This window comes from Protopterus annectens, chromosome 16.part0 (genome assembly GCF_019279795.1).
Source record: "Protopterus annectens isolate FY-2018-M chromosome 16.part0, PAN1.0, whole genome shotgun sequence".
Classification (NCBI taxonomy): Eukaryota; Metazoa; Chordata; order Ceratodontiformes; family Protopteridae; genus Protopterus; species Protopterus annectens.
The window spans coordinates 481,532,821-481,676,999 of record NC_056750.1 but is presented as its reverse complement, the minus strand read 5'-3'; positions in this window follow the sequence as shown (position 1 = coordinate 481,676,999).

The window sequence follows — 144,179 nt, the reverse complement described above, 5'->3', positions numbered from 1 at the left end:
CAAAGTTAAATCCAACCCCTCTGTAATTTACTGGTCACCAGTGTTAAGCTCATCTGACCCTAACACTGCTGCAGAAATATTCACAACTATACAGACTGACCTGTAAATCTCCTGCTTTCCAGTAATCCAAGGACTACACAAACCTAAAACTAACAACTGGTTAACCTATCAGCTTAAAGCTGTTATACAACTCAGAGACAAGGCATGGCATTCTCGGAAAGCACTTCCTACTTCTACAAACAGACAATGTTACAGACAGCTACACAACCTTGCTAGGCAAGCTATACATTGTCATAAAAGTCACTTGATGAAATCATTCCAAACCTCACCAATAAAATCACCCAAAAAGTATTGGAAAGAGGTCAACCATCTTATAGCATGGAAGAAACTCCCCTCCAAGAATTCCACATCCTCTCAACTTTCTGCCTCTGATTTCTTTTCTCATTTCATCAACCTTCCTAGCACTTTTTCTAGCCATTCTCAAACTACATCTGACACTCTCACCTCGTCTACATATATCCCTTCATTCTACTTCATGGCTATTACATCCCAGGACAACTATCCACTGTTCGAACATATTAAACGTAATAGCACCCCTGGTACCGACAGCCTTCACCCATGGTTTATTTATGACTGTAGAGACAACATCATAACTCCACTGAAACACATCTACAACCTGTATATTACACTTAGTACTATGCCTAATATCTGTAAACCTCTCCATTAGAAACCCAGTCCTTCCAAACCATCAGACATTTGGCTTATTTCTATTCTGGAACAATTACTTTATTGGCAACTCACTTAATAGATCTACCAATATCACCTTCTTTCTCAAAAGTGTCATGGCTTTTGAGTTAATTGCAGTACACCCACAGCTATTTGGACTCTCAGCAACAATACTCTTCTTGGAATGGACAAAAGCCTAATTACTTGAGAAATGTTTATGGACCTCACCAGAGCCTCTGATCTTGTTGATCACTCATTTCTCTTAGGCCATCTCACTGAAATAGGTATTAGTGATGACACACTGCCTAGGTTCAAAAACTACCTATATAACTCACACTTCTTAGTTAATTTCAGTTCATCAACCCCTACATCAGTCCCTCTGCAGAACGGTGTCCCCCAAGGATCTATTCTGTCACCTTTCTTCTTTACTATCTACAGTAACAAACTTCTTTTGACTTATCCCATCTTCATCTCTTGGTTTATGCTGATGACATGGTCCTATTCCACTTCTGCTACTCTGTCCTTTTTCTTGAACTATAACTTCAGGTTGATTTTCATGCCATTATTCAATGGATCAGTGATAAACAATTACTACTAAACTCCTCTAAAACAAAAGCAATGCTTTAGGGCACTAGGGAAAAGCTCACCTCTATCTCCAAGCTTCTAAAAATTCTTGATAATTTTAATTATACTATTGAAGATGTTCATTCACTCAAATATCTAGGGTTTTCATTAGTCTCCTTACTAAATTTCCTAATAATGAAGGTTTATCTTTTGAAATTTTCCTAAATTTCAACTTTTGGACTACACATACCGAAATCAACTCTCTCCTATTCTTGGCTAATAGAGTCTCTCCTTTTCTATCTAGACCTTGTAGAAATACCATAGGTAAAGATGTCTTACTGGCTCAGCTAGAATATTGCCTCCTGCTAAATGCTACAACTTCTAAAAGAAGAATATAGCCACCATTGAGTCCATTTCAAATACTATTTGCAGATTCGTTACTGTTCTCCCTAAGAAATGAACACCACTGCGAAACCATTGAAAAAGCTAACTGGCAACTTGTAAAACAGCATGCCACTCAGCTACTTAAACTTATCAAGAATGAGACCTATTTATTTATTTTTTATTTATTTATGTATTTATTTATTTATTGGCATTTGTTTACCAGCAAAGTCCAGTGGGCCAAACAGAGCCCATTTTCAGTGGAGGCCTGGGGAGAAATTTTCCACATGAAACACAAATAGAATACATAGTACAACAATGTATACATTTTAAATATATACAGGACAAATGCATGAAAATATTTCTAAAAAGTAGAACACTTAGAGAATACACAACACTAGATACACACTTAAAAAACTAAATACAATGTTGTACAAATAAAGTTGGGATAGAAGTATGGGAAATATAAAGAAATTATGTACAAAAACTAGCTACACATAAACTAAATTACAATATAATACAGCTAAGTACATATAGTATTATGGGTGAAAATAAGAAGCTAAGTCTACAGAAAATGAACTGAGATTTCAAACAGAGAAATACATTTAGAGGCTACAGCAATTATAGTGTATGAGAAAATAAACAATAGAAAATGAGAAGGAACATGTAGAAAGTTATGAGTGACAAAACAAGGGGATTGGGAGAGAATGTCATTAGTAGTGATAGAAATATGTAAGTAACAAGTGACAAGGAAATAGTAGAAAAGCCCTAAGATCTAGGTAATGGCTGCAGGAGGCTTAATGCAGTTACATATCCATTTGGAATAGAGTTCTATGTGTAGGGCGATTTTAAAGGATGACGCACATTGCATAGTGCCTAGACCTTCCTTCCACTAGCTTCCAGACTATTCAGAAATGTACCAATATACAGCCTTAGACAACTTAACCACTCATGTCCTCTCCTCTGACCCCCCACCCCCCAAAAAAAAAGAATTAGGCTTTACTGGACAGACCATGCTTTCTCAGTCCTTGGTCCCAAACTATGGGAATATCTCCCTTGTTTTCTTAAAGTTCATTCCTCTTACCCCATTTTCCATTCACAAATAAAAGCACATTTCCAGACTCTAGCAAACTGCAACTGCTATTTCTCTCGTCATATAACTTAAAATCATCATTCATTTCTTCTGGCTGTATACTGTGCAAGGACTCTAGTTTTGATTGTGATTCGTTCAGCAGGCCAACTCTGATGCCACTCTGTATTTAATTTGTGCATATTCTGTGTTTTTTTTAGTCACTCTGTATATAATGTCTTTTGTCTATTGTATTTATACTTTCAAGCCAACTTTGATATTCACTTATATATATATATATATATATATATATATATATATACATATATATATATATATATATTGCATTTTGTTATTCTCTCGCTCTGTATAATGTCGACATGAAGCCATCATGTTTTCCACAGGCTGAGACTGAAATAGGTCCAGTAGGATCAGTGCTTTACCCCAGTTAACAAATTCAAAGTAAAATAAGAAAAAGCAAGTCTGATGTGATTGTTGATCATAGCAATTTTAGTAAATGTATTTTACTAGTGTATGTTTCATATCCAGAATTGTATTTTCTCCATTGCTTTTATTTTTGTAATAACTTGACTTCTGTAGACAGTCCACATTTTGACCTGCACTCTATGACCATAGCACCAGATACCTCATCATTCAGAGATGATGATTGGTCACTACAATCTCTCAAGGTAGGAAGACATATGCTTTGTGTCATCTGCCTTGACCCGGGGTGCTGTCAGTTTTCTGCTTAGCCTTGTCTCTGCTGGCTGCGCAGTATTCCCTGATGTTAGGCAGAAGATATACACACATTCGTGTGTGTGTCCTTCAAGGCCCTCTGCCTGCATCTACGTGTTTGTACCCTAATAGTGATACTTCGCTGCAGTTCCTGCTAAAGGACAAAGATAAAGATGAGACTTCCCTCCTGTCCTTCATCATATAAAGATGGGAGTGCAGTCACTTTTTAAGGCTCGAGGGATACCATTGTACATGCTTCCCAATGAAAGTGTGACTGTTTTGTGATTGACCATCATAAGTATGAGCACAAGCCATTGCAAAGACTTGACAATGAAAAACAGTTAAAATATCACTAAAAAGGTGATTCCCCAGTACACACACACACACACACACATACACACACACATATATATATATATATATATATATATATATATATATATATATATATATATATGGGTCCCATTCAGAAGACCGAAACGCCAGTTGCCCGACGCGGAAATCACCGACGCCAGATGACCGACAGGTACGTATACCGACAGGGTGATTCGCCGACAGTGGAAAGACCGACAAGGGTAACCTGCGATCGCGACCCGGTAAGTGTGCGATAGTGACGGAGGTAGGAGTGGTCAGGTAAGTGAGTTAGGGTTAGGGTGCAGGTAGGTGGAGTGTGCGATAGTGTCGGAGCTTGGGCTAGGGGTGGGTAAGTGAGTTAGGGTTAGGGTGCAGGTAGGTGAAGTGTGAGATAGTGTCGGAGCTTGGGCTAGGGGTGGGTAAGTGAGTTAGGGTTAGGGTGCAGGTAGGTGAAGTGTGCGATAGTGTCGGAGCTTGGGCTAGGGGTGGGTAAGTGAGTTAGGGTTAGGGTGCAGGTAGGTGAAGTGTGCGATAGTGTCGGACCTTAGGGTTAGGGTTTGGGTCAGGGCTAGTGTGTATGGTATGTAGTGTCGCGTGTTGTTTACGTTCCGTGTGTCGGTGATTTGGTGTTCGGTGTTTTGCGTTGTCGGGTTTGTGTGTTTTCGGTTATTTGGCGTCGGTGAGTTTTGTGTCGGGGAATCGGCGTGTCGGTGTTTAGAAGTAGACCCATATATATATATATATATATATATATATATATATATATATATATACACAATACAACTCGGAGTCAGGCTTGGATTTGAAACACTACTGACTGACACTCACTTGTGGGATTAGTAGTGTGTGACTGGCCAGATTTTCGCTGGAAAGATGAGCTGCTAATGTACTAGAGAGTTCTGCTTTCCTTGTGTCTGTGTGACTTCAGAGCTGGTATATATAAGTAGTGGGATTGTGTTGGAGCAATGTAGTGGAGCTTCTTCCCATGCAACAATGCTTTTCTTTTCTTGTTTTCTATCTCCTGAATGCTTCTCATATTCAATCATTTCTGATTACACTTGTGTGAGGCCATCACAAATGATTCATGGACGTGTCAGGGAGTCCACACACACACACACACACACACACACACACACAGACACACACACACACACACACACACACACACACATGCACACACACACACTTGAACATTGTTAGTACAAATGCAAACTTTGTAAACTCTCAACAAATGAACAACAGTGGAAATGTCACTAAAAGATATTTCTGTAGAGGACCTACAATCCTGACATATCTGCTACTCATACATTCATATGTAGGTTCCTGTCAGAACACTGAATATTCAAAATATTGATGTTTAGAGCAAAAAACCCAGAACATTGAAATGGAAGAAACTTGAATTGACATAAAACTGAAAAGTGGATCATTGAATGTTCTTGTTTTTTTTTTCAAGTGCACATTGCAAACTGTAAGTTTGCAGTTGTGTAGAACTGTGGTAGAGTTGGGTTTGGGGGTTTGCCCATTCTCAGCTATAGTGTGATCTTAGAGTTAGTATATATAATTAGGAGAAGATATGTGTGTGTGTGTGTGTGTGTGTGTGTGTGTGTGTGGGGGGGGTGCATTGGGACTTGCCCCCCTGCAAAAACAAGTACATATGATATTCCAATTTTCAGTTTTATGACAGTTCGACTTCCTGGCACTTCAGTCTTCTGGATACACTGTTGTGAACATCTATAATATGAACATTCAACATTCAGACATAGTCCCATATGTAATAATATGATATAATATAATTTAATATAATATAATATAATATAAAATAATATAATATAATGTGTATATGCATACACACACACACACACACACACACACACACACACACACACACACACACACACACACACACACACACACACACACACACACAAAGATATATAGAAGCTTTAGGACTGCTGCATCTAGAGAAAAGCAGAATTTCCTGGGATACCACAGTCTTGGTCTTCCAGTATAAAACCCTATTTTCAAATATTGTTGATTTCACATAAGATTGTCAGTCAGTAGTATGTCACAGACAAGTCTGGTACTCCAATCTATGTTATACAGATGAGAAATGGAAAGATAAAATTATGATGATTATCAGAATTTTATCTCATAGTTTAGGCATCATTCTGCTTTGAACTTCATAGCACTAAATTAAAAATTGAAATACTGCGAGAGATCTTGCAAAGTAAGGGGTTCCACTACTAGAAAATAGCATTATTATATCAATTTGGTTTCATGTCAGATACCAAGAAGTAAGACTCCAAGGAACATCCTTTTTGAATAACTTTGCTTCCCTGTTACAGCAACATCCAAACCATCTTACCAGGTCTTCCATAACTTCATGATGTATTTCTAATTATGCAATAGGCCATGACATTTATTACAAACAGATGAGTGTTTGGTGCTTATTCCGCAGTGTAACATCAAGTCATATACCATGTCAGGAAGTGGGTAAAATGTGAATTAGCCATGACCATACTCTGACATACTACTAATTACATGTTATTGTTTAAAAAAATAGCTTACATTTTGAACTCAGTTACCTGTCTGCATCTCTCCAAGGGTCTATGTCAGTGTGGATGGTTCCTAGATTTACTGTGCATGCCCATAAACATGGCATCACATTTACTGCACATTACAGAGCTACATTCGGCACCTCTATACTGTGGCCATAAACAAGAAACTTGACTCTTTCTGAATATGTAGGACGGGTACATTACAGAAACAGCAGATAGATGTAGATGCATTAGTTTATATTCTAGTTTATTCCCATGGTTCTAACAATACATAATGAAACAAATACTTCAGATTTGATTTGCAGCTTAGAAGTAATTAAAAAGTGAGCATTTCAGTTTTGTTTTCAGTAGCTGGTGTGATCTGTGCTTCAGTGGGGGTAACTCTACTTGTGTATGTGGAATACCAGATTGAACATCTTACTTGGAATGGAATACATTTTATTAGAAAGTAGAACTTTCCCACTGTGTGATATAGAATTACCTACCTAGAAGAAGTGCCAAACAAGCAAATGAATACAGAATTTCAGAAACTGTTCCAGAAAAAAGAAGAAAAGAAAGAACCAGTGAGTCTTGTGGTGCTCCACAAGAAATAAACACAAAGTGCCTATAGCAATGAGTGATTGTATGTCCCAATGTTAGTGACATGCACACACTCGGGGATCAGAACTAGCGTACTCATTGACTATGACTTGCCAACAAAATATTAGTCCCAGATTATTTGTGTATTAAAAAGAAAAGAGAAAAAAAACAATTCTTTAATGCTTTATCACTGGGAGTATTGCAATTTATGGTATAAGTAAAGGACAGCATGTCAAATATAGTGTGAATTGTCTCATATATGCATACATACATATATATGTATATATATATATATATATATATATATATATATATATATATATATATATATATATATATATGAGTCTATGTCTGATGATTGAGTTTTTTTTCCGAAACTCGAAATTTATATGGTCGACATAATATGATCGAGTTTTTGAAAACTTGAACATCAAAAACAAGAACACCACAAAAAAAAAAAAAAAAAAATCTACATTCTTTATGTTTTTGCAGGGGGCAAGTCCCCCTACACCCCCACACTCCCTGAAAATTAAATATACCAACTCTGAGATCACCCTACTGTGAGGAAAAGGGTAAATTTCCTAATCCGCAATGTATCACGATCTCCATTCATAGGATTCGAGTTTTCAAAAACTCGATCATAGAGTTTCGATCATATGAATTTCTAATAATATACTACTGTTACTAAAAGTGTCGCAGCATAGCTGTATTTTCTTACCTTTTAAAGCATTAAGTCTACATTTTGTACAGAGCTATCTTTGCATGTAAAGGTTGTGTAGTGGGATGTACAAGTTCAAAAGCAAAGTACAGCTGCATTTAAAAAGTAGGTTTTGGTGTCATTTTTGGCTTTGCATAGTCTTTTATTGCTTTATGATGTAAACTGTTCAAAGTGGATAAGAGTGTCTACATAAGTCAGGAAACAAGAAATTCAGTATTGCTGAAGGAGGAGAATTGTGGCAGTACTATGTGGTTGAGTAAATTTTATCAGGAGACTTTGCGATTCACTACAGTCTCCTAATTAAAATAAGCCACTCTCTAGCAAGTAACATACTGAGTAAATTCACTGTTCAGGTACACTCTTCTACCTTTGTCTCTCACTGTGTAGCCTCTGTGTAAATAGGTGGCAGCTTTTTTATTACTAAGCTATGAAAATGAGTAGAGAGTCTTTTTTGTCACACTAGCATTGCCATTATTGTATTTTTTGGTTCTGATGAATCACATAAGGACTAGCAGTCTTCCAGTAAAATGCCACAAAAAAGGGACAGAGCATGATCCAGTGATGAAATTAGGGGAATATAAGAAGACTATTTTTGTGATGCTTGAAGCAGGGAAGTAGAGAAAAGGTCTGCAAAACAAGCAGACTAACATGACGATATTAAAATACCACATCCTGACTTGTTATGTTACATTCTTGTATAGATTTTTAAACTCACCATCTAAATTAGTGCCATATAACACATTAGATTAGTGTATTTTATCCCTCTGCCACCACAGAGGGAACTTGCAGCAAGAAGTTTATATTCTAAATATGGTTCATAACTTCTGTAAATTATCATCTTAGCCCAATCATATTGATGGTTGTCATGTTCCTACCCCCATATTATAGCTGCTGAGATGGTCCATTGTCTTCTCCACATAGGAAATATCAAACATGTTCTTATCTACTCACTTTCCTTCTAGCCTTTCAGCCACCCCTTAACCCATAGCTCCCATTTTCATGGTGTAATAATAAAGGGGCAAAGACTTAGACAGGTAAGCCTACCCTTAACTCTAAGTCATTTAAACTATTGCCATTCTGTGTACCTTCCAAACAGAACCTAGATAGAACCATGAATGGATCCACCACTGAGTATGGTGACTCACTGGTTAAGATCTCTGCCTCACCACTGTCTCTCTATGGGTCTATATTACCAAATCAAAAAACCTTTACGCGAATACCTAAACATTGACACCTATAATGCGAACCACGAAAATCCCGAACGCACTAAACAGCGAAAAATAAAATAACGAACTGTCATACTCGGCCAACCTCACCACCCGCTACATATTACCTACCCAAACAAAATAAATAAACCACATACATACACTAACTAAACCCTACTTCTAACCTAAACTAAAGCACCAAAACCCTACTTCTAACCCTACACTAAACCCCACATACACAATTAACTATGCACTATCCTTAACCCCTCCCTAAAGTCCGTAACTACCACACACTTCCCCTACAAACATACACCCCGAAAAAAATAAATAATACACATACATACAGTTAAATAAATCCCTACTTCTAACACCACACTGTATCTTACATACATTACCTATCTATTCACTTACCTTAACCCACATCCTATCCCTAAAGTCCTATCTATCGCACACTTACCTTACGGAGCTATACAGCAGATGGGCCAACATTACACTTCGACATTTCAATTTTCGCTATTTTGGTCGTTTGGCATTTCCATCTTTCATGCAATCCATGTCGCACTTTTCGTATTCGCGATTACAGTCTTTCAGTCTGGTAATAGGCACCCCTCTCCATGTCTGCAGGGATTTTCTGTGGGTACACTGCCTTCCTCCCCAAAACCAAAAACATGGTGATCGATTGGCTTTTCTAAATTGACTATATCAGTCTATCTGTCTGTCTATCTATCTATCTTACTTTTACTTCTGCCCTTCTGACCTGGGTTGTGGCTGAAAAGGGCCACAGTGACTAGCTTATTTGCCCAGCTAACAAACAGCAAGTCAGTTAATTAACTCCACCCACTTCCCCATCACTATTCATTAAATAACTCCACCCACATCCCCATCACTATTCATTAATTAACTCCACCCACTTCTCCATCACTGTTCACACTATAGCAACATCAACAGCTACTCGTTCATCTGTAGGACATGTCCATAAACCTCTGCGACCTCCTTCTAATTCTAAACACTTTTCCCTCTCCTTGTCTTTTCTCCAGCTCCATTATTTACTCATTTTGCCCATTTTTCTACACATTCTGCATGCTGTAAGCTGTCTTTTCTGCTTTGTCTGTATAGAACCTTTTATTCCTCCCCTGTTCCTTCATTGTCCTGAACCACTATTTTAGAAATGACTTCCTGCATATGCCTCCTGCACAACAACATATTTCTAGCCTTTCTCACTAGCACTAGCACTGACAGCAAGTCCCCAGTACTTTCCTATCATTTCCACAGAGCCTGGCAGTAAGTGCCTCAGCATCATCCCATAACTCCATATCACTATTCTTGGACAGTCATTTACCTAATGAGGGCCATAGGGTAATGTACAGTAATCTCAGTCTGTAGTTTTACACTTCCATCACTTCCTAGATGCCTGCAAACACATTTTCTCAGTATCTTTTATACAATCTCATAGCCATCATCTTATTTCAGTCTCTGTCTCTTGCAGCTAGATTTTCTGATTTTATAGCCTTACCAATCCCCTTCCCCAGCTTAATGTCTCACTTACTTTTTTATAATCTCCCATGGCTGGACCACCTTAATATATGACATCACCCTACAAACAATTGCAATCACTGACTGGCCTAATTTCTGCTTTGACTCCCACTAATCTGTGTCACATTATGCTTCTTCATCTCTTTCATGATCAGTCATCTTATTCATAAGTACCTTTAAAAGCCTCACTCATATTCATAACACTCGTGATAACTGCTGAAAAGACTTCAGACTTTACATTTACCGTGTATCCCTTTTCAGTGATCTGTGCCACTTGCCACCCCCTCCTGTCTGAAAGACTGAATTACCCAACAATTCTACCCCCTTCACTGGTATCACAGATTCTTCCACAGAAGCCCTCACATCATTCCTAAGACAATTCAGATCCTTTGTGGCACATTATTTCCAGATTTTCTCCTCCCTGCATTATGATTTCCTCTACAGAAACAAGAAGGCCTAATTCAGATCTCTTTTTTCTCATTTATCTCCCATTCCATCTTTAACCATATTGGAGTTTTCATTTTTTAATAACTATCACTGTCAGGACTCAACTGAAATTAACCACAGTGACATATGTCTTTGCATCCAGCAACCTCAACCAGCCCCAATAGCCACGGTGGTGCAGCGCTAGCATTGTTGCCTCACAGCAAGAGCGCCTTCTGTGTGGAGTCTGCATGTCCTCCCCACGGTATTGTGGCGTTCAAAAGATGTGCATGAATGGGCATGCCTTCATTGAAGGTTGGGTGCCGAGCTGGTACCTCGGCACCATAAAAAAAATTGACTGCCAATCATTAGTGGACCGGAGTTAAGTTGTGATGACCCCTAACCGGGAAAAGCCGAAAGACAAACAACATCTTCTTCCCACCTGTCTTGGCAATTTCTCCTGTCATTCCCAACCTGTCATTTTCTTTTACTAAAACTTTCCTTTAATCTCTGATGATTGCACAGCAGAAGATACATCAGTTGTGGCCAGCTTGACTCTGATCCAAGAGCTAATTTCAACCCTTTTTAGCTCAGAGCCTCCAGTGGCACTCTTGAACATTCAGGTTTCCTTCCTGTATCCCCTCCACATTGTTTGGAATGGGTCTATATTATATGATTGAAGAGTCTACTCTTCGAACACATAATAATCGACAAATATACAGTGAACGCTGTAAACCGTGAACAGCCACGTCTGCAAATTTTTTCCTCTGGAAAAAATTCATGTGGCCATAAAAAAAAACAAAACAAAAAAAAAAAACTTTAAAACACTAATCAAGTGGTGACTGTGCCCCCCCCCCCACACCCCCTAACTAAATATACCAATATCGAGATCACTCTACATTGAAGAAAAGGGCAATTCCCGATAATGGCCAACTGAATTTTTTTCCCAAGAAAAAAAATTGCGGATGTGGCCGTTCATGGTTTACAGCATTCGCTGTGTATTTGTCAATTATTATGTGTTCGAAGAGTAGACTCTTCAATTACATAACATAGACCCATTTGGAGCTCATATTCCTTGGTAAAGTATGATAATCTCTTAGTTCTCCACTTTATTCCATTTGCCCACCACCTCACTAGGTTTTCTCCAACATGTGTGGTTTACTTGTTGCTAAGATATAATCCCAAGCTCCTTAACCACACTTATCATTCATTCTGTATCCCTATCAAGGCAGTTGAGTGCAAATAATGAACATGTGTCTATGTACCTCATGCATAGCAACGAAGAACTATGACTGGCAAAGCATTCCATGTGCACATGTAAAGGACCACAGCTGCATTCTGTGAATACATGCACATGCAGAATTTAATTACAGGTTGACCTTGGAGTTCATAAAGGACTGAGGTTATTGCTGATTCTTATTCTTCTGCAGGTAGTGGTTGGTTGTCTTGCATAGACTTTGATGTGTTAAATATGCACCAACCTGTGGATACAATTTCACAGCTGTTTCTGTAGGACTGTGTCTTCATTTATATTTCTTTACCTTGTGATGGGATCAGAAAATGGACCAGCTTTGTAGACTAATTTTTTTCACATCTATTAAAGTCTTCCTTACCTTGCAGTGATTCAAGGTTGTATAGTTTCCATAGGACAACATTTTATTTATTTTTTTACAAAGATCAACTTAGTCAGCATTTGTTACATATGACCACTTATTCTATTAGTTAAAATAATTTTATAAACAACTTGGGGGTATAAACCAGTAGAAATAATATTCTACAGGCTGTGGAGTATTGCTTATATGGTCGAGGTATGGATTGTTCCATGCAAAAAGGTGGCTAAAGAAAAAACAAGTGACTTTTTAATTGAGCTTCTATTATTATAGCATATCCATGTAACTGTATTTATTGTATAACAAACACCAATGCAAGCAAAACAAAATATTTCATCCTATGGAGGTTTTGACTGACACTGGTATAGCTCAGGTGAAATGCACCACAATTACCTTCTATATCTAAAATGTGTCTAACAGCATGTGCATCTGAGTACCTCAGGAGGGGCACACTTTATGTTCAAGTTTTAAAGCTAATTTTCTGGCTCTCCATTGTCAGATTGATAATTTTAACTCTCCTTATAAGTTCATAGGTGTATACTAAACTAATAACCACTCAGGCATTTACAAGCCCAGGCAAGCATCCCAATTCTATACCACAAGTTTATGTGCCTTAGAGTTTGTTTTAAGGGGTATATGTAAGCTAGGGCAAGATTTTCAGGCTGCCTCTGTTCATTAGAGATAAAAGTGCTAGACCCAGAATGTATTTCTGATTTCCCATCCACTGACCCAGGTTTCTCTTGAATAGGATTAGGAAACAGCTCTGCTTCATATGGATGAGAAGCCTGTTCCTGAGAAGGAAATTCTCTGAGACACAAACTTGTCCCTCCAACATGTATTGTTTATATCACAAGGAAAGTTTAAATCCTTAGATGAGAAATACTGCTTTGCAGATATGTAAAAGGTCCATCAGAGTGGGATCTAAAGATGCCTTGCAACCAGGCATAGTGTGCCACTCATCAGCCTGTAGGAAACAGAGTATAGACATATGGCTTTGAGGTAATCTGCAAAGAACATGCTGCTTAATCCATGTATTCTTTTTGTGAGGAATCTCTGTGGACATTCTAGTTGTTGCATATGCCTGGTTATATACCTAACAAAGGGGGAACTGTACTCAATGAATGGCATGATGAGGACCCAATACAGTGGAATGATGACTTCCTAGGACCTGAATTGCGTATAAGTTGAGCAACACTGAATGATTTTCTTACCTCCTTAGACACATGCAGTTCAAAAGCCAGGGAACTATGTACATGTGTACCCAAATCCCTGACTACTGGTTATTCTTTTAGGGACGTGTTATGATGAGGTAATTCCCCTAGGGTGGCTGACTTCCCAAAGGCTACCATTATGCATTTCTTGGCACTGAGTTTTAAGCTGTGGCTTTGGAACCAATCATTTGTTAGTGTTGGTCTATCCTGTAGGATGTTGCTGTCTCGGGGGGATTCTATGACTGCTAATTTACAATCAACTGTAGACTTGGTCATCCAGAGGCTATTGACATTGGATTACCTTCTGAGAAGTAGATGCCAAAAAGGAGCTGACCCAGCAGATAGCCCTGAGGAGCCCTGCTAGTGACTGGCCTCTCTGTGGAAGTGATTTCCTCTATCCCAACTTCCTGGGTGCTATCTTAGAGTGCATAACATAGGGGTTTATGCCTATATTCATGAGTTTCTTTACAATGGCCAAGTGGGGTATTGCATCAAATGCCTTAGCCAGGTCAAGGTAGGCAGCATGCACCATTTTGCTCTCATCCATTGCCATGGTGACCTTCTCAAAGAAGTCCATTAGGTTGAGTAGCCATGCTCTGTCCCTAGCAAAACCAAACAGGGTTGGATCCAGTGTTTGAAGGTTTATACATCCTTATTAATCATTTCTTTGATAATTTTTCCATGGCTTTGCATGTGAGGCTATTCAGATTTATGGAGCTGTAGTCTCTGGGGCCTTTTGATGACTTCCCTTGTACAGAGGGATAACTGTTGCAGTTCCCCATTTGCATGGCACAAAGTCTGTCTGGAGGTTGTGGTTAAACAGTGACTCTAGTGGTCCCAAGTTGTCATGTTTTAGATTATTTAGGAGAAATCTTGGGATATTAATGTGGTCCATCAATGCAGTGTTTTTGGCCTTTGAGAGTGCATCTATGAACTGCTACATAGTGATGAGGCGGTGCTGTTTAATGGTATTTCTGGGGGGGGGGGGTAAAATTGGAGTTAAATCTGTCAGCAAGCAGATTTACTATATCTTCCTGCTCTATGTAGGTGGCTACATTTACAGTCAGTCCTGCACACTGATATGTGCTGCCTTTGAGGTTTTGAACATAGCTAAAGAAAGCTTTGTGGTCATTATTTTCCTGAAAGTGTACCTTTATCTGAAATGTGGGTTCAGTAGACTTAATTTTCCCTCTTAGTTGTTTGTTTAGACTGATGAGAGTGTTTTTATCATGCTGGTTGTAGCACTTCCTAATCTTAGTTATGACTTTTTTTTCTTTTGTTGTACAACTTGTTTGTGTTTGAATTCCACCGAGGTGTTGAGTTTGCTGTGGGCTTATTTATGATAGGCACAGTTGTCTCTATGCATTTATTGATGTGACCATACAGGGTTTCTGTGAACAATTCCACATAGTCAGCTGTATTTTCAGGGTTTTGGGGGGCGTTACATTTTGACAGGATATCAGTTAGTAGTAGGACGTTTTTCTTAGAACAGTTCCCAAATGTTATGGGGTTAGTTGGGATCACAGAATTGATTTTTATTATGAAGGAGACAGCTTTGTGGCCTGACCTTACCAGAGAGGACACTACACTAGGGGGGTAAAGCTTTCTCCCATGTTTGTGAGTACCAGATCGAGTATGTTTGTACCTATTGTAGGCATATGGATTATTTGGTCCAAGGTATTTGTATTTGTGAAGTTCAGGAATCTCTAGGCCTGTAAGTTAGGGGTCATGTAAGTACCCCAGTTTACAGTAGGGTAGCTGAAGTTGCCCATGAATATGGTACTGTGTTGGATGATGGGGGCCTTCAGTAAGTCCAGCTATGAGTTATGGGTTTCTTGGGTCATAGAGGGTGACCTATAGCTTGTAAGGATATGATATGGCACTTTGTCTATGGAAATCTGGACATGGTCATCCTTCATCCTGTTTGACTAGTTGGACCCCGGGAACTATCACCCTATAAGCCTGACTAGCCTGGTCTGCAAGGCTATGGAATGCATCATCATGGAACTCATTAACAGAGACATTGGAAACCTCCAAACCTTGGACCCTACCCAGTTTGGCTTTGTTAAGGGCAGATCATGCCTCCTAAACCTGGTGGGCTTCTTTGAGACAGTTACCAAGGCTTTAGATGAGGGAAAGGAGGTCCACACAGCCTACCTAGACCTCGAAAAGGCTTTTGACACCATTCCCCATTCTAGTATTATAGACAAGCTCAGCAGCTTGAACATAAGCCCCTATGTCACGAGATGGGTTGCCAACTGGCTCATGGATAGAACCCACATTGTAAGAGTTGCAGGCTCTACATCCGACTCTAAACCGGTTACAAGTGGCATCCCCCAGGGCTCAGTCCTAGGACCCCCTCCTATTCGGTATATACTTCTCAGAGGTACAGGCAAGCATAGGAGGACTATGGCTGACCAAGTTCGCAGACGACTGCAAACTAGGGGCCATAATTGATTCTCTGGCTGATACAGACACCCTTCAGATGGTTATCACTGAGACGGATACCTGGTGTCAAAATCAAGGCCTCAAGCTAAATGCCAAAAAGTGCATAGTCATCCCCTTTGGAAAAAACAAAGTACCTGCGAACTACCACATAGGTGGTAGTCTCCTAAATACAGAAAATGTAATAAGAGATCTGGGGACCCAAGTAGTTAGTAATCTCTCCTTTGATAATCATATTGCCAAGGTGGTTAGAAAATCCTTCTATGTGGCCCACCTAATCACAAAAGGGTTCGCATCTAGAACAAAAGAGGTTATTGTGCCTCTCTACTCATTACTCATTAGACCCATCATAGAATACAATGCCCCATTTGGGATGTACCTTACAAGACACCTGCAACAGCTGGAAAGACCACAAAAGTACCTCACCAAGAGGATTACTGGCCTCAAACAGATGCCCTATGCAGCCAGACTCAAGAAACTCCAGTTGTACTCAGTTGCATACCGCTTACTCAGAGGTGACATACAAGGCCATGTCCAACCCAGAATTGATGGACATGCTTCACCTAAAAAAAAACAAATCCTGGAGAACCACATGCTGTAGAGATATAAACCTCACCACAACGATAAGTAGGACATGCTGGAGGGATAGATTCCTATCCCAGTGACTCCCCATGCTTTGGAACAGGATTCCAATATACATCAGGCAGAGCCCCTCACTAACAATCTTCAAGAGAAACCTTGACGGGTGGATGGGAAACAGAAAATTTACCCCGGGGATCACTGCAGTGGCTCTGCTGGACAGTGGCACAGGGAACTAATGGTTCTGCTGGACAGAGGCACAGGGAACTAATCTAAGGGGGTGGCGAAAGCCAACATATTCTGGCTAGGCTTATAAATGCCCTTGGGCAGATAGCCTAGTACTTACCTATGAATCTATGAACCTATGAAGGTGAGTTTGTTGCAGATATAGTTTGAATCACCTCCAGCTTTGGTCTCTGCCTGTGTAGTAGCTGGTTTGAATGTATGGAAAGTATTGTAGCCCAGGGTGGGCTTTAAACTGTCTCTCAGGACCTGCACAGATGTCCACATTCTCCATGATGAGGAGAGACTGGAGGGAGTGGATTGTCTTGGTTAGGCTCTTGGCATTGAGCAGTAACACCTTTAGAGTCTCTTGGGTTGATTTTGCTATGTCAGATTGTTGTTTGTTTGGTATTGCCTAAAAAAGACACTGTGGGGAAGGATAATGTTTTAACCAACAGTTGAAAGTCCAGTGGGACAAGTGCAGACCATCCTTGGCAAAAAAATGGGTTCTGTTAACATCTTCTTCCATGCTGAATCATATTGCATCCCCTTGGAATGACACCAGAAACTAAGCCAATTATTGAAGTCAGTCATCTTTTGTTCATGTTGTGACATCATCTTTGGTGAAGGTAGAATATTACTGAATGCCAGGCACATGCCAGCCACACAGTCTGAGAACTCCATAATGTCTCTCTTTATATAGTCAAGGTATGCATATCTCAGGCTAGTTACACCCACATGGACTATGACTGAGTCATACTGGTACTCGTGGTCTAATATTGCATGGGTGATTTGGCATATCCTGAGTCCTGATAGACAGCTGACCGTGATTTTCTCCTTATTCAGCCTGGTGAGCACGACATTTGTATGTCTCACAATATAGTCTCCTATGATTAAAATACTGGGTAGTGTGTTGGCTTATCTTATGAGCTTTGTAGTTGAGGAAACAAAGTGTGTGGCTGTATGTGTTGTGTTGGATGTTGTTTTGGTGAAGTGCTTTTGGGGTTGTTGAAGATTCTTTTTGTAGGGTAAATGTCTAGGAGTCTTTAGGGTTTAGGAAGGTTGATTTTAAGAGGCTTACCATATGTTGGTCAATGAGTTTGGTCAGCACCATATGTGGTGGGTGTTTTGCTTATGTTATCAACACCCTCATTATTTTGAGTGCTTTTGTGTAAGTCTTGCCTACAGTGACATTGTGTAATTGTATCTCTTACATAATGTATCCATTTCTCTAAGGATTAGTTGGTTGTCATGAACATGGGACAATTCCTACATTGTCTCAGGATGCTCTTATCTACCAAGACTGCAGTGGAATTGGGAATGTGCCCATCCAAGGTGTCAGGTCTTTCTTAGGTGAACTACAAAGACGTGGTACAGCAGGCTAACTTGGGCACTGTTAAGGTAGAAACTACAGCTAAGCAGGTAAATGTTAGTGTCTAAATGCCTATGTCTATACAGGACACTGCTAAATGCCACTGTGTGATGAGCAGCAGAATTTATAGAGTCAAAGAAAAGTGACTCCTTGTGCGTGAAACCTACCTAAACATCATCCTGTCCTCAGATATGCTTTGAGTATTCACACTCAGATCTATAAGTTTTAAATGCATGTTTCCACAACTAGAACATTTCACAATGTCACCAAGAAGCGATTTGCAGTAAGTATCCATACCGTCATGAAGCATCCATAATGGCATTAATCCCAGGCTACTAGTCTAAAATTCAAAAAAATGTATGTGTAGTTCCTTCTACTTCTCTACAGTAATACAAAAAAAATAAAATATTATATATATAATGTACTTATGTTCATCCAAGTTACTTTGGTATGACAATTCATCATATATGTGAAATTTCTCAAATATATTGAAGCCAGTATTATGGTTCTCTTTTCATGTACTGAATTTCAAGGTATTGTTTTTTAATTTTTCAAACACAAGCCAAGTATTTACTGTGGCAGCGTTGGGGATCTTACCATGAAGTCAGAAAAGAACATAGCTGTGCAACTTTTTAAATGAAATCAGTTTTTCATAGATGGTACATCACTACACAAAATAATTAAAAAAAACATTCTGTGGCCCAGTTATCACTGCAAATCTCTGCAGCTGTAGTCTAATCTCATAATATTTTATTGATATCATCATTACTTTTTTCTTGTGAGTAACACATGCACATGTTAGAATATAATCTGCTTATGAAATGGCAAGGACTTAGAGACATTCACTTATTAATTAAATATGTTAAACATTTTGTACCACTAGATTTTAATTATTTGCTTGTTTGTTTTATTTTTTTATATTGCAATTGAAATATGCCCAAAAATAACAAAGTAAAATATATTTTTGCAGCAGATCATTCATTACTGCATTTTTAGGTATAATTTGAAGAAACAGGAGAGCTATTTTTCAGCACTGGTTGATAATTTATGATGAAAAGCATATGGCTCACAACATTTTGGTTCATAAATTACCAAGGATTACATTACACTTACGATCTACTAGGTACACAATTACTCTACTAGGATGTAGTGGATATAGTGTGGGGAACCTGCACAGTGTTTGTCACAGGTCAGAACTGTTGGCCTTTGACAGATGCCACGTAGATCTTCATTTCAAAATTCACCCATCTGAGAAACATCTGTGAACTTGGACTGGCAAATCTCAAAGAATGCTTTATCAAGTATTTTGTTTCCCATTTTATTACACTATAATCCCCATTTTGTAACACTCAATAAAGCAATTAGAAAGTGGTGACTTCAGATAAAATGTATTATGTAATGAAAAAGTGGCCCATGTGCATTTATTGTTTGCATGATTTGAGTAGTTTATTTCTTCTAATTTATAGTTAGAAAATTTAGGTATTTAATTGAATGTAATTTTTTTTAAACTGTAATTTAGTAAACACTTATAAAAACATCTGTAAGGAAGCATATGATTAACCATTATTCCTTTAAAACCGTTGCCATTTTGAAAACAGTTTTTTCTTTCAATAACACACAGCAAAGATCTACAGACTTTTTTCCAGATGCTGTGAAGTCCAAAAGCTGTTTCAAACTGCTTGCTCACCTAACATGTGGAACTATTTTATCCTGCTGTTCAGCGGTGTGAATGATAAGAGGGTCATGGCTCCTGGCTTGTACACAAATGATCAAATCCCTAAGACAGAGCATGTAGGCTCCCCACAGTTTTAGCTGCTATGGGATGAAATATTATGCATCAACTAACTCGGCCGACTTCAGTTTGAGGCAACAGATGCAGCAAATTCTATTTTTTCTGTAACATATCAGAAGCGTATTTCAAGCAGCTTCTCAAATAAAATCATGCAAGCTTATTGATTTCTGGAATACTGAATGCATAACTCTCTATAAAACTGAGGGAGTTAACTTAGATTTTAACAGTGTACTAGCTATAGGAAGAAATAATTCGCAACCCTTAGCTCTACATATTTAGATGTGTCTTGCAAAAGTATCAATGCAGCACTCTACATTAGCAAGCTATTTCTGCAATGCCTTGCATCAGAATAAGCTCTGTGCAGGCTGCATGGCATTCAAGTAGAAACAAGAGATCCAGTCCGAAGTTTAGATATTCTGAAGAAATCCAGCTCAGAGGAGGGCCTGAGAAATGAACTAGAGCAAAGATTTCCAACTTGAGTGGGATAGTAAAAGATAGTAATAGTGTAATTTTAAGCTTCAGCTAATATCTACAGGAGAAAGTATCGATGTGAAAAGAGCTGATGGCCAACTCAGGTGTGTAACCGCCGCTTGTAAAATTTAGTCATCATCATCATCATCATCATCGCAATTTCTTCCATTTTCTACATGTGTTTGGGGTGTTGGGTCAAGAGTTGCCATCTCCCTCTTGATTAAATGCCACTCTCCTACCCTGTTTGATAGTCATGCCTGACTGTCACAGATCTTCTCTCACACAATCCACGCATCTCTTTGTGCACACCTTCATTTCCTCTTGGCTTATTCCTCTGTCTCAATAAGCTTCTACACATAATTTTCTGCTTTGTTGCATTTATGCCCAAACCACTGTAATCTGTTCTTTTTGGCCTTTCTACAGTTTGAGCTACTATGGCTTCTGCTCTGAAGTTTTTATTTGTCTGTCCCACAGTGTGCATCCTACCATCCATCTCAGGCACTTCATCTCCATTAGCTCTAGCTTCCTCAGCTGTTCTGCCTTCACTGCCAGGGTTTTAGTACCATACAATACTAGTCACAGCACTGTTTCATTGACCTTGTTTTTCAGTTTCTTTGACATTCTTCTGTCATACAAAAACCCAGACACTCTATGCCAGTTGGCTGCAGTCCTTCTGATTCTAGCTTTGAGCTCCTCATTCCAGCTTGCCTTCTCCACAATCACTCCTCCCGGATACTTGAGCTACTTGAAGCGTTCAACCTCTTCCACTGTTTTCCTTTCTATCTCAGTTTTCAGCTTCTACTGATTTACCACATTTGCTGACATGACAACTGTCTTGTCTGTACTCAGTTTCATCCAATGCGTCCTCAGTTTTGCATTCTTTTCCCCCTATCATTTACAGAAGCTCTTATTCAGAGTCTGAATTGAGAGAAAGGTGTAGTGGATTGTAGTTAAAAGTGGCATTTAGGGAAAAGTACTTCAAAGTAGGGTCATTATATGAGACTGGTGCCAACACAATTAAAGCTGTACCCCTGCTTTAAAAGAACAGAGCAAGTAGGGGGCACACAAAACAAAAAGAGAGAGAAACAATGAGAGCTATATATTATCTAGATAAGCTGCATTGTGCTTATGCACAACAAAACTGACAAGGATCAGTAGGCCATGCCTTAACTTCTGTACAACACGTTAAATATTCAGACTTCTACTGGTTTCACCCATTATTATAAAATCTGACCACAATTTGGTGATTTTCTTAAAAAAAAAGCAAAAACTAGCAATAAACTCCAAAATAATAACTTGGTGGTTAAGGATTTCTCAGAAGCAGCCCCCTTGCAACTTCTTGATGATGTAAGTAATTTCTGCTACACTCTTCACCAGATGGATTCCATATCTAGAGATGTAGCCTTTACTCCTGAGTTCTAGTCCCAGCTTAACAGCTGCATAGATACATTTCTTCCTATATATACTAAATATGCTGGGAACTTTAAGAATAAACCCTTTTAATTGAGCATGTCTATAGATAAGCTTTACAACCAAAGGAAGAAAGCACTAAGTGCCCACATAACAATGGTACGCAAACATGGTAGCAAAGAGGTTAAAGGCAGAGTAAGAAAATGTAAAGCTAAATGCAAACTCAAAATGGCTATAGGCACTAATGTAAACCCTTCTTTAACTATGTTAGGAAGTTAAGGAAAATACTTAACAATGCTTTGATATTAGATCTAATGATCACATAATCTGAACCCAAGAAATAGCTAAAATCCTAACCTAGTCAAACATTTAATGTAAACTTCTCCCTACAAACTAGCGTCACTGTTCCTCCACTTCCTTAGACCCTGACCCCACCAAAGATTTCTATGGAAAACGTCCTCTCAGCTCTGGAAATAACGAAGAAGCCCACATCTATGTGTCTTGAAATTACATCAGGTAGTTTGATTATTGCACTAAATATAGATACATACATGCTTATATACATACAAATATTTCAACCATGGGCATTAATGCCCTTCTAGCATGACAATATATCAAAACAATTGGTCAAATAATAAGTTTCCAAGCTGATCTTAAAAATATCTAAATTAGTACTTGCTTTAATGTAATTTGGTAGTCTATTACATGCATCAGTTGTTCTCTCAGAGAACCAATTACTACACTTTTCATTCCTATAGAATCTTCTGCATAAGCTGTCTAATGATTCTCTAGTACTTTCTGATAATCTCAAACATTCGCAGAGATAGTTGTCTCTAAATGCCATATATACCTTAGATGCACTGCACAAGTTCAGATATTTTAGTATTTCGTAATAACTATCATTACCCAATTGGTTGATATAATTATCAAAATTCAAAGCTGGACCCATATGCCCAGGTCCTTAAATGAATCTACAGTTTCAATCACTGTATGCTGTATTAGATATTCACCTTCAATTTATGTTTCACAAATCTCATATGCTTAATTTTTGATGTATTTATCAGCATATCATTCTCCTGTGCCCAAGTGGTCAATTTAGTCAAGTTCTTTTGCAGACATGCTTTATCTGTAACACATGTGATCAGTTTACCCAATTCCAGATCTTCTGAATATAGACTGTTGAACATTTCAGATGAAAAAGTTAAGTCTGAAAGATACAATCTAAACAAGTAAGGGCCTAGGGCAGAGCCTTGTGGGACACACTGACTGTAACCAAGGATTTCACCTGTCCAATTGCTGTATGATACTTGCCATGTCCTATTTGTAAGCCATGCAGTTATTCATCTTATCAAGAGCATATCAATACCTAGTCATTCTAATTTATTTATCAGTGTTTAGTGTACGACCCTGTCAAATGCTGAAGTTAAATCTATTTAAATTATATCACAGCACATTTTTTTCATTCATAGCTGTTATTATATTGTTATAGAACATCATGTTACAGGTGGTAAGAGATCTATTTTCAACATATGCATGTTGCTATATGGTTTCAAATCCTAACCTATCCAATTATGACAATAACTTATCCAACATTGCCTTCTCCATTATTTTCCACAACATGAAAGTAGACTTAAGGGTCTCTATGACTCTGGGTTTGTCCTACTCTCCTTTCCCTTAAAGACAGATTTAATAAGCACGTCTCCAAACTTGAGGCATCTCCCCATATTTCTATGACCTAGTAAATAACAAATATAATGGTACTGTAAGCTCTTGCTCAAGTGTTCACATGTCATTATTACTAATTTTGCCTCTTCTCTGTGCTTTGTTAGCATCCAGTTTGAACAGTTCATTTTCAATATAATCTAATTTGATTGCAGTATCTGCAGTTATCTGGGTGTCACTGGGACCTTTGTGGAGCTAAACTGTTTTATATAAGATTTTTGTAAATATATCTATAATTTGTTGTGTCTAAGAATGCATTTTAGAATCGACATACAGTTTATTGCTTTGTGTGTCTTTATTCCTTCCATGTCTTATGTATCTATAAAAAGGTTCCCTATTATGCTCAATGTCTTTGTATAAATTTTCTTCAAATTGTTCTTCATCTGGTCTCACACTATGCTTAATTTGTTTGTCCAGCTTGTTTATTTCAGTTTTCCAAGTTGTAGTTTGACCTCTCTTCCATTTCGTATATTTTTTGTCTCTCACCTTAATCAGATATCTTGTTCTTATGGAATATATCCCCCTGATGTTGTATGCCTAGATCCTGATGTTAAACATTTTTTTTTATTTTTTGCACTCAAAAAATTTATCTTTCAAAACTTTCCACATTCCATCTGCAGGTTTTCCACTGAACCATCACTCTAGTTAGCTTTACATAGTGACTGTTTCACTTCCATATAATCTGTAATTAATCTTATGTACATAGGTTTAAATTTCAGTTTGGCAAAATTATCTAGCAACAAATTAACATTTATAACCCCATGATCACTGCACAGCAACAACGGTAAAACTCAACTTGAAGTAACAGTAATTTCTTTAGGAACTTAGACAATGTCTAGTGTGTTCCATTCCCTGTTAGGTTTTTTACAATCAGAAGCAATTGTTGTTCCTGAACATACCCTGTGAAAAAATTCCTTACTAATGTCATTGAATTAATATTACTTCAATCTGTTTCTTGTAAATTTAAGTCATCAGCTAATATTATTCTTCCTGGCTGTGTTTCATGTAAGAAATGTATGTATTCTTCTAGGTCATCAGCACTTGACTTTGGTGGTCTGTATGTACCAACAATTGTTAAATGTTCCAGGGTTGTCTTTATTGTCACAGTTACACAATCTATAGTATTGGTGTTATCACTGAACATGTAATAATCACAGGGCTCATAACTATCTTTAATCCCTATCATAACACCTCCACCTGCCTTTTTGTTAGAATGTCTGTTATAGTAAAAACATTTATACCCTGACAGAACTGGTTTCTAATTTATTGCTCTTTAACAATTTTTCACAAACAATAACAACATCAATCTTGTGGAGATGTAGCAAGTTTTCCAATAAAAGATGTAGTCTGGACTCTTTTAAACCTCATTGACATGAGTCCGACTACCAGCTATGTCCCTGACATCTGGAGAACAGCCATTCTAATCCCCTACAAAGACTGAGTCCCAACCACAGACCCAGGTAACTACAGATGTAGCAGTCTTACCAGTCCTGTTTGAAGGCCACTAAATGCATCATCTTGGAGTTCATTAATACTGATATTGATAACCTCTTGGACCTGTAGCCACATCTGCCTGGCTTTGTTAAGGGCAGGTCCTGACTCCTTACTGTACTATACTTCTTTGAAAAAGTAAATGATGCAGTAACTAGTAGGTAATGCAGTCCACACTACATATTTGGAAATGGATAAAGCAGTTGGAACTATTCCTTCCTAAAGGTAACAGCAATAAACATGTGAACTTTAATTCATATGTAGAAGGTGGACAGCAGTCTGGCTGATGTACAGAATCTGCATTGTCAGAGTTGTAGGCACCACCTTAGAAAGTAAAAGTATCAATAACAGTGTCCATGGGGCTCTATACTGGACTGACTGCTGCTTGGTTTTTATTTCTCAGATCTAGAAGAACAATGTTACAAGTCTTTGGCTAGCTAAGTTCATGGAAGACTATGAACATGGTGTTGTTATTCATGCGTTCACTGACACAAAACTATTCAAACATTTTATGAAATGATAATGGTCTCTAAATGTCAAAAAATTTGGTATTGTTCATTTTGGTATTACCAACAATTCAATGGAATATTACATAGATAACACCCCCTCTCAAAACTGATACTATCATTAGAAATCTAGGCACCTTTGTGGATGACACCCTTTCTTCTGATGACCATGTCACCACTTTGGGAGGAAAATGATTCTAACTGTCCTAGCTATAACTAAGAGCATTGCATCCAGATGAAAGGAAGTCTTATTCCTATGTTACTAAATGATTGTCCACCTTGTTATTGAATATAATACCCCCTTGGTATGCCCCTATCAAAACATCCTAATTTGCTTGAATGTTCCCAGAGATTCCGAACAAAAAAGGTCAGGAGCTACTGGTCCCATAGTTAGCCAGACTGTCTAGTTCTGCTCTCCCCGTATTCTGTCTCCTCCTGCATGGTAATCTAATAGTCTTTCTTGCAATGAAAGATCCAACACTCTATGACATATTATGTCTTTGCAGAACAAATTTTTCTTCAAATGCCCTTTATCAACAAATTAGTGACAGTGATATGATTGTTTCTTGTCCCAGAACAACCCTCACGTCTGGAATAAACTACCTTTACAAATTAACAAAGCAGGGCCCTTGTTACTTTCAAGATTAACCTCTGCCACTAGATAGACATTCAGAAATTCTTGTTTGCTCCCCGAGGCAGTTAGCAGCATTTGTTACAGAGTTCTGGTGATGCGAATTATGATCTAATGACTGACTATCTAGCATTTAGCTATGAACACATCTGTATTATTGTAGGCTGCTTTTATAGCTGCCTCTCAAGGCAAGGGATAAGGAATGTGGCATTAAAACAGACCACAATGGCAATATGAAAGCACTTCTTAATAGTGTGGCAGAAAATTAATTTTCTGGCATTTGCATGAAGTAGCAGTTGTCAAGGAATGACGGTGAAGTATATTAACCCGTTTGAAAAAGAATGCTGTCTGTCTGTCTTTCTGTCTGTCTGTCTATCTACCTACCTACCTTCCTATCTATCCTTTACTAATATCTTGAAAACAAATGCAAAAAAGGGTGGTGGCATAAGAGGGAAGGGAAGAGCCAGGAGAGCTTGAATTACCTGCAAATCAAAAGCTAGTTAAAAATGAAAGAAATTAACTTACTTGAACAGAGAAATTCTGATTTCCAATTTTCCATGGCAACAAAAAGATTGCATGACCAACTTAATTTATTCCTTTTCAAAGTACTGGATAAAATTCTGATTCTACTTAACAAATAGTTTCCTAACACTCACAACAATTTCAAAATACTGTCAAGACAGTGCTGATATTTGGGGAAATAATTTGACTATATAAACAATAAAAGCCTAACTAAACATTTATGAAGCTTTAAACTAAAGTTCAAACTACCATTCTATGTACAAAATTTTCCACTGAGGAGAACTAGAGACAATGGCAAATATTAAAGAGTCTGTTATGAAAAAATGATAGAAATCGTGAGGTAACATAGGGCTTAGTTATCTGACCCAGTTGCCTTTATGTCTATATTAGCGACAGTGGGCACATATAGATCTTTGGTTCTTGAAGCCACATGAATGTTAGTTTTGGATAATGTGAAACTATGACTTTTAACGAAGACAGAGAGAGAGCAGAAATCAACCAAGGACTGATTGTTGGGGACAACAGAATGTAAGATTTCTGAAGGACAGAGAAAGAGGTGAGCCAGACTAGGCTTAACTCTGTCTACTAGAGAGAAAGAAAGGTTAGGTTTGTGAAGCCGTTACATCACCAGAGAAGTTGCAGTTATCAGTTTGGTCAAAAGTTATTTTAAAGTAATTTCATGCATTTAGTAAAGGTGTGGAGCTCGGTCTAAAGCCATGTTGTGAGTTACAGAGAAAGTGTCATGTCTTGTATGTATGAGAAGACCTGTTTATAAATAAGTGACTTCTGAATATTAGCAAATGTTTAAGTACTGGATGATAATCAAAACTGTTCAGATGAGTTTCCATTGCTGACTTTGGAGAGATGGATGATTTTATAAATTTTTCCAGCAATCAGGGACAACGCTGTAATGCAAAGACAGATTATGTGGCAGAAATGAGTAGCAATAAAGCTGGAGAACTTCCTTAAATCATTTGGAGGTTAAGGAGTCTGTATCATAAGGTGAAGAAAACAAAATAGTGATTAAACACTTGAGCATTGGAGAGAGAGAAAGCGATAGAGAGAATTCAGCCTTAGTCCAGAACTTGGGAAAGTCACAAAAATGCTTTGTCCCCATGCTCACTTGCCCAAATAAACATCGATGCGCATAATTCCAGTGTTATCAGTTTATTTGCATGACAATAAAGCTGTACCAAACTGAACCATCCAGACAATAAACCACAGACAATCTTCATTCCAGTCAGTAAATAAAATGACCTCTAAGGGCTCAGTGTTATGGGAAGCCTTTTACTAGGTGGTGTGGCAAAATGCTCAACTGGTTGGCTTGCCCATTCCCAAACCAAGCCAAGTAGCATACTGATAGTCTCCCTTGGCCAAGAATAACAATTACATCAACATAGCATTGTATACCACTTGCTCATCCATCATGCTCCCTGCTAAACTGATTCAGGAAAGGAAGGGCGTGGATGAAAAGGGGGAATACTGCAGAAAACTGATTCAGGAAAGGAAGGGCAAGGATGAAAAGGGGGAATACTGTAGAGAACTGATACAGGAAAGGAAGGGTGTGGATGAAAAGGGGGAATACTGCAGAGAACTGACTCAGGAAAGGAAGGGCGCGGATGAAAAGGGGGAATACTGCAGAGAACTGACTCAGGAAAGGAAGGGTGTGGATGAAAAGGAGGAATACTGCAGAGAACTGATACAGGAAAGGAAGGGTGTGGATGAAAAGGGGGAATACTGCAGAGAACTGATTCAGGAAAGGAAGGGCGTGGATGAAAAGGGGGAATACTGCAGAGAACTGATACAGGAAAGGAAGGGTGTGGATGAAAAGGGGGAATACTGCAGAGAACTGATTCAGGAAAGGAAGGGCACAGATGAAAAGGGGGAATACTGCAGAGAACTGACTCAGGAAAGGAAGGGCACAGATGAAAAGGGGGAATACTGCAGAAAACTGACTCAGGAAAGGAAGGGCGCGGATGAAAAGGGGGAATACTGCAGAGAACTGATTCAGGAAAGGAAGGGCGCAGATGAAAAGGGGGAATACTGCAGAGAACTGATTCAGGAAAGGAAGGGCACAGATGAAAAGGGGGAATACTGCAGAGAACTGATACAAGAAAGGAAGGGCGCAGATGAAAAGGGGGAATACTGCAGAGAACTGACTCAGGAAAGGAAGGGCGCGGATGAAAAGGGGGAATACTGCAGAGAACTGACTCAGGAAAGGAAGGGCACAGATGAAAAGGGGGAATACTGCAGAGAACCGATTCAGGAAAGGAAGGGTGTGGATGAAAAGGGGGAATACTGCAGAGAACTGATACAGGAAAGGAAGGGTGTGGATGAAAAGGGGGAATACTGCAGAGAACTGACTCAGGAAAGGAAGGGCGCAGATGAAAAGGGGGAATACTGCAGAGAACTGACTCAGGAAAGGAAGGGCACAGATGAAAAGGGGGAATACTGCAGAGAACTGACTCAGGAAAGGAAGGGCGCGGATGAAAAGGGGGAATACTGCAGAGAACTGACTCAGGAAAGGAAGAGCGCAGATGAAAAGGGGGAATACTGCAGAGAACTGACTCAGGAAATGAAGGGCGCGGATGAAAAGGGGGAATACTGCAGAGAACTGACTCAGGAAAGGAAGGGCGCAGATGAAAAGGGGGAATACTGCAGAGAACTGACTCAGGAAAGGAAGGGCACAGATGAAAAGGGGGAATACTGCAGAGAACTGACTCAGGAAAGGAAGGGCGCGGATGAAAAGGGGGAATACTGCAGAGAACTGATACAAGAAAGGAAGGGCGCAGATGAAAAGGGGGAATACTGCAGAGAACTGATACAAGAAAGGAAGGGCGCAGATGAAAAGGGGGAATACTGCAGAGAACTGACTCAGGAAAGGAAGGGCGCAGATGAAAAGGGGGAATACTGCAGATAACTGACTCAGGAAAGGAAGGGCACAGATGAAAAGGGGGAATACTGCAGAGAACTGATACAGGAAAGGAAGGGTGTGGATGAAAAGGAGGAATACTGCAGAGAACTGATACAGGAAAGGAAGAGCGCAGATGAAAAGGGGGAATACTGCAGAGAACTGACTCAGGAAAGGAAGGGCACAGATGAAAAGGGGGAATACTGCAGAGAACTGACTCAGGAAAGGAAGGGCGCAGATGAAAAGGAGGAATACTGCAGAGAACTGATTCAGGAAAGGAAGAGCGCAGATGAAAAGGGGGAATACTGCAGAGAACTGACTCAGGAAAGGAAGGGCACAGATGAAAAGGGGGAATACTGCAGAGAACTGACTCAGGAAAGGAAGGGCGTGGATGAAAAGGAGGAATACTGCAGAGAACTGATTCAGGAAAGGAAGAGCGCAGATGAAAAGGGGGAATACTGCAGAGAACTGATTCAGGAAAGGAAGGGCGCGGATGAAAAGGAGGAATACTGCAGAGAACTGATTCAGGAAAGGAAGGGCCCGGATGAAAAGGGGGAATACTGCAGAGAACTGATTCAGGAAAGGAAGAGCGCAGATGAAAAGGGGGAATACTGCAGAGAACTGATTCAGGAAAGGAAGGGCGCGGATGAAAAGGGGGAATACTGCAGAGAACTGACTCAGGAAAGGAAGGGTGTGGATGAAAAGGGGGAATACTGCAGAGAACTGACTCAGGAAAGGAAGGGCACAGATGAAAAGGGGGAATACTGCAGAGAACTGACTCAGGAAAGGAAGGACGCGGATGAAAAGGGGGAATACTGCAGAGAACTGACTCAGGAAAGGAAGAGCGCAGATGAAAAGGGGGAATACTGCAGAGAACTGACTCAGGAAAGGAAGGGCACAGATGAAAAGGGGGAATACTGCAGAGAACTGACTCAGGAAAGGAAGGGCGCGGATGAAAAGGAGGAATACTGCAGAGAACTGATTCAGGAAAGGAAGAGCGCAGATGAAAAGGGGGAATACTGCAGAGAACTGACTCAGGAAAGGAAGGGCACAGATGAAAAGGGGGAATACTGCAGAGAACTGACTCAGGAAAGGAAGGGCACGGATGAAAAGGAGGAATACTGCAGAGAACTGATTCAGGAAAGGAAGAGCGCAGATGAAAAGGGGGAATACTGCAGAGAACTGATTCAGGAAAGGAAGGGCGCGGATGAAAAGGAGGAATACTGCAGAGAACTGATTCAGGAAAGGAAGGGCGTGGATGAAAAGGGGGAATACTGCAGAGAACTGATTCAGGAAAGGAAGAGCGCAGATGGAAAGGGGGAATACTGCAGAGAACTGATTCAGGAAAGGAAGGGCGTGGATGAAAAGGGGGAATACTGCAGAGAACTGACTCAGGAAAGGAAGGGTGTGGATGAAAAGGGGGAATACTGCAGAGAACCGATTCAGGAAAGGAAGGGCGCGGATGAAAAGGGGGAATACTGCAGAGAACTGATTCAGGAAAGGAAGAGCGCAGATGAAAAGGGGGAATACTGCAGAGAACTGATTCAGGAAAGGAAGGGCGTGGATGAAAAGGGGGAATACTGCAGAGAACTGACTCAGGAAAGGAAGGGTGTGGATGAAAAGGGGGAATACTGCAGAGAACCGATTCAGGAAAGGAAGGGCGCGGATGAAAAGGGGGAATACTGCAGAGCAGCCACCTGCCAGGGTGCTTGTAGCAAAGCCTGTTCTGCCCTTTCTTGGCCATGATACTCTGATCATTGCAAGCCTCAGAAATGCAGTAAATATATGGCTCACCGACTTCTGGAGCATTCCAAACAAGATCAAAAAGAATAAATTCTGCTGCTAAGGACCACACCTAAATACTCATAAAACATCACCAAAAGATGACTACACATTGTAATGGCTTCAATATTAACTGTATAATTGAATTATTAAAAATATTAAGTCTATTTGCAATTCATTTTCTTGTATGTAATATAAATTTATGTGTCAAAGCCTTTCTTTTCATTGCTTATTTCTACCGCACTTCAAATTATGAGTTAAATGGATCACAAGAGTTCCTGCAAGAAGGAAGACAAGTCAAAACCAATGTCACATAAATGAAGATCATCTGATGCAAACTGTAGTAGATCTCTGCCCAAAAAATCCCACTGCACAAGGATTAATTAATTAATTAATTAATTAATATATAGATATAGATACAGATATATATATATATATATATATATATATGTGTATGTGTATATATATATATATATATATATATATATATATATATATATATATATATATATATATATATATATATACACACATATGGATCTACTTTTCTTCGTCGAAATTACACTTGTTTGAAAAAGAAAAGTAGATCCCCACTTCAGCGAAAGTGCACTTCAACGAAACTGCACTTTTGCTGAAGTAGAGTCGCCGGATCAGCTAACCCAAACAAAAAACACGCAAAAATGTGGCTGCATCCCCCACACCCCCTTACTTTAATATTCTCACTCTGAAACCACACTACAGTGGGGAAAAAGGAATATTCCCTTATCCCTACTGTACCATGATCTCAGCACTAGTTTGCTTAGTTGTACATCAACACTAAATGTTGATGCACAACTAAGATTTCATGCAAACTGCATGTTTTTATTCTTTTTTGTTTTTTTCAACAAAATGCACGTTCGCAGAAGTGCACTTGCAAATTTACTTTTCATTGAAGCGCATATTCGATGTAGTAAATGTATCCCATATGTTTCTTTCAGCTTTTCCCGGTAAGGGGTTGCCACAACAGAACTCTGGTCCTCTAATGATTGGCAGTAGATTTTTACGGTGCCGAAGTGCCAGCCCAACGCCAAACCTTCAACGAAGGCACGCCCATTCATGAATGTCTTTCAAATGCCACTCGACCACGGGGAGGACATGCAGACTCCACACAGAAGGCGCTCTAGCCAAGAATCGAACGGGAGAACTTCTTGCTGTGAGGCGACAACACTACCTCTGCACCACCGTGGCTTAAATGGATCCTATAAATATATATATATATATATATATATATATATATCTGGGCTGATTCTAAAACTGCTGGTTGTAAATCTCTGTCCAAAATCAACTTCAGTACTATAAAAAACTAAATTATTGTAAAAGTCAGAAGGGATTGATGTGCTGCCATCAGGTATCTGGACATTCTGGAAAACAAGTAGTACTGCGGGACCATACCAAGGACCTTTTCATCTAAGAAATTCATCAAACTATGCAACTGGCCCAATGTAAAAGGAAGTCAACAACTGATAACAACTGGTCCCATTGCACTTGAAAGGAGGCAGGGTCAAAGCCAAAATTCATAGTGTTCTGCCAAATCGATGCCCTCTGTGGTACTTGGACAGTGAAAAGAATGCCCCTAAAATTAGAATTCATCGGAGACCTTCAATATTAAAATAACGGAATTAAGCAGAAGGATCATCAGCTCCAAAGCTATCTAATGCAAGTCAGCAATGTTTTGGAAAACATCTCCCAGTCCTCTTGATGACTTACTAACTGGCCTTCCCTGGCTAAATCTGAAGCCTTCAATATAGAAAAGGAATGTGAGGGATAACCTTAATAGTGGAAGTTTTGAGAAGTCAAAACCTTGTACAACATACTGTCTAAATTCTTAGAAGTCACCGGTCACCTAGCCTAAAATGCAAATACTGTATCATCTAATGAAGACCAAGTACCAGCATATGAAGAGTCAATGTCCACTGTACTCATATCGATCTGTCTTGGACCGAATCAACAGGACTGCTACTGAATGTCAATGTCCACTGAACTCATATCGATCTGTCTTGGACCGAATCAACAGGACTGCTACTGAATCAGGGAACACAGTTACATCTCTGCCGCACAAAGCCAAGCATAGCAATAACTCTTCAACCCAAAATGCACCTGCATAAAGCCAAAACATATATAGCCCATACCGCATAAGTGTAATATTGACTGATCAAAGAATGCAACCTTTCACAATGAAATATAACATGCTCCTGCATATGGGCGACCTGGACTCCCTAGATGAACCCTAAACATCTCACAGCCATGAAAGAGTCTGCCAGTAATACAGTGTTTTGTATCACCAAGTAAACCAAACATCTGACTTGAAGGATGAGAGCTGACAAATGAATTTTAAAAGTTTTGATTACTTCACTTACTTTACTTCCATACACCTGGACACTACTTAAAGAATGCATAAGAAGGTGGACCAGTTTCTATCTTGATATAGTAAACTCATTCAAAATTCCCAAGGACCACAAGTCTGTCCCATATATTTTGTTGATGCCATCTGCCCAAGAATTAGTTAATATGGAATGGGAGTGCGGTTCTCTTGAGCTTCCATTGTCGGTCAACAAAATCTGCTTATCTGTAGAAGAAAATGACCATCAGCTAAAATGGTGCATGGTGGGTATGCCTGGCAGTAAAAGATCTGCAAACTGCAAAACTAACAATCTCAATAAGGGCTGTACTCCCTATGACCTAGATGTCCTACTGACTAAAATCTTGATGGCTGCTTAGTTATCAAATGAAAGACCACTTTTCTGTTACAGGACTAATCCTGCCATACCACCGTTGCCCAAATGAATGTGAATTCAAGAAAGGTAATGTCAATCTTCTTCCTCACATGCCAACAGAGTGCCTAATGTGTAGCAAACCACTGTCTGCTCCTATAAGCCTCCATCCCAACTCCCCAATTATGTCTGTGAACAAGTGAAGTGCTTCTGAAGATGCCCCCTCATCTTGCTACAAGGAAATCCCATTGTAATCATTGTGAAGAACATGCCGCAAATGAGGGTCCACCTTTACTCACTTGAAACTCTCAATCTATAATATTTTTGCCTTCCATCTTTTAACAGATTTGCCAGAGACCTCATGAAAGTCCTGTCAGGTGACAATGTCCTATCAGCAAACTTGAAGAGACCCTCACTGACCCCCTACTTTCTTGGCAGCCAAAATATACTGATGGCTTCCCCTTAAACAACGCATTTTATTAGGTGGCAATTTGAAAGCCACAGAATCTGGTTTGATTTCCAAACCCAGAAAGACCAACACCATCAGTGGGCTCTCTGTCTTCTCAGCAGTAAGAGGTAGCCTGAGTTCTTGGCACAAATCAATAAACATCTCCATGCCCTGCTCCCTCCCTCCTCCTCCATGATCCATTCCAGATGGTCAGGAATCATCAAGGTAATACATTGCTGCCTGTTGTGGAGCCAGATGGTGCCAAAACCAACGTAGTGCTTTACCAGTTTTCAAAGATGACACCAACCAATGTGCAGCCCATGGGCATGACTGTGTCAAAATAAAAACGGTTCTCACACTGCATACCTAACAATGGCCAATACTCTTCCTGAGCTGGTAAAATCTGGAAAAGACACCTCAATATCTAGCTTTGCCATCCCAGGATCCTGAAAGATTTTAATGGTATGGACAGCTTTGTCTAAAGATGCATACTGAACCTATGCATCCTGCCTGCTGATGTTGTCATGCAGTGATGACCCAAGGGGAAAAATAAATGGTGGGTCAGCCTAAACTCTTCCTGCGATGACCCAAGGGAAAAAATAAATGGTGGGTCAGCCTAAACATTTCCTGCTTCATTTAGATGCTAAACCTAATGGTGAAATCTGAAAAGAGTTAAATGGGGAACTTTAAACTGGACAGCAATCCTGTTCGCAATTACCCCTTTATTGATTAATTTCTGAACCACATATAATTTTCTCATGAATGAAAGTAAGTTTTGCAGTTAGTCTCACCAAGGACAGCCTCAGATTTTAAGGCAATACCCAGAGCAAAGCTCTGCTTCAATGCAAGAATTGTGTGAACATCAGGATAATCCTTTAACATGATGCCCGACATATCTATTGGGGAACTGTATTATTTGGAAAGAACATTATTTTCTTGAAAGCCCTGAAAAGAATTCCTGCCCCTGGCAGACAGGCCACTAGTAAAATAAGTCTGTTTCCCATCCTCCTCAAAAGATGATGTGGTATCTGGTCTTCCCAGTTTTAACATAAAGCTTCTGGATGTCCCTTCTCACATTGCAAACAAATGTATACAAAATGACAAGCCACCCTCTTGCAGCTGCCTAAAGTGGAGTTCTAATGAGTCTTCACATTCACACCTTAACTCTCAGTAACTGTAGAAATGACTGCTTCAACTTATCAGTCAGAACTCCTAATCAAGTATGCTATTTATCCCATCTTAAAGACTTATCCATCACAGAAGTGTGAAGTCTTATCATTTACGGATGAATGGTCAATAAACTTGTTCCTTTCTGAAGACATCACCTAGTTTTATTTTTTTGCTTGTGTGTTTATGATTTTTCTGGGGTAACAGTCAAGCATTTCATCACCTGACTTTTGTTTGTATTGGCTATTGTTCAGCTTCTGAGACTTCCAACCATACTGGATCCATGAAGATCCATCTCTCAAGTTTTTTGCCTTCTGCAAAGTCAAAAAGTATGTCAGAAGTGGCAAAGTCTGGCATGGTCATATTCTAAGATCACTGCCATTTAGTGGAAGAAGCTGTCTATCTATTTGTCCCAATTTTGCAACCTGTATTTACCTAGTTGTCTTTTGTCCTATGATATGCTATGTGACATCAATGTCAACCAAGTCAAAATGTTGCTGTATCACCCCACAAATCTTCTATTTAACAGAAACTGGAAAATGGGAGGTAACAGAGGTTACTGTGCTATCCAAAGTGGCATCATTAACAACCCTTTTGCTACACTGTCAGACATGATTCGGACTCCATCTCACCAGAAGTGGGCTGAAAACCAGAAAGAGGAAGCTTTTATAATGACACTATGCTAGGGCTTCCTACGTCACCAGTATTATCAGAAGGACAGAAGGTGGCTACCTGCTGAGAGCCATGCAAACCTTTTTCAATAAAAAGATCAAATAACTTGTCACTACCTTTTTGAGACAAATTAATGCAGGCTGCTCTTCAAGAGAATCTCCTGAAACACCCTTGAAAATAAGCAAAGCTCCATCTCCAGCTCTGGTTGGACCCGGGTCCCTCCAGCTGTTGCTGATTCTCTGCAGCAAATTCCTCAAGTTGAGCCTCTGCTTGCAATGTTATCTGGTGTAACTATTGACATGACACCTGTATTAGAAGAGAGGGAAGAAAAACACACATTAGATAATTACAATAAGATTCAGGCTAGCAGAATGCTGTCCATATTGCAAACAGTGAAAATGGAGCACCCCAAATGGAATGGCTGCGACAAAATACATTAAATTAAATGAGAGAGAAAGGAGAGGAGGGCAGAGGGAGCGAGAGAAGAAGAAACAGAGAAAGAAAAAGCTCCCCTTTTTGTGAATCGAACTCCAAGCCACCACATATAGGCAAAACTCCCTTACTCACTGTGCCACAGGAGCCAGGATAGTGTTAAAAAACAAAACCTAGAGTAACCTAACTCAGATAAGAAAAAACGGTAGTACTGTAGAAAATATACAACAATTAAACAGAAGATGCACTCTCAGTGACTCCAGGTTGGAACTAATCCTGATTATGAAGGTTAGCTTGATAAAAATAGCCCTCTTATTTTATTACTACTTTTTTAAATCCCCAAAGCAAAATGCGTCATAAAAGTGCAAAAACCCTATCACTGACCTGGCAAGGAGGGAGAGGGGAAATGCCGTCCACATCAGTCAAACCACAAACCTACTAAGGCAAGGATTCTAGACAAGACCAAGAAAATTGGGGAATGGGGAAAAACCCAAAATGAGGAGTACATGTTAATTAATGCTGTTATCACCTTCCCCTTGGGAAGGGTAGTGGGCCTGAAATGGTGTACATACCTGTTATGAGTACAGCATTATGAGGAGCGCTCCTCATTTTGAGCCTAAAAAAGTCCGTAATCTACACTTTGCCACACTCAAAGGTTTTTACTAATATCCATGGTAAATAATACTGGATCTTATTATGGCATTAAAAGAAACTCTATAAGTATAAAATTTAACATTCTAACCATTTAAAGTTGCTTTTTAGTTCAAGTTGTTAGCAAGTGTTCCACATTTTGATTGTTTGTTCCACATGATGAAATGTAGTTTTCTACATTTTGCAGATGTAAGGCTAAGAGCTATGATGACGTACTGTTACTGGACTGATCATAACATCATAGGAAGTTACTAGGCTGATGGCCCTAGGGCCCTTACAAGCCTAGCCAAGTTCTACCCTTAGTTCCACAATCAGCACCTATTGACCCTGTTCAAGAAGGACACAGGTGGAACACCCTAGGTGAATTTATAGTTACCCATCCAGTCATCCAGATTGCATTTGAAGATGCCCAGTGAGGTGCTCTATTTGACATGAAGTGGAAGTCTGTTCCAAAGGTGTGGTAATTTCTGGGAGACAAATTTGTCCCTCCAGCAGGTTCTATGAATTTCACATACCAGGTTAAGGTTTTTAGAGCATAACCTGTGTACCATTTGACTTACGGATATGAAGCATTTCCAATAAAGCAGGGTCAAAGATGCCTTGTATGCAAGGTGGAGATTGCCACTGAGTAGTCTGTATGGAACAGAATAAACTGACAGTGATTTTAGATGATCCACATAGGACAGATGCTGAAGACCTTGAAATTTCCTTGTGAGGAACCTTTGTGGTCTCTCCAATTGCTGCAGGTGCTTGGAAAGGTACATACCAAAAGGGGCATTGTAATCGGTTATTGGCCTGATGAGGGCAGTGTACAGAGAGGTTATAACTTTTTTTTTCTGGAGACAATGCTCTAACTTATGATATGAGCAATATAGAATTCCCTTCTTACCACTGTGGAGACATAGTGGTCAAAGGTAAGGTTGTTGTCAACCTGTGTGCCCAGGTCTCTTACCACTGAGTGCATACCTAAGGTGTTGTTATTGATGTAGTACTTAGCAGGAACATTGCTCTTACCAAAAAGGATGATAATACTTTTTTGCACTGAGTTTAAGGCACCAGTCATTCATTTGTGTAAGACCCTCTTGCAGGATGTTGACATCATTTGGAGACTCTGTGAGTGCTCCCAGTTTGCAACCAACAACAAACTTTGTCAGCCACAGACCTTTAGTTTTTGCTTGTACGTCAAAGAAATAGATTCCAAACAGTAGAGGTCACAGGACTGATCCCTGTGGAACATCACTGGTTACAGGTCTGCTGTTGAAGGTTGATTCCCCTATTTTGACTATGTATGTTCTATCAGTGAGCCATTTAGTGACCCATCTAATGATATAAGGGTTGATACCTAGCTGGGTGAGTTTGTAAATGATGCCTGGGTGGAGGAGTGTGTTAAATGCCTTGGCTAAGTCTAGGTAGGCTATATGCACAGATTTACCCTCATCCAGGGCCTTGGTGACTGTCTTGAAGAAGTCCCACCAGGTTTGACAGGCACGATTTCCCTTTGACAAATCCAAACTGAGTAGGGTCAAGTGTTTGGCGATTACCTCTATCTTTGTTGATAAGGTCCTTGATGATTTGCTCCATGGCCCTGCAGATAAGGCTAGTCAGGCTAATAGGTCTATAGTTCCTGGGGTCCGTGGAAGCACCACCTTTGTGCAAGGGAATAACGGTGGCCATTTTCCATTCAGCTGGGTCAAAGCTGGTGTTTAGACTATGATTGAAAAAAGTACCCAATGGTGTTGCTAATTCTTGTTGAAGCCCATGTAGGACACAGTGTGGGATGTTATCAGGTCCCATAGATCTGCTGGGTGACACAATAATAACTTACATAAAAGCCCAGGCATTCTGCAGATTTCTGTATAATGGCCAAATTACAGACCGACAAACAGCTCCCTACCACAGGCAACCATATATCTTACAAAAAAAAAAATCCCTGTGCCAGCTTTGAATCTTGCACATTAATGGTCAGCACCTTACTCACTGGGCTATCACAGATACTCTGTTATAACCTAGAAAAGGCATTACATTAAAAGGAATAACAAAATAACGAGACAAAGAATGTGACACTAAATAAATTAATGAAAATCTCCTACCCTGGCTAGTTCACTGCTTCAAATTCGAGAATAAACAGCCTGTTAATTTGGGAATCACAATATGGACCTGGCAAGGTGGATCTCACTTCAAGTAGCCAAGGCACTTGCCAATGAAAATTGTTGGGGTAAACAACAAATGGTGGGGAAAATTACCCTGAGAGAACAAATGATCCAGTAGTAATGGTGTTCCACTCCAGGGAATCAAATCTGACAGGAATCAGACCAAAGCCACCAGCAAGCATCTAAGAATAGTCAGATTATAACTAAATGCAGACATGACTATCTGCAACTTAGTGGAGCCAGTGGGTATAAATCCAACAATGTATATGAAACAATGACTATCAGCAGCTGTTGAGGACCAAGCTAATACAAGACTGCAGACCAGACCAGCATGTCAGATATTCGAAACCTATTCTCAGACAGCAGGAAAACTGCAAGCAGCAGCACCCTTTCACACAGACACACAAAAACAATCTGGCACTAAGAAAGGGAGACAACCATGCACTGTGAAACTGATACCCACTCAGCAATCCACAAAAGGCATTCCCTGCCCCACACAACTAAATCATTGAAAAGTGAACAGACCTTAAACTAACCCATTGCAACTAAGGACCTGTAACTTCTGTTATAGCCCATATCTCACTTAGTAAAACCACAATACTGAGGTAGGCATGAACAGATGAACTACAGACTGGCCCAATCTGCAGAACTCACTTCTGCCCCTTGTTTTTTTTTCATTCTTTTTCTCTTCACACACAAAGCCAAGCAGTACCAAAAAAAGGAACTAATCTTTTTCTTCTTTTTTTAATAACATATACCCTACATGGTTGCTAGGAAGGACTCTCATGCACTCACAAGTAAACAAAACTCACTGGCTGGTCTGCCTTTTTTGCCTCTGGAAGAACCTTTGCTCCTGGTTAAATATTCCCCATAGATGATGCAAAGAAAACACACTGCCAAGCAGATGTGTGCAGCTTCAGTGACAAAAATCATCTGTGTGCAAACAACTTTTAGGTTGGGTGGGAAACAAGAAAGTATATGGAGCATTTAAAACTCTTGCATCTGTGTGTATTAATCACTCTAGGTCTGCTTTTGTAAATCTCATTCCCCCTCATTGCTTTCTTATTCTATAATGCCAGAAATTCCAGATTAAAATTCCACATTTAGATATAGATGGTCCCTGCTACACAATTCTCAATCATCTCGTGTCTTTTCAATTACATGTTACTCCAAATCCTTGATCATCAGCACAGACCCTGAGTCACATACTGAAATCCCTTAGTCTGCCTTCTCTGTCTGTTTATGACACTAAGCAATATACCTGAAAAAACTGATATGCTTTCCATTTCACTATATTCATCTTTCGGCTCCTATTCTATCTTCTTCAACATTTCAACAGATAACACAATAAAATATTTATATACCAAAGCAAATGCAATGTACTGTGTATTATAGCAGTATGATCAATACCATGTGTATCAATAACATACATCTGACACCTCCATCACTACTGAGACAAGCGCCCTTCTGTTTGGATTGAGTGTACAGTTGTCAGTACTGCTACATACATCACAGACCCTGAGGTGTGACATAAAGCTAGCAACTCTGACAAAATGCATATATAAACTTCTACAGGCACATCAATATGTCTATGCAAGTTCAGGACTGGAATTTATTCATTTAGTTTAGCACTTGTACTTTGATTATTAAAATTTTACTTTTATTATTAAAATTTAGACTTGGGACCCTTGGCACATGTAAGATAGCCACATCACTAGACTGGAGGAACTAGCATTGATCTGGAGGTGTTCAAAATTCATGTTTTATGTTTTCCTATTTTTGTAATGGATATATGACTACATTTGAGCAGAACATGCTTTTAAACCATTAAGTCTGAGACCATGGAATTCAGATATTATAACATTTTTCCTAGTAACAATAATTGCTGCGTGATTTTTCCAGGTTGATTACAAAATTTGTAGTGAACCATACATTAAGAACTGCATTTGATTAAATGCATCTGGAAGTGAACACTCACTTTACTTTTTGACATTTGGCTGGCTTATGACAGTTTTCTCAGTATGCAACAAAAATGATGCATGTATTAGACTTTAGAATCATGCATCATTTTTAAAGAATGACTCTCTGTAATCACATCCAGAAGGCAAATTCTCTTTTTTAGGTGGTCTAATAGTGTGGAAGGATTTACAGCTACTTCTTTAGGAAAAATAGTCTTTTTTTATTATTATTCATTTATAGTCAGTGTACAACAGTACAAAACTTGGCATTTATGAAGCAGTGAAGAAGAAGAGTTATAAACTTATAAATCCATTTTTTAATTCCCAAATCACATTGCATCCCTTGGGAACTCTTCAAATGTTCTTATTTTGTTTAATCTTTAACTTTGGCTGAGACATTCCTGCATAATTTAATAATTTACATTTTCCAGTATGCCAAAGCAAGGACACAGTTTCTACCCTCCTACCCTGGGTAATAAATCAGGTAATATATAATTTGAATAAAGCTAAGTTATTTCTAACCCATAAATGTTAGCATCACTTTTATCAGAGCAGTCATTTTTAGGTGTTTTAATAAATTTAAAAATATATAAAATTTAGTGCACATTTCATGATTAATACATTGCAAACATTTGTCTGAATAAGGTACTACTTAGGCCATTATTTAAAAAGTACAATGGTAATTGCACAAAGCAATAATGCAAAAAGGTGTTACATCACACAAATGTAAGGTCTGAGATATTGTAGTCCTTTATATGCTGGCCACAATGGTAGCTGTAATCTCTTCTGCTTAAGGAATTCATTTGAAAAGGTAACTGCTATTTAAGGATAAAGTTGCTAATATAGCTACGTTCTGCATTATTGAAATTGTGGCAGAAAACCAGATCACAGAACCTCTGTATGTTCATATGTACTAGGCCTGACAACAGGGATATCATTCAGGAAAGGATGGGCCACAAAACATTATTTAAAAGGCACGTAGTCTCCTAAATCTTTCCCCGTACATTTTACCTCCCTCTACATTCCTGAATAAGGAAAAGTGCTTATTATAACAAGTATGGATGAGATAGGAATTTTTACTTCATAAATAAGCCTTAGTGTAGCAAAGATGCATCAAAATATGATGATACCAACTATCTGTGCTGCTGATGTAAATAAAAATTGACTTAAAGAATCAAAAAATGATACTATATAGGGAAGATTTGTGTTTCTATTGCAGTATGGTGCTCTTAAAATATGTTAATGCTGTCTGAAAACCAATCTTTTGCACTGACTCATCACAATGCTGAAGTAATAAAAAATGTTTAAAAAATATGTTTTTGCTAAAGGATAGGAATATCCTATTCCTGCTTATAGATCATGTTTATTTATTTATTTTGTCATGAAATGCAGAGGCTTATGCCTATTTGGGGTAATTTTTAATTCTCTCACAAACATGGATTTACTTTCATTTCCCCTTCACTGGCAACCTAGGCTTGATTACATTGAATAGATACAGTCACAGAATTAAACAAGTGACCTAATGGATCCTGTTTTGCTATAACCCCAGAATAAGTGTGATATTTCAAATCAAGTGATATGCTTACATAAATGATTGCTGATAAAGAAGGTGAGACGTGGTATATTTATTCTGCCACCTCAGGTTGGAGACCAGTTACACTCAGAATCAGTTTCTGACTACTTCCAGGATCACAGCTTAACTTATATCTAAAGGAAAGGGTTGGCAATAAATAACAGTGAATAATAATACTGTATTTAATTTTGACCAATTACATATGAAAAAGGTACAGTCAGATTAATTTGTAACAATGGAAAATATTTCATGATTCCATATTATTTGCATTGTAAAGTCGTAAAATATTAAAGCCAATGACTGGCATAACAGAGAGAGGAAGGATGATGAAATCTAACAGTTTTCTAACATACAAGTAATACATTTTACTTATTCTTCAAGAAAAAAATAAATGTTAGAACAGCATTTATTTCTATAAGAATCTCATATCTTACTTCTGGATTGTGGTTCATATTTGTTTAAATATGTTTTTAATCATTTCTAGCATGATGTGCATACCTAAACTATATCTGAGTGGCTGGCAAAAGGAATAGAGGGTGTGTGTGTGTGTGTGTGTGTGTGTGTGTGTGTGTGTGTGTGTGTGTGTGTGTGTGTGTGTGTGTGTGCGTGTGTGTGTATGCATTTGCATGCTTATGTGTGTTTAATTAAATGATGTTATAAATGAGGCTAGTTAATTACTTTCTGTTTTCTTGCCTTTCATGTCTTAAAAGGATACAGCAGTTAAAGCACTTGTTAGGAAGAAAGAAAAGCAACTGTGGATCCCATGGAAAATGATTTGCTGCTCAACTTGGAAAGAAAGACATTTTAAGAAATGTATTTATTTATTTTAATGCTGATGGTAAGTTTAATAACTATTTTATATGAAATTTAAAAATTCTGTAATTTAGTACACGGCAGTGATAGCAGCTGAGTTGGAATGTGCTGTGTTTGTCTACTACTGAACCTTAAAGGAGCTAGATACTGTAAATTAAAAAAGACTTGCCAGAGAAACTCACTCTTGGCATAATTACTGAGCTGTGCTGTCTCTCTGTTAATTTACATTTTCAAACGGTACTCTTATCATTTAACATTTTGGGCGGCCACGGTGGTGCAGCGGTTAGCATTGTCGCCTCACAGCAAGAGGTTCTCCGGTTTGATCCTCGGCTGGGGTGCCTTCTGTGTGGAGTCTGTATGTCCTCCCTGTGGTCGCGTGGGTTTCCACCGGGTGCTCCGGTTTCATCCCACATCCCAAAGACATGCTGTAGGTGGACTGGACACTCTAAATTGGCCATAGGTGTGAGTGTGTGCATGTGTGTGCCTTCTGTGGAAGGTTGGGCACCGGTCTGGCAACTTGACACCGTAAAACTCCACTGCCAATCATGAGCGGACAAGTGATCTGCTGTGGCGACCCCTAACCGGAAAAAGCCAAAAGAAGAAGACTCATCATTTAACATTTAAATATCTATACAGACTCATGAGCAACTTTTTCTGACTTAAATTTTAAATTTAGTCTTTCAGTTCTGTAATGCATAATGTTTCAATAATTTCTTATTATTATCTCAAACTTCTCTTTACGTGCATTTAATTAACTGAGTGGTATGGTTAAGCACAAATGCAGTGTCTGGCTATTAAATTAACAAATTACATTGCACAGAATGTCATATTCTATATTATAGTTATTTTATACTGGATGTCTATTTTAATCTCACCAAAGTACCAGTTTACTTAATTCTGTGTTTTGTGCTTCAGATGACCATACTGATGCTTTTGTGACTATTTTTAAAACCATCTCTAACCCAGTGACCTCTACAAAATAAATTCAGATCAACAGTCTTAGTAAAGTGCCGTTTGCAAAGTAATAAATTTACCTAACATATAGTATAGCTAACATGTTGGTACCCTATAGGATACCCGGACTCATCACCACAGTTGATTTTTGATGGGCTTTCAGAACCTTTCCCCAGTAAAATAAATTATGACCAAAGAGATGATGGGCAAATTAAGCAATTTATGTGATAAATAGTGATATATGCTTATGTATATATATCTATCTATATCTTTCTCTCTCTCTCTATATATATATATATATATATATATATATATATATATATATATATATGTGTGTGTGTGTGTGTATGTGTGTGTGTGTGTGTGTGTACATCATACCTCTCAAATATCCCAGAGTTTCACAGAATGTTCAGATTTTTGTCTCATTTTTGGTCTGTTCCTCATAAAATTTGTGGATTTCTGGCAAATCACTGAGGACTGAAGTTAATAAATAATAACATAGATCTGAATTTTTAATGACATATTCCTCAGAAAATGTATGCCAACACATATTCTGCTGTTCTATCAGTTTTATAAGTTTATAACAGTAACATTTAAAATCTGTCCCTGTTTTGGGGTCTTTGTCCCCCCATTCTTTTAGGCTTTGTCCTTTGCTAAGAGGATGAGAGGTATGGTGTGTGTGCGTGTGTGTGTGTGTGTGTGTGAGAAAAAAAATTATATATCTATATATGTGTGTGTGTGTGTGTGTGTGTGTGTGTGTGTGTGTGTGTGTGTGTGTGTGTGTGTGCGCGTGTATACCCTGATATATTTTTTAGACAGATTGACAGTATTGCAAGGCATGCTGTTCTGATACTAATATAACTGTTCTCTAAACCTAGGGTATTGTCTTTGAGTTTTATTTGTGATTGTTAAACTTTAAATGAATTTAAATGAAACTTTTAATGAATTTATCAAATTCAGAACTACAAATGTCATGGTGTCTAGTCAGTTTATTTGGATGCATTTTCATGTGTACTTTTTATTCCTGATTTGTATTTTACTAATTCAAATACATACCCGGTTTCCATGCTGCTGTCTTGTACTCTGTTATAAAGTGTTTGAATGTACTTGTTACAGTACCTGTTGCATTTTCCGTGCTTTAATTTGTAACATTATTCCTGTAAGAGCTTTAGCAATGCGTATGAGGTTGTGCTAAATAATAAAAGTCTTATAAATCAGGTTGTATAAAAATCAAAAAAATTATACCTGGGCAGGTATAACATTTTATACTAGAAAAAAGTTCTAGCTAACTAAATGTGGTATGCTGATGTAACTGGATGGATGATAGATTAGTCTACTTAGTTAGTGCATATTTCTTTTATTTTAGCATATTTTCACCTGAGTTATATTGTTTTCTACCTTATCAATTTTTCATTTTTAAATCTACACCTATTCTTTTACCTCCAATTCATAGTAAACATAGCGACAGATCGGCTGTGCAAAGTTTTTTTTTCTGAAATATTTCTGAAATATCTTTAAACTGAATATTAATTAGTTATATCAAATTATTTGTTGTTCATTACATGGCAGAGTACATCACCAATATGCTTTGAAACACAAGTTTGCTAAATGTTACATAAATCAAAAATGATAATATACTTCAATGCAGCTGGTCATTTATTATGATACATACCACAGAGTGTGAGTCTGGAACTGATCCATATGTTTATATATTCATTAATTACAAGTAAACAGTAAGTTTTCTTGGTTTGATAGAGCAGCAGCATTTTAATATACGTCTGAGCCTTCATGATACTCCAGAAAACAAAGAGCGTTATTTCTGAAGGAATAAAATTAAACAGTATAGTTAAAACTATAGAGATTATAGACCTCTACTTGGGATTATATTGGATTCAACCTTATAAAAAATGAAAGTGCAAATCCTTAAACTACTTTTTGGACTTACTGTCATTGTTTGGGTTTGTACTAGTCAGTAATAGTGATTTATCACACCCTTTTAATGTACTCTAGAAGTGCAAAGTATTTAGAATGCCTTTCTTGGCATCACTAAAAATAAAATTGCAGTTATACCTAAAGTTAATGTATCAAGCTACAAATGAGCATTGCACATCACACTGGCATGGGTTTAATGTGTGCAGCCAGTGCTTGTATGGTTTGTGACTCACAATAAGTCCTTCAATCACTGCCACAGTCCTACCCTCACTAAAAACAAGAAGGTTATATATGACTAATCACTGCTGGTTATGAAGTAGCAACTCTGTTAAAATAGTCAATTGGTGTATGCGTTTTATTATTTATACCGTAACAGGAGCAGCTCCTGAAATGCCTTGATTTCTCGCACTCTTTTAATTCTCCATTCGAGTAAGAAATATTCATAAAAGGCAAAGGGTGGGAATGAGACAGTAATCTAATCTGTCCAAAGTTAGTACTGTGCACAATAGTTCATTGCCCCTAAATGTTTTAAGAGTCATAGCTGAATAAAATGTCTGACCTTGTGCCAGTATTTACTCCCATGTATTCTTTTCACTATCCCGATGAAGGAAACTGTGGTTTTTCTAGGATAAACATTGTGTGCACGCAAAATAATATACTGCTGGCATTCAAAACACATGTAAAACCCTGCATTAGTTTTGGTTTAGCTTTAAATATATTGGAATGGTTCTCAGGATAAAATTTCTGGCATTCTCCTATCTCCTTGAATTTGTTTCATGCACATTAATTTAATAAAAAGCTCATGAGGTTCTGTCATTGAATTTTTGGAAAATTATGAACTGAAGGCATAACTGTCATTCCAACTGTGTGCATACAGCTGAAATGAACAAAAAATATGTGAAGCTATATAGATACTGCCTCATATGCTCTAGCTCGGGACGAACTTGCAGGCCAAATATTTTGAATATTCAGATAGTGGTTATTTCACTGTGAAACACGTTCTCTTCAGGTATCCCACATACTGACTACTGACAAAATCTATATATGGTGCTAATGAAGTGTTTCTGAAATATAGAAACTTAGATGCTTATCAGGCAGTCTTCAATAACAGTAGTGTAGTGTCAGGAACATTTTTGTGATCGCACTCTGCTTAAGTTCACCCCAAAATGTAGACAGAATTCTTTTCTTTCTGTACCTTCATTTAACATAAACAAAACAAAATTAACTAGAAAAATAAGACGCAAACATACGACAGCAGAGGGAGTTCAGATATTTCTAACTTGTGTTTATGACAAGGTACTTCATAGCAAAAATATTTTAGGTATCATGTAGCATATCGGTATGCAGACTACTACTGAAAAAGTGCCAGGGTTGAAATATATAAGTGACTTATTCAAGTCTCAGTCTGAATGTGCTGAACAGATTACCTGAACTGATACCAAGTCTGTTTCTTCCCTATAGATCAAATTGATTTTCACTAACAGATTGTTTGTGGCCTGCATAATGATTATATGAAATGGTAAAATAATTAAAAATTGTCCTGCTCAGTGCTCTATATTAATATCAGCATTCCCAGATAAATGCAACTCTGTTATTATTGAGAATACTCTTTCTCTCTACTTAAAGGACCCTTAATAAACAGAGAAGACCACCCTGATTTACTAAGTGAACGCAGTATTTTATATATATATATATATATATATATATATATATATATATATATATATATATATATATATATATACATACATACATACAGGATAATTTATACAGGGTATGCTGTACTATTTTCAGGAGTTGAAATCATTCTCTTTTGCTAGGGTGCTTATAAAAATTAAAAGTGGCACCAGATTAATAAGAAACCTACCCCAGAGAATAGGATGTGACTTATCCTAGTTAGGGAGTAGACTTGACTATGAAGCTATTCTTTGCTGTAAACTTGAACAGATGCAATTTTATGAAACAAAATATTAGCCATCTATACTTCTCAACCTCTAAATATAAGAAATCTAGACAAAGCTAAAAATAATGGGGGGGGGGCATACCTCTTACCTGTCCAGATTTTTGTAGAATGTCCAGATTTTTCCCTCATATTTTTGGTCTGTTCCTCATAAAATGTGTGGTTTTCTGGCAAATCACTGAGGATTGAAGTCATTAAATAATGGGATACATTTCAGTTTCAGACTTCATATCCTCCAGAAAAATGCATGCTAACTCAGATCCGGTTATTTTAGCAACTTTCTAAGTTTATAATTGTGATATTTGAAATCTGTCTCTATTTTTGTGCCTTTCTCCTCCAAATAACTTTAGACTTTGCCTAAATTTCTTGCGCAAAAAAGTTGAGCGGTATGATGGGGGACTGAGACCCAAAATTAGGGACAAGTTTTAAATATTGCTCTTATAAACACTGACAGTTGGTAAAGCAATAGGTTTTGCATTATCATGCATTGTCTCTATAGAATAAAGTCTGAAACATAGCATAATGTAATGATTTCAGTCTGCAATGATTTGTCAAAAAAATCACACATTTTCTGAGGAGCAGACCAAAAAATGAAGTAAAACTGAACACTGGTCATGCTAAGTGAAATTTTGATCTCCTTGTCTCTCTCTCTCACACACACACACACACACACACACACACACACACACACACACACACACACACAATGTTACATAATTACAGAATAGGAATTTCTGTATACTTATTTATGTACTTATAAAAAAACAAAAAACAAAAAAAAAACTTAGAAAAACAAAAAAAAAAATGAAGCAAAAAACATCACCAAGCACCAGTTTATTCCAAATGTTAAGCACTTTCATAAGAACCATGTCAAACTTCTTCAGAAGACCGTTTAAAATCACAATTAAGCTTAACTACAGCAATTAAGTCATGTGACTAAAAATACCACCCCTCAATTAATCCTTAAAACAATACATACATCTAATATAAAGTTATACACATATAAAAACTTAGATACATAAACACCTTGCCTGTTTTGGGATTACTTAAGCTTAATTGTGATTTTAAACTGTGTTCTGAATAAGTTTGACATTGTTCTTACGAAAGTGCTCAACATTTGGAATAAACTGGTGCTTGGTGACTTTTTTCACTTTATTTTTTTGTTTTTCTTTATTTATTAACTTACTTATTCCCAACTCAGCAACTGACTTGTTAGAGTAAAACGAACATGTTCACAAGTAATAAAAAGTTAAAAACAATTAATATTAAAAAATCATATTGAACTGAATGATATTTAATAAGGAGGTTTACTTTTACCTGACCAATTTTGTTTACCTTACTATATACCTTACATGTTACTAAACAGAATTATTAGATAACTACAACTAAATAATTTGGTATTTGCTATACTGTCATTTATATCCTTGCTGGTGGCATTCTTTAAGTGTTAGGGGGGAACCATAGATGATACGTACCTGTGATAATTGCTTTGCCAAAAAACTTTGAGGTACAGAAAGTGGCTTTTTTAAAACAATAACATGGTCAGTGCATCATGATAACAGAAAAGAGCATACAGTCACATACTGCCATGGCAGGTCATATGACACTGCTGTTTGGAAATAATTCATGCAATGAAATTATGGAGCATATCCAAAATATGACCCCTGACAATTTCATTAGAACAAATACACATTTAATGTTTAACAAGAATCATACAGTGAACAGTGTATCAATAACCAAAAGCAGAAAGATCTACTGGAGGAAGTAATAATAAATACATTCTTTCCTGGTGGCTATGCAATGTTCACAAAGGAAGCTGGCTTACAGGAGTCTGAGAGGAGCCAGATGAAGGTGGAAGTTTAAAATTTTAAAAGGCAAAGTCAAAAAGGAAGCAGAAGGGGAAGTTGCTTTGTTTGTTATATGAGGGAACATGAGGAAAAGGAATCTCTGGTTTTGTTATATACGAGAAATTAAGTGACTATTTCCATGGAATGATGACTGATATTTAGACATTTCATAGTCATATTTTTCACCAATAATATCAGTAAATGACAAGTCCAGTCATTGTTTTTCTACAAAACAGAGTGAAGTAACTACAACATTAACAAAAAAAAATCACACTGCTAACAAAACAAATAAAGGGATGTAGAGAATAAAAAACTAAAAGCTGTATATGATTTCATGCTGGGTTACTGTAAATGTGCAAAAAAGAAAGTATTTTATGATTGAATATAAACCCACATAAAGCTTTGCCAGGAGGAATGCATTTCACTAGTGATGCATTCCAAAAGGTGACAGGAGCTTAAGAAAAGCATGGAAACAATTAAAAATGAGGGCAACCGCTGAATCTGTGAAAAGGCTACCCAGCAGGCAAAGTCATGCCAGAGAAGAAGATGAGATATGAGTTAAAATAATGAACAATGTCCTGAGCAGTGAGCTGTCCTTCATACAGATGTAAATCTTTGCTGTAAACAAAGGCAGGCAACTCCCTCCAGGGACATAGACATAGCATGAAAAGAATATAACAGCTCTACTTTTTATTAATCATGTTAGCAGCTGCAGTCAAAAATATCTTTTCAGAGCTCAGCTTTTTTTTTTCTTTTTTGAGGCATGCTGGACCCAGATAGTATGGCAAGAGTCCAACTGCATCATCCAATACCTAGCTGAAAATGACAACCTTCTAGGTCCACCCATGTGAAACATGCCACATAGAATCTTTGATAATATTAGATATTAAGTTTTAAAACACCTGTAATCCAGTAATTTGTAAATTATTTTGATGCCTGTTAGTATAATAGTACTGAAGCAGGATTAGAGCTTTTCAGTCTGCCATACTTGTAGTTAGTGCAGATTTCATAAGAAATTGGTAACCTGGATTTGTCAAAACTGAATGCTCACCTCTCCTTTTCAAATCATCACTTCACATCTAAACGCGCCTATTCTTTATTATTTAATAAGATTTGCATTTCTTCTACTTGCTCTTTATATCCTTTCCAGCACTGCCAGCTTTTATATTAAAGTTTGCATGTATATAAAGGTTAGCCCTGTTGCTGTTTAATGGAGCTTCATTGAGATGAAGAATTTCGCTGTCTATTTTCTTTGTGGTGTGGATGCTGTTTGGTGTCAGGCAGGGGATAACTGTAGGCTACTATTCTGATAACAGCATGAAAGCTTTTGAGTACTATTTTTTTTCCTAGGGTTAATCTTCTGTGTTGTAAAAGAGCCAATAGGAAGAACAAAGGAAGACTATGTTATTATGTAGCAGCTCATCGCTGGAAATAAAGTAGAATCTTTCCTAATACATTTTAAGGTTGTGTTCTTTATAATAAGTGTATAAAGACAACGATTTTGAAAAAAAAATAAATAATAATATGGGCAGCAAAACAATAGAGAAAGAGAGAGATTGTTGTTGTTGCTTCATAGTATTTAGTTCTTCAGTTCATTTCTGTTGAGTGTCTTCTATGAGCAGCCTGCAGGTGTTTGCTATATCCATGTAGATTTTTCCAGTTCTTTCAGCTTTATCCCACATCCCAAAGACGTGCCCATTGTGAATACCAGTCCTTCATGTTGCCTGTCTTCGTGCATGCCATTTGTGAGTCAGTGTTATGTGCATTCACCTTGCTATGGACTGACATCCTAGCCAGTATTAGTTTCTCTGACTTCTACCTGCTGAGTACCAGGACAGACTCGGGTTTTCCTGTCACCATATATTGGTTAAAACAGTGTATTAGGAAATAAATGAAGGAATTAAAATAAATTTAACACTGTGAAGCTTTGAATTTGTCTCTTATATATGTGATTTAACATTCATATTTTATAATGATCTTATTTGTACAATGTTTACAGGAAATAAAATGGCAATTAAACATATCTTTTTTAAGTTTTGGAAATCACTATTAAATTCCTTTCTTAAATAAATGTAGGCCTCATGGTATCTAAAATAGCCACGTTGGATACTTTTATGTTTCAGGATTTAACACTAGACACTGACTTTGTTAAGTTATTTTGCAATTTGTAATTTAAATTTAGAAACCAAAATATTTACAAGGACAGAGGACATCCTATTAAAATTGCATTTGAGTTTAGATTATCCTTAACAAATGAATTCTCTAAGGAGGAAGTATCAAAATCAAACTTAGCTATTTAACAGAAATGTCAAGTACTCAGTAATAAAAGTAGTATAGAATATAGAAATTTGCTAATTAATCATACTGATATAGAAGAAAAATGCCTGGTCATGGAAATACCAGATTTGCACTGCTTATTAAAAACATCACCTTCATTTTGTTATATAAGATGACATGTGATAAGCTTGTTAACTTTCTAAAAATGTAAGAATACCCTTTACACACATAGAAGTGCAAATATAATAGAAATAAATGAATGTGTGAGGAAAATAATATTTTTAATGGTTGGCATAACCTAATACTTCAGGTGGACAGTTGGCTGTTCTCCGAAGGCAAATTTTAGGTAATATTATCTGAACCTAATACAGTAGATAATACTGCTATTGTATAGCAGAAATATGTGACATCTAATTTAAGAAGCAATGCTTTCTTAGACTTTATTTGCAAAATAAATAGCTTGAACAATATTATTTTAAGACAATATTTTTTTTAAATATTCATTAGACTTTCAGCATGCTCAGATGATTCCCACAGTCAGACAGTTCAGAACATTTCATGGATCATTAGGCTACAAGAAAAAAAACATAAAATAACATTTCCCCTTCTGAGGTGGCCATTCTCCATAATGGTTTCACTTTAGTGGATGGCATTCAACATAGTTTGACTGACATATTAGACTTACTGTACCTCCTAATTAGACAACTGAATTTTAAAATGACATATAGGGTTAGCAATGCTAATAATGACAATAATAAACACAGAATACTTACCAAATGGAGTTATTTATTATGTTATCTAATCCCATTATAATAGTTTTTATATACATAGTGAGCAGGAAATAAAATCTTGATTAGCAGATCCATCTCATTGCCAACAATATATGTCTACAGATGAAAGATGTACTTTTAACTAACTAAAGATTAATGAAATTTTACAAAGTGCACATATGGGAAGCAATAGGGATTTATGTGCTGATTATTACAAAATGATTACAGAATACTTATTGTCAGATAATTATATATATATATATATATATATATATACGCACACACACACACATATGTATAAGGGAATGCAGCACTCTAATGCAAGCAAGATGCATCAATATAAAGTTATGATTAATGAGTTACAAGTTCCACATTACACTAATAAGATGCTAACCTGTGATTTTTATATTAAGAAACATGGAATTTCATTGTTTGCTAATCTTAAGACATGTAAAGATGCAACTAGTCTCACCATTCTGCCCTGTAGTATTCATGGAAGTAAATATGTTGAAGAATATAGTTACAAAAATGCTACCATATGTTAGAAATTCTGCGTTTTTAATTGAAAGTTAATTCCTTTATTAGTTCTCAGCAAGCTTATATGAAAATTGCAGATTACTCAGTTTTGTTGTATAAACATTTATGCTGTAACCCTTTATGACCAATGAACCAAATTTATTATGTAGATTGTAAGAATTGAGGAAACATGCCATAGTGTTACTATAAATAATCTATGTGAGTGGTATTTATCACTGATTAAGATAAATGGGTATATGATTTGCTCTTTGATTTAACTGGAAAAGAAATAGTATACAAAAACAACATTTTGACTATATTATAATCTGATATATTACTAATAATTTTATGATAATAAACTAATGTCATATTAGAATAATTTCATCATATAAACGAAGGCATACGTTTTAGTATTTGATTGTGTTTTATATATATATATATATAGACAAGTCATCAGATTTTAAATATCTATTTATTTATTTCTGCAGGGATTATTTATTTATTTCTGCAGGGATTATAACTGTATGAAATTTAAAATAAATCTATTTTGAAAGCCCATTAAGAAAATTCATATTTGCATAAATATAGTATCAATCTCTCATTCACGAAAATGCATTTTATAAAATAAAATGTTAGAATAACTAGGTTAACAAAGGTCAAGCTGAGTATTAACAAGAAGTAAAAGCATTATGGGATACTTTTTAAAGAAGCTATGATGAATGAGCAATGTCTGCTACAGCAAGTGAATTACATAGTGGTAGGGCCAGTATTTATGGGATATGTTTTATGTTTGGCCATGATGGTTGAAATAATCATAATTCGACATTATCATTTAGATTTACTCAATCGAATTATTTCTAATTACTGTCAATCATCCGTGTTATAGTGGTAAGAGGGCTGTTAATCTAAAAACAAAATGCTGAAAACAAAAGATTATAACAATAAATAACTTTATCAAGAAATGAACATGTATATGTAGTGAATGCAGCTTCCTTACTATTTGTTAAGTGTAACCTGGACTTGTTGAGTACACATCCTAAGCCTTCTTGAAGATACTTCCCCAGTCTTAAAGTACCTAATCTCTACTCTCCTTATAGAATCACTGCTAGTAGCATTGTAATATTCTAGGACTTTTTACTTTTCTCTAGGTTTCTGTGATCGTGGAGTTATGGAGTACAGGAGGGCTTGCCCCTACAGGAAACACCCTTCCTATTTACATACATATTTTTGCATCAAAACAAAGATTTCACGGGTTTATCTATTTTAAAGCTTCATCCCATTCTCAGTCAATGAGTCACACTAGAATCAGTAATTGTCCTTTACATTAATGCATCCCAAAATTAATTTTACAATACCTTTTGCAAAAATGTGGTTTTCTTTTCTGGGGAATATTCTGATTGTAATGTTGATGACAGGTATTAGATTTGACTGCTATACTACGGTGTTGCTACATTGTGAAAGCTGTGTTTTAGGTATTCTTATCACAGGCCAGATGAAGGGGAAGACAGAAAAACTAACGGAGCATTAGATTTTTTTAGGAGCCAACTAAAATGTAGTTTAAAGATGAAGTATAAAGAACTGATTGTTTTTGTCTGTGTGAATCCAAGGAAGAATTACAGCAGTTTGCAGGTTTATTCATTTGTATAAAACTTTTTAGTATGGCTTTAAACAATAGGGTTTGCTTTCATTTGTTAGTGCATCTTTTATTCTATAATGCAGAAACAGTTATGAGCATGCTGCTTGAAGTGAAGACTGGCACTGCCATGTATAAGCATGGGGTTTGTTGCAGGGACATAACAAAGTATTATTTACATTTACTTGAGAAGCATGTATCACCCTTTATTTGAGAAGGCATTGAGAATGGATTTTAATTTAAGGAGTGCAGTAGCTGATGTCAGGTGGCATCTGGAGCTCAGTGAGGCTGTCACTTTTAACCTTTCTGTTAGAGCCATGTCTTCAGGATACTTTAATGTACTTATAGATTAGCTGATCATCGAATCTGTGAATGAAACAGAGACTTTGAACAATGTGATGAAGTACTATTTTACAAATGTGCTTAAAATGTGTTGTTTTTGAACAGTTCGGTAAATATTTAGTGAATCTTAACTTTTACTATACTATTTATTTTGTAGTTGTACTTATCATTATATGTTATCTTATATTGAATTAAACATTTCTTTGTGTTTTGTTTAAGTTCAAAACTTCTTTGGAAAAATAAACATTTTGTAAAGAAAGTCAAGCATCTTTAATATTTCAAGTGGTTCAAAAGCTTTAACAAATAATCCAAAATGCCACGACAAGCTACAACAGCTGAAGGCAAGAACAGATTAGCTGCAAAGGTGTTAACAATAAACAGGTAACAGAGCAAAATTAGTCTGGTTTGAATGTATTTTATTATTTAATTGAATCAGAATAGTGCATTACAACACAGGTGGAATGAAGTGGTATATCATATGAGTACAATACATACTGAAGTTTGAGCAGTACAAAGAAAAGGTAACACGCTCTAAGTATAACATGCAGCAACTTTAGAAAGGGAATACATATTAACCTGCATGTAACTGCCTTGTTTGTTTTTACTGTTGTAATCTCCGAAACATACTCTAATAAAAGTGATGCTTTTGACAAGTGAGTAGTATTTATTTGTTATCCTGAGAACTATAAAAGGACCAAGAAATAAGTTCTTAGGTATGCAGATTCACAGGTGTATATGCATATTCCAGCAATAATACCATCAAGGAATGAAGCTTAGTTTATACACTGCTGGCATTTCCTTATTCTATAGCTGGGTCCAAAGTGATTTTTGAACACAGCTAAACTAGTGGAAGTTTTAATATGGACAGGAATGTGTTTTATAATTTGAGAATATTGTCCTGCTTGTTATAAAGCAGAAGTATTGATTTTACTGCTTACACTGATATGCTGAGATTCACTATCAGGGTTCATAAAGCATTGCAGATATTTATCACATGAAATGTTTTAAACAACACTGAATGCTAAAAACATGAAACTGTAATCTCTGTGCATAAATTAAATCAGGTTTTTTTCTCCATCTCTTAGCAAAATCAGTTTGTATTCTTTCAAGCATTATTATATCCATATTGTATCAATTACAAAAATAAATAAATAAATACATAATAATATTCTACATGAGGCCTTAGTAGATTTCCACTAAAATAATAAACACTGATCTTAACATGTCAATGTTTTTCATAGTTGTGGTGACTTATATTTGCTACATTGTTAGCATATTTCAAATAATCACTGCTAAAATGGAAGATTATAATTAGGGCAACTCAGGCCTATTTAAAAAAAACGTTTTGTCATGTTCAGTTCTGATAACACATTTAGTTAGCTTATGTGCTGAACATAATTATTAAAGAAAATGTTTATGTTTAGTTTTAAGATGGCACTATGGCTATTTCTGTAATCTTGCAGTACATACCATTTGCACACATGCATGTGAGCATGGGCAGGTGATGCTGTTCACTCCAAGGCATTGTATTTAATTATTTTAAGTGATTGGGGCAGCATAAATCAGGTAAAATAAAATAATATGTTTTAGCCTGTCCTCCTTAAACTCAACCAAGCGTAGGGAAACATAATCATTCTGTGCTGGTCAGACTTCTGCTATGGAGGTGACATTTGATTTGCAAGTTCAGCAGCTATTAACAGCTTTGATTTGCAGGACTTCTGGTGACAGGTAGAGTATGGCATACTGAGCTCTTTGATTTGTTTATGATTGATATTTTTATTACTATTCTTGATTGAAATGAAGTCCAGTGCTAGAAAATTAACTATTAATTTATTATATGTCATAATAATAGCATTTATTATGTACTGTAAGTAAAAAAAAATGTCTACCGGTGATATACATTACTTATAGGTTCATAGTTTCATTGGTGTCTACTAGACTAATGGCCCTGGGGCCTTTACAAGCCTAGCCATAGGATTACCCTGGCATAGTACCACCCGACCTTAGTTTCCAGTGCCTCTGTCGAGTAGAGCCACTGGAGGTATCCCCGGGGTGAATTTTCTGTTTCTCATCCACTCATCAAGATTTTAATTGAAGAGGGTCAGTGAGGTGCTATGCTTGACATGTATGGGAAGTCTGTTCAATAGCATGGGCAGTCTCTGGGTTATGAACCTGTCCCTCCAGCATGTTCTGTTAATTGTGGTAATGAGGTTAAGGTCTTTGGAGTGTGTGGTGCAGAGGGATAGGTTGAGGTCTTTGGAGTGTGTGGTGCAGAGGGATTGGGATTTCTTTAGATGTAGCATTTCTAACAGGGCTGGGTCAGACATGGCTTTGTAAGTCAAGGAGAGATTGCCTCTAAGTAGGTGATATGAAACAGAAAATAGTTGGAATTTTGTGAGTCTGTCCATATAGGACAAGTGTTTAAGGCCTAGGATCCTCTTTGTGAGGTACTTTTGCGGCCTCTTCAGTTGTTGCAGGTGTCTAGTGAGGTACATGCCATATGGGGCATTGTACTCGATGATTGGCCTAATAAGGGAAGAGTAGAGGGAGACAATGACCTTCTTCTTCCTGGATGCAAAACCCTTAGTAATGAGATGTGCCACACAGAAGGACTTTCTGACCACTGTGGCAATGTGGTGATCAAAAGAGAGGTTGCTGTCAACCTGTATTCCCAGGTGATTATTATAACACCTTCTGTGTTCAGTGGACTACCATCAATTTGGTAATTCATGGTAACTGGGTTATTATTACATGAATCTGCCATATTAGTGATTTGAGAACCTGAAATGGAAAATAACTCGCATAAAACCCTTACTCAGCAACTAACAGGATCATTATCAAATGAATTACTGGGGTATCCAGAAAGGCAGAAAACAAAGACAACTCACTGTCCCAATGTACTCAAACATCCTAAGAGCAGCCACCCTGAAGCTGCACAGAATGAGAAAGTGAATGCCTTAAACTCCATCAGATGAAATATGTTAATATCTGTACTTAAGTTCTCATTTATGTTATGATTCCAAGGATCTGTCAAGAATGCATTCATAGTTACTACATTCCTTAACTGTCCTAGTGCATTCTGTTACTCAGGGAGACATCTGATAAATGAATAAAATAAATAAATGCAGCCTAAGTATAAGTGTAATAAGAGTGGCCTGCACATACAACATAACCAGTACAAACTGGCTATGAAATAATCACATACAACATAACCAATACAAACTGTCTATGAAATAATCACATACAACATAACCAATACAAACTGGCTATGAAATAATCACATACAGCATAACCAATACAAACTGTCTATGAAATAACCACATAGAGCATAACCAATACAAAGTGGCTATGAACTAATCACATACAACCTAACCAGTACAAATGGTTATGAAATAATCACATACAACATAACTAATACAAGCTGGCTATGAAATAAACGCATACAGCCTAACCAATACAAACTAGCTATGAAATAATCACATGCAACATAACCAATACAAACTGGCTATGAAATAATCATGTACAACCTAACCAATACAAACTAGCTATGAAATAATCACATACAGCATAACCAATACAAACTGGCTATAATAATCACATGCAACATAAACAATACAAACTGGCTATGAAATAATCACATACAATATAACCAATGCAAACTGACTATGAAATAATCACATACAATATAACTAATTCAAACTGGCTATGAAATAATCATGTACAACATAACCAATACAAATTGGCTATGAAATAATCATGTTCAACATAACCAATGCAAACTGGCTATGAAATAATCACATACAACCTAACCAATACAAACTGGTTATGAAATAATCACATACTACCTAACCAATACAAACTGGCTATGAAATAATCACATACAACATAACCAATACAAACTGGCTATGAAATAACCACATATAGCATAACCAATACAAAGTGGCTATGAAATAATCACATGCAACCTAACCAATACAAACTGGCTATGAAATAATCACATATAACATAACCAATACAAACTGGCTATGAAATAATCACATACAACATAACCGATACAAACTGGCTATAATAATCACATACAACATAACCAGTACCAACTGACTATGAAATAATCACATACAACATAACCAATACAAACAGGCTATGAAATAATCACATACAACATAACCAATACAAACTGGCTATGAAATAATCACATACAACATAACCAATACAAGCTGGCTATAATAATCATATACAACATAACCAGTACCAACTGGCTATGAAATAATCACATACAACATAACTAATGCAAACTGGCTATGAAATAATCATGTACAACATAACCAATACAAACTGGCTATGAAATAATCACATACAACCTATCCAATCAAACTGGCTATTAAATAATCACACACAGTAAGTGAGTAGGTAACCAGTGAGCCATGGGTACAGTGAGTCAATGATGTTAATGGTGGGAGATGGTGATGAGTCAGTATATTTTGCATGATAGGAGCTGTAATATGGTAGGATTATTGCTTATGGTAATGGCAAACAAAAGTGAGCCATATTCTAATTGGGCAAGCAGGACACCTTTACCTACTGCAGCCTTGGCTGGTGGTGATAGGAATTGAGATATTTTATTGGTGCAGAATAGGGGGTAGTTGATTTTGCACCTGAGTTTATGTATATATATATATTCTTGACAGTTAGGGACTGGTTGAAACAAATACCTAGGTATCTGAATTAGGTGTTTGTTCAATCAAGTTGTCATCCTTTTTGAAAATATTGACAGAGATGGGTGTCTTGGTAATTTTTTCTTGCTGTGAAAGAGCAAGGACATGTTTCTTTTGGTGGTGTGAGGAAAATATATTTTGAGGTGAGACATTTCTTTAGCTCCATAAGGTCTGCTCATACCTGTCTTTGTATGACATGATCTATAAATGTCATCTGCACATAAGAGAAGTTGCACTTAGAGTAGGTCAAGGGGTAGTTTGTTATTGAAAGTCAGGAACAGTAGAGAGGCAATAATAGATTAAATGTATTAAAAACAGGGTTAATTAATTCAAAATCCCAAAGTCTGTATTCAGTTTGTTTAGAATGATGTTAGACAAAGCTACTATCAATGATCTTTCAGCCAGAATATGAAACATGTCAGATAAAGTATGCCACGACATAATAGCAGTAAAGTGCCAACAAGTTATTGAAGAAAAGAAAAGAACATTGATAACTGTCAGAAAAAGTTCTTCCACCATACTGGCATCACCTTTGGGCTCATCAGAATTAAAAGGAGCTCACCATTACCCAACTGAAAAACTATTCCATATGCTTTTTCTAGTGGATGAGAAATGGAGCTGCCTGCTTGTCATTAGCCAGGCTTTTAAATTTGTAGCTAAGCAAATTACTGAGAGGGTCCATCCATATGGCATATTTTGCACTATTACTTAGGAAATAAAAGTAAGCATAAATCCTCCAAATGTTGATATAATACAGAACCAGAAACAGATAAAAGTAAATGAAATATGATATGCATCCCTCATATTAGACCATACCAGTCACTAATCTTGTGGATACAGCTGAAATACCCATTTCAATCCAGCCTGCTCAAAAGCTTTCATAAAAAGGACAGCATACCAACTGTTTGAAGGTGTATGATAACAGGAGAAGTGTGAGAGTTGCATGCTTCCTAAAAACTGTTTCCATATAAGATGTACACTAATGTTCTCCTGGATATGTCCCATTACTTGAGATGAAAAAGATTTACAGATTCACCTGTTCACTCACTCCTGATACTTCAGACATTTTGTAATGACCTTACAAACATTTAGGGAAGCAAAGAAATGCAACTGTCAGACACGGAGCCAATAAATTCAGTTTGTACTCTGGAATATCCATCTCAGCATACTGGTCAGGAATGCATAGGTCCAGCAGATGCCTTAGATGGCATTTTACCTGCAAACAAATTTCTGGTTGGTCTCACCATGGACTTTATTTATCCACAGAGAACAGGCAGAGGCAGAGTTTGATAGAGATAAAGTATATATAGTAAAATGTGTTGAATGTCCAATACTGTCATATAATGTTTTCAAAAAGCAAAAAATATTCAGACCTGAACCTACAGGAGACCCAGCAACCAGTGCTCAAGGCACCTATGTAATCATGTCCCTTAGTGACATATGCTTAGGAAAGTATAAAAATCTCAAGTTTTTTAATAGATACCTCCATTTTAAGTCTGGTTTAAGTCTGGCATCTAATAGGCACCTGAATTTTAAGTGTAGATGCAGGTACAAAATGAACCATAAGCATCTCTGTTTACCAGAATTTAATATACACTGAGAAAATATGTCAAAACACAGTTCGGAGATGAAGACCTGAAGTTATATAAGATTTAATAAAACATCATTAACACTGAATTGAATAGTACAGTAAAATCAAGCAGATACAATGTCTATTATTTTGGGAATAGCTGTAATGCTCTTGAGAGTCATCTCAATATACAGCATAATCAAATAAAGTAACAAGGCATACCCCTATTTCAGGCCACAAGATGTATATAGGCATGGGCAAGGTCCAGCCATGATATAGAATACCAAAGAGCCACTGCAAAGCATTATTACCACCTCCTCAAAGGTTGGATATAATCCAAAGTCTTTTAACACTGCCAAGAGACCATTTCATATAATAACGCACACAGACACACACACACACACACGCACACACACACACACACACACACACACACACACACACACACACGCGCGCACGCACACACACACACCAAAAATAAAACATATAAGGAATGGCACCTGTATACATGAAAAGAGTGAATAATGATGCGGGTCAAATGTCCAATATATATAGAGCCATACATATAAGCTTGTAAGTAAGAAATCCAGTATAATCAGTAAACATAAGTGGAGATATAACAGTTTCAACATGAGCTGGTGGAATCACCATAAATAACCTTTAATAATCATACTGTAGGGTACTTAGTGTCCAGTAACAAACCATTTTGTTATATTTCAAAGAAGGACCATTGGAGTCTGTTTTAACAGAATGATGAGGCCTCTGCCTTAATGGCTGCATTCACCACCTGTAATACCAGCAATTTGAACTTTACAATGATTAATAAAATCTGGAGGAAAACATCCCATCTGGGGACCTTATGTTGAGGAGGCAGTCACTGCCTGAACCTCCAACAACATAACAAGTGCCATGTGAACATCCACCTGAGCCTCTATCACTTCAGTCATAGCAATCCGAGTGATATATTTCTGCATCGCTAAGGGACAAGGCCTGCTGTACACAGAAGTAAACTTCTGCTGTAAAACAGACTTATTTACAAGAGTGTAAACAGATGGTGGTAACCATACTAGGTTTGTTGCTGTTTGTCTGGCTATTAAGTTTGGACTTTTAACTCTATGTAAAACTGTTGTATAAGCTTTGGGACAACAAAATGTTGTACAGAAAGAAAAGTGAGTTTGTAATAGTGAATATACTGTGAATGAGCTTTAAGCTATTGAAAACAATAACAAGGTTTGTGTTACAAATACCTGTGGTAACACACCTGTTTGGTATAACTCCTCCTTGTGGGAAGCCACTTCATCTAACCTCTTTTTCTTTTCCGACATACACCACTTAGTCATTATTCCAGTGAAGTGCATCCTTTAGGGTATCTCATAGGATTGCAGGAAAGTCTTGATGGGAATCACTGATAGTACCTGCATGCTGTAGTGTCCAATAATGTCCTGAAAATGTAGTAACAGTACCTGCACACTGTAGTGTCCAATAATGTCCTGAAAAGTTATAGTACCTGCATGCTGTAATGTCCAATAATGTCCTGAAAAACTGAGTTATAGTACCTGCATGCTGTAATGTCCAATAACGTCCTGAAAAACTGAGTTATAGTGCCTGCATACTGTAATGTCCAATAACGTCCTGAAAAACTGAGTTATAGTACCTGCATGCTGTAATGTCCAATAACGTCCTGAAAAACTGAGTTATAGTACCTGGATGCTGTAATGTCCAATAACGTCCTGAAAAACTGAGTTCTGCTGCTGAAACAAGTTCAGCATCATCCAGATATATAACATCTTTTGGCCCTTGCAGTGGCCACAATGGGCTCCACAGAAGTGTGAGCAGAATTCATATTAACTTACATGACAGTAATAGGTTATCTCTCAAACAAGAGAATGTGTCCACAGAACTTTTACCATGTAGTGTAAGATTTAGAAAGGCTTAACATGTTCTGGAAGTCTTAACTTAGAAGGCTTTGAAATCAAGTGAGCTGATTCAGAGACTACGTTTTCACTACAAATTTTCCTTATTAGTGGCAATAGCATGAACAGTTGTTTCACCGGAGAAGCTAAATGTTAATGCAACAGTCTTTGAAAATAGGCTAATGGTAATTAGCCATATGTTCTCCCCTGGTGCTGAAGAACCTCCTCTTTTCAAGTCAGAAGAACTACTGTGCTGGGTTAATTTTTCCTTTGTCTTTAAAATGTGAATGCTTGGAGATATACGTGTGTGTGTGTGTGTGTGTGTGTGTGTGTGTGTGTGTGTGTGTGTGTGTGTGTGTGTGTGTGTGTGTGCCAATGCTTATACAAGCAGCACTTTACTACTAAGACATGGAGATCAACAATGATCTGCATGTCACAGTCGAACTGCATTTCAGAGACCTGCAAATTAGTAATTAATGAAGTCTTACCGCATTGAATCTAACATGTTTCTGAATCGCAAATTAGCTCATCATGGGAAGGAGGCAGTTTTACCTTGAGCCACACTGCTTGAGCAAGTCACTTTCATGAATTCCCAGGATTTAAATCTTCATTTTTTTCTGGACTATTTGGAAATAGGAAATCTATTTTTCTCCCATTCCACTGAGATAAAAATGGTAAAGGCCATGGTCATTACTGCCATCATGGCTACCCCTTTTAACCGCTGATACATCTGTTTGTTAAACATCAAAATAATATTAGCGAGAACTAGCACCATTGGTATACATTCACTAGGAAGTTTTTTAACATTTCAGAGCCTTCATCATTTGGTACTGATTAATAAAGAGCCCTCATGCCAACAGAACCAAAAGATTAATTATCCTACCATTCCAGTCTTCTGAGTTCATCAAATATAGGCCGGCTGTCTCTGGTGTAAAATGAACTTATTATACATATTACTAAACCTGAAATTGACAAATGTTTGTTTTTGGACAGAAAAATCTCCATCATTATCCTCCCAAAGATGAAATGGTAAATGTGAAAGGCATACTTCTTGTCCAACTCGGATATGGATTTCCGTTATTGTTGAAGCCTCAGAAACACATCCTTTCTACAATCCACTGGAAACAGCCTTTGCAGATTCATTACTTTATTCCCTTAAACAGAACATCCATAACTCCATTCCAATTACAGCAAAACATACTTCTTTATTTTCTGTCAGAAGTATTTTCAGACTCATTGGTAATATTTCCATTTTATCTTTGTTTTGTTTATTCCCTGGGCTTAACCTGTAAAAGTTTCACTTTTGTCACTGTTCTACCCTGACTAACAATAAGAAAGAAACAAATGGTACAAGGCAAAGTTTGTTCGGACATAAAAAAGTGAAAACTGGGGAAAGCTAGATTGTATTTTATAAATGTAGCAGCTAGATTAGTGTTTGTCTGACAATAATATTTAAAGGCTAAGTGTTCAAGGGGAAAGTAAAAGTTTCAGAAATACTTACTGAACAATATTACATTGGTTACAGTGTGAATAAAGACACTGACAAACACAAAAGGCCTTTAATAAACCACTAGTGCAGTTGGAATTAGATAAACAGAACAAAAATACAAAGTGCTTAATTCTTCTGCTTTGGATACGCCACGGGTGAAGAAGCCTGCACATACAATGCTGTATTAAGTTCTAATGTGTTCATATTAGGAAGAAGTAATCCAGACATACTCCTACAAGACTGCATATGGTGTGTATTCAGGGAAGCAGAGTATTATTCTTATGGCTACACCGCTCTTAGTAAGTAGAGAACAGGAGGTGGATGACATTGAACTATGTTTGTAATGCAGGTATGTTGCACTTTTCTATAGGTTAGTATGGAAGGATACTATTTGCTATTTGGTTCAACTGTGAGCATGCTAGAGTTAAAACTAATAGTACCGTTATGCTTATTTGTGGTTTAAATCGTTTCAAACAAATTTATATGAGGGTTCCTTACCATCACCTTTTTCCTTTCAGTATTGTAGTCTTTGTGGACATACATACTACAGGTTGAACTGACACATGCTGTTTCCTTTCTGGGCGGTTTCTCACTCAAATGAGGGTAAAACGTGTCCTCTGTGTCTGATCCTTAATGAATGGGATGCAGTATATCTTGTACAGACAATTTTGGAGTAGTTTTTTTCAGTCTGAATTATTCCACAGGAATGTGCATGCAATTCTCATGGTGCATTGCTTAGCAGATGTGTAAGAATGTTCTCTAATTCTCTAAAATGTGTCTGCTTAGCCAGTTATCTTTTTGGCACTCTTTAATTTAAGGTACTTACTATAAGATTTATATTTTCTTTTCAGTTTTTTATCATGTTTCTACTTTTCTCCATAAAACGTAAATTAATAAATAAGATGACAAGTGTGAGATGTGCTGAAAATGTCTGACGACTGTATTGTGTGCACTTAAAACTATTTTCCAGTCCTAATCAAAGACAGGAAAATATTTGAGGAATGCAATATGCATACCTCTCAGGATAATGAACATATTGTCTTCTCAATATTATGCTCTGTAATAGGAGATCCCAGAAGATATCTGACTGCATTACATTGATGGCCACTTTCACTATCACTATCCTAAATGCATTTCAGTTCTCTGTAAACTAGTGTGGTATGAAAAAATGCAGTCAACAGAATTAGCTTCTCTGAAAAAAGGAAGAATTAACTTCTTTGCCTCTTGCTTGGCATTTTATGTCTGTTATTCAAAATAAGAGAGTGCATAGTAAAACGATTTGCAAATCTAGGTACTTATCTGTATAAATGTGGTGGTTTAAAGACTGAAATATAAGGAAAGTTAATAAAGTCATGAATCATATCATACCTGGGAACTGCAAAATGAGATGTCTGAAAATGAAGCATAAAAGTGCTGAGAGCAGACATACATACAACACTGACATCCGCCAGTTACTAATTTGGTCCTCTAAAATCGTGTCCATCTACCCCACTGCATGATAAATACCACTTGATTCTCACCCGATAAAGGGCTGTAGACCCAAAAGAATGTACTCATTCAAGAAAATGCTATAAATAAATAAATGTTAGCAAACCACAGTGCAAACAGTTCCAGAAACGGATGAACAGTAGTAATATATACCATAAAAGCAACCACAGCATGTAATTAAACTATACACTGAAATATAGTCATTGGTCAAAAATCTTCAAATGCTTTAATGAAAAACTATGTGTCTAGGTACGGTTCAGACATATTTATGAATGACTGACATTATCCTAATCAGCAAGAACATTCATTAGAGCTATTTCTTCTAAAGTCCATAGTCTGTTTATAAGAATCTCTAGCAATCGTGCATGCATTCATTCATTACATGCAGTGGCAGACTGCAATGCAGAGATGTAGGAGTGGTATTGGACAGACCATTTCCTACCCACTTTGATCTTAGGAAGTCTGTTAACTTACTACAACGGAAATTTACCAGTGTGCCTACAACCAGTATGACTCTGGATGTAGCATAGATAAAAAAAAAAACTATTAATCATATGTGATAATGCTGAAGTGCAGTATTTTACAGGTTTACTACTGTTTTAGCGATAACTACAATGTCAAATTGCTAAATATAGCAACAAGGTCACAAAATGAGAATGCTGAAGACTACTTGCTGGAACAATGTTGAACATTGAATCTCCTGATCTGTGTGGACACAGGAACAAGTAATAACATGGGTCCAGAAAGGGGGGGGGGGGCAAGTCTGGATGTTTGAATATTTAGTCCTCTGCATTCTCATCTTGTGACCTTCTGGTCACATTATTTAGAAACTTGACATTGTAGAGATCACAAAAACAATAGTAAACCATTGCACACCGCCTACAGTTATTGTAAATACATTCTGGTGGTGTTAGTTACACAGTAACGCAGCTGAGAGGGCACAAAGCAGTTTCTTAGAGCAGGAACATTTCTAGATAAAACACATCTAGGCAAGGCACCATTCCTAAGGGAGGTGTGCCAACTGCAGGTGTCTGATCTTTTAAAATCAGTGCACGGACACATATAATATCATGAACATGCACTAGCAGGGATAAAACTAATGGGCGCCTACATAGTATTAGCCTTGTAGGTGTACCAGACTTCATCCGATACCTTGCTACCAAGGCAAATATTAAAAGTATTATTAATATCCTGATTCAGCCTTAACCAAGCTATACTCTTTCACACAAAGGACTTTGGTAAGGTACTTTATAAGTAATGCATCTAAATGATCAGCTATGAAGAGTATGAAAAGATGGGTGTCACTGGCATACAAATTAAAACTTTCCTAATAATATATTTCCTAATAATGCCTCCTAACAGCTACATATTTGTAATAATTTATATGTAAGACAACACTAACTGTTATGGTCATAGGATCATAGGATCATAGGAGGTTAGTAGGCTAACAGCCCCAGGGCCCTTACAAGCCTAGTTAAGTTCAACCCATGTTCCCAATGGTGTCTGGTTCAAGCAGACTCTAAAATCAGTATGTATTGCCCTGTCTAAGAGAGACACAGGTATAACCCTGGTGAATTTTCAGTTACCTGTCCAGTCATCCAAATTAAGCTTAAATAGGGCCAATGAAGGGCTTTGTTTAACATGAATAGTAAGGTTGTTCCAAAGGTGGCACAATCTCTTTGAGACAAATCTGTCTCTCCAGCAAATTTTGTTGATGTCACATAAAAGATTAATGTCCTTTGAGCGAATGACCTGTGTGCAATTTGACTTGCGAATGTGAAGCATTTCCATTAAAGCTGGGTCAGAGATTGTTCTATATGCAAGGCACAGGTTGCCTATGAGCATTCTATATGACACAGAGTAAAATGACAATGATTTCAGACTGTCTGCATAAGACAGATCTTGAAGTTCCTGAATTTTCTTTGTAAGGAATTTTTGTGGTCTCTCCAATTGCTGCAGGTATTTGGAAAGGAACATACCAAAGGGAGCGATGTACTCTATTATTGGCCTGATGAGGGAAGAGTACAGGGGGTTTATAACCTCTTTTTTTCTGGAGGCAATGCCCTTACGAGATGAGCAATATAAAATACCTTTCTTTCTACTGTGGAGATATGGTGATCAAAGTTAAGATTGCTGTCAACCAGTGTGCCCAGATCTCTCACCGCTGATTGTGTGCTTAGGGTATTGCCATTGATGTAGTAGTTTGCAGGAACAACATCCTTGCCAAAGGGATGATAATTAATTTTTTTGCATTACGTTAAAACTATAACTTTGGCACTAGTAATTAGTCTTGTGTAAGACCTTCTTGTAGGATGTTGACATGGCTAGGGGTTTCAATGATCGCTCCCAGTTTGTTGTCATCTGCAAACTTTGTCAGTCACAGTCCTTTAGTTTTAGTCTGTACTTCAGAAAAGTAGATTCTGAACTGTAGGTGTCCCAGAACTGATCCCTGTGGTACAGCACTGGTTACAGGTCTGCTGGAGGAGGAGGTGGAGTCCTCTCTTCTGACTGTATGGGTTCTATCAGTGAGCCAGTTTGCAACCTACCTGACCATATATGGGTTGATAACCATGTGGGTGAGTTTATCAATGATATCTGAGTGGGTGATCATGTCAAAGGCCTTGGCTATGTCTAGATAAGCCATATGTACAGAATTGCCCTCGTCTAGGGCTTTGGTGACTGTCTCAAAGAAGTCCACCAAGTTTAACAGGCATGATCTCCCCTTGATAAATCCAAACTGGGTGGGGTTGAGCATTTGGAGATTTCCTATATCTTTGTTAATAAGGACTATGATGATTCATTCCATGGCCTTGCAGATAAGGCTGGTCAGGCTAATGGGTCTATAGTTACCAGGGTGCATGAATACACCCCTCTTTGTGCAAAGGGATGACAGTAGCTGTTTTCCATTCTGCTGGGAAGAAGCCAGTGATTTGGCCTTGATTGAAAAGCCTGCTCAATGGTGATGTTAATTCCTGTTTTAACCCATCTAGAGCACAGCCCGGGATGTTGTCTGGTCCCATACAGGCTGTGCTTTTGGCCTTGATGAGGGCATTTAAGACCTGCTACTCAGAGATACTAGGTGGGATCAGGTGTTATGGATGCTTTGGGGTATATGTGGCAGGGACAGGGGAGTGAAGTTTTCATCTAACCTGTCAGCCAACAGGTTTGCCATATCCACAGGTTCTATATACATATAGTGCCATTAACTATGAGTTCAGTGCAAATCTGGGCTTTGCCTTTGAGGTTATGGATGCAACTAAAGAATGCCTTGTGGTTATCCTTAGATAGGGAAGCTAATTTGGATTCATAGTTAGCTTTGGAGAACTTCATTAGAAGTCTTATTTGCTTGTTTAAGTTGGGTAGTGAGAATTTCCAGTTTTGAGACCGTCCTTCCTTTTCTTAGACAACAATTTCTTTATCCTATTGTAGAGCCTATTAATGGTAGTTGTCCACGAGGCAAGTTTGTTTTTTTTCTTGAAGATCTTGCTTTGGTTCTATCAGGTATGGCAGAGTTAATACAATTGTACAGGTGCTTTTATAAAGCATTGGTGTATAACTCAGCACAGGTGTCTGTTCCATCAGTGTGAGGAAGGGCTGTGAAGCTATTTATGCTGTCATGTAAGAGGTTGTAATTGACCTTGAAGAAGTTGTTTAGTCTAGGTGTTGCTAAGGAGGATCTTGTGAGACTGGTTTGGGGTCAGATTTCATCAGGGATGGCCACACACTGGGGGTGGTGCAGCGTTCACCTATGTTGTTAAGCACGAGATCCAGGATGTTTGAGCCTCTTGTGGGTGTGTCAACCAGCTGGTCCAGGATACTGGAGTTAACAAAGTCCAGGATCCTTTGGGCAAGTGAGTTAGTACACATATAATTTACCCAGTCTATGGATGGGTAATTAAAGTCACCCAAAACCAGAGTGTTTGGTTGTATCTTGATTGACTCAAGTAGATCCAAGTAGGCCGAGTGGATGCCCTGATTCATGGAAGGGATCCTATGACTGTCAATGACCTGAAGAGGGGTCTTACCTACAGTCAATTGCACCTGAAGTAATTCAAGGGAATCATGCTGTTTTACCAATGGAGAGGTGTACTTATCTTTAATGAATGTTGATATACCACCTCCTTTAGTTTTCACACCTTCAGTTTGTGGTCTGAACATGTGGAAGGAAATATAACCTGGTATAGTTGGAGTGCTATCTGCAGCCTTAAACCAGGTCTCAGTGACTGCACAAATGTCAGCATCTTCCAGGGTGAAGAGTGCTTCCAGTGAGTGCAGTTTCCGGTTTAGACTTCTAGCATTTAGTGGCATAACCTTAAGGTTGTTTTTAGGGGGGTATTTTTACATTGCGAATTTTGCTCTTGTGACATTGCCCTAAAAAAGACACTATGGGGATGGCAAGAGCTTTAGCCAGTAACCAAAATCCCAGGGGTGACATATGAAAACCATCTCTGGCAAAGCATTGAGGTCTGTTGACTATGTTATCCCAGGCTGACAGATACTGGATCCCCTTTGACTGACACCAGAACCTAAGCCAATTCTTGAAGTCAATCATTTTCTGTTTGTATTGAGGTATCATCCTAGGTGAAGGTAAAATGCTGCTTAAGGCTAGGGACATACCTGCCTGAGACACATAATCAAACAGTTCAGTCAGGTCTCTCTTCATATAGTACCCAAAGATAGTATGTAGACGAGGGTATAATTTGAAAAATTTATTAGAAAGCAAGAACGACATTATACCTAAATTTCCAGGAATGGTTAAATGCAATATGTGCAAATATTGTAACTTTATAGATGTAGGCAACAATTTTGAAGTTAGAAAGAAAATCTATTTTTTAAAATATAGGCTTACATGCAATTCAAAACATATTGTTTATTTAGCTAAATATCAAGCAGGTCCAGTTTTCTACATCAACAAAATGGAGCGCAGACTCCGTGACCGTATTTATGGACACATATATGCCATAGATAAACAGAAGACTGACAATGCATTAGCTAAACATTCTACACTCTCTGTTGGACATACTTTTAAGTTTAAAGCAATTGACCAGGTATGAGCAGATGGCAGAGGAGGGCTGTTATCATTAAAGCTCGAAGAATTAGAGTTGTATTAACAATTGTTTTTGGATGCCCATATTTACCCTGGTATTAGTGACGTGCGTGCTATTACATCCCTCCTTAAACTTAAAAGTTTAGGTAGATAGTATTAAATGCAAATATTTTTCATTATTTTTTATTAGCTTCTTTAGTATACACAAGAATAAATACTTTGGAGTCTTAGTCTTATATAAATATTCTTTATGAGTGACATGCATCCGAATAAGTTAACCTTTTAAAGATTATTCACATTGTTACAACTTTAAGAATGCTTGGAGGTTACTTAGTAACCAATGAACTTTTACAAAATCTGATTGTTTTTTTTTAATTACATGTAAATTGCCCCTTGCTTTTAAAAGGACTGAATTTGTATTTTTAACGTATCTGATGAAGTTTGTTATGTAGAACAGACAAAAAGCGCTTAATAAAACTTTTCTACCATGAGCTGTGGTTTGCCATTTTATTATTTAATTTTTGCTGTCAGTACATAGTTTTCTCTCTTCATTTATTCCAGTGAGGTATGTCTCAAATCAAGTTGTTCACATCGACATGGACTATGATAGAGTCATAACAGTGCCTGTTGTTGAGAGACTTGAGGACGTGTGTGATGTAGTGGATTCTGGCACCTGAGAGACAGCTGACCATGGCCTTTTCCTTATCCAACGGGGTGTGTGTGTCTCACAATTGAGTTGCCTGTGACTAAGATGTTTGTTTTTGTGTTATGCCTTAGGGGCTTAACTGGTGAAAAACTAGTGTGTGATATATTATGTGTACTATGCTTTGCAGAGGATGTATTATGTGAAGCGTGCTTGTGTTTGTGTTTCGGAAGTCTGTGATGTTTAGGTAAGCTTCTTGTAAAGACCTCCGCATATGTAGGCTTATGTGTTGTTGGCTTGGTAGGTGCAGGAGGTGAGGTGTGCATGCTGACAACCTGCATAGTATCAGACTAACTGACTGATGAGTGGGAGAGCCTGGATTCTAAGTTCTTGATATAGATGCATCTCTCACATAATGGACTAGAAGTGAGTTGTCTCAGGATGCCCATGGCGACCTGGCTGGCTGGAGAAACTGTGGGAAATTGTCTGTCCATAATGCTAGGTAAATTGATGTGGTCAGAAAACAAGGAGAGGACAGGAAGGATCAGGTAAAGTTGAGGACAGGGGAAGTGGACAAAAAATATGAAGGGCTAGTGGGTAGTATCTGTGTTGGTACCTCAGGAGCTTCGCTGAATGTATCACCTGTCAGTGAGTGACAATCGCAAGAACTCACCACTGGAGCACCAGCAGAGTACTAAGGGAAAATTTGCAGGCAAAAATGTTTGTGTTTATAACCACCAACGGTGCCCACTACTGTGCAGCAGTGCTCGATGCACAAACACAGTGCTATGTAGCAAAGGAGCACAAACTGATCTAAACATATTAACCAATAAAGAAGCTCAAAACTGAGCCCTGTTCCAGCAACCTTCAATCAGATGAGTTCTAACTTCACACTCCTGCTACTAGTCTCCAAGAAAGAGATGGCCTGGTTTAGTGTTCAAGTTATACAAACAAACCTAGATTCAGCAGGTCTGAATCTAGTCTATGCTACATGAAACAAATTGAAACTATTTTAGAAAAAAAAAACAATTCAAATAAACAGTGATATGGTAAAAATGTGGTTCCAAAGTGCAGTATACATTGAAAAATTCTACTAAAGTTTTGCAGAGATCAGCAGATGACTTGGATTTACTTATGCAGTAAATGACAGCAAACTGATGTAAGCAAATTAACCAATAAAAAAGCTCAAAACTGAGCCCTGTTCCAGCAACCTTCAATCAGATGAGTTCTAACTGCACATTCCTGCCACTAGGGTTCAGGGGAACCCTCTCCAACAAAAGATGTTCTGGTTTAATGCTTGAGTTATGCAAACAAAACTAGTTTTGGCAGGTCAGAATCTAGTCTATGCTATAACAAACAAAGTACACCAATTTCAGAAAAGAAAAAAAAACTGTTCAAATAAGCAGGAACAATAAGCCTTCAACCAGTAATTCCCAGCTCAGAAGGGCAGAAGTTATCCTTTCCTCTCACAAGAGTGTAGACCACAAAGCTTCTTAATGTAAAATAACTGGCCTGAAGCCTAAGTGCTTAAACCAGAACTAAGTCACGATTAGAATAGCAGACACACTAAGCCTTCAATCAGCAATTCCCAACATAGAAGGATGCAAGTTACTTCTCCTACCACGAGTGTAGACTACAAGCCTACTTAATGTAAAACAACTGTCCTGATGCCCAAGTGCTTAAACCAAAATCAAGATTCTTAGAATAACAGTTACAATGTAATCAGGCTAGTAACAAGCAGTAACAAATGCAGCAGAATAAATATAATTGAACACTTTTAAGAACAAGCACCAAAAGCAAAATAAAATAATAAAGTAGGAAGAAACACAAATACAGTAAAAGCAGGTGAATAAAGTGCAATTTTTTTAGGTTAAGTGGGAGGGGAGAAAACACAAGATAATTCAAGGTTGAGAAACTAAGGGGGTAGACCTTCCTAAACTATCTCTCTGTACTCAGTATAATGGCCTGATGATATGGGACTGGGATGAGCGTCCAAAATCAGATTTTATAGTAGGGGCAGGCAATTCAAAAGCCACCAAGTTTAAGAAGACAACAACAACTGGGTGGGAGGGAAAAATGCAGCCAGAAATCAACAATATTCAGGCAGAGTACAGCAAGCAAGCCAAACAAACACTTCAGCTAAATAGAGATATTTGTAACTAAAAGAAAAATGCTGTTTCTAGGCTCCTCCCACTAATTAACTGATGTTATTCACTGTTTGCAAAGGAATTCTTTGATAACTTTTCTAACTCACCCTAGCCAAGACCTCTTAAAACTCCAACAGAACAGAAAACCTGAAACAAAATAAATATAATACAAGAATAAGATATGGCTGCAATACTTAACAGTGTTGCATATATAGCCTTCTGTCTATCGTGTCCAGCATTCTAAGCAGGAAAAACTATTGGACAAGAATCTATCAGCACATGTATGCAATTGTTAAAGACAACTCTTGTAATGCCCTTTACAAGCATTCTTTGGTATGCAAGGATTTTAAGAAATTTGGCTTTACCATTTTAGAAAAGTTGGAATGCCCCGAAAAAGATGGTGATTGGGAAACCTTTGTTGAGAAGAGGGAGCTTCACTGGCAGCTTTTATTAAATGCCACTGCCCCACCAGGTATTAATGACAAAATATTTATCAAGCCTATTCTGAAGATTAAGTCAGACTGCCTGTCATAGGATTTACTTTTCCAAAATGTTTTTAAACAGTTTAATTGATCATATAAGCTATTTTACATGTTTACTGTTTACTAATTTTTACTGCATCTGCTATTATGTTTTTTTATACAATATTTACTTTTATATTTAATGGTATTGGTGTTTAGCATGCATATATATTTGATGCAGTAAGTTTGGGAATACAACTTGATTTTTTAATGTGTGTATACCTAGAAATTTTTGCCAGTGTTTTTTGGTGCCTTTTTTAAGTGTATAAAAGGAAGGAAGTAGAGATCACATTGTTTCTGATAAAGTTCCATTTCAGTTGGAATGAAAGCACTCAAAACTTTGTGTAATTAAAGACTCTGCTGTGTTCTAGTGCAGTGTTTTTTTATTTTTCTTTGGACTGTAAAGAGTTATTTGGCAAAGTACAGGCATTTTGGGAAAGTTTCAGTGTGCCGTGTACTGTTTGTTTGCAAAGTGCAGTTACTTTGAAATGTTTCTTATTCTGAGCTTCTTCTGCCCAGTTCATTCACACAGTGCAGTTGTTTTGAAATGTTTCTTACACTGATAAGAGCTGATTTCTTACAGTACAATGATTTCAAGAGTATTACAGTGTATGAGAGACTTATTTTGCAAAGTTCAGTTATACAGAGGTTTGTTGTGCTATTGGGCATAGCTACAAGTACTAGCATAGATTTCTGGCACACATATATATATATATAATATATATATATATATATATATATATATATATATATATATATATATATATATATATATATATATATATATATATATATATATATATATAGATATATAGATATACACACATATATATATATATATATATAGATGGGTCTACTGCTTTTAGTCGAATTTCATTTGATTGAAAATGATTTCAGGCAGCCCACTTCACTGAAACCTCATTTGGCTGAAAGCATATTTGGTCGAATTACATTTGGTTGAAAATGGTATAAAGCCCCTGCCCCAATGCAGTGTGACCCTAGAGTGAGAATATAAAGTTAGTGGGGGTGTATTTGGGGATGGAGCATAGCCCCCCACATTTTGCAAATCATTTTTACTTATGTTACATGTTTTAATCTATTTTGAATGGATAAAATATATATAATAGTGCATAAACTGTAATTATGTGGGGGGCTGTGCCCCCCACCCCCATAACTTTATATTCTCACTCCAGGGTCGCACTGCAGTGGATCAGGGGCTATATACCATTTTCAACCAAATGTAATTCGAACAAATGTGTTTTCAGCCAAATGCGGTTTTGGTGAAGTGGGCTGCCTGAAATCATTTTCGACCAAATGTAATTCGACCAAATATTCTAGATCCATATAGATATATATTTGTGTGTGTGTTCGTGCATACTTGCAAAAACCTTCGCTGGCATGCATTAATATGGCAGATGGATTTCAAAAAACATCACCATTGGTGTATGATCAGAATATTGCATAGAATTGGAGACTATTTAAGTAAGAGTACAATATTTTTATACAAGCAGCTTATTCTGACAAAGCTGCATACACTAGGGCATTCATTTTGCTAAACCTAGGTGGGTCAGAGGCCACTGAAAGAGAGCATTAATTTGTGTATGCACCAGCACTGTAATACTCTTGAAATCATATTGTTGTACAGGCTGAATCAAGGGAGTGTTTGAAGCGCAAGTTCAGGGAAATGTGTAACCCCCAGACAAATATTTCAATAGAGAGGCATTTGTTTTATACAAGAGATCAAAAACTAGGGGAAACTTTTGCAGCTTACATTACTGACCTGAGAAACAAAGCTAAAACTTGTTAGTTTGGTGACTTAAAAGATGAGTTAATAAAGGACAGGCTTATCTGTGGTGTTAATAGTACAGCAGTGAAAAAGACTTTGCTTCATGACAGTGATTTAATGCTGAGCAAAGCTATTGAGATTTGTCAAGTCCATGAAGTTACAGAAAGGCGCAGTAGTATGCTTGCAAGTGATAAAAACATGATTTCAGCAGGCTCCAGAGCAAATGTAGCCAACATGCAACACGTGGCTAGCAGAAGCAGGGTTAAGCACATGGCACCTGCCACCCCTGCAGGCTCCCCAGGTAAAACCTGTAGTTTTCCATCAAGTTCTAAGAAAAGGACATGCTCAGTGCAGTACAAGGGTGAGTCAGGAAAACTCAAATCCAACTTTATTGTTAACTGTCACAATTGTGGTGCCATTCATTATCTAAAAGAGAAAAATGCTTAGCATTTGGTCAGCAATGCCACAAGTTTAAAAAATGGAACAATTTCCAAAAGTTTTGCAAACCATGTAAACCTCACACAGTTATAAAGAAGGGTCACTCGAAAAAGCAAGTTGATCATATAGAGAGCTGTGATTCTACTTTCTACGTAGAAGGTTTATCAGTAATTGTTGAAAAGGTTGATGCAGTAAATTTGTTGGCAAAGAATTAAGTGTTTCGTACTGTCCAGATCAATGGTAAATCCACCGAGCTTAAAGTAGACACTGGCTCAAAGTGTAATGTTATGTCAGCAGACACATTTGTTAAGGTGAGACCTAATGAACAACTCAATGTGGCTAGTTGTGTGAAACTTGTTGCTTATGGAGGTGAATGAATTCAAACCAATGGCTCAGTAATGCTTTGATGTTATTTGGCTAGGAACTGTTACAGCTTGTAAAACAAAAACGCCACCAACACAAGGTAGCTGGAAACACACCAGGAATCTGGAAACTTTGCTGGAGACAATATTCATTTATTTATTACACGAACAACAGGTTGAGCGCTTTCTTCAGAATACCTCTGACTTCATCAGAACACTTACTGCTGTGAAACATTTACTTAAATACTACCCCACAAAACCGCCTTTTTCGTTAATTAATCAATTAAGTCATTAATTCAAAAAAAATTCAAAAAAATATATAAAACATAACATTGTGCACTAATAAATCCTGTAAAACAGTTCTCTTAAAATCAATAAAACCGTACATGTTGCACAAACTTGTGCACGTATGTGCCCTATATACAAATGAAATGTTGTATTAAAAAACTTAATATGAGAACACATATATGATAATTTAATCTCCTGTTCACTACTATATAATATACATTATAATCATTCTAACAACAATATGCTTAGCCTAGGGAACTATGTATGTCTATTAATACATTATAAAACATTCTGATGTTGATAAAATTTATACTAATACGTCACAGAATATACTGAACTGTAATACCACTGCGTCTTGGTATTACAGTTCACCCACAAAGACTTGTCTACTTTATCTTGACTGGAAGAACAACAGTCAGTAAGCCCTAAATTAATATTACCTCTGTACAGAGTATTCTTGGAACTTGATTAACAGCACAGAAAAGACCACGGATGAGCTCTCAGGCCAAAAACTCATTTACAAGCTAGGTTAGGGAAGGGACTGCAATAAGGCAGATGGTTTTAATGAAGACTATTCATCTTCATGATGCAATTATCAAGAATTCCTTCAGTGAGACTGAAAAAACTATTGGATAGCAAATGGGCTACATACAATGGATGCTATAATCTGCTTCAGAGCAATGAAGTAGTCAGTTGCTAGTATGCAGAACCTTAATCTAGTTACAACTAGCTGGCCAAAGTTCTTTATCAAGGCAACCAATGTCAGTCCAAGTATAATGCATTGCCTGTGACTTATAAGTTATAAGATACAGCAATGACATAGTTATGGAATATTTTAACATTATTTCTGCAGAGAAGTGGAATATTATAGCAATAACCCATGCCTGAGTGTGGGTAATGCTGGATTTACCCACGGTTGGTGTGGTTTGGTCACGAGGGCGAAGCCCGAGTAACCAAACAAAGCCAACCATGGGTAAATCCAGCATTACCCACACCCAGAAGTGGGTTATTGCTATTATACAATGACATTATTTAAGAAAAAAAATAATTAATTTTCTTAAATAATGGCATTGTATAATGCCTCCTTGCTGCCCTTCCGCAGCTGTCTGGTATTCTGCGGCAGTTCTGATGTACTGCGCGCATGCCTCGCAGTACATCAGAGTTGTGGGCAAAAGCAATGGAGAAAGCTAGATCTCTGTTGCTTTTTACAAACTGTTTCGCTATGTTAAATGGGTTTAACATTGCGAGACAGCTTTAAAAAAAGCAACAGAGCCGTTGCTTTTTTTAAAGCTGTCTCGCTATGTTAAACCCATTTAACATAGTGAAACAGTTTGTTAAAAGCAATGGAGAAAGCAAGATCTCCATTGCTTTTTACAAACTGTCTCACTATACAGCATTAAAAAAAGCAACGGAGAATCTCCGTTGCTTTTTTTAATGCTGTCTCGCTATGTTAAACGAGTTTAACATAGCGAGACAGTGTAAAGCAACGGAGATCTTGCGTTCTCCGTTGCTGTAAAAAAAAAAAAAAAGTTATAGTAATGGAAAAAGTCCGGACCTTTTTCCATTACTATAACTCTGATTTACAACGTGCATGCTGACCAATGAGCATGCACGTTTTTTGAATATTAATGGGGGGTCGTTGTATAATAGCATGTTTTCCATCCCATCATTTACCTTGTAACTCCATCTGTGAGGTTCAATCAACCCACAGTTCACCCCACAGAGTTCACTCAACCATTTCAGATAAAGAGGACAGGTTGTGGATAGTCCTGCCTACCATCTCCAGAAATATTAAGTGCTCCTAGCCCATTCTGATAGACATCAGATACCTGCTATGGTGAGTTTAGGATTGTTTGCAAATGGGTTTTACCCAGCATCCAAGTTTGATTTTCATCAAAACCACAGCCATATGTATGAAAATGTCATGGTAAGCACCGAGGGTGTGCCAACCAAACTCTTTGTACTCTGCAGAGTGCATTTGTTTCTGAACATCACTTAAAAGCATAGCTTTTTCAGACATGACATGTCTAAGACTGTCTAAATTAATATCGGCAAGAACAGCTACATAAGGGGATGGCTATTCCAAAGGCAATCTCTTAACAGGTTTAGAGTAAACAGCTGAAAATGATTCTTGCTTATCTTAAGTGTCTGGGAGCAACAATATGTGAGATGTGTGCATTTTTGGGGGCAGCAGTAAGAGACTGTGAGCACAAAATGGTATTCTCTGGCTACACCCCTGGTAGGCATAGATGATTTCACTCTCAAATCCTGAGGTTCACATGTAAGCTGCTTTGCAGGCTGCATTCACTGGAAAAAGATTGCATTTTCTCCATTGTGTTGGAGACAGCCTTCCAGTACCTCATTCCATAACTTAAGCGTTCTTCAGAAAGGAAACATGTTACTACTACTCAGTATCCCATTGTCTGGCCAAAACTCCCTATGTTGGGCTCCATTCTCATGTCTGACCATTTAGTACAATTGCCCTCCTTCTCTGCATCATTACTATAGATTTAGTGATAGTGTCAACCTTTTTTACAAAATATCAGAAAAATCATCATATTTTTCTCTTTGCTCCTGCAGATAGTTTGAATAGCATAATGTCTGCAAGGACTAAACTGATAACTTCTGCTGGTTAAATCCATGGATAGCAATGATTTCTTTGTGCATGATAATTCATGGCAGGATTCATTAACATTGTCCCAAATCATAGTGGACTGCTGTATTGCCCCCCAAAAATACTTGAGCCCAGAGAAATTCATAAATGGACTAGTGTACAGTGGTAAAAAAACATATTATGCTGTGTACTGGGAAACGTCTAGATACATAATGCGTATGCAAGTGGGGATCCACAGGACATTGTGAAGTAAGGACAGGGAGTTACAGGGCTACAGCTGTGGATGTAGCACAACAACAAACACAGCCCACCACCTAATCAAATATCTAAATGTTTTAAACTGCAAACATGATCTACAAATGATCAAAACACAATTACTTGAAAACAGAAAAGAAATTAAAACTAGTTTTATGTAGGAGGGCAAGTCCCCCTGCACCCTCATATCCTCTGCTACTTATATATACTGACTGTAAGATTGCACTACAGTGAGGAAAGGTCATATTCCACCATCACCACTGTTCCTTGATCTCACAAAAAGAAAAAAAAAAAACAGCTTTTTAAATTAATTCCCTTTCAATGAACTGAACTGCCTTTTCAAATCTTAACTCAAACTATAAACAGTCAGACAAAACATACATTTTATTACTAATATATACTAACTCAGACATAACACTACAGTGAGAAAGCTGCAAAGTCCTCATCACCACTAATCCACAATCTTACACCCAGAGAAGGTGATAATTTCAGATCAGTTCACTTTTTTTGCACCAAACTGAATTTTCACATCTGCACTGAAAGGACACTTCACTGAAATGTCATGCTTCCTGCTCAGCATAATGTTGAGCAACAATATCACCATCATTTGGACAGGCAGTTCACATAAAAAAGATGCCGCAGTACTTTCTGGTGTGTACTACAGTACACACAACCACACTGTCAATAGCACACTTGGTGCTCTACCCCACACTGATGCAGTTGAGCTCCTATCAGTAGCAGCACTTTATAAGTTGGATGGCTCCATTACCATGTGTTAATATTGCAGTCTGTACAGTCAGGTCAATAACGAAAACACTTTACAAATTACTCTTGTTCGTGACTTTGGATGACTGCATTGTAAGAGTTATGTTTCATACTAGCTAACTCTTGAGGGTTTTAGTTTACATATGATGGAGTCCATTTGAGGGCAGAGGACTAAACTTATGTAAGTAGTCTGCAGGACTAAGCTTTCTTTATTTGCTTTAAGGTCTCCAGGGAGTAGCTGAAGGCCACTTTCTGTCCATGATGTGTAAGGCTTTAGACTAGCATTGGGAGAACAGGGTAGTTAAAGCTATGTATGTCTTTTTTATGCTGACATGAAGGATCACCATACACGGGTGTGCACAGCACACAAGTAAGCACTATTAACACTAGAGCATACTCCATAGCACTACTATAACAGTGTGTCAGCAAAATCTAAATGTATGAAGTGCAAGACCAGCATGATCGCCTACTGAACACAATGCACAGAGCTGGTTTATGCCTTTGCTTACAGAGTTTATCAATACAGTGGGCCAAATGCACTTAAAATGAAGCATTTGACTAAAGCTGTCCCCTGACATTCATAGTTATTATCTCCTGTTCACTATCAGTCTAGTTTCCTTAATTTGTAGTCCTGCAAAATAAGGGGACCATATGAGAAACAGAGAGAGAGTTTTCTTGACACACACTTGCTGTATTAGCTACCCAGTGTTTCAATACACTTATCAACTATGTACTGTAGAGTAACTTGATTTCACTGCCAATATATTTAATTATCAGACAGTGATAACTAATATTAAGTACATCTTTATTAAGACACAAAATGGAAAATAATGCAATCACCTAATTTTCACTATTGGAAAGTATCTAGCTGATACAAGTCTTCTTTGTCATTGAAGTGAAAAATGACTTGCATTCTTTCTGTCTATATCCATGAATTACTGCATGTGTATCAACAAGGTGCAGCAATATAAACTCTGCTGAGTCTGCAAATCCTCGTTTAATAGTATTTATATAAGCTATCCTTCTTAAGATCTGGTAAATGCCAGTCATATCCAGATATGTTTTGATGCTATCTTCTGATATAGAGCATGTGAATATGTATAGAAAGTTACGGATGACCAAAAAAATGCATCAGGGGTAGGAGAAACTGGATACTCTGACATTTTTCTTTTTTTTTTTGTATTACTACTTGGGAAAGGGCTGTAATGAGGAGAATATGGAAACTGTGTATAAATATTGTGATGAGTTTAAGGAAAAACTGAACAAACATTTGGCAACCTAGGGATACTTTGATTTACAAATTAATAATATTAGTGCATTTCTGCTAAAGTAGCAGGCAGTGGACTGTTGCAAAAGAAATGTAGTCCTTCTCAAACCATTTATTATTAACTGGTGAATGTATTGCATTAAAGCTATAAAATATTTGTTTTCATCTTTGTTTAGCTAAATCAGTATGACAATGGAAAACGTATGTATAAATGTCTGAGAAGCTGCTTTCATTTTTCTACTAAGCTAACCACCAAACATATGCTATGGTCACAACATCACTGTTGTTTTAGTTTCTATACTTTAACTGCATTTAATTAACCTTTGCCCCTTTGTTTCATCCTATAACATGATGCATTACTTTTCTTTTATGTATAACTAATAGCTATTATGTTCATCCATCAGAAGGAGAAAGCTGTGCTCCTTTTCCCATTAATATTTATTCTGCATACAAGTTTTTGTTCAACATTATTCTTCCAAGGGTTAGATAAAATGAAAAACAAGGAAAGCATAATCTTTGAAACTGTGGTCATTTTGAGGGCACTGGTTTACCACATCACATCCTTTAATGTAACCATTTTAAAACACACACATACACACAAAATAATGTTGCTGTGAAAATGATTTAAAAGTAAGTCTGTGAAAATATATACAACTTTTCTGAATTTGATTTTACTGCTTCATACCTTTAAAAATATATGAATTGTATGTCAGAAGTGTAAAGTGGGAGGAAAACCAATGTACATGGAATGCTGTGTTAACACTCCAAAATCAGAAAAAAAAGATAAAACTGTTACACGCTTCTGTAGTATGAGACCCGACTTTAACTGTTTTCAGAGGTGTGCAACAAATGCTGTACACCCCCTAAGTGCTGGGATAGTTGCGTATAAGGGAAGGGATATTCCCTCACTCTCACTGGTTCCTGAATAACATTCCTCCTATGTCCACATAAGATTACAGATGTCAGTCAGTAAGTAACTTATTTAAATTAAGGCATTATTTAAAAACTAGCCCTGATTTTTTTCTTGTTTGCTGTATATGCAACAACACTTGCTAAGTGCTTTATTGGCTTTCAAAGCTGGAAAAACACTCAAGTTTTTTTTTGTATAACAGTTAGTACTTGGAGTAGATAAAACTCCACACACTATAAAGAATTTTTATTTGGGTCTCACCGATCATAACCTGTAATTATGTGCTCTCAATATGGATGCCAAGATTCACTTTGAGAGTGAATTTCCTGGCATCCAAGTCTCGAACACATAATAATGTGGTTACCATCGGAGCCCAATCATAACCCTCTATATTATACTGTGCTCTGTAAAATATGTGTGTGCATCTGTATATGATATCTTAATATAACTGACTATAACACAACGCTACTAAATTATATTACAAAATTACCTAATATTATTAAAAGAATACCATTGGGGGACAGTATAAAACCATCACAAGACAGTCATTCATAGAAAACTATCTCAGAGAACATAAGCAGTTATCGCATTCCATTTGAATTAATTGAAAGCAGTGATAAAAATGTAAAACAATTAGAGGAAAAGGAACTTATCATTGTTTCATGTGATGCATGAAGGATTATGTAACCCAGTTTAATAACATGGCTTTTTTAAGCAAACATATCCCACGGAATCATAATTCCCAGATAGTCTGCAGTATAATGCACTTATCACAATTAAACTCGTTTAAGCTCCTGGTTTACTATATCATGCTAGATGTTGTTGTTGTTCCCAACTGTACTGTTAGTTTGCAACATCAGTACTGTTCTTGCAGTATGTGACATAACAGTTCATGAACCTGCATTTTATTCTCTCCAGCACTGTACTGTACTGACCCTACTATTACAGTGGGAATCATATACATCTATCTCCCTGAGTCTTTATGGGCTATGCCATGCATACACAATGATACTCATTAGCAAAGGAATTGCTTTGTTATGCATGAGCATTTTGTTAAAAAAATGGAGCAGGCACCCATGTTATGAATAAAATTCACATCATGCCAATAAAACTACACTGTATGATCACTGGTCCCAACCTGCATAGTGGAGACATTCGGCATTCCATCACAAACTCCTTATATGGGGGAGAGCTACAGAACACAGATAAGGGCAGTAAGTCCATCTCAGCAGACAGGCTGTTCTTGCTGCCCAATTCTTTCAGAATCTGGTACACATATAGGAGGTGGAAGGAGTGTTAAATTATTATTTGGTGGAAAATACACATCATGCAGTATACAAAATAATTACCCAATTAGAAGTTAAAATGTGCAGAGTCATCTCCGTTTTTATCCATGGTGCAATTTGAAATTTTGTACCATTTACAAGACCTTCAATATCCTTCCCTTTGGTAACTTATTCAGGGTTAGTACTGCTGACTTTGTGCGACCCATACTGTAACTGAAGCAAGATGTTCAGGCTTAAAGGTCATTTGGGTGGAAACAGAATTTGGAAGCATTTTACAGTTCTGCTTTAACATTTAGGTCAGAAGTTCAAATAGAATGTATCTGTGTCTGGAATGTTCAGCATCCAGTCAGGTTTCTGCATTCATATAATTATGTGTAAAGTGCAGTTGTGTAAATTGAACTCACTATAACAGTAGATGTTCAAATGATCACTGCTGCAGTAGCCTTAGGTATATGGGTTATATCATTCGAAGGATATAACAGTCGGCCAGCTTCCAAAGCTTCAGGGCAACATTCATGTGCCCAAACTGTCCAGTAGCTTGAGCTGAGCTGACTAAAAGACAAGTTTGGGAGTGAAGCCCTTCAAAGTTTTCCTGCCAGTAGAGAGAAGGGGCTGAGCTCTTAAAGGACAAGGCTAGGAATAACAAAAAATAAATGTCCACACTCTGGCATAAAAAACACACCTAAAAACAAGGTGGATGGAGGGAGGGAGTGGCTACAGCAGTGGTGATCGTTTGAACATCTACCATTATGGTAAGCTCAGGTTACACAACTGTACTATGTTCTTCATATTCATCACTGCTGCAGTAACCTTAGCTATATGGATAGATTACCACAGCTAACTATATTTGGGAGGTGGAAGGAGAAGGGTCCAGGAGCCCCTGGAGAATGTTCCTAGCAAAGCTTGATCTAGACCTAGATAAGGAATCCAGTTTATATTGCTTTGTAAAAGTATATACAGTGGACCAAGTAGCAGCTTCTAGAATACTTCTCGAATCCAACCTTTTCCAAAAAGCCTTAGAAGAAGCCAAGGTCCTTGTATAATTGGTGTTAACCCTGCCTAGATTAGATTTATCATGGTGAGTATAACAAAAGGTAACAGCCTTAGACAACCATTTGGAAATAGTTTGTTTTGATACCGGTTGTCCATTCTTCTTACCTTTACAAGAAATGAACAACTGATCTAATGATATGAAAGATTTAGTTCTGTCAAGATAATACCTGAGTTGTCTGTGGACATACATCCTTTTTAGGTTCAGGAAAGAAAATAGGGAGATAAATAGTTTGACTTAAAGTAAACTTAGATATCACTTTAGGCATAAAAGAAGGATTAGTTATCAAACAAACCCTGTTCTTGTGGAAAATGAGGTAGTGTTGACTCACCATAAGACTTTGAAAATCAGTTACCCTTCCTATAGAGGTCAGAGCAATCAATAAAACTGTTTTCATTGTTAAGAACCTCAAGACAGGCAGATTAACTGGTTCAAATGTAGTATTAGTTTCTCTAACAAAAAAATTAAGGTCCCGAGCAGGGGCCACCAGCTTACATAGAGGCCTCTTATGCAAAACCCCTTTCAAGAACATTTTGAAATTTGACTGCCTTGAAAAAGGAGGATCCATGGGCAGACATGCTGAAAAAGATAATTAACCTTGATAGATGAATAAGAAAGGTCATAGGATAGTAACACCAATATTGTAAAACCAGAGAATAACTAGCTCCAAATGGGTGCTGGTTATGTTGCTGGTACCAACTAGAAAACCTTTTCCGTTTGTTAATATATGAATTTCTAGTAGCATGCTTTCTTAACTCTATCAATACCTGCTGCACGTCCTCAGAAAACAGGCACCTAAAAGGAATTAAGACCCTATTATCCAGGCAATGAATTGAAGATGATTGATGTTGGGGTATCAAACACCCCTGTTCTTATGTGAGTTGATCCATTCATTGAGAAAGCTTATGGAAATTTCCCCTGGCCATTTCCAAAAGAAGGTAGAACCATGGTTATCTAGGCCTGAAGGGGTCACCACAATGATCTTGGAGTATTCCTTCGGAACCTTCAGAAATATCCTGGATATTAGTGGAAAGGGTGGAAAGGCATACAGTAACATTCTTGTCCAAAGAAAAGGCATCTATATTCCTGACCTTCTTGTATGGAGTCCTGGAGCAGAATTTTGCCAGTTGATTGTTGAGAGGAGAGCAAAAAGGTCTACTCGAAGAACTCTCCACAGATGGATCAAATCTTGGAAGACCCCTCAATCTAATTTCCATTTGTATAGGTCTGCTCAGTTTGTCTACCACACAATTTTCCTCTGACAGAATATAGGATACCTGTAGAGTGAGACTGTGCTGTGAAGCTATATCCTAGGCTAACATGGCTAGTCTGCAAATGGGGTATGATGTGGTTCCCCTTTGCGTATTGATGTACCACTTCACCATGGTATTGTCTGTAACTACTTAAACAGGTCCTAGAGACCAAAGATGGTTCAGAGAATTGAGTGCTTTGATCAGGACAAGCATCTCCTTGATATTTATGTGCTTTCATCTGTCCTTGGTGTCCCACCCCCCCTGCATTTTTATCTCTCCTCAAACTGCTCCCCAAGCAAAGTCTGAAGCATCTGTAATGACTGGATGCTTTAGAGCAGGGAGGGAGAAAGGGAGACCTTGATTTAAAGATATCTGTTGTCTCCACCAAGTTACTTCTCTTCTGAAAAAAAAAACAGTACTAGGATTTGAAAGGATAGCTGGCATCTAAGCTGGGAGCAAAGAGATTTCAGATACCACTGTATCTTTCTCATGTGGAGTCTTGCCTGGGGCATCCTGAGAATCATAGATGCTGTGAGGCCAAAAATCTGGAGGGATTCCCTCACAGTGACTGAAGTCTGAGTGGAAAAACTTAGAAAGAGATCAATGTAAAGATATGTTTTTTCCTGTGGAAGAAAAGCTCTTTAACTGATGTGTCTAGTTGACATCTGACAATGACCCCCTGAAAGGAGGTTTTTCCTCCCACTGCAATCTGTAACCCCGATGAATGATTTTTCAGAACCCATTTGCCTAAAACAATCCATTACTCAAGAGAAAAATGGAGATTCAACTTTCTGGAAGAGAAGGAGTGCCAGGGTGGGAAAGTGATTGACAAGGTATCTTGTTGAAGTGCCCTTGGTTTTGAGAGGTTTGAGACTTCTTTTTGGAACCTCCTTGCCACTTCTTCTTTAACGTCCATTTCCCTGAATTCTGTTGAGAATGTTTGTTCTGTTTTTACTGAAATTGGATGAGGATAAAGAAAATCCATTGAGCAATTTGGGAAAGGAGGCCTGAAAATCTTAGAGTTCCCCCTAAGTCATTGTCCCCCTTTTATCACACTTTTGGGGCCAAACACTGAATCTCTGTTCGAGGGAGAATTTAAAATCTCATTTTTAATATCATTTGGAAGGTTCTGAGAATCTAGCCCTGCAAACCCCTTTAAAACCATATCAGTGGCCATAGCCCTGGAAGAAGTATCAGCAGAGTCATACACATACTGCAAACAATGAATAGTGACTTGTGCAATGGAATAAACTAAATTATTTAAAGCAAATTTTTCTTCATAAGAAGAAACTATAGATAAAGCATCCCTCATACTTCCACAATACGTCAGAAAAAACTTTAGCATATGAGCCTGACAATTTAAAATTCTGAAATTCAAATTTGCAGAAGTATGCACTTTTTCCCATACCTATCAATAATCTTCCTATCCTGACTAGGAACAGTAAGATTAGAATTAACTAAGTGCTTAACAGCAGAGAAGTCAGCTCAGGCTACAGCTTCTCGGGCGGGTTTGGGAATAGTATATACAAATGTAAAAGACTGAGTAACTTTGTACATTATATCTGTCTTTTTAGATACAGCTGGCTGACTATCAGGAAAACTGCAGGCAGTAAGACACAGATCCTCCAAAGCAGACAAGACAGGAGGAATAGTTGTAGACTCTGAAAAATCCTTCTGTAACAACTCAGTATTTTTTTTCAGGGTCTGAAAAACCTCTGTTATCCCACTAAAAACAATGTGACATTCTAGCAATAGTCTCAGAGAAAAAGAATCCCCCACGGGGGAATCAAAAAGAGAGCTCTCCTCTGAGTCTGAATCAGAAATCTGAGGACAAAACCCTGAATCCATCCCTGCATCTTCCTGTTCAGATTCAGAATCTTGAATCTCTTCAGGAAAGGAGGCATCCCTCTTTCTTTTATCGGAAAATGCACTACAAGAATCAAACTCTGAGCCAGTCCCAGTAAATTACTCTTATCCAAAGAAATTTGAGAAGTAGATACATGCTTGTGTTTTTGTTTTTTTTTTGCCAGAAAAATGGGGCCAACAGTGTTATTAATGGCAACCGCTACTTCCCCAGGGGTGGGCACAGCATAGTGACACAACAGAGAAACCTGCCCTGTTCTCTCTCCCAGGGCAACAAGAGTGGTTCTCCCTTGCCCAGTGATTGGACCCCAACAGCCACAGAGGACATGGCTAGCCCCTGGTACATAGTGGCTGTAGGTGCTACATGAAAAGCATCTGGGGTAAAACATTAATGGTCTAAGGTACAATAAATGGCCACAGCAGAGGCAAATTGCTAGCTTGCTGGAGTAGCAAAGGCTGTTTGCTTAATTTTTTCTTTTTGTGGCTGGAAGAATGACCGGCTGTGGGAGTGACAATCTGTTCCATGGTTAAGCTGAAAATGGTGCCTCTATCCTGGGGAAACCAAGCAACAATGCCAGCAAAACTTCCAGTTCACAAAAGTTACTTTTTTGACAAGCACTATGGCAGTGCCATAACCTTAAAATAAACACAATTTCTCCACAGAAAATAGTTTAGTTAGATAACACGTCCTTTAAACTGACAGAAAAAATGAGTGCTTCATTTAAAAGTGTGTTACAGTCTTGAGACAATCCATTAAAACACAAAACTCCTAGCTTTAAAGTAACTTTCCTGCAAAGGAAAGTAATAAAACATCAGTAAAATATAAGAAATTGGAAGGTTTTTCCCAAAAGGGAACTTATCTGCCCAGCTAAGGAAAGCACAAACTAACCATCTATCCTCAAAAGCCTCAGAGGACTGTACTCGTCAGTGGCAGTAAAGCTTTAAAGGGTTTCAACCCAAACTTGTCTTTTAGTCAGCTCATCTCAAGCTGCCTGACAGTTTGGGCCCATGGAACATGCCCTGAAGCTTTGGAAGCTGTCCGGCTGTTATAGCTAAGCCTACTGCAGCAGTGATCAATATGAAGAACATTCTATTTATGTTGTGGTATTATATGGCAATGATACATATACAAGATGAACAGGGGGAGCTAAGAGAGAGCTAGTGAGGACAATTGAAGTAGAAGTTTGCTGTGACAAACTGTGCTATTTATTTACTTAACATTTGTTAACCAGGAAAGTCCAACTTGGAACTAAGTCAATTTTCAGCAGAGTCCTGGGGAGATATGCTCCAGATGCAAGTCTTTGTAACGTGGGAGGAAACCGGAGCACCCGGAGGAAATCCACGCAAATGCAGGGAGGACATGCAGACTCTGCACAGATGGCACACCTGGCAAGAATTGAACCAGATAACCTCTTGCTGTGAGGTGACAATGCTACCGATGCACCACTGCACCATGTTGAAAGCTTTAGACAAGTCTAGAAATAAGGAGGAGACTAGATTGCCATTATCTGTAGCTTTATTGACAATATCTATAAAGGTTAGAAGGTCAGTGCTGGTACTATGAGAAGGACGGAAGCCATGTTGTGTAGGGGGATATGAGTTCTTCTTTTAGGTTCATAGGTTCACAGGAGATTACTAGACTAAAGACCCTAAGGGCCTTTACAAGCCTAGCCATGTAAAAAACCAATGTACCCTAATTGACCATAGTTAGATGGTCATTGTTAGCAGAGCGATTCTACGATCAGCACCGACTACTCCTATCCATGAGGGACATAGGTGCCACCCCCAAGATGAAATTATGGACACCCATCCAATTGTCAAGGCTGGGTTTAAATGGGGTCATTGAGGAGCTCTGTTTCACATAGAGTGGGAGCTTATTCCAGAGAAGTGGCAATCTCTTGGAGATATAGCTGTCTCTCCAACATGTTTTGTTAATGTCACAGGCTAGGTTGAGATCACTGGAACATGTGACTTTTGTCCCATTTGATTTGCAGATATGCAGCATTTCCATTATGGCAGAGTCAGAGACTGCTCTGTTGGCCAGACACAGGTCACATCTCAGTAGTCTGTATGATACAGAATACAGTGACAGAACCTACAGTCTTTTCATGTAAGTCACATTTTGAAGGCCCTGAATTATCTTGGTAAGAAACCTCTGTGGTCTATCCAGCTTCTGTAGGCATCTGGTGAGATACATAAAGAAGGAAGCACTGAACTCAGGTAGTGGTATCTTAAGGGTCGAGTACAGTGGAGTTATAACCTCCCTAGTCTTGGATGCGATACCCTTATTTCTGAGATGCGTAATGCATAAGGTATTTCTTTCCACTATGGATGCATGTTGATCAAAGTTTAGATTGCTATCAACCTGTGTTCCCAAGTCTCACACTACTGGGTTTGAGCTTAGAGGGGTGCTATCTACATCATAATTAGCAGGGGCTACTTCTTTGCCAAAGGGGATAATGAGGCATTTTTTTTTTAATTTAGTTTTAGTCCATGACTTTGGCACCAATCAGTTGTCTGTGTCAGTCCCTTCTGTACTATGATTACATCACTGAGGGACTCAATAATTGCGCCCAATTTGCAGTCATCTGCAGACTTGGTAAGCTACAGGCCATCTACTTTTGCCTGAACCTTAGAGAAATAGTAAAGGGCCCAGAAAAGATCCTTGTGGTACCCCACTGGTAACTGGTCTAATGGTGGAGGTGGACTACCCGACTTTGACAGTGCATGTTCTGTCGGTGAGCCAGTTGGCTACCCATCTAGTGAAGTATGGGTTAATCACCAGCTGGGAGAGTTTCATAATGATCCCTGAGTGAGGGATTGTGTCAAAAGCCTTGGCTAAATCAAGATAGACAGTATATACTGCTTTGCCCTCACCAGGGCTTTGGTGACATTCTTAAAGAAGTCCACCAGGTTTAATAAGCAAGATCTACTCTTGATGAAAACAAACTGGGTTCAGTCAAGAGTTTGAAGATAGCTTGTTTCCTTGTTGATAAGGTCTGTGATGATTCTTTTCATAACCTTACAGATAAGTCTGATTAGGCTTATGGGTCAATAGTTTCTTGGGGTGGTTGATGGACCCCCTTTGTGCAAGGGGATTACTGTTGCTGTTCTCCAGTCTGCCAGAACAAAGCCAGTGCTCAGGCTATGGTTAAAGAGAGTGCCAAGTGGTTCTGCTAAGTCTTGTTTTAGATTGTTTAGTAAGCAACCTGGGATGTTATCTGGTCCCATAGAGGCTGTGTTTTTGGCCTTGGAGAGCACTTGTATGACCTGTTCTTTGGAGATACTCGGTAGAGGATTGATGTCGGAGATGCTTTGGGGTATGGCTGGTAGGGATAGAGGGGTTAAGTTATTGCCAAATGTGTCAGCTAGCAGATTGGCAATTTCCTTGGGTTCAGTGTGATTGGTACCATCAACTATAAGTTTGGCACACAGTTGGGCATTCCCTTTTAGGTTTCAGATGTAGCTGAAGAATGCCATATGGTTGTCTTTATCTAGGGATGTCAATTTAGTGTCGTAACTAGCCTTAGAGGAGTTTACAAGATATTGGATTTATTTGTTCAAGCCGTGGAGAGTATTCTTTCTCTGTTGAGTAAGTTCCCTCTTGTTCTTAGATATCAGTTTCTTTCTTTTGTTATGTAACTTATTTATACTTACAGTCCACCAAGGTGGCTTGTTTTTTTGGGAGGACCTGGTTTTAGTCCTGTCAGGTACAGCTAAGTCAATACATTTGATTAAGTGGCTATACAGGGCATTTGTGTACTCTTCTGCATAGGATTCATTGTAGGCTGTGTTTGCAGGGGCTTTGAAACGTTTTATACCATCGCTTAGTAGGCTACAGCTTGCTTTGAAGAAATTTTTCATTTTATTTTTTTTTAATCCTGCGGGGGTGTCAGGTCTGATCTTCACTTCAAACAAGTCTGATTTATGGTTTGACCTCACCATGGAGGGCAACACACAGGGAGTCGTGCAGTGACCCCCACAATGTTGGTGAGCACTAGGTTTAGGACTTTTGAGCCCCCTGCGGGGTTTAGATCAGTTGTTCCAGGGCATTTGAATTAACAAAATCCAGGAACCTCAGAGTTATCATGTTTGTGTTCATGTAAGTCACCTATTCGATAGAAGTATAGTTGAAATCTTCCATGATCAAGGTGTTGGGCTGTATACTGATTGACTCTAGCAAGTGAAGGTCGGTAGTGTGCTTCTCTTGATTCATGGTGGAGGACCTGTAGTTAGCGATTATGTGGTAGGGTACTTTGCCTATAGTTATTTGGACATGCAGTAGCTCACGAGAGTCACACTGTTTTACCAGTCTTGAGGTGTTTTTGGATTTAATAAAGATGGCTATACCTCCACCTTTGGTTCTTTCATGCTTGTTTAGAGGTCTGAACATGTGAAAAGCATTGTAGCCTTGTTTGGCTGGGGTGCTCTCTGCGACCTTGAACCAAGTCCCAGTGACTGTGCATACATCAGCATCTTCCAAGGTAAGGAGTGCTTCCGCAGAGTGCATTTTAATGTTTAGGATCTTAGCATTAAGCAGCATGACCTTGAGTTTGTCTCTATTGGATTTCCTTACATCGGAAGTTTTGTTGTTTTGACATTGCCAAAAAAAGGCACTATGTGGGAGGCAAGTGTCCTTGCCAGTATCCAAAAGCCTTGAGGAGACAGGTGAAGGCCATCTCTGGCAAAGCAGCATGGTCTGTCTACCATGTCTTCCCAGGCTGTCAGATACTGAATCTCCCTGGAGTGACACCAGAAGCTAAGCCAATTATTGAAATCAATCATTTTTTGTCTATATTGTGGCATCATCCTAGGTGAAGACAGAATGCTGCTAAGGACATACCTGCCTGGGGCACAAAGTCTGAGAGTTAAGTCATGTCACTCTTTATATAGTCCAGACAGGTACGTCTCAAGTCATTCACTCCAACATTTTCTACGACAGAGTCATAACGGCAATTGTTGCTGAGTGACTTGAGTGTGTGCATGATTTGACGGATCCTGGCACCTGACAGCAAGCTGACCATGACCTTCTCCTTGTCCACCCTCGTGAGGGAGACATCTGTATATCTCACCCTTAAGTAGCTTATGACTAGGACATTAGGGTTTGAGGTATTTTGCCTTAGGGGCTTAATTGTTGAGACACTGGTATGTGTCTTGTTATGTGTTATTTATTTACTTAACATTTGTTAACCAGGAAAGTCCAACTTGGAACTAAGTCAATTTTCAGCAGAGTCCTGGGGAGAAATGCTCCAGATGCAAGTCTTTGTAACGTGGGAGGAAACTGGAGCACCCGGAGGAAATCCACGCAAATGTAGGGAGGACATGCAGACTCTGCACAGAAGGCACACCTGGCAAGAATTGAACCAGATAACCTCTTGCTGTGAGGTGACAATGCTACCGATGCACCACTGCACCATGTTGAAAGCTTTAGACAAGTCTAGAAATAAGGAGGAGACTAGATTGCTATTATCTGTAGCTTTATTGACAATATCTATAAAGGTTAGAAGGTCAGTGCTGATACTATGACAAGGACAGAAGCCATGTTGTGTAGAGGGATATGAGTTCTTCTTTTAGGTTCATAGGTTCACAGGAGATTACTAGACTAAGGACCCTAAGGGCCTTTACAAGCCTAGCCATATAAAAAACCAATGTACCCTAATTGACCATAGTTAGATGATCATTGTTAGCAGAGCGATTCTATGATCAGCACCGACTACTCCTATCCATGAGGGACATAGGTGCCACCCCCAAGATGAAATTATGGACACCCATCCAATTGTCAAGGCTGGGTTTAAATGGGGTCATTGAGGAGCTCTGTTTCACATAGAGTGGGAGCTTACTCCAGAGGAGTGTTTATCTCTTGGAGATATAGCTGTCTCTACAACATGTTCTGCTAATGTCACAGGCTAGGTTGAGATCACTGGAACATGTGACTTTTGTCCCATTTGATTTGCAGATATGCAGCATTTCCATTATGGCAGAGTCAGAGACTGCTCTGTTGGCCAGACGCAGGTCTCATCTCAGTAGTCTGTATGATACAGAATACAGTGACAGAACCTACAGTCTTTTCATGTAAGTCACATTTTGAAGGCCCTGAATTATCTTGGTAAGAAACCTCTGTGGTCTATCCAGCTTCTGTAGGCATCTGATGAGATATATAAAGAAGGAAGCACTGAACTCAGTTAGTGGTATCTTAAGGGTCGATTACAGTGGAGTTATAACCTCCCTTGTCTTGGATGCGATACCCTTATTTCTGAGATGCGTAATGCATAAGGTATTTCTTTCCACTATGGATGCATGTTGATCGAAGTTTAGATTGCTATCAACCTGTGTTCCCAAGTCTCACACTACTGGTTTTGAGCTTAGAGGGGTGCTATCTACATCATAATTAGCAGGGGCTACTTCTTTGCCAAAGGGGATAATGAGGCATTTTTTTAATTTAGTTTTAGTCCATGACTTTGGCACCAATCAGTTGTCTGTGTCAGACCCTTCTGTACTATGATTACATCACTGAGGGACTCAATAATTGCGCCCAATTTGCAGTCATCTGCAAACTTGGTAAGCTACAGGCCATCTACTTTTGCCTGAACCTTAGAGAAATAGTAAAGGGCCCAGAAAAGATCCTTGTGGTACCCCACTGGTAACTGGTCTAATGGTGAAGGTGGACTACCCGACTTTGACAGTGCATGTTCTGTCGGTGAGCCAGTTGGCTACCCATCTAGTGAAGTATGGGTTAATCACCAGCTGGGATAGTTTCATAATGATCCCTGAGTGAGGGATTGTGTCAAAAGCCTTGGCTAAATCAAGATAGACAGTATATACTGCTTTGCCCTCACCAGGGCTTTGGTGACATTCTTAAAAAAGTCCACCAGGTTTAATAAGCAAGATCTACTCTTGATGAAAACAAACTGGGTTCGGTCAAGAGTTTGAAGATAGCTTGTTTCCTTGTTGATAAGGCCTGTGATGATTCTTTTCATGACCTTACAGATAAGTCTGATTAGGCTTATGGGTCAATAGTTTCTTGGGGTGGTTGATGGACCCCCTTTGTAGCAAGGGGATTACTGTTGCTGTTCTCCAGTCTGCTGGAACAAAGCCAGTGCTCAGGCTATGGTTAAAGAGAGTGCCAAGTGGTTCTGCCTGTTTGTTTTAGATTGTTTAGTAAGCAACCTGGGATGTTATCTGGTCCCATAGAGGCTGTGTTTTTGGCCTTGGAGAGCACTTGTATGGCCTGTTCTTTGGAGATACTCGGTAGAGGATTGATGTCGGAGATGCTTTGGCGTATGGCTGGTAGGGATAGGGGGGTTAAGTTATTGCCAAATGTGTCAGCTAGCAGATTGACAATTTCCTTGGGTTCAGTGTGAGTGGTACCATCAACTATAAGTTTGGCACACAGTTGGGCATTCCCTTTTAGGTTTCAGATGTAGCTGAAGAATGCCATATGGTTGTCTTTATCTAGGGATGTCAATTTAGTGTCGTAACTAGCCTTAGAGGAGTTTAGAAGATATTGGATTTATTTGTTCAAGCCGTGGAGGGTATTCTTTCTCTGTTGAGTAAGTTCCCTCTTGTTCTTAGATATCAGTTTCTTTCTTTCTTTTGTTACATAACTTATTTACAGTTACAGTCCATCAAGGTGGCTTGTTTTTTTGGGAGGACCTGGTTTTAGTCCTGTCAGGTACAGCTAAGTCAATACATTTGATTAAGTGGCTATACAGGGCATTTGTGTACTCTTCTGCATAGGATTCATTGTAGGCTGTGTTTGCAGGGGCTTTGAAACTTTTTATACCATCGCTTAGTAGGCTACAGCTTGCTTTGAAGAAATTTTTCATTTTATTTTTTTTTAATCCTGCGGGGTGTCAGGTCTGATCTTCACTTCAAACAAGTCTGATTTATGGTTTGACCTCACCATGGTGGGCAACACACAGGGAGTCGTGCAGTGACCCCCACAATGTTGGTGAGCACTAGGTTTAGGACTTTTGAGCCCCTTGCGGGGTTTAGATCAGTTGTTCCAGGGCATTTGAATTAACAAAATCCAGGAACCTCAGAGTTATCATGTTTGTGTTCATGTAAGTCACCTATTCAATAGAAGTATAGTTGAAATCTTCCATGATCAAGGTGTTGGGCTGTATACTGATTGACTCTAGCAAGTGAAGGTCGGTAGTGTGCTTCTCCTGATTCATGGTGGAGGACCTGTAGTTAGCGATTATGTGGTAGGGTACTTTGCCTATAGTTATTTGGACATGTAGTAGCTCAAGAGAGTCACACTGTTTTACCAGTCTTGAGGTGTTTTTGGATTTAATAAAGATGGCTATACCTCCACCTTTGGTTCTTTCATGCTTGTTTAGAGGTCTGAACATGTGAAAAGCATTGTAGCCTTGTTTGGCTGGGGTGCTCTCTGCGACCTTGAACCAAGTCCCAGTGACTGTGCATACATTAGCATCTTCCAAGGTAAGGAGTGCTTCCGCAGAGTGCATTTTAATGTTTAGGATCTTAGCATTAAGCAGCATGACCTTGAGTTTGTCTCTATTGGATTTCCTTACATCGGAAGTTTTGTTGTTTTGACATTGCCTAAAAAAGGCACTATGTGGAAGGCAAGTGTCCTTGCCAGTATCCAAAAGCCTTGAGGAGACAGGTGAAGGCCATCTCTGGCAAAGCAGCATGGTCTGTCTACCATGTCTTCCCAGGCTGTCAGATACTGAATCTCCCTGGAGTGACACCAGAAGCTAAGCCAATTATTGAAATCAATCATTTTTTGTCTGTATTGTGGCATCATCCTAGGTGAAGACAGAATGCTGCTAAGGACATACCTGCCTGGGGCACAAAGTCCGAGAGTTAAGTCATGTCACTCTTTATATAGTCCAACAGGTACGTCTCAAGTCATTCACTCCAACATTTTCTACGACAGAGTCATAATGGCAATTGTTGCTGAGTGACTTGAGTGTGTGCATGATTTGACGGATCCTGGCACCTGACAGCAAGCTGACCATGACCTTCTCCTTGTCCACCCTCGTGAGGGAGACATCTGTGTATCTAACTCTTAAGTAGCCTATGACTAGGACATTAGGGTTTGAGGTATTTTGCCTTAAGGGCTTAATTGTTGAGACACTGGTATGTGTCTTGTTATGTGTAGTGGTGGATTCTGTTCATGCACCAGTATGTGTAGGTTGATTGCACTTGGGAGGTCTCGGGTCTTCTGGTAGGCTTTTAGTGAGTACCTCCACGTGTGTGGGTTTATGTGTCTTGACTTTATCTTGTGTTAGTAGAGAGGTGTGTGTGTGCTGACAGCCTGTTTGATGCCTTGTTTATTATTATGTGAGAGGAATTATTCTGGTTTCATGGTATAGTTACATCTCTTGCATACTGTATTTCTTTGTTTTAGGAGCAAGTGTTTTTCAGTATACATGAGGCAATTGCTACATTGCAACAGGATGCCCATGTCAATCAGGCTGGCTGAAGAAATGTTAGAAAACTGACTGTACTAACAGGTAATTCTTAAGTACTAATTTGTGAGGTGGTAAATTAGATCAGCTATTGCTCTGTAATTAACAAGGGGACATATTCCATAGAAGATCAGGGATGAAAAGTGGGCTGACACCACTCAATGCTCATCTGAGTTGCCTGCAGTGTAGAAGTACGCAGCTGCATTACCCACAGAGCAGCAGGGAACCTGGGAGTGTTTCACCAACTAATGTCGAGGGGAAAAATAATTTCTAGGCATTTGCATCTATACAAGACATCACTAACTCCTGTTTGCAAAGTGCAAGACTTATATACAGGCAACATTAAAGAGTTTTAGACTAGTCTGCCAAAAGGAAATCACATGATGATTCTTTCTCCAGCAATCCCCAGCTCAGATAAGGCTATTTCCACATTCCTCTGCCACAAGGGTGCAGAGGAGCCCTTCTTAATGTAAGATGACTGGATTTGAAGGTCAGATGTAGTAGTCATGAGGTATTAAACACTGACGAAATTCTCAGTAAACTTGTAGGGGTAGGGTCTTGTTGCAGAGCTCTTGCAATACTGAGGTCAGATGTGGTCACTGTAGGCTATTAAACACTGACAGAATTCTTAGTAAACTTGTAGGTGTAGGGCTTTGTGGCAGAGCTCCTGCAATATCGGAGTGGGATGTAGTGACTGACAACTATTAAACACTGACAAAATTCTCAGTAAACTTGTAGGTGTAGGGTCTTGTTGTAGAGCTCCTGCAATATCAAGGTTAGATGTAGTGGCTGCAGGCTATTAAATACTGGCAAACTTCTCAGTAAAGATGTAGGTGCAGGTCCTTGTGGCAGAGTTCAATCAATATCAAGGTCAGATGTAGAGAGTGCAGGCTATTAAACAAAGTTCTCAGTAAACTTCTAGGTGTAGGGCCTTGTGGTAAAGCTCCTGCAATATCAAGGTCAGATGTAGTGAAAGCAGGCTATTAAACAAAATTCTCAGTAAACTTGTAGGTGTAGAGCCTTGTGGCAGACCTCCTGCAATATCCATGTCAGATGAAGTGACTGCAGGCTGTTAAACACTGACAAAAGTTTCAATAAACTTTTAGGTGTAGGACCTTGTGGCAGAGCTCCTACAATATCGAGGTCAGATGTAGTGACTGCAGGTTCTGGTCTATGAAGGAAGATAGTGACTGAGTGTAAGAGGATACAGTACAATAAGACAACAGAAAGAAAAAGATGCAGTGCTTTTACAATGTTTTTAACTGTTGTCCTTTCAGTTCGGAAAACAGTGTGTTACAGGCTTTAGGAGACAGTTGAGTTTTTTTGTGAAATAAGCTGAAATATATTAATAGAATTTTCATTTATAGGATTGATTTGACTGGCTAGGACAGCTTGCTTGTGCAGTTGTTTGATGGCTGAGTATTGTTATGTAGTCAATCAAGTGTTGTGTTATTAAACCAGAAGGGTGAATTCAACATAATATAACTGTACTGCATGCGGTTAAATATTACACTGCCAACAGTCAGACATCATTATACAATGAATTTTCTATTTTTTTTCTCTCACTTGTTTTTTTTCATGATTGTCATTTTTTTGTGAATGTGTACAATATATTCAAGTAACCCTAAGCTTCATCTTTGCATTGAGTTTTTCAGTTCTCTTATTAATATTTTTATTTTGAGCTAACTGGGAAAAGCCGAAAGACACAACAACAACAACAAAACAATCTTTGTAATACTTTAATAGCCATTATACTTTAGAATGTTTCTTATTGTAGATTTATTTACCATTTGCTCTTTATTAGCTTTATATATTCTTTATTATCATTATTTTATGCGTTACTTATAGCATTTGTATTAATGTTACATTGTTATACACATAAACTTGCTAGATCTGCACATATTTTTGGCTGTTTTTGTGATTTACAGTTATGAAAGTTTTGATTTTTATAATCTAGTGGAAGTAGAGTAGAGTCATTTCTAAGCTTGTGATTGCTAAGAAAACAGAGTGTGCTGTTTTGCTATTGGCTAGAGAGATGTTTGAAAATGTTTTGAATTTCTCTGCCTGTGTAAGTTAGTCAAAGGATGCTGTTCATTACACAGCAGTGTTTTACTGCGCACTGTATAGATGCAGACACGTAGAACATTTATTTCCCTTTTTTTTCTTCATAAGTTGCTAGTGATCAAAATAGTCAACAGCAGCACAAAGAGCTACTTGTGTTGACTTTTGTTGTTTGCTTAAGACAATAGCACTCCAGTAAATCAGCTCCCACCCCAATAGTGACACTTCCTCCACATCTCACATTAGTAAACTTCTAGAACCAGTCAGCTTGATTGAAATAGGCAGCCTGAGACAATGTAGCAATTATCTCATGTTTACTGGAAACCACGTAATATTTAAAGAAACTAACACAACATGTGAGAGAAGTGGTTATACAATATTATTGCAGGTAAAGCCCACACATGCACCCACTACAAATAGCAAACATGTTGTCAGTAACCCCTAAATGGCCACACCAATACATATCACACACACACACACACACACACACACACACACACACACACACACACACACACACACACACACACACACTTCAGGCAAAACACATACACCACATATGCCGAGACTCTTAAATATAACCAACCTAAATCACAAAGGCCTCCTAAATGTAATCTAAACAGCAAATACCATTTGCAGCCTCACAAACACGTAAGACAGGTGACACCCTCTGCATAACATGCATCTATAATTGACAGCATCTCAACTCAAAAGCCCATAAAGCAAACTTCCACATAGTCCGGCAACTTTTTCATAGGTGATTCCATAGTAAGACACACTTATGCTCCACTCACTAGGCTGATGGTCACAGTAAGGTGCCTATCAGGGCCAGGATTTGTTGCATCATATAAGTGCTCAAGTCCTTAAACCACAAGTCCAGATATAACACATGCATGACCTGAGATGTACCTCCCTGAACTTTATGAAGAAAGACCTGATGGAGTTATTGGAATATATGACCGAGGTAGGTGTTAATCTAGCCATGAGCAGCATTTTACCTTGATCAAGAATGATGCCACAATAAGAACGGCTGTACTTAATATTCTGTTGAGCTATCTCAGTACTGAAACAGTAGCATTGTTAAATACTCTTACAATGACTATTCCTAATATGTAAGTGTAGTCCGGATACTTTTTATATTGCTATGTCTTATTCTTAAGTAAATATGTACAATGTATTATATATTACTATTATGTACATAAAATGTCTTAGTATTTGTATAGGATGTGAAAATATGATGGTAGAATGAATTGGTCTTTAACCTGATGTGTATTGAGGTTTTATCCCTGAGCCTCCACTGAACAAGAACCTTTTGCCCTGCTGGACTTTCTTGGTAAGCAAAACAAAATAAATATATAATAACTATAACAAAATCTATTTATTATTATAAATTCAACCACTGGCTTAGCTTTTGGTGATATTCAAAGGGGGTCTAATATATATAAGCCTGGGAGTAGATGGTAGGCAGCCCAAACTGCTTTACCAGGGGATGACCTGCACCTTTCCCTCCTCTCAAGACTTCTGTATATTGGCAAAAGCCTTGTCCACCCCACAGTACCTTTTTAGGCCACGTCAGTCTTCAAAAGCTCCCAACCTGAAAAAAAACTGAATTTAGATAACATGAAGATATTGCTGTTTAATGCTAGAAGTCTTAGCAAAAAAACTATACTCCTTACTCTGGAATGCATCGACCATTGAAAGGACTCCATCAGTGCATGGTTTCAAAGCCTACCACACATTCAGGCCCACTGTACTAGATGAAGGCACTATAGCTGGCAGTGTTTCTAAATTTTTAAAACAAAATTTCACCTCCAGACTTGTAGACTAGATAATGACCTGGAACTTCTCCATGTCCAACTTACCATTAACAAAATCCTTTATCACATCACTGCATACTCTCTGTCAAACCTTGATGCATACTTCCTACCCGAAGAGTATGGAATATCTATGCATTCAGCAAAGCACAATTCTGCTGGAGGACTTCAACTACCTCTCCATTAACTGAGAGATTTATACAACTCCTAGCATGTTTGCCCAGAAATTTCTGGATTTCATAAATACAACCTCACTGGACTTTAACTAGGGATGACAAAATCCTGGACTTGGTTCTCAACAGTATAGGACAGCTTTGTTCTATACCTGTTGCAGTCAAATCAAGCCATAAAAGAGTCACATTCACTATAACACTGAAGCCAGAAGTGTTCTCAAATAACTCTGCATTCAGAGATTATGCTAATCTGCTAAAATTGAGTGAAGACCTGGCTCAATTCAACATACCCTTCCAACCTGATGAGCCTTGTGCATAAGTAGAATTCTTTATCACCAAATTCTATGTACGTTAGTAGATACATAGATGTATCTGTCCCCCTCTGAAGTAAATACGATGCAAAATTTAAAACTAGCCCCATATGGCCTATTTTAGGAAGAAGTCTGCAAGTCAGCATTCTTCTGTCGACCATACTGCAGTATACATCATGCACTTTTATGATAATAACATAGTGATCCATAAAACTATTGGTGGTGGAAACCCCATTGTGAATGCATGCACAGCAATTGAAAATGGATTTATTTTTTGCATCGGTACTGGACTGAAAATTGCTTAATACAGTTTAGCATCGTGTTTGGGGATTGCATATGCAGTCGTATCAAGTACGTCTTCTCTGACTAGTAGGATTGTGGAAATCTGTAAGAATGTACCAGTCCTTGCATTTACATTAACTTTATCACTGTGCAATATTTAACTTTGCTGAATCTTCTTTTTTGTTATGATAGGTCCAAAGAAGTGCAAAGTACATTTCTGCAGACAGGAGGTGCAAGTTCTGCTATATGCTGTTTGGAAGGATGGCCTATTACTCATCAGTCATGGTGGGAACCATGAGGAAAGGAAGAGGCTTGTGGTAGAGATAACAGAAGATATGAATGCAGTGGGTGGCACTGGAAGGACAGTGACAAAGTGTTACTGGTTACTCAGACATGTACAGATTTGGGCCAAGAGCAGAGCAGTACTGTTGCAAGTCATCCTGCCTATGGGTTCACCCCCAGGATATGCTACTGCTAGGGGATCAAAACCTACTACTGCCTTCTGTCCCAGAGATGTTTATAATGGCTAAGCAGGTGGGCTTCAGATTGAGGTCACACATGGTGGGGGGAGAATCATGTAACTGTTCTACACATGCCAGCATATACAATGTCCTGTATAATATTCATGTACCTTTGTCAATCCACAGGGGATGCCAGTGATGAGACATCATGGGAATCCAATCACTACACACACACAGTGGAATGACACTGCATCAGGTCAGCTATTAGTTTACCTTGGGGTGGGAGGAAGTTGACCTGACACTGTCACGTGTACTCTCTTTCAAGTCCTGCTAGTGGATCTTCAGTATCTCCACCTCATTCCCAGCCATAATGTGGAGGTCCAGGGAACCAGAAAGGGAACCTCAGTCTCCACTACTCTGACAGGCACTGTTGATACCACACCAGGGTAGGTAGAGAGTGGGGTGCCCTACTCTCTTGTACATGCTGCCACTTATCTTGTCTCTGGTGATGATAGCGATGTCTGTCATATTTTTTTGCTGGCCACATGGAACAGATTGTGATTGGGCCCAGGAAAGACTCTCCTGCAAGACTCTGTAGGACATACTCCCCTGATATCATTACCCAATCTGTATTAGGCTCAGCATATATAGGACAGAGTCAACAGATCTTACTTGAACAATGTCCACTTCACAGTAGCAATGCTTCTGAGTCCAAAGATGGAGGTTGTTGCTCGTCTAGTCAGGATAAAACAGACAAATGCTTGTGGGTTCAGTTCAAGCAGCTTTATTACACACAGACACATTGGGAATAAAGCTTTGTAACTTAAATTTAAATAAACTTATAAACAGACTGACCACCACACTCATACATGTTAACACTATAGCTGTTCTCTCAAAATGGCATTGCTGACTGCATATGCTCACTATTTATATGCACGTGCCTACATTTGGAAATGCTTGGTAAAGGTAAATACACACGCTCTATTCTACAGAGGTTCACTGATGGTGAATGTTTCTAAACCTCAGTGCTGTAGGGAACAGATCTGCTGTTTGCCCCCATAGGGAATAGTAAAGTGAGGATTGAGTGGTTACACAGTCTATGGATACAGTCTCACTCTGTAAAAGGACTGCATAACATTGACCATGCCCTATAGTGTGTGATTTATGTAGCTCACGTGCAGTATGACAGGAGGTGTGCTGACCTCCTCAGTTTACAGACAACCACACTACAGCAGGTGAGGCATTGCTCCCAAAGCTTAGGCTGTGTTATCAGATTTGTGTCTTCACCACACATGTTCAGAGACACAACATCTTGAGATGGGAAGTTGCACCCATACCTTTTCCATCTGATGTCCTCATGGTGACCCCATCATATACATCAGTGATTTTACATCATGTATGCATGGCCACACCTATACTGGGGGTACACCTTCTCCCAAGCTGGAAAAATGTGTTACCCTACAAGCATCTTAATCAGGCCATTCAGCTGCGATGAGAATAGGTGCCTCACTGGCAGAGAATACCAACAGTAACTGCACATTGGATGGTAGGGCATGTGCCACACATTCAGGAACATCTACTTCTTGTGGAAATTGGGGGTAGAGGCCCATGTGTTTCAATTTCATGTGTGAACCTTAAGGTACTGGTCACTTTGTAAATGCAGTTCCTGTTGCAGCTTGCACTGTCTGTTAATAGCTTGAGTAATGATAACACTGTGATCTGATGCATTAGTAATAATAACAGACTTGTAAATGATATGCCTTTTCCAATGTATCAGTTTGTTATAATATCTACTATTTCATGCTGTTGATGTGCTACAGTTAGTAATACATATACCTTTTATCACAGGTTTCATGTCTTACCTTCATCCAAAGACATCTGTGACTATGACGTCTCATATTTCCTAGGTTTGTCATTGCAGTGTCACATGTAATCCTTGTGAGGAAAGAGGAGTAGTGGTGGTGGTAGTGGTGGTTCCTCTCAGTCCCCCATCTTCATCACTGTAGTGTTCTGACTGTTTGTCTGGGTTTCACAGCATTGTGTTGTGCCAGATGCAGCAGGCCCTAAAGATACAATAGGCCCTTGTAGGTGTATGCTGGAGTGTCCCACTTCACTGTTCAGATAATGAGAGTTCATCTTCGGCAGGCTGAAGATGCATCCTATGATGCCTTGTCCCTACTGATGGGCATGACTATGGGCCTCTTGTGCAGGAGTCTATGGAAAGAATATGTTGTCAGCAGCATGGCTCCGATGGATGTCCAGCATCTTCTAATAAACATCCACACATCTATGGGGTATCAGCCTCAACATCAGTGCATGGTATGTGGTACTGGAATACCAGACATGACATCATAATTACTCCTGGACTCTAGGCACTCCATCTATGATGTAACGTTTGTGGTTACATACTACCTGGCTGCCCACTGAGAGATATGCTTATCTGCTGAGGTAAACATCTATCATATGTAGCTGTTTTTTGTATGGCTATGTGTGCCACCCACTGCACTAAGGATGCTTGGTAGACAGCAAACTCACATAGCTAGTGTTATTTCCTCTTGTATGACCATAACCCTTCTCTTCTGTTCTGTTCTGATGTGCTTTATTTGTACCATCAAGTAATCCAGAAAGTATTGCTGCATATGACTGTCAGATGCCTGAGTTATGTCTGCATTGTCCCTGTAGGTCTTTGAGGATGCCCATGGCTAGGATGGTCATAGCAATTGTGACCCTAGATTGTAATGGTATTGGTCTACCTCCTTCTACCCCCTCCATTGCCTGACTGGTCAACATAGCTCATAAAGCACATGTCCACCCATGTGGAATCTATCCAACTGTTTCTGTCTATTAAGATTTATGTACAGGATTTGTGGCTGAAAACTCTTCTGGGCATAGAGAAGATGTGCAATTGGATGTTAGAGTCTGTCTGCTGCTGAGTAAGCATGGATGGCTATTATTTAGTTAATAATACATGCCATATAATCCAGTCCTATTATCTTATTATCACACATGAGTGATGTCTGCAGTTGCTCTCTCAGACATTTATTTTCATGTATGCTTCCATGTACGCCCTTGTTCATATTTCTTGTGAATTGTGAATTGTGATGCTGCAGGCCACGATAGTGGTGGGTCATATGCATGTTGTTTCTTTATGCCTATTTTATAGAAAGCATACCAGTAATGCGCATTCTGTTTCTCTCTGTCTATGAACTGATTTTGATTTTCTGTGCAATGCTAATCAAATACAACCGTCCCTTTGCACATCTTATGAAAAGGGTCCTATGGTCAAATATATGTCACCTAACGTTACTGCAGGTATAATCATATTTTAACTGAATTTTGCAGGAGAAAGCAAAGGATGTTTTGCAAGAATTTGTAAAGAGACCTAAAAAGTGTAACTTGGTATGCACACAGTGACTAAAGGTGCAACATTTTAGAAGTTAAAACAACAATACAAAATACAAATTGCTGATAAGAGATGATAACATTGTTATATTACGTACACCTTAGTATGCTCTGTATGCAATGATCATAGGTGACTTCCTTGATCTGTTTTTCAGGAATATAATCAGGAAGTTTATAATCTACTGTGTAGTGGGAAAGGTTCAGGATTCATGGTCAATAAGGATGTACAGAAACTATAAATCAAGGACCCAAAACTTTCAGATTTCTATAGAGTATACTAATAATTCCTCTGGGTGCCTAACAGTGTTAACTCAAAATGGCAAAGCGATTAGAGCTGATGTTCTGTTAGATTTTCTGTAAAACCATATGGAAGAAGGTATGATTTCTACATTGGAGACACTGCACATCTTTAGTAGACTTTTCTAGTGAGTTTTCAGTGATACTAGTTCTATATATATATCTTTATTTTACTCAGTTTTGGGATTTATTGCAGCCTCATGAGATCTAAGCGAAGGCTATCATCCTACATGTACTCTAGTAACACATAATTACTTCATGTTTCACAATAAAATTTTCTTATAGAAATTGAAGGTTATGAATGGTAGGCATTTTATGAATGATATGGAAAACAAAAATATTTATTTTTCAAAAATGTTTTTCAGAATACAGTCAATATTGGATGATATTTTTATCTGTATTGAAAATATTACTGTAGATATATCTGTATATGGGTCTACCTAAATTAATCAAATGCAAATAATACTAACATGAAAAAAAATGTAACAAAAAAATCTAAAACACAAAATACTGACAAAATTAATGCTATAGCAGGAAAGGGTATATACCTTTTCCCCACTGTATAGTGATCTTGACATTGATAAATTTAAATTGAGGGTTGCTGGGGAGAAACCCCTCTGCAAAAACATTGGTTTTGTTTAGTTTCTGATGTTATTTTGTGTTTATTTATTTGACGTTTGTTAACCGGGTCTGTCCATCTGAGCCAATGGTCCGTTTTCAGTGGAGACCCGAGGAGAAAAGCTGCAGAAATACAAACATAAAAAGATAACTTAGTAGGCAATATACAAAACCCAAGAAAAACAGTGCAGCAATACAATATAAGCAAATATTACATATGCAGTAATCAGGTGAAATGAATATCTGTAATAAAAATAAAACAAAATGAAGTAAATACAACTACTACATTTAAGTATTTACAATAATGACATATCTTTCCCAAGTAGCATAATGTAGTATTGTCTAGTGAGCAGATTAGTTATTGAATTATTAGATGTAGACAGGGAGTGAAAAGAAAAAGAATGGAAAATGCAGATTATGGAGGATTTAGGCAAGGACAGGCTTTTGAGTTCAGAAAGTAATGCTTGACTTCAGTTTTAAAGCAGTTGGAACTAGTGATGCTATGAATGTGAGGTGGTAGCCTATTCCATGCAAGGGACACAGAGTGTTTATAGAGGAGTTTACCATAATTTTTGTTGGGTTTATAGATGTCTAGAAGCTGCTGGTAGGAACTACGAAGAGTCCAAGTTGGGGTGCAATGGGATACTAAGTTGGAGAGTGATGGGCAGGCTAGCGATTTATTGAGTAGGGAGTGTGTCAGCTGCAGCTGGCAAGTAGTAAAAGCTGGGGAATTCTAGCCATTGAAGCTGTTTCATGGAAGGGCAATGATGGGATTTATAAGGTTGGTTACTGGTGAATCTGGCTATGTTATTGTAAGCTTGTTCTAGTTTGGAGAGAAGGTTTGACTGGAGGTGAGTTAGGATAGGGGAGGTGTAGAGGAGACATGGAAGGAGACAGGCTTGGGAAAGGGTTGGTTTAGAGCTGGGAGCAAGAAATTTCTTATTCTTGTAGAGCAGACCTAGTTTCATGTTAGTTGTTTTGATACAGTCTTGGATATAGATGCCAAATTTGAGTTGGTCATCGATTATTGTTCCCAGTAGCTTAGTGAGAGGCTCAGTTTTGATGACAGTGTTATCCAGCAAAGAAATAGTAAAGGTGGATTTAAGGTGGTGGAGAGTTTGGGGAGGAATAGTAGGACCTTAGGTTTTTTGGGGTTGAGTATAAGTTGATGCTCTGTGAGCCATTTTCCCACAGATGAGAAGGAGTTTTGGGTGACAGAAAGAAGTTTAGAGATGTTGTCAGCACAAGAGAGAAGAGTAGAGTCATCATCATACAATATGAGGGAGGTGTTGCAGGAGGAGTAAAGATGATTGGTGAAGATGTTGAATAGGAGGGGGCCAAGGACTGAGCCTTGAGGGACACCTGTTTGGATAGGTAGGAAAGGGGAGCAAGCAGGTTGCCATTTGACAGACTGGAGCTTATCTGATAGATAGCTTGAGAACCAGTGAATAGTACAGGGGGAGAGCTTAAGATCAGTAAGCTTAGTAAGTAGCTTGGAATGGGAGACAGTATCAAAAGCTTTAGAGAGGTCTAGAAAGAGGCAAAATACGAGGAGGTTTTTGTTCCTGGCTTCAGCAACAGTGTGAGTGAAGGATAGGAGGGAAGTGGAGGTGCTGTGGTGTGGCCTAAAGCCATGTTGAGTGGGGGGTCAGAAGATTTTCATTAATAAGGTCAGTTAAAAGCTGATTGTAAATACATTTTTTGAGGATTTTGGATAAAGGAGATAGGATGGCAATGTGTCTGTAGTTAGAGAGCTCAGTGGAGTTACCTCCTTTGTGAAGTGGAATGGTATAGAAAGATTTCCAGTTGTCGGGGACAGTAGACTCTTGGATAGATCTATTTATTAGGAGAGAGGCAGGATAGGCTATGGAATGAGCAGAGAGTTTAAGAAAGAGGGGAGGCAGGTTCTCGGTAGAGAGAGAACAAGGTTTCAGTTTTAGTAGAAGTGACTTCATGTAGGCTGTGGAGACAGGGTTAAGAGAGAAAGGGGATGTGTTGCATATGTAGTGAGTGGTGTGAGGGTGGCTATGGCTTTGGGAGGGTTGGGTAAGTTTATGAATAGATTCGATGAAGTGGGTATTAAGTAAGGTGGCAGTTTCTAAGGGAAAATTATTAGGGTAGGGGTTGGGGATGGTAGGTTGACCTTGATTTAAGATTTTATTGATGGTATGGCAGATTTTTTTGGAGTTAGACTTTTGGGAGAACTGGAGATTATAAAAGTAAGTTTTCTTGTCTTTGTTAATTGCTGTTTTTGCTAGATTTCTTAGTTCTTTATATTTTGTAGGAATGTTGCCGATTTAGTTTGTAGCCATTTTATCCAATTTTTGTCTCTAGATATTTTTCATGTCAATATTATTAGCCTTAGATTAATTTAGGTAGACCCATATAATAATTTGTCCTTCAGCTTTCAGTGAAACCCTAAAAAAGAAAATAACAAAATGAAAAATACAACAAGCCATATTCATGAAGGTTACCACAAAGTGTGCACTATGTGTACTCCTACTGTAACCTCTCTGAGTTAGACAGCACAAGCATTGTGGTACAGTTGTTCTTGAATTCAGAAAGTGTACACAAAGTGTTGTGGTAACCTTTATGAATTCAGTCGAGCATGTTAAGAAATGACTGATGAAATTTTCTTTTTTTTTTGAAAAGCAAAAAACTTAAAAAGAGTGGTCATTACTTTGAATAAGCTATAAGGGAAATATGTTGGAGTTCATTTTGTTTGATGCATTATGGAAGAATGAAATGGGGTAATCCTTTACTACACATGTTGATATTAGACGGGTTACCTGTTTGGAAATGTTTAATATGAGAAACTGGCTGTTAGATATAATGATATTTTACCATCTGAAGAGACTGCTGTGAATAATTTCTTTATAGCCAATAGTATGTATCTGCCAGTCTTTAACAGGCACTACCATACTGTGATTTTTTTGAGATCCAGGAACAATAGTGTCTGATGGATTTATTGTGAGGTTATTGACAAATAAGTTCTTAACAATTTAATTTTTCGAGATTATGTTTTGCAAGTCCTGAGGCAGCATGAAATTAGAATACACAAAAGAGCTCGAACAAAATCTGGTGTAACGCCTCAAAGACTAGAAGAAAACGATATCTTGCATCGTGTTACCTTATACTGACCTTCCTTTGACATGTAATGAACTTTTATTTAAAAACCAACACATTTTACAAAGTCAGGAAAATGTAGCTGCTATTGTGCATGCCCAGTTAGTATTTTCATATTGTAAGGCACACAATGTACATGATATAATAGCTAAGAACTGACTGAATCCTATATTTAATTTCACATCATGGCAAAATGTCTAATTGTGGTAACAGCAGTATTTGTTATATGATGGGGAAAAGCAGTACCTGCCGCATTAGTGGTCACAAACACTAAATATAAAATGTGACTGTAACCCAGTGAATTATGTTATATAATATATGACTGTAGTTCAACAGTGACAGGGATAGCCACCAGGTGGTATAAAAATTTGGCTCTAGAGGATTCTCACTGTTGAAGTGATACCTCAACCCCATGTGCAAAAATGGAAAAAAGGAGCTATGGATGGATGGATGGACTGATGGGTGGATGGATGAATGTGACTGTGTACCAAATGTTTGATACATCTGAAAACAGAAAGCTAAACTCACCCACAGGAACATACTAAAGAAGGTAAAACTGCTTACCATACCATCTGACTAATACATACCATGAAAACATAATACGGATGGATGTCTGTATATATGAATATTTCAGATACATAACTGGGCAATATTTGCACATTAATGTAATCATTGTATGATAGACAGTTGTTGTTGTTGTGTCTTTCGACATTTCCCCGTTAGGGGTCGCCACAGCAGAACTCCGGTCCGCTAATGATTGGCAGTAGATTTTTCGTGCCAAGTTGCCGGCCCTGACGCACAACCTTCAACGAAGGTATGCCCAAACATGCATGTCTCCACACAGAAGATGCTCTAGCTGAGAATCGAACAGGACAATGTCTTACTGTGAGGCGACAACGCTACCGCAGTGCCACCACTGCAATCATTGTATAATAGACAGTGATATTCAAAATTCAGAAATGAAAAGCTGCTAAAATGGATTAACCAAAATGCCATGTTAAATAGTGTCACTCATAATGAGGTTAAAAGTTATAAAATATTTAGAAAAATGTTTGTATATCCCCACAGATTCCCTGAAACATTCACTACTTGCTATACGTACTTAATGTAGATTACTCAATTTGTGTAACAGGAAAAAAATGTGATGCAGAGAGCTAAATGGCCACAATGAGAAAGACTTCATCACTCGCTCATTACTGTGTCTCTAAATTGAACACTACTGATATCAGACCTGACTTCGCTAGTGTTCTCCTTAGAGGCCCATGCATCCATTAGCAAAGACAACTCCTTACACACAAAACACACACACACACACACACACACACACACACACACACACACACACACACACACACACACACACACACACACACACATATATGCCCCTACAAGCATGCATAAACACACTAACACAACACCACCTCCACTTCTTTCCTAAACTACCTGTGTTTACTTCCATAGGAGTGAATGGGTGACTGCATTTTTTTTTTTACAATGGTCACTTTTTCTTCCCTGAGTAAAAGTTTAAATGAACAATGATAATCTCTCAGCCAAGCACATTTGGAGCCATGTTTCCTGGGGGACAGAACATGGCTTATTAGCTTTAGCCTTTCATCTCAACATCTGCATTAACATGTGGCTTAATTGGCAAGACCACTCTCCTTGCTGAGACCCCCGAGGAGATAACCTCAGAAGTAGAGCAGTCGCTGAACAGGAAGGGCTTAGTGTGATGTGAAAACCTTCTGAGCTAAGGAGTCTGCATCATGCTAAACATTTCTGAATTCCAGTGATCATTTTAAATGTTTCTAAAGATCTACAGACATTGTTTAGTTAGCTATAACTGGGTTCAACTTGCCTCATATGATTACAGTTTTAGGGGGCTTTTCATTAAGTGTATGTAGATTCGATGCTGCTTCAGTTAGTAACTGTATATTAGGAGCATGAGACTGAATGCAGCATGAACACCTGTTCTCTGGCAGTGACAGTGAGCATACTATGTCATGTATGTATTCAGACTAGGAACACCTGCTCTCTGGCAGTGACAGTGAGCATACTATGTCATGTATGTATTCAGGCTAGGAACACCTGTTCTCTGGCATTGACAGTGAGCATACTATGTCATATATGTATTATGTATCTATTCAGGCTAGGGTAACGTCTTATGAAAATACCTGCACTCACAACCTGTTAACTTGAATGGTCAACCCAGTAGTTTTCTGTAAAGGAAAAAATCCAGTAGAAACTGGAAACATATTGCAGTGATAAATGGCTATATATTTTAATCTGGAATCAGATGTGGACTATAGACTGATAACTACATTACAGGATTCTAGTAATGCAAAAGGTTTATGTTGCAGCATAACATGCATTAAATATTATCATTTAAGTAAATTCAGTAAACAGAAATATAAATAATAAAGCTTGTTTTCCTAATTAGAATGAATCACAAGCAAATTATATTGGCATAAAGCAGCAACTCAATTATCATGCAAAATTATTCTAATATGTTGATATGTCATGTAGCTAGCACATTAATATTTATAACTTTCTGTATTGTATAATTAGTACGGCCCAACCTTTTCTCCATATTAGTACACTTTTGAAAATTACTGTGCCATACTTTTAGGAGTGTTTTACTTTATAGCATTGAAGAATTATTTCTTATTTTATGCCCAGTAGTTAGCGTATAGGATTAACCTGTGGGCTACTAATGAGCCTCATCTTATAGTCCTGGGTTTGATTCTCTCATTCTCCATTTGCATGTAGCATGATGTCAGTTAACCAGATAATCCATGACATTAAGAAAGATTTTTGAGTTACTGTTAATAATTTTGCTTAATGAGTGGCCACATGTAAGGTGTGGTGATTTAGAGCCCACTAAACACAAAATCCTGTGGCCCACTTAATAGTGGTATAATGAGATTGGAATGAGCAACATTTTTAAAATGCGTGTCTCTGAGAATGCAAATGAGGATAAACAATATGGAGTCAATTATATATATATATGTGTGTGTGTGTGTGTGTGTGTGTATATATATATATATATATATATATATATATATATATATATATATTTATATATATATATATAGATATATGTACACACACACACACACATACACACACTCATATATGTGAGTGTGTGTGTGTGTGTGTGTGTGTCTGAGACCACATCTTCGAAACTGCATATTGTCGAATCTTACATTGTCAAATCTGCTGTAGGTATGGTGTGGTCTCTTCTTTGTTATATGTTGTCACTTTAAGGTTTATTGGTTTCTGGGTAGTAAAGACGGCGGCCGATGCCTGGTTATGTTCAGAGATTCAGGTAGGTTTGTAGTTTGTAAGGGTTTTGACTAGAAATGAGTTTTATGAGTAAGTTAGGGTAGGTAGGTGAGATTGTGTGTGTGTAAGTTTTGAAAGTGGTGATTTTTGTACATGTATAGTTTATGTGTTTTAGTGGGATAAGTGTGACAGTATTCAGTGGGAGTGTAACAGTAGGTTCTTTTGTGTTAGTGTGACCATTGAGTTGTATATATAAGTAGTGGGGGTGTAGGGGGTGCAGGAGGGCTTGCTCCCCTGCTTAAACATATAGTAGTGTTTTGGATTTTGTTTGGATTTTTTGTTTTTGTGTTTTTATGTCAGGGGAGGGTTCGGTCTTTATTTGTATTTTATTATTTTCAATATTTTGAAAGTTGGTATTTTGGTTTTTCGTTTTTGTGGATATTCACTATTTAGGTCTTGGGATACTGAAATTCGATATTTCAGTATTTTGAGATGAGATTCAGAAGTGGACTTATATATATATATATATATATATATATATATATATATAGATATACTGCAACTACAGTCACTAGCTTCAGAGTCAATGACTACATGAACTTTCTGGGATTACAGCAGATGATTGTTCAGGAATTGTTTTACTGTAATGACATGAAATAGCTCATGTGCATGCTCTGATGAACATGTACTATCTGTGCTTGTGTATTTTTCTTGTCTGACTACTAGCCAAAACTGTGAGATGTCCTCCTTCATCACAGATATTATTTTGCAAGTGGATATTTTAATTGCCAGTGGACTGTGCTGCAATTAACTTTTGGCCACCTCATGCTACTAGCCTTACCTGGAGCAGGCATACCAAAATTGCGTTAAGCACATTCCCAAATCCTGGGAAGCACTCCCAGGCCTCCACTGAAAATTGGCTTCAGCCTTCTTTGACAACCTGGTTAACAGAACATGTTAAAAATCAATGTTTTTATAAAATAAAATTATTTGCCAAACAGGAAAACATGATTTCTGTCACTGAGCACTTTACAAAATGTAAATATTAAAACATTCTAAAGTAAACCTGCAACAACTGATTTTTATCTTCATGCTGTATACTTAGTTGGCCAGAGCAGTAGCAGGTTTAAGTATTTGTTTTGTGAAATGCATTATAATATGCAAAACAATCTGTGAGCTTCTTCTACTACTTTTTTTAATCTGTCCTACATAATTATATATACATCTACAAATCTGTTTTTATTGAACTCATTTGTTTATTCTATTTCAGGCAGTAATCAGATTAGGAAGCCTTAATAACACAGCCAAAGCTTTATTGCACTTAATGTTTTTTTCCTTCATTATTATATCCAAGATTTAATCCCATTATACTGTTTTGCAATATTAGTAACTGCAGAAAGAGAAACATTTTTAAGTCTAACTGCGCCATCATTGCACACATTCAAGTCCAGCAGTAACCTGACATGCAGTTTAGTATCTTACTGTATTTACAGTGTGAAGAGGCTTTCCTAATGGCATGAATTTCCTTAGTATACATTAAAATATTGCATCCATTATATCACATTACTTTGATGGAACTTAACACTCCATTCCCACTTGATGATGTTTCTTTAAGGAACAATGGTTTTGGTTTAATAAAACCAAAAGATAGTTTGTTTCATGACTGTACTGGCAGAATTTTTGCATCCACATTTTGCAAAGGAAATTCAGTAAAAGGCCAAGTGCTTCAAAAACAACAGATATTAGATTCAGCGATGGGTACCTTTCCCTTTTGAAATATTAGTGGGCATACTGTTCATAAATGTGATTTTAATATTTCCAAAATACTGCTGTCACACGATGTGAAGAACATTACTAGGTCAGTGTGTAATCTAGAGGCAGCATCAAAGAATAGCCAGAGAAAACGTAGATCATTATGACATACAGAGAATAGATTAAGGCACCTGAAATAGCAGGGGCTTGTGCTGGGTCGATGTCATTGTCATTGCATTATTAATTCTCATTCATGAAATTTAACTTATAATATACAAGAAAATGTATAAAATAATTTGCTGCAGTGGATAACTATGGATAAGAAGCCATAGTCTTATAAAAGCTTTTCTCTTTCTTTATCTTTCTTATTATCTTACTGTTCAATGCCATTCACTGTGAAATAAATTAATTTAATTAAGGTGAGCTGAGACCTTGTAAAGATTAGGAATATTTTGCATTGTCTTCATGGTCTTGACTTTGAAGACCATCAGTGTCAAAACTGCATCAGCAAAAATAGACATAGGCTAAAACCTTTGGTGGTTTTCAGAAGTTTAGTCCTATGGGTATAGCATATTTTTATATCAGACCTAAGAAACAAATATTCTGGGAATGTTTAGATTTACTTTTTATTGCGGTTTTTCATGGCAATAGGAAAAATCTCCCTTTTGGCTCTATGAAAATAATGGAAATAAATATAATAATAATAATTATTATTATTATTATTATAATAACATGTTGCTCAGTCTACTTAGTGAGATTTAGGTCAAAACACTAAAAAGTTACAAACCTACATTAACCATATTAAATGCAAGATGAACACTTTCATAGTTGTTATTTTAGCCTGATAATTGCATTGCAGTCTTCTCCTGACCATCTGTCATCAAAAATAGTGTCTATCATGCTTCATTGTGAAGTTAGTTTCATGTTTAGATTTCAAATATTTGCTTTTGGAATGAAAAACAAAACTTAGATAAATTAATTGTCATTCACTGTACTCGCTCTTGTGGAGGGCTGCACCACCCACCCCCCCCCACTTATTATATATACCAACTCCAAGATCGCACTACACTGAGGAAAGGGCAAATTTTCCGATCTTCACTGTACAGTGATCTCACTATAACAGTTCGTTGAATGGCATTTTTGATGTAAAATGCCATTCGCTGAACTGACTTTTCGTGGTTCTAATATAGACCCTTAATCGATGCTAAGAGATTTAGTAAATTTCAATATCTACACTTTAGGAGTAAATTATGGTTATTTCTAACTCTCTCCTCCACCAGTTGTTCAACAACTGTTGCAAATCTCTGTGCCTTTCCTTCAGTGGGAATGAAAAATATATTTAATACCCAACATGTAATATCCATGACTCTAATACTTTGCAACAACATGGACGGCTGATCTTAAATTATTGGCCTGCCTATACCTAGCTTTCACCTATCAATGCCCTTTTTCAGCTAGATGATTATCCTACTTTATCTGTCTTCCCTACTTGGTTCTCTTTCAATCTTGCATATGCCGAATACATTTCTTTCTCATGTCTGCTCCTACTACCTGAAAAACTGGGAAACATATCTTTTCATGCACTATATCCGCCTTGTGGAATCCTTTGCTTACACAGATGAAAAGACTGAATTCCATCCATATCTTCAACGTTTCTTTACAAGCTCACCTCTCAACTACAAACGGGTGTACAAAATGCTAGCCAGTATAGTACATACTCATCAAACCCATTATCTTGTGTTAAATATCCCTTCTCTTTGTAGGTCCCCTAAGGGTGTGATGACTTCTGTTCATAATATATATTATATGCATGCTTGATGTTTGTGTTCTAATGATGTTGTGAAATATTCTAACGGTTGTAGCATGTTTGTTTGTACTTTTAATATGTGAGGAGATTAATTTCTGTATATCTCCTGAAATTGTGCCATGGGCTTTGTGTGAGCATGCCAATAACAAATTTCAAATAAATGTAAGTAACATATGGATTCAAACTCAGTAGATCAGACTGTGCAGATTACATTTCTTATATGCTGTTGTCAAAAATACAAAATAATGAGCCGTCTGTCTTTAATGGCTTTTGGGCTCCATTCTTTGTTGTTATTCTTTAATTTTAGTGTTATTACATGTTGTGCTACTTTTCCCTACGGAGTAGCTGTGAGCATGTGCAAAATCTCTCTGTGCTCTAAGACAGCTGACAAGTAACAGGAGACAGTGTAAAGGGAAATGCAGCTCAGAGACGGGAAAACAGAATGGGGTGAGCCCAACACGTCAAAAAAAAAGGAAATTTAGAATGCCTGTAATAGCCTTTAGAGCATACTTAATGTCTGTCCTTGGTAAAGATAAGCCATAAAACAAAACATGTGAGGAAACCGCGTTTGATCTGAATCATCTTTTACTAGTCATATTTTGCTACGATATTGTTTCTGGGAAACATATGTGCATACTATCATGACAGCAATATTCAAGTCATTGTGCTATCCTTCACCTGTTTATTTATTTTAATCTATGTAGTATTCTTTTTATATGAATTATTAGTAAAATTTTAAAAAGTTCATATCAGTCTGTATCTTTATATGCAATAGTCAAGTCAAACATCTTTATTTTAAGTAATAATGTGTCAAACAAAAATATTATTTTTAAATGGCATTCTTTTACTCTCTCTCGCTCTTCTCCTGTTTTTGTGTGGGCTGATAGAACTCAGACATACTTTGATCATTATAGTAAAGATATATGATTTTTTTCCAGGAACAACTGCAACTTTAACCTTTGAAAAATAACTTTAATCTTTATTCACATAACTAACACCCTTGTCTATGTGAATATGTATTTCCTGGATTTTACCTAGACTTATATTATCTCATCGCATCCATTTGTGTTTATAACCTTGAGACACAGGATGCACATAAACAGTTTTTAACCAGGTATAACAGGACTGTTGTCTGAAACTGTCAGGTTGCAAACTTACTTGTTTTATTCTTAATTTGACAGTTTACTTTATCTCAGACACTTCTGAAAAAAATGCAATGTCAAACGTGTACATCTGATTTTTATTTTCCTAATTAGAAGGAAGCCACAGGTGGTTTGTGTTTTTAAGAAGAGGGTGAAGACCTTTTAGATCTTTGTACTGATCCATTAGTATCATTACTCAAGTCATGACAGGGCACAACCAGTTCACCGTGTTTCACAAGATTGAAGTACAGACTGATAGACTGACACTCTTATGGTGGAGAAAGTGTGTCTTCATTTCTGTCTGGGCTTAGATGCCGCACTAGGATGCAAGGAAATTTGGTGACTCGTGTGTGTGTGTGTGTGTGTGTGTGTGTGTGTGTGTGTGCATTTGTGTGTGTGTGTGTGTGTGTGTATATATATATATATATATATATATATATATATATATATATATATATATATATATATATATATATATATATATATGTATGTATGGGTCTACTGGGGTATACCAAAATTCCATTAAATTAAATTTTACTTAAACGAGACAACAATACTGAAAACTTGAACATTCACATCTCTGGAATTTTAATCCAAGAAAGAAGGCAGTTGGCCAACATAAAAAGCAAACACAATGAAGCATGTCAAACCCACTCAAGTGGGGAGTTTCGCCCCCACACCACCCTCCAACCCTTGGGAGGGTGGCCTAATGGTTAAGGTGTTTGCCTTGCAAACACAAGGTGCAGGGTTTCGGTCTCACAAGGGATAATTGGCTAGGCTTAAAATGGCAAGTAAGGACAGTTAGCTTAGTACTAATCTATGAACCTATGTATGTATGTGTATATATATATATATATATATATATATATATATATATATATATATATATATATAGGACTACTTGAGTAGACTGAAATTCTATTATATCGAATTTTACTTAACTAAGATGACAATACCGAAAACTTAGTTTAACAAATGTTCACATCACTGGAATTTTAATCTGGGAAAGGAGGCAATTGGTCAACATGGGGAAATTTGCCCTTTTCCCCACTATAGTGGAATCTTTGAGTTAGTTTATCTAGTTGGGGGGAGGTGTGGAGGCGAAACTCCCCACTAGAGTGGGTTTGACATGCTTCGTTGTGTTTGCTTTTTATGTTGGCCAACTGCCTTCTTTCTTGGATCAAAATTCCAGAGATGTGAATGTTCATTAAACTAAGTTTTCAGTATTGTTATCTCGTTTAAGTAAAATTTTATTTAATGGAATTTCGGTATACCCCAGTAGACCCATACATACATATATATATATATATATATATATATATATATATATACACACACACACACACACACACACACACACACACACACACACACACATACACACACACAAACACAAACGCGCACACATGCACACACTCACGCACACATGCACACACACACGCACACATGCACACATGCACACACACAAACACACACACACACACACACACACACACACACACACACACACACACACACACACACACACACATATACACAGACACACACACACATGCATACATATCACTGTATTAAACTCGTATTTAGTATTGTTTCAGTTATATTAACTCAAAGTATGATGGATTAAGAAGCAATATCAAACGTGGTGTATTAATTAATGAAAAATGGATTACTTATGTCATGGTGTTATACTTTGCATTTAGACTTCACAGCTTACTAGAAGACACACATCATTTTCTTTACCCAATGCATTACTTAAATGACATAGGAAACTGTATTACATATTCTGCATTAGAAAATAAGCAAATTAAAACAATCAGATGTGTTTCTTCAGATTTTTTTATTGCATATAGGTTCATAAATTCATAGGTAGGTACTAGGCTATCGGCCCTAGGGCTTATACAAGCCCAGCCAAAAAGGTACCCTAGCTTTTGCCACCCAAGAAAATTATTTTCCTGTGCCACTGTCGAGCAGAGCCACAGAAGTGATCTCCGGGGTAAATTTCCTATTTCCCATCCAATCATCAAGATTTTTCTTGAAGACTGCTAATGAGGAGCTTTGTTTGCTATAGACAGGTAGTTTATTCCAGAGTATGGGAAGTCTCTGGGACAGGAATCTATCCCTCCGGCATGTTCTGTTTATTGTGGTGACAAGGTTTAGGTTCCTAGACCATGTAGCTCAGAGGGACTAGGATTACTTTAAGTGGAGCATGTCCAATAGCTCTGGGTTTGACATAGCTTTGTATGTTAGGCAGAGATCACCTCTGAGTAGGCGATATGCGATGGAGTAAAGCTGGAGTTTTTTGAGACGGTCTGCGTAGGGCATCTGTTTGAGGCCAGTAATCCTCTTTGTGAGGGATATCTGCGGCCTTTCCTGTTGTTGTAGATGTCTTGTGAGGTACATACCAAAAGGGGCATTCTACTCTATAATGGGTCTAATGAGTGACGAGTAGAGGGGAACAATGACCTCTTTTTTTCTGGATGAGAAACCTTTTGTGATGAGGTGTGCCACGTAGAAGGATTTCCTGACTACTGTGGCGATGTGATTATCAAAGGAGAGACTACTGTCAACCTGTGTCCCAAGGTATCTTATCACACTTTTGGTGTTAAGTATACTACTGCCTATGTTGTAGTTCATGGGTACAGAGTTTTTACCAAAGAGGATGACAGTGCACTTTTTGGCATTGAGCTTGAGGCCATGGCTTTGACACCAGGCATCTGTCTCAGTGAGGCCATTTTGTAGGATGTCCACATCTTTAGGAGTTTCGATTATGGCTCCTAGTTTGCAGTAATCTGCGAACTTCATTAACTAAAGATTTTCTGTGTTAGCCTGTACTTCAGTGAAGTAGATACCAAACAGGAGAGGACCCAGGACTGAACCCTGTGGTACTCCACTTGTCACTGGTCTGAAGTTGGATTTAGAGTCTGCTACTTTCACAGTGTGGGTTCTGTCAGTGAGCCAGTTGGCAACCCATCTTGTGACATAGGGATTTATTCCTAGTTTAGTGAGTTTATCTATAATTCCAGAGTGGGGGATGGTGTTGAAAGCCTTGGCAAGATCTGGATAGGCTGTGTGAACAACCTTACCCTCGTCTACGGCTTTGGTGACTGTTTCAAAGAAGTCTATCAGGTTTAGGAGACATGATCTGCCTTTTACAAACCCAAACTGGGTGGAGTCCAGAGTTTGGAGATTACCAATGTCTTTATTTATAAGTTCCATGATGATATGTTCCATGGCCTTGCAGACCAGGCTCCTCAGGCTAATGGGGCTGTAGTTCCCGGGGTCCGTGGTGGCTCCCCCCTTGTGGAGTGGGATAACCGTCTCTGTGCGCCATTCAATGGGCACAAAGCCTGAGGTGAGGCTATGATTGAACATGGTACTTAGGTGGGGTGCCAGTTCGTTCTGTAGTTCATGTAGAATGCAGCCTGGGATGTTGTCTGGTCCCATGGATGCTGTGTTCTTGGCTTTGGGGAGTGTGGTTTTTACCTGTGCAGCCGTGATTACAGGAACTTTGCAGTCTTCCGGTATAGAGATGGGATCTTTAGGGGTGATAGGGGGTAAAGTTAGCACTGAATCTATCTGCCAGGATGTTGGCAATATCAGTTGGGTCTGTATATTTAGTACCATTGTGCTGTAACTCAGAGCAGATCTGAGTGTTGCCATTGAGATTCTTGACATAGCTATAGAATGCTTTGTGCTTGTCTTTAGAATCAGTGGCGATTTCGTTTTTGTAACTAGCTTTGGAAGATTTTATCAGGGATCACAGCTTCTTACTGAGGCTGACCAGGGAGCTCCTCCACTCATGGGATTTTACTCTCTTTTGCAACAGTTTCTTCCTTCTGTTGTTTGTTTATGGCAGGGGACCACCAGATTGGCTTCCTTTTTTTGGAGGATAGCGTCTTGGTTCTGTGTGGGATAGCACGATCCATGCACTCGTGTAAGTGCTTATAAAGTGCAGTTGTGTAGGATTCAGTAGTCGTAACTGTATTGTCCACCTACATGGGTGTCATGAAGTTCACCAATTCTGTCTTAAGAAGCATGAAGTTGGCTTTGGTGACATTTTTTACCGTGGTTTCCTTAATGGGGTGTGGGGGCAGGATGTGGATATCTATGGTAATTAGCTTATGGTCGGATCGGACCAATGAGGTGTTGACTTCAGGTGTGGAACACCGGTCACTCATGTTGGTAATGACTAGATCTAGGATATTGTTGACCCTGGTGGGGGTGTGGATAAGTTGATCCAGGGCATTGGAGTTAATGAATTCCAAAAAGCGTTGAGTGAAGGCGTTGGTACATGAGTAGTTTTCCCAGTTAATGGTGGGGTAGTTGAAATCACCCATTATTAGGGTGTTTGGTTGAACCCTAATATTTTCCAGTACATCAAGAAAAGAGGAGTGGGAATCCTGGGGCATGGTAGGGGATCTGTAGCAAGCTACAATTTGGATTGCAGTTTTGCCCCGAGTTAGTTGCACTTGGATAACCTCGGCTGCATTATGATGAGCAACTAGCCTGGAGGTGTGTATATCCTTAATGAATATGGACACATTTGGTGTTCTGGTTCAGGTTACATGGCCGAAAAGTGTGGTATGAGTTATAGCCTGGTAGTGCAGGGGTGCTCTCTGGAGCCTTGAACCAGGTCTTAGTCACTGCACAGATATCGATGTTCTCCATTATAAGGAGTGCCTCGAGTGAGTGCATTTTGAGATTTAGACTTCTAGCATTGAGTAGCATCACTCTCAGTTTTTGCTTGCCTGTTCCTGTTACGGTGGTGAATTTGTCATTTAAACCTTGCCTAAAAAAGGCACTATAAGGGCGGCAAGAACCTTGGCCAGTATCCGGAATCCTAGGGGTTACAGGTGCAGGCCATCTCTGGCAAAGCATTGTGGTCTGTCAACCATGTCATCCCAGGCAGACAGATACTGGATCCCTTTAGAATGACAGCAGAAGCTTAGCCACTTGTTGAAGGCAATCATTTTGTCCTTGTACTGTGGTATCATTCTGGGTGATGGCAGAATGCTACTCAGGGCTAGGGTCATACCTGCCTGGGCTACAAGATCAGAGAGCTCTTCCATGTCTTTTCATGTAGTCCAGGGAGTTATGTCTCAGGTCATTCACACCAACATGGATAATGACAGAGTCATATTTGTACTTGTTGTGGAGTGACCTGAGTGCGTGGGTTATGTGGCAGATCCTGGCACCCGACAGGCAGCTGACAATAACCTTCGCCTTGTTTAGCCTGGTGAGTGGGACGTCAATGTCCCTGACTATAGAGTCACCTATGACTAGAGTGTTGGGTATGTTATTTTTCCTTATTGGCCATGGTTGAGTGGCACACTGAGTCTGCGGGCTATGTGTCATTTGGGTTGTGTTGGGGGGTGGAAGTTGCTTGCATTTCTGCTTTGGAGGTCTCTGTTGCTTGAGCAGAGTATTATTGAGAGCCTCCATGAATGTCTTCATGTTTCTATGTCTGGATTTTGGTGGTGTAGATTTAGTGAGACTATGTGATGAGTGTGGCGTGGTATAAGTGTTTACCTTCTCCTCTTGACTGTCAAGTTCAGTCTTGGTTGGAGAGAGCTTTACCTCCAGTTTGGCTAGATAGGTGCATCTCTCACAGGTTGTAGTGTTGGGTGGTAGGAGGAGAGGGTTGTCTGTGTACATGAGGCAATTTCTAAATTGCCCCGAGATGCCCAGATTCATCAGATAGACATGAGAAAACACTGGGAGCCGACCCTTGGACATGCCTGAATAAAAAACTATTTTCTTCTAGATAAGTGAAGAAAGTGAGTACAAGAGCTATTTTTCTCTAAGCAAGTGAGGAAAGTAAGTACCAAAACTGTTTTCCTCTAGTTAATGAGGAAGGTTGAGTGCTGTAGTAATTAATAGGTTATTTAGTGCTTACAACAAGTTCTGAACAAGTGCTGATCACGAATAAGCAAATTGAAGTGCTAAAACTAAGAATCTGTATCTGTCTGGACTAAACTAGTTACAGGAAAGGGGGGAAACAAGTGCAAATGCAGGCTTTTAAATCAGAAAGTTGAGAGGTGGAAAAACTGCCCAAATGGCCAATAACTACAATTTCTGGGCCAGAACCACTCCTTATGTTGTAGATAGGTTACCTAGTGCTTACCACTCCCACTGATAAGCTAGAAGGCTTTCCTGCAACACAGAAAGCTTGAAGGGGCTCAGAAGCTTACATACAGTCCTGGATACAGCAAATCTGAATATGGACTACACTAGTTACAGGAAAGGTAGGAAAGAGGCTTAGATTTTTTTTTTATACAGAAAAGTAGCTAAAACAGCAGTAAAAACAATTCAAATGCAGTGCAAGCTAGCACACTTGAGTATGTAGCAATGTTAGACCAAACAGTTTAAAAACATGCAATTAAATTAAAAATGACTAAAAACAAGTGCAGAAGGAGTTTATTAGGTAGAATGAGGTAAAAAGATGGGACTAGGGGGAGTGTCCCAGATCAAATCTACAGTGGGGGCAGGCAACTGCAACTGCAAAAGCCTCCAAATTTAAACAACAAGACAGAAATAGGGAACGTGGGTAGGGGAAAAACAACACCTTTAGCAGAGATCTGAAAAACTATACAGTGAAGCAAAAATAACAGTGCACAACTCTGAAGTCAGCCAGCAATGATATAAAATTAGTCAAGCAACAATTAACAGTACACAACTCTGAAGTGCCAGAAAAATATACTTAGCTCTGTATATCTCCAGATAGTTTGAAGAGCACTCTGTCAGGACACAGGAAGGCTCCATATAGCTGGACATAACAGTGTTAATATATTATATTACAATAGAACTGTTCATTTTATAGAAAAAGTATGAACATTCAAAGCAATGATTGACTGAAGTATTTGCCTTCATCTTTCTCTTCTCTAATGTCGTAAATGATATCTAATTTCCATCTTTGTTAAGTTTTCAAACAGGCATAAGTATATTTCATGCAATTTTTTTAATTACCCTCTAAAATCTGTTTTCATAAATAATGCCATTTAGAATCATGACATATGACAAGCAAGCAAACAACAATGCTCAACAGAGTGTGTGTTACTGTGGAAATAACGCCCATCTAGGGGTGTTCTAAGGCCCAACACCTTTGAAAAAGTAGACTTGTTTTTTAGTGGGCATTGCCTGTTCATTAACACCCTGCTGGGGAACGTTTGTTCTCCAATCAGTGTTTAATATATAGTTCGCCCATTCTCTAATGCAATTTAATTTTACAATAAAAATTATATTATTAAGAACCTTTAATGATATCAATAAAAACCCATCATTCATATTGTGCAGAAGTTAACATCTTTGTGAAAAAGTTGTTAGCTGGAGCAAACATGGATTTATACTAACATACAAGTTTAAATGAAGTTCAGAAACGCACAGAATGCCTGCTAAACTTTTCAGGACATTAAAATGAAGATAACCTTAACAAATCAAAGGAAATAAATTTGGTCAAATGTTATTCATTCTTGATCTCAGAGGCACTAAAGGGCTAATATTTTATTAAATAAGATTTGCTAATGTTATACATAAAGTACATAACAAAGAAGGACATAAAGTATTAATGAAGGGGTACATAATACAATGCATGATACATATTTACTGAAATCTGTTAGTGACTGGTCAGGTGGGGGTGATTGTGACAGTATCTGATCTTATGTAAAAAAAACAATCACCTTGAGCTCCGCACAACACTGAATTTATTCCAATTAAAATTAAGTGCTTTCGTCCACACAATGCTTGGACTTCATCAGAATGACATTAAAAATTCAAATGCACTTTTAAAGTAGTGATAAAACATGCCCCAGGTAATCAATTGACATTTAAAGTAATATACATGAAATGAGACAAAGGAAAAGCTTTTTTTAAGAATGCATAATAAAAGCATAGGCACACCTATAGTACCATTTACAGTAATAACATAGATTTCAATTTCAAGTAACTTGAGATGGAAATAACATAATTTAGTCCAGGATGGCACCCAGCATTAACTCTGAGTTGCCACTTTAATTCCAGGACCTCTAAAATAATGTCACTGGGTCCCCCTCAAGGATCATTCATCAGACCCTCTATAACAATAAATTTGAAAGTATATGTAGGGTGGAACTTAAGATGTCTAAATAGAGCATTATGCTCATATTTCTAATTAATGTCATAACTGCTGATAAATGCGATACCTAAAATGCCTAATGGTTTTACCTATATAAAAACAAGTGCAGTCATTGCAGACTGCTGCATAGATCAGCCCTTTACTGTCACAATTATATTTCGTTTGTAATTTATTAATTCCATAACCATGTATACAAACTTCCATCCCTTCCAAAATCATTTTGCATTGGGTACAATGCCCACATTTACTCATTCTACCAATGTTGGGACAACCCAGGCTCCTCTCAATCATCATTTTGAGACATGCTTCTTTTTTATACACTATGGTTGGCCTGTCCCCAAGTTTACTGGCAGTCTCTGGGTCATATTTGAAAATGGACCAACATTTATCAATAGTTTGCTTGATCTCTTTAAAATGTCCATTGTAAGGTAACACCAAGGCCTTAATAAAGCCTATATTGTTCTCCTTGTTGCCGCTATTGACTACTTGTGTCTCCCTAGATCCTAATAATGGCCTGCAAAAACCAGACTGTCTCTTCCTCTTAACTTCATTAAAGATTTCACATAAAAAAATCTTGTGGATAACCTCTTTTTAGAAACATGTCAAATAATTTTATACATTCATCAAGGAACTGGACTTCTTGGCTGACAATCCTCGCTAATCTGACACATTGACCCTTGACAATAAATTTCTTCTGGTGGATAGGGTGCCAACTCTGAAAATGTAGATAGGAGTTGGAGTGGGTTGGTTTTCTATATAGATTTGATTCAAACCTCCCAACTTCCCTGTTCTTGGTCAAGAACACATCCAAAAAATTCACATAATCAGAGTTCACTGTCATAGTGAATTCTAAAAATGTTGTAGAAGAGTTAATAAATTGAAGAAATAGCTCTAATCTATCCACCGAGTCAAGCCAAAAAATTATGATGTTATCAATAAAATGTTTGTATAGACACCAACTATCTTTCAATTCAGAAGTAAATAACACATTGGTCTCCCAGAATGCCATCACTACATTGGCAAAAGCTGTTGCGCATGCAGCATTCATGGATACACCATTGTTCTGTCTAAATAATTGTCCTTCAAAACTAATAAAATTATTTTTAAGGACAATTTCCATTATGGAATTTAAAGTAATGCATTTATCATTTCCTAATTATGTGTATAATGCCAAAAACTGGTTAAACCAATCAATTCCTGTCGCATGTGGGATGGTGGTGTACAAATTTTTAACATCAATACAAACAAAAAGGAGATCATCATTGTATAAACTATCAGTCACTCCACTCAAGAAATCCCATGAATCCTTGAGTAATGGAGAATAGTCATTGAAATTTTTTTCAATTCATGGTCAATATAATGGGCCATGAAAAATGTCTTGGACCCCTTAGCATCTATGATGGGTCTCAAGGGAGGTTCAACCAATGATTTGTGAATCTTTGGGAGACCAAAAATTGTGGGAGTCCTGGGATATTGCACTTTCATGTATTCCAACTCACTCAGGGTAATTTGGCCTTTCAAAAAGATATCTTCTAGGGCTAAATCAACCCTATGAATCGCCACATTCATTTCATTGAGGGAAATTTCCTCATAGTCAGTTGACAAAATTAATGAGAAAATTCTATTGATATAATTGTTGGTACTTATCACTAAAAGCCCGCCTCCCTTATCGGGCTTCATAATTCGCACATAGCTATTAGACCTAATATCTATAAGCAGTTTTGCTTCATTACTAAAAAAATTAGTAAATGTCTGTATGGGACAATTAAGCAATAATCCAAGCCTGGGTGTGGGTAATGATGGATTTACCCAAAGTTGGTGTGGTTTGGTCATGAGGGCGAAGCCCGAGTGGCCAAACAAAGACAACCATGGGTAAATCCAGCTTTACCCACACCCAGAAGTGGGTTATTGCTATTATACAATGACATTATTTAAGAAAAAAATACTTTTCTTAAATAATGGCATTGTATAATGCCTCCATGCTGCCCCTTTTGCAGCTGTCTGGTATTCTGCGGCAGTTCTGATGTACTGCGCATGCATATGCTTACGCAATACATCAGAGCTGTGTGTGGAAACAATGGAGAAAGGAAGATCTCCGTTGCTTTTTAAAAGTGTCTCGCTATGTTAAAAGAGTTTAACATAGTGAGATAGCTTTAAAAAAAGCAACGGAGATCTTCCTTTCTCCATTGCTTTTTTAAAGCTGTCTTGCTATGTTAAACCCATTTAACATAGCGAGACAGCTTTAAAAAAAGCAACGGAGAAAGGAAGATCTCCGTTGCTTTTTTTTTAAGCTATCTCGCCCGTTTAACATAGAGAGATTACAGCAACGGAGCTCTTCAGTTCTCCATTACTGTCAAAAAAAAAAAAAAAAGACTTATACTAATGGAAAAAGTCCGGGCGACCGGACCTTTTTCCATTAGTATAAGTCTGATTTACAAAAGGCACACTGACCAATCAGCGTGCACGTTTTGGTATATTGATGGGGGGAGTCATTGTATAATTAACAATTTTTCCAATTTCTTCCTCACACAACACTTCAAAAATAGCAATAATAGGATGCAATGTTGGATTATATGTACTAGGCCTCTTGTTGGCTTGATGCAACTCAGTATATGTACCATCATTCCCATAAAGAAGGCTAAAATTCAGCTTCCTTGAAAACAGTTTCAAATGTAATAAAATTTTATCTAATTTTGCCTTCTGCATAGGTACAAAAGCCAGTCCTTTTTGAAATCAATCAACCCAGCTACTACAGATCTCACAGTGACTATAATTGTAGATATGATATTTATTAGTTTTGAAGGACAATTATTTAGACAGATCAATGGTGTAGCTATGGGCGCTGCATGCGCAACAGCTTTTGCCACTGTAGTGATGGCATTCTGAGAGACCAATGTGTTATTTACTTTTGAACTGAAAGATAGTTGGTGTCTATACAAACGTTTTATTGGTGACATCATAATTTTTTGGCTTGACTCAGTGGATAGATTAGAGTTATTTCTTCAATTTATTAACTCTTCTACAGAATTTGTAGAATTCACTATGACAGTGAACTCTGATTATATGAATTTCTTTGGATGTGTTCTTGACCAAGAATAGGGAAGTTGGGAGGTTTGAATCAAATCTATATAGAAAACCAACCCACTCCAACTTCTATCTACATTTTCAGAGTTGTCACCCTATCTATTGTCAAGGGTCAATGTGTCAGATTAGCGAGGATTGTCAGCCAAGAAGTCCAGTTCATTGATGAATGTATAAAATTATTTGACATGTTTCTAAAAAGAGGTTATCCACAAGATTACAAGATTTTTCATGTGAAATCTTTAATGAAGTTAAGAGGAAGAGACATTCTGGGTTTTACAGGCCGTTATTAGGATGTAGGGAAACACAAGTAGTCATTAATAGTGGCAACAAGGAGAGCAATATTGGCTTTATTAAGGCCTTGGAGTTACCTTACAATGGACATTTTAAAGAGATCAAGCAAACTATTGATAAATGTTGGTCCATTTTCAAATATGACCCAGAGACTGCCACTAAACTTGGGGACAGGCCAACCATAGTGTATAAAAAAGAAGCATGTCTCAAATTGATGATTGAGAGGAGCCTGGGTTGTCCCAACATGGGTAGAATGAGTAAATGTGGACATTGTACCTAATGCAAAATGATTTTGGAAGGGATGGAAGTTTATATACATGGTTATGGAATTATTAAATTACAAATGAAGTATAATTGTGACAGTAAAGGTGTGATCTATGCAGCAGTCTGCAATGGCTGCACTTGTTTTTATATAGGTAAAACCATTAGGCATTTTAGGTATCGCATTTATCAGCACAGTTATGACAGTAATAAGAAAGATGAGCATAATGCTCTATTTAGACATCTTAAGGTCCACCCTGCACATACTTTCAAACTTATTGTTATAGAGGGTCTGATGAATGATCCTCGAGGGGGACCCAGTTACATTATTTTAGAGGTCCTGGAATTAAAGTGGCAACTCAGAGTTAATGCTGGGTGCCATCCGGGGCTAAATTATGTTATTTCCATCTCAAGTTACTTGAAATTGAAATCTATGTTATTATTGTAAATGGTACTATAGGTGTGCCTATGCTTTTATTGTGCATTCTTTAAAAAAAGCTTTTCCTTTGTCTCATTTCCTGTATATTACTTTAAATGTCAATTGATTACCTGGGGCATGTTTTATCACTACTTTAAAAGTGCATTTGACATTTTTAATGTCATTCTGATGAAGTCCAGACATTCTGTGGATGAAAGCACTTAATTTTAATTGGAATAAATTCAGTGTTGTTGCTCAAGGTGGTAGTTTCTTTGCACCAGTTGATGTGTTTTGCTGTTGTATTTCTACAATATCTGATCTTTGGGACTGGTTGTGAGGTTTGCATCCCTCTCTAGTCAGTAAGTGGTAATGAAAACTGAAACATAGGCTGGTAGATTGCTAGGTACAGAATTTTTTACAGAGTTACTGCATGTAAAAAATGTCCACGAAACATTCAAAACAATTGGTTGCAAATACATCACATGACTTGTTATATAAATATTTAATACAGCAGTAGTGAAACAACAGTTGAAGATGAGCCTAATTAAGGATGAGGGTAAACTGTTTAAAAGCTAGCATTTTTTTTTGCATTTTTAGAGCTATTGTGCTGTATATTTAAATGTTTTTATGGAAGAATTTTTGCTAAATAACTTGATTCATTAGCATTTTTAATATTAATTTTCAATCTTCATTTCATTTCTTGATGTCGAGCAGAAATGAGTCATTGACAACACACTTTGGGAAAGGAATTCAGTTTCTGGTTATATAGGTAGTCTGGTAGGGAGACATTAGTCACCAGAGAATTGGGATTGCAGGTGTACAAGGGTTTCTAATTGGTGCAAAGGTGTTTAACAGTGCATGAATAACTCAAATTTCTGACAGGTTCAATGCTGGAAAGGGTGGGATTCTAATCTGTGACAAGAGAAGTAATGAAGAATAGGATATTCCATTCATTACTATAATTCAAGTGGGCTCTGACTGCTGAGTTTGGTTTCATTTACACTATTTTTTATTCTGTGTTAAATGGAAATTAATCATATGGATTACAGTTAAGAGTATAGTGATAACATAGGCTTTTACTACCACCAGGCAGAGAACCACATGATGGTGCACTTGTGTGTGTGTGTGTGTGTGTGTGTGTGTATGTGTATGCACACACACCATTTTAATGATGTCAGGTTTGGAGGAATACAGTTGTTATTGAGGTGATCAGTCTGAACATAAACCTTTTTAAGTAGGCACCACCATGCCTTCTACCTTCACCATCTAGGTTAAAGAAACATGTATCCACAGCTACTATATGTTCTTATGGAAACTGTACCAAACTTCAGTTTAATAGTATCACAAATTCGCGGGGGAATGTGCAGGGGATCTTCACAAGTCTAAATTCTCCATGGCAGTCTTCATGAAACAGGAGGATTACAGCAGCTATATTAATAAATGCAGCAATGCAAAATGTTATCACATGTAATAAAAGTATATTTCAGACAAGAATAGCAGGGTAATGAACAATCATATCATCCTTCCTGCCTTAAAGGTAATAGAATGATAAACAGGGAATGGCATACAATGTGAAAAGAGAATAAAGACCATTAAACAGCAATGTTCCAGTTTTTTAGATTGTGATGGCTAATGTTATGCATTACAATTTAAAGAAAAAAAAACATTTGAAATTAAACTTGAGTATATATGGGAATTGACAGCATACATACTGTTACATTTTACATTTTGATTTTCAGTTTTAAAATATTGATTACTAGGAATAAATGAGTGGTTAGATATGTGTTTTCAAAGAAGAAAATATGTCAAAAACGAAAAACATAATGACAATAAAGACTTGAGAATTATTTTTATCGGATAAGAAAGACAGATTTAAGTGTGTTGCACTTCATTGATAAGACTTGGATCAAAGTAAAGAGGCAACTATGGTTAAGATGACAGAAAGATAATTAGCAAAGTGAGAAGATTTACCTTTCAAACATGAAGATAAAAGTGAGATGAAAAAATGTATATAATGGTGACTTAAAAAATACTTAAACTCCTACGTACATGAGTTAAGTCTGAGTCTAGAGAAGCACGGATGCAATATTTTTAACCATTAACCAATGTCTACTGCTACCTAGAGAAATCATCTTTTATCTAGTCATCTCCCCAGCCATTCTAAACTAGTTGTCCTGCTAAGGGTTATGATGGTAATAAAAAGTGCAGGGTAGACTAGGCTCTTTATCCTCTGCAGCACCTTCAGCTTATCCTGTGGGATACCAAAGTCTTCCCATTCAAGCTGAGAAATATAATCTTTTCAGCATGTCCTTGGTCTGTCCCAGGGTCCTCTCTCTGTGGACCATGGCTGTGGAAGGCACTGAGGGGGCATTCTGTCTAGGTGTCCAAACCATGTTAACTGGCTCCTGTCCACCTAGAGTAGAAGTGACTCTGCTCTAAAATCCCGTCAGTTTGCTGAGCTGCTGATTCTGTTATAGAAAGTGCGCCCAACTACCCTGGGAAATAAACTCATTTCTGTTACTTGTGTCCTTGATCTTATTCTGATTGTCTCTACTTAAAACAAGTGATCATTGGTCTCTACTTAAAATAAATGACCATTGGTGTGGATGGGGACATAGACTGATAGTGTCAACTTAACACTCATCTCTTACCTCGCTACCACAGTCTGACTCAAGGCTTGTAGGAATGCCTCCACAACACTGTTCAATGCCTTAGTCTGCCTTACTGCGCTGTAGAAGATGGTAGCAGTAAAGTGTGAACGGATTCACAGTGCAAAACTTTCATTTACCAGTCAATCTTGGAATTACATCATATATCTTTAAGGCATTCTATGTTCAGTCACTCTTCCAATACATAATCAGACTGGCATATAGCAACAGCCCTGGGACCATATACTGTTCTATAACCTCCCAGAAGCAGTCCCATGATATGTTTATAAGTTAAATTATAATGTTCTGGTGAAACAGTCATCAATAAAAACTGTCTCCTGAAGGGACAGATCATAAATTTGATTTCCAACCCATGTATCCAGATGTTTCTTGAAAGCGACAGTTTGATTAGTTCAGGAATTTTATTCCAAAAATGTATAATTCAGTAAGTTATGTAACATATTCTTCAGTTTTGCTCTTGCTACATGAGTAAAACATTTTGAATTCTTATGCTTGTATGTTTTAGAACGCCTGTAAATACTAGATCCAGAAATGCCTGTAATATCTTATTATGCAAACCCTTTTAAGCAGTATCAGTCTACCTATAATATATCTACAATGCACTGAATAAAGACTGAGTGCCCTGAATCATCTCATGTAATCCACATTTTTAACTGATGTTATCTTTTTGGTTAAAATTCGCTGTACTTGCTCAGTGTTATTAAGTTGTCTAGATTTATATATACAGAAACCATTGTTGCATTCCAGTATTGACCTTATACATACCTTAAATAGTATACTTAAACACTTGTCATCTCCAGTGGTTATATTTTAAATATAAAATAGATCTACTTCAGTGCTGATCAGGATTTTCACAGGAAAAGTTTGAAGACATTATTGTACCCAAGTCTCATAACTATTCACTTCCAATAATACAAATGAGGAATGCGTAATTGGTTTCTTAAGTGTGGTCTTCCAAAAAGTGTTATATTGCACTTATCCATAATAAATTAGAAACCAGTTCTAGCTGACCATTTTCTTATCTCTAACATGTAAGAATTAATAATGGCAAAACCATCCACATTAGTAACAAGAAAACCAACTTTGCAATTGTCAGTGAACTTACAAATCCAATGGTGTTTATCTAAAGGTATTGTTCCAACTATTAAATAATAAAGGCCCTAGTAGTGATCCCCAGGAAACTCTTGATGACGTATTTATATATGCAGATTTTGTGCCTTTACTTAGCACAATTTGTGACCTTCCTGTTAGCTAATCAATAATCTATCTTGTTATGTAAGGGTTAGTATGTACCTCTTTTAATGTTCTATAAGTCACAGAATGAGACAGTGAATGAAAAGCTTTAGTTAGGTAAAGAAAACTCAGTCTAGCACTTAATCTCAAATCCAAAGTACTATCAAAAAGTAAAGTAGTATCATATCTATATCTATATATCTATATATCCATATATATATATATATATATATATATATATATATATATATATAGTCCACAACAACATCCAAACTAAGTTTGTGAGAGTTGAAAATCCCTTATTAAACCCATGCTGTTATCGTTATAATCATTCAAAGCACTTTACTGAAATTGATGTCAGGCTAGCAGGCCTGTAATTTTGTACCACCAGTTTATCCCGTTTTTATATATTGGATTTATAGTAAATTCCTTCCACAGTTTTGGTACAATGCCTGATTGAAAATTTTTAATTAAAGAGAGAATATATAATCGTTCAAGCTTATCCTTTATATTGACCAATAGTGTGGCAGGCATATTATCAGGACCACTGGAAATGGATGTATTAAATTTGTTAAATGCTGCTCTCAACATTTCTGAGTTATTTTTGGGTAAGAGGATGTTTTATTCATATCATAATCAGTTTTGAAACTACTACTTCTTATATTATCAAAATTATTATTTGTAAAATATTTATTAAATATGCTTACAATTTCTTTGTTCATGTATAACATACCATTAAATTCAATTATAATTGCCTGTTGAACATTATTATTAATGTCAGCCATGTAATTATAAAACTTTTTCCTATTATGAGAATATTTCACCAATATATTATCATATCTTATTTTTCACATCTAATAAATGATGTCATCTCCTTGCCATAATTATTTAGCTTTTTTAACCAATTTACTCTGGTATTTCTTATAAATTTGCCATATACTTTTCTTTTTCTTATTTAATTTATGAAGTCTAAAGTTTCAGCAAAAAGTCGAGCTTGTTTTGTATTTAGCTGGTCTATAAGTTATAGTTTTCTCAATCTTGCTGTATAATATTTCATAAAGAGTATCATAACCAAAACCTTGTTAATCCATCAGTTTATTCTAGTCAATATTGTTCACTGATTTTATTGAAGACTGATAATCATTAATCCCACAGTTGTAACTTTTAGGTTCCCTATTAGAAGACCGAAGATGCATTCTTTCGAATGCGTCTTGGTCGAACTCAAAAGCCTGAAATGGCAAAATATCGAAGCGGCTTTTAAGCGAATTCTTTCCCTGGGAAAGAATTTGCTTGGCCGCTTCTTTACTTTGCCATTTTTGGCACTGTAGTGCGGTCTTGGAGTTGATATATTTAAGTAGGGGGGGTGGGGGGGTGAAGCCCCCCACTTAATGTAATGTTTAAAGTATGTTTTTTTTTTTTTTGTTGTTGTTGGAACAGCAATTTTTTTTTTTCCCTAGGAAAAAAAAATTGCAGTTCTGACAGTTCGAAATTGTAAGCTTTTGCCTACATAGGGTCAATTAATCACCATTCGCTTTTTTAAGTGCTCAGTGATCTAATATAGACCCTAATTTTCAATATCATACCTGGATTTAGTTGATACAGTTAAATTCACCTGAGATCAAGATATTGTCTCTTCAAGTGACATTGATGCTTAATTGACACAGCCCATGGTAAGATATAATATTAATAAACTCCTTAGCATAACAGTTACTACTAGTAAAGATATTCTAGCCAACAAGAATAATTAATGTCTGTTAATAATATTATGGTTTTATCATTCAGAACATTGCCCAATTCTGTTAAAATTTCCCCAGTGCATCTTAGCATCCATACTTGGAGATCTGCAGTATAAAGTGACTGTAATAGCCCTTAAGATATTATGTATTGGTATTGTAATATATTCATTTTTTTCATAGGCTGATAGTAAGTTAGAATTTAAATTGTGGATCCACATAGTAACACCACTGTCCGCTAGATTTTTCCTAAGACACTCATATTTCACATGTTCAGGTATATTTAATGTTTCAGGGTTCTGAGTTTCAGTAATTGCAATGATTTTATAACCTTCAATAACTGAAAGACTTTTTAATTCACCCCCTTTATTTATTTATTTTTATTTTACATTTGTTCACCGGGAAGGTCCAGCTGGGCAAGTGCCCATTTTCAGTGGAGGCCCGGGGAGAAAAGTTCCAAGTTGTACAATGATAATTTCAAAATCTACAATACAGTCTAATATACTCTGGTATATACATTGACTTATACATAGAATAGCAACTCAGACAATTATTTGAAAATTAACCAGTGAATAAGTAATTGAATATGAGTTATATCAATAATAGTTTTTGTTGAGTTTACAGTACAGATATAAGCACGCATGTAGTATTTCCAATAAATACTAGCTACTGTACAGATGTAAGCACACATGTAGTATTTACAATATGTGATAAATATTGAGAGAGTGTAAATTAGTGAGATAACATTTTAAAGCTGTATTAAATCTATTATTTCCATAGATGTTTTTATTGCACTCATTGGTCTACCTAGGAAAACACTTCACATCAATAGAGACCATTCTATACAGTCATTTATCTTGTCCAGGTATTCAAAACACAAGTAAATAGCATTGGCAATTTTCCATGACTCCTACAACATCAATACAAGAGCCAATAGCAGACTGTTATCACCTAACCTAGGTGGAATCTGCATTGTTCATCATGAATAAGTAAATCAAGATTCAAATTTATCTCTGTTAATGCACTGGTGTAGGCTTTGCCAGGGAGGGTGAGAAGCCTAATCCCCTCTGTATAGGCAAAGCAACCTTCTGTACCACATTCTGACAAAGGTGACCATCACCCCCCTCTCTGCCAGTCTAAAGGCACTGCTCCCACCTTTCATTTAACAGTGAAATTGCACTAAATAGGACCCCCAGCAATATCTGACTATTTCAATGTTTTCATCCAGATCTTGTCCACATATGCAGTTTTGGCATAGTGGAATTTTTTTTTAATTACTGCAGTGTCCTAATCTAAGTGGATCCATTGCCCCCAGGTACTTCTGGAACTGTTCCCACAGATGAGGACACATCCACTAGAATCATGATTTCGTCAAAGTATTAATCTCTAAACTATATGCTTTTTAGAAGTAAGTGATTTTCAACCCTTGCTGAGAACAGCCAGATCAATGTCTTACCACCCCTTCCTGATATACTTGGTGGTTTGTTAGAACTTCTTCCACATCATCATAAATAAAATGTCCACGGCCTTACAAACTCCTCTCACACCTTCACCTTTGGTTCAGTGACTACCACATATGCTGACTTCTTGGCCTGTCAGTACCTACTGATGAAACTTAGATATAGGTTCATAGGTTCATATCAACTTGCAGAAATCCATAAAATCCGTTTTTCCATTAAACTGGCATGTTCTCTCATTGCTGATGTCCACTTATGGCTTCTAAGGTTCCATCATTAAAAACACTGATCACCTTATAGCCATAGCTACTTGCAGTCACTTCAACCGCTGAAATCCCATGATAATAAATTTAAACAATCAGAGAAAGTTGTCTGGACAGGGATCCCACTCATAGAGCTAGGCCTGTGGTGGATGGATTTCAACAGCAAGCACATAGTGGCTAGGTGACCCACATAACCTGGCCAAGTTCACCACAAAAGCAGTACAAAGTCACCATATCAGCTCAATGTCAATGTCCACAAGGTGAAGGGTGGAGTGTATAGGTAATATCAGTCAAGTGGCAGGCAACAGTAGGCCAGATTAAGATGGACTAGACCATGATAGTGGAAGCTGGCAGTTGCAATATATAACATCTCTTCAGTGATAAGAGGCAGATAAGTCCAAGCTACATCATGCTGTTCTTACATTTACACACAGCATTTATTCTGAAAAACGTTTTCACAATCAAGTGTGTTCTGTTTCCTCCTCTAAACCTGACCATTGGGAGTAGCACTGGACTTGTGTGGGGATTCTCACAATCTCCTAGCTCCATGTTATGTGGTTAGAAATTGTGACTGTAGGACAGAGATATATCTCTATGTGATTTTATATTGCAAGGGAAAAAGAAATGCTCTTTCTTGGTTGTTTGTGCATGTAGTCCCAACAGATATGTAGAATATTCAACCTTCTTACAGACCATGTTTTGCTTGATTGGGCACCACCTAGTGTAGTTCTACTATGAGACTTCAGTAATTAAGTGGAGAATCATGGAAATACTTTGCATGGTTTGATTGTGAGGAGTGACTTACCTGACATGAACCTAACTGGTGAATTGTTTTTTGACTACAATATTAGTCGTGAATTGTCTCTAACAAATACTATGTTTAAATATAAGAATACCTTATGACAAAGGTCAGTTACTGTCTTTGTAGTCATGTAAGCAGACCTGATGCTAAAAGCCCTGGATACCTTGGTCAAACAAAGTGCTGAACTCTCAGTTGATTACCAGTTGTTGTTGAATTGTGTCAGATGACTAGAGAAGCAGTTGGACATCTTCTGGATTCCTGTTACTCTTACCTGTAGATTCTACCAGCCTCTTGGTTCTTCTCTTTTGTTGTTTAGAATTGTATAGTATTTCTTCCTCAGCTTGAAGTAAAAGAGAGAAGGATAATCTTGTTTACCTGTATATGACTTCATTCCTCATATATACATGTGTCTTATAGTCCCTGTAATCATTTTCATTTCTGTCTTACCTGTCAGATTGTAACTGTTGAATGCATACATGTGTGTATTATTAAAATTTAGTAATGAAATATTCCACTGCATTATACAGGGTATAGGTGAAAAAGTACGAATGCCGGCTGGTCTTTTGTTTTATAACATGCATGTATCACTCTGTAGAAAACCTGAATTGCAAAGGCTGAAATGTAACAATTCAAGGTATTGTAATTGCCTGTCCTTCAGAACTTTGTCTAATGTACAAAAATCAAATAAAACTGCTTTTTCTCTGAAAGGGTATATGCAGTTCATCATTAAAGCAAAGTAATCCCAACTGCCCTCCCACAACAGTCAGTCTTACTAGAGTGTGGTGACTGTCATTTCAGCCATGTTGTATGTGCAGCAAGAAATACTTATGAACAAACAATTAAGTTGAGCAATACTTTTTACTTATATTTAGTTACCTCTTACAAAACCTGCCTTCTTGTATAATTTGAAAAGATCTTACAACTTTTTCAATGCAATGATACACAATTCTTTACATCTGTAACTGCAAGTTTTATTTATAGCTACTGCATGCAGTCAGCATTGCCGATACTTGAACATTACTAATATATTTCCAGAGTTACCCAGAAAGATGACTAAATTCATGTTCTTTACTGATATTATTCTTACTGTAACCCACCACCATTTGTAAAAGATTTGCAGATTTTTGCCTCATATTTGTTTGGTTCTGTTCCACATAAAATCTGTGGTTTCTGTATTTTTGTTTCTTTACGTAGCTGATGGTGCAGTGGTAGCATTGTTGCCGGACAGCTAGAGGTTCTCTGGTTTGATTCTTGGCTGGTGTGCCTTCTGTGTGATGTCTGCATGTCCTCCCTGTGTTTGTGTGGGTTTCCTCTGGGTGCTCCGGTGTCCTGCCATCTTACAAAGACATGTCTGGAGTGTTTCTCTCTGGGCCTCTGCTGAAAATTGGCTTTTGTTCCAAGCCAGACTTTCCTGGTTAACAAATGTTAAATAAATAAAAATGACAGGCGTTTGAATTTCAGACTTCATATTCTTCAGAAAGTACATGGCAACACAAAACCTTTTATTCTAGCAATTTTCTAAGTTTATAAGATGGATATTTGAAATTTGTCCCTATTTTTGGGACTGTATTCCCCCATTATTGGCTTTGTTCAGGATTTTTGTGCAAAGGTTGAGAGCCATGGTGAGAACTGAATTCACTGAATATGTTTGGGGGCTGTATTCCCACATTACTGGCTTTGTCCAGGTGTTTTGTGCTAAGAGGTTGACAGCTATGGTGAGAACTGAATTCACTAAATGGTAGCCATTTAAGTTTCAGTCTTCCTCTCTTTCACAAAACAGTTGACATGGTATAGTGGCATGTTGCTCTGACTGTTTTGCACAGGGTCCTGGGTTCAATACTTGGCAGTGAAATGTATGGTGGTAACACAGCATTTTATTCTAGCAACTTTCCAAGATTATACAAGCAATGTTTAAAATGTGTCCCTGGTGTTTGGGCTTTTGTCCCCGCCAATATATTTTGTCTTTTTCCAGATTTCTTGTGCTGCAAAGTTCAGAGATACAGCTGAGTGTCAAGTAGATTTTACAAGGATCTGAGAGCTGCAGTGGAAGAGAGGTTTAGTGCTGCTTATACTGAGTTGGCTTGCATTGTTAATAGCACAATAGGTAGTGTACTTGCTTTTGATGCAGAAGGATGTGGGTTCTACTCCCACAGTATGTAGATGCATTGCTAATACTGTACTGTGTTGTAAAGATGGTGGATGCTGCAGTCCTGAGAATGTCTTTTTGGTGAAGATACCTAGTAACTATGAACCTGTTATCAGTTTGCCATCCATTTCCTATTGCAATATTACTAGCTTATCATTTTTTTAATGTAACATAGGCAATTTATTCCTCAAGGGCAACAGAAACTTTATTTGTAGATGAAACAATGAAATATAAAGTTGTTTGCTAGCAGCAACCTCTTCATTAGTTACAGATCTCTTATATGTGGAATTATTTAGATGACTTTAACTTCTTCAGAGATTGTACATATTATTGATACTGGTAGACTGTAGATGTTTGAGTAGACTTTTATGATGGAAATGTTCTGAATTGGGCAGTTTTGTCATTATTGGTTCATGCATTTTGTTTCATTGTTTAGTGGAAAAAAATGTTCAAAACAATAAATTTAAAATGCCCTCTAACACTTGTACTGTATTGTACAAGGAATATAATTTAATACAATCAGGGATGTGTATCAAAGAACACATGTATGTTTCATGTGCAAGGGCCCTAGGATTTGAAAACAGCCCAAAGTTAATCTTTATCTGCTACTGCAAAATATATTTTCTTTGAATGTGGGTTTCAATGCTGTTTCAATGAATGTGAGTTTCAAGGGCAGAGAAGTTTTAATGCTAAGTCTATTTTCATTGTGAGACTGCATTGCTTTGTTTAGCAGATGTCTATTAGTGTTTGTGCTGTAAAATGCAAAATAAAACTTTCAAATGAAATCCAAATCTTTGCAGAAGTAAAGCAGTATGCACATTACAGTGTTTATGGTAAATGGGATAAAATAGCCAAGGAATGGGGCATTGGAATGGCTGCAGGGGGAGGCTCCATTTGACCATGATTTTGTGATGGGGGAAGGGCAGCAAACTGAAAGACAGCCCCGGCTGAACTATACCTCTCAACTGTTCAGATTTTTGCAGAATGAATAGATTTTTGCTTCTTATTTTTGGTTTGTTCCTCATAAAATTTGTGGTTTTCTGGTGAATCATTTAGGAATTAAGTCACTAAATAATGACAGGCATTGAGTTTCAGAATTCATAACCTTCAGAAACATGCATGCTAAAGCAAGACCTGTTATTCTATCAACTGTCTACGTTTATACAAGAGCAATTTTTAGTACTGTTTGTATGTTCCCACAATATATTTGGCCTTGTCCAGATTTCCTGCAATAAGAGATTGAGAGGTACATGCAAATAAATTGCTTTATAGAATTAGGAATATCCAAACTTCTCAACTGCCTGGCTCAAAATGTTGCTATCCCCTAATAATCCCTCTGAAAAATGGCAATTTTGGAAGAAAACATGGAGGGTTTACAATTATAAATAACTGTAATGATCAGAGTTATAGATTACTTTTATTTCAGAAATGCATGTAGATTCCCTTATTTTGTCAGCTACTCAAGTTAACAGTGCTAATATTTTAAAAAGTGTCCTTTCTTTGACAGGTTCCCAGCTGTATTGTTTGGCAATTTTATATTTTTGCCTCACATTTTTGGTCTGTTTTTCATAAAATTGTGGTTTTCTGACAAATTAGTGGCAAATCATTAAAGATTGAAGTTAGAAAATTATGACAGACATTTCAGTTTCAGATTTCATACCCTTCAGAAAATTCATACTAATGCAAGACCTATTATTCTATTATCT